We start from the raw sequence: 144179 nt of genomic DNA on the forward strand, positions 1-144179 counted from the left end.
AGAAACACAACAGAGCCAGTATTGAAAATTAAAATGATAATACCATGGTGTTTATATCATTTTATTTTTCCTGTGGGGCGACACTCCTCTGCCTTAGCGCAGGTGCCGTCGCTGGTGTGTGGATCTGTCCATTTTGTTGAAGGATTCTTTCATGAGCAGAAAATGATCTCTGCTGCCAAGTAATATTCAATTAATTACCTTTGGGTACTCTCTTCCTCCACTTTATTCCCATAGTGATTTTTGCCCACAATGAGTGAAGAGAATATTCATGTGGTACCTGACCGTGCTTCACCATGTTTTTGTCACCTTCTGCAGTATTCTTGTTCTGGAAAGGGAGCTCTGTGCCTGTTTTTTCAAAATATGTCTTGTGTTGCTGCAGAGCTATTTTTTGAAGAAACAGGAACAACTCTCCCACCTCCAGCTGTTTCTTTGGGCTGCTGACAAACAATTTCTTGAAATACAACTTTGCACTTTTATTGCATAACAACAGGATCCTATGTTGTGCCTGTAAATAGAAGCAGAAGAGGCTACTCACCCTGCAATATCTGCAGCACATACACTAACTTGGATAATTGCATGATAATTGTATGAGCTGCACAGCAAAGCTCAGCAATGGAAGACAATAGCTGCTGCTCCATGATTCCAAGCTGCAGATATCTGCTGCTTCTCAGTAAGTCATATGGGGCCAGATTTACTATGATTTTGCGTCAGGGTTGCATCAGTTTTGTGGAGCAGCCCCAACGTAAAATCATTTTTGGCATTTATTAAACCACACAAAGCCATGTTGCGGGGCTTTGCCTGGTTTAGTAAATATAAAGTAACATCATGCAGTGCATAGAGCTATCTTGCATTACTTTGCATCAGGTAGGTGTTACACGGGTGGAATATGGGCATTCCCATGCATCTATCCAGGTATTTTGATGCAAACCCAGATTTATATGGGCTTGTAAACCTGGGTTTGTGCCAATATGGTGAGCCTACCCGACAGATTTTTATTTCTCCTAATTACTTTCTCTTTCTAGGGGGCATATTACCAACAACTAGCGATAATTTTTGTCTCTAACTTGTTTAGAGACAAAAAATATCGCCGCAAATCGGCGATTTTTATCGCAGATAAACCTTGCTATTAGCAAGGTTTATCGCAAATGCGATAAAAAACGGCCGCAATGCATGAATATCGCTGAAAAGTCAGCGATATTCATGCATTATCGAGCAAATGCTCTTAGCCATGTTATCCACCTCCCATTGGATAACATGGTGAAGAACTGCTCAGGGCAGGTGTTAGCTTTTGGAGATATTCGTGCTTAGCGCGAATATCTCCAAAAGTTGGTAATAGGAGATAGCGATGTTAGCGACTGTTTCCAGTCGCTAACATCTTGGCACGCCCACTTTGCATGTCATTAGTGATAAATATCACTGACATGCAAAGCGGGGCCCAAGATGGTCGCTATCTCCTATTAGCTGTCACTAACTGGTGTTAGCGACAGCTTGGTAATAGGGAGATAATTTTATCTCCGCTTTCTTGACTTTTAAAGCCAAAAAAGCGGAGATAAACCCCCTTGATAATATGCCCCTAGGTGTTCTGCATTTTGCAGCACACAAAAACGAGGACAATGCCTTAAAGGATTGTTTTTCTAGAGGAAGGTGTCCCTTCCTGCAGAAAAACAACTCAGGCACCCTTGCACTGTGGTGAAAAGGTGAAAAGGTGTAAAATGCAAGGGTGCCTACATCAGCGCTGGGCAGCACACAATACACCAACGCATGACAAAATAGTAAATGTGCCCATATCTAAAAATGCATAGACCTACAGGGTGAAATTATAATTTTATTAATCTACAGAGGCTTCTGAACATACTCATTTTTAGTACCAGCACTGTTTAACAGAACTATCCTTTGCAGTGTACGTTTTCTGTTCCAGCCTTCAGTCATGTGCAATAGGATTAACTCATGATCTGGGCCAGATATGCAAAGGTTTTGCATCACATTTTTTAATACAGATAAGATTCAATATACTTTTTTAGTATTTGTGTTGCTTTGTAAAAAACAAAAAGGTACACAAGGCAGGGCAGTACGCATCCTTGCGTTACTTTGCGTCAGGTAGTTGAATTTTGATGATGCAAACCTATATCTACAATGACTTGTAGGCATGAATTTGCACCCGAATCCTGATCCTCACTAGGGCAGGCGTAACAAGTAACAAGGAAAAATATCTTTATTTGTAATCTTAATTTCCTTTTTGAATATGTACTGCATTGTGCAACAACATACGAAAAGAAAATAGCCTAAAATGATGATTTTCGTGCAGTAAAGTACCCCTGCACCAAAACTATCTAACACTGGCACCCTTGCACTAAGGTACAAAGGTTCCTTCATTGGTTCTAGGCAGCACAAAGGGTGCCAGTGCAAAAAGAGAGCAGAACGGGGCCATTTCTTTGAAGATATGATGCAGATCTGTTCTCTCCAGTTGACGCCATGGAGCATTTTTGCTTGCTGCCTGCTGCGTTGCAATGCACCATTTGTTAGTAAATTTGGCCCCATACGTATAGTCTGATATGTCAATATATTTACTTTTTATGTGCAAAGGGAATTGGGGCTGCACATGTCATATTACGAACTGTGCTAGAAGATATTGCTTTCTTATTCACAAATAAATGCACCAATACCAAATGTCATCATAGCTGGCACTCATATACAACAAAATTGAGCACAATTATGAAACAAATGTGCATTGCATGGGCACTGGGAGATGTGCATTTATCAGCGGCGACTCCTCCGCTATGCCGGAGGAGTGTCGACCACCCCCCCCCCCCCACCAGCAACCTCAAAATGGCAAGAAAAGGAAAATGAAACAATAGTAAACATGTTTTATTATCGTTTTAGTTTTCCTTTTCTGCTGAGACTTTGGGGGCGGGCCATGGGGGATGACAGGCACAGGAAGAGTGGTAGTGCACTGCGATCAGTGAGCATGGCGGTGTGGCTGGTAATCTCAGGCCGGCCAAACCGTCATGCGCAGTGTAGCTGCCTCCAACACGAGCTGCACTGCGCGGGTTGAAGACATCAGGCACAGGCTCCCAGTTTCACTGTTAGCACGAATTCAGAGCGCTCAGGCCAATGTTGATGCTGCTTTCTTGACATGAGAGCAGCATCAGGATTGGTACAGTGGAGTCTGGGAGCCTGTGACTACGAGGAGATGAGCAGAAGGGAAAGACGCGGCCGGCTGCAGGTACGTTTTTTTCTTTTTAGGTCGAAGGCCTAAAATGCTGCGCTTGCGCAGTCTTAGGCCGGAGATTTAATGACTCTTAGTAGCGCAGAAGGTCCCGCCTCCCTGCCCTGTCTCTCTTTCATTGGCTGGCTTCCTGAACGGAGGCCAGCCATTGGAGGAGAGATGCGTCACTCCAAACAAGCCCCGTCTTTTTCGGATTCGGGGGCGTAAATTTTGCTGTTCTTTAGACAGTGACGTTGTCTGTCACTCAAATCAGCAAAACCACGCCCCCGAATCCGAAAAAATCGGAACCTTGAGGCCGCCATTTTTGTTGTTGTCTGCAGTGAGGATCGATCTTTCATTTAGCCCTTCCTCTGCAATCCACAGACACCCGGTTATGCCGCCCTTACTTCTGCCCTCTTACTGCCCTGTGACAAGCCCTCCCCTGCCTGGGCACTCTCGGCTCTTCACTCGTTTGCAGCGCGGAGCGTGCGGCTTTGGGTGGAGCCTGCCGTGTGCGCTGTTTCCTGGGCCGAGTTCGGAGTGTCGTCACTGGCGGGAGGCCCTGCTGCGACTGCATCCGTTGCTGGATCCCCGCGGTGAGTGTGAGTGGGTGTTGGGGGGCAGGGATACCCATTAACTTGCTTGCTTGAGTTATCTTGCATGCGGGTGCGGCAGTGTGCTGTGCCTGCAGCAGCCCGAGGCTGCCAGGCGCTGGGAAGGTGCCCGAGAGCGAGCAAGCGGCCCACCGACCCGCCATAGCCGGGGGCTGACGAGCTGTTTTAGTAAGCCTACAGAAACAGCAAAATACATGTCGGACGGGTGGGGGGCTACTCGCAGATGCAGTGACAGAAACAGCAAAATACATGTCGGACGGCACACTATGCTTAGCACACATTTTTAGCGTTTGTGTTTTTAAGCCACACCCTTAATTAAATTGCCCACGGACGTTTGAGAGACTCGCCACCTCCCTCACCCACCCTCTGGATGCAATAACAGAAACAGCAAAATACATGTCGGACGGCACACTATGCTTGACACAGATTTTTAGCTTGCTGTGCCTGCAGCAGCCCGAGGCTGCCAGGCGCTGGGAAGGTGCCCGAGAGCGAGGAAGCGACCCGCCATAGCCGGGGGCTGGCGAGCTGTTTTAGTAAGCCTACAATGTAGAGTCACTGCTCGGGCTCACCTATGGGCCATGCTTAGAGAGACCCCCTCAACGCTGTCCGTGTCTCCTTTTCCGCCCCCGCGCCGTCCGTGTCTCGAGCGAGGAAGCGGCCCACCAACCCGCCATAGCCGGGGGCTGGCGAGCTGTTTTAGTAAGCCTACAGAAACAGCAAAATACATGTCGGACGGGTGGAGGGCTACTCGCAGATGCAGTGACAGAAACAACCCTCTACCTTATTTAAAAGTGCGGTGGGCTCATCCAGAATTAAATGTAAATTCACATTTGCGCAGATGGATTGTTTAATGTCCGTGGCTGCCACCCCTGGTGACACAGCTATTGAAATGATAGTGGTCTGGTGTAGGGCTGTAGGACGGCGCCTCAGTTACCTCAGTACCTTTCTTTCCATTCTTGGAAGGTGGATTTGTGGTTCAGGGCTTCTTTCCCTCACAGGTCTCCATGCACCTGGATCACCAGGGCGGGAAGGGATATGGGACTATGAGTGGGAGCTCTGTCGCAAAGCAGGCATCTTAGTCTCTGTCAGTCCACCTGCAAATGCACTCTTTTAATGCATCAGCCATTTGTGCTAACCGCAGTTGTTACCAATCGGTCCGCATGGCATGCAAACAGCATGTGGACTGCTGTGGACTAGCTGAAGTAAAGGTATTAAGCCCCAGAGATTGAGGACACACGCTCACTAGGATATCATATCTCAGCTTTTACTGAAAAAGCATGTAATCTGGTAGCTCTTTTCCTGTAATACCCACTGTTGCTCCACTTCGCAATCCTGGGAAAGTGTCGGAATAGAAGCATTGTACTACTTTTTTAATTGGCAGGTCAATTATGCAAACCTTAGTTTATTTAATCTTTTTTAAGTTTGCGCAAAAAATCTATATACTTTTTTTTTTAAACCAGTGGTATTTATTTGATGTAACCCCACTTTATTTAAAATTGTGTATGAAAGGTTTCTTAGTCACCAAAACCTTATCCTCGGATAATGCAGGAGGAATAGTAGACTGTCTTATTGTGTCTCCCTCACTACCTCACTCTTTCACTACCTCACTCTCTCTGTCTCTCACTACCTCACTCTCTATCTACCTCACTCTCTCTCTCACTGCATAACTCTCTCTAGCTCACTACTCCACTCTATCTATCTCACTACCTCACTATCTCACAACTTCTCTCTCTCAAAACATCACTACCTCACTCTCTCACTACCTCACTCTCTAGCTCACAAGCTCACAACTTCCCTCTCTCTCTAACTCACTACCTCAATCACTCTCTCACTACCTCACTTTCTATTTCACTAACTCACTTTCACTCTCTCTTTCACTACCTCTCTCTCTATCTCACTACGTCACAACATCACTCTATGCTTATATCTCACTACCTCACAATATCCCTCTCCCTCACTACCTCACTCTTTCACTACCTCCCTCTCTCTATCTCACTACCTCACTCTCTTTCTACCTCACTCTCTCTCTATTTCAATACCTCACTCTCTATTATTTCAAAACCTCACTCTCTCTCTATCTCACTACCTCACTCTCTCTCTGCTAATGCAATAGGTATCGCATATGCAAAAAAAAAAGCTAATGCCCATAGAAATGACAATGCCATTTATTTAGGGATACAAACAAGATAAAAAAATAATGAGCAATACCAATAGCTCTACCTATAATATTGCCGAGACCATTGCATTGTAAATGCTTGTTTTCTTTTGCCATCCAGTGACCTCTTCCCCCCTGCAGGCCCCCTCCTGCATGCCCCACCCCTCCAATCGTCCACAACATCAGCCTCTAAAGCATTTACTCAGAACAAAGATTTTAAGTCCACTTATAAGGCTTAAAATATGATTAACTAAAGTGTATATCAGCTGCATAAGTTGACAGTTATCTGTTCAGTTTTGTGTCAGCTTAAAATGATGCCTGCAGTGTCAACTGTTATTTATTGTTTTTAGAAGTAATTTTACTACTACATAATTACATATACTATAATGTGAGTACAGTTCCAATGAGGGCATAGTTACAATATTTTGGATTGTTTAATGTTAGTCGTTGTAATATTCCATCTTTTTTATCACATGACATGACCAACGATAAAAGAGCAGCTTCTTCTACCACTATAAAAAGGCAAGATTAGATTTGTCCTTCATTCATGGTGAGTTAAAATCAAACCCAGGAGGTGGAGGAAATTCTCCCATCAAAAGTACCTTGACCGCATTTAAAAGAAATAATGAAAATATTGAGCAGATTAAAAAAGACTTTTCTGCATTCAAGAACATTAGTTGAGGTTACGTACCCACCTCACGCAATAATCACAACCCTTGTCAGGGTGAAAAACTAAAGTCACTAAATAAATCTGAACGTAACCCCCTGGTAGCTCTGGCACAGGTCAGACAGGTTTAACTTATAGGCAATGTATAAAATATTTATACTGTACTAAAATAATAATAAAGTTAAAATGCAAAACAATAAAAATCCCATAGACAATCAAGGAGAGTAAAATGCAATAAAGAAAATGCCTGCAAAATGACAACAATCCAATAGGGAACCAGAGATATGATTTTTGAAGTTTTAAATAGCACCACAAAGCACAAAGTGCCAATAATAGTCAATGTACGCCATTGAACAGGACCTCGTTTGGGCAGTTGTAGGAAAGGGCCTCTTGGAGTTTATTGTGTCCCTATGGCTTTAACAGGATGTCAGTATTATGACCCTTGGAGTCCACTTCTTTGTCCTGTGTACAAGAGTCTTGTGCAGATCTGGTCTTCTAGGCTCTTCTCAGGTCATAGACAGCAGGCCCCGCCCCCTTCTATCTTCCACAAGTTCAGGAGGGTACTGAAATAGGTGCCTGGAGGTGCTACATGTATGCCTGTCTCGAGCTAGTCAGTTAGAATAATCCCTGGGGATTATCTAACCAATGGAGTAATGGTTCCCGGGGCTAACCCTATGCACTTTGGGAATTTTCAAGATGGCCAAAGCCTTCAGTCACAATAAACTCTGACTCTGAGGGATGGGGTTATGTGCGGTGAGTGTACTATGATTATCCGTGTGTCCTCCCATATCTAACCAAAAAATCCAGTTTTATGTGCAGGCTCTGTATGCACAAGAACCTCTGAGACAGACAACTGGTAGAACAAAGCTGCAGTGTCATCAGCCACTCACGGGATACACATAGATTGCTTTGGCATTCTGCTTTCGCCCAAACTGTCATATGTAAACCCAGCAGACCTGTCAAAGAGGCTGTGACACTTTAATGTCAAAAAGAAGACAACTGTGATTGGGGCCTAACTTTCTAGGGTGTCAATGGAAGTATCAGTTAACATTCACCAGTGAAAGTGGGAGCCTCTTTGAAGGACAGCCCAAGTGTCACATGAAAAGCCCCAGCAGACCTGTCAAGCAGGACGTGACATTCAAGCAGTACTTGACACATTAATGTAAATGAGGATACTCCCAGCCTCCCCATTCATATCCTATCAGGTTCAGATGGATCATCCCTGCCATTGTTTCTCCTTGGAGCAAGTTCACACGTCATTCACACCTATTCAAATGCTTATTACTGGCTGGCAGAAGTTGGACAGTAAAATGCAGATTTAGCTCCCTGGGACTTCAGGTAGTGCAAAGGTAGATTTCTAAAAGCTACTATTCTGTAATATTTAGAACGAAATCTAACTTTGCCACTGAATTTGATTCAAATAACTAGTAAAATAGTGGTTTAGTTATTTTTCTAGCTAGCCCCATTTCTTAAGATTAATATTGCATCCCAGTGCTTACCTGTGGAATAGCGACACTTGCTACAGTGAAAATAGCTTTGAGGTGTTAGTCACTGTGAGGACATTTTTGACATTAAATGTGTATATGTCCTAATTTTAAATACCATACACCTTGCCTTATATATGGCAATAAGGGCTATATAGGGGTAACATATATATATGTTCTCGCTACGCTTTATATCAATGGACAGTAAGATTATCTAGTTAAATGGGGGACGGGTGTTTTGCTACCTGTACTTCTACATGTGGATAGAACTGTAACTAGTCTCCTGAATCTCGAAAACAATTGACTATTTTTATGAGAAATGTAGATCAGAGTTTTAATTTGACAAAAGCGCTTACTATCATATATGGACCACAAAATACCATAAGAAGCTCAAATTTGTTAGACGGTTCTGTTGTGGGGTGTGTCAAGACCTTCACTTATTTAGGTATCCACATTCAATCCTCACTTGGTTGGGGGCACTTCGTAAATACCAGGTCACAGCAATTTGCCAGATCCCTGGAGGCTAGTTTTACATTTGCAAAGAATTTGGGCTGTAAGCCTATGAAGGATAGGTTGACACTATGTAAGAGTAAGTGCTTGACGTTAGCCTTCTAAAGAGCGGTGCTATGAAGCTATGAATGGGCGGATCCATTGCAGACGGTAGAAAATAAAGAGTATTGGTGGTTCCTCAAAGGTTGCTCCAATGGTATATGCCACGAGTTGGGATTGCCTTTTGTTTCCTTCCAAATTATCATATGACCGCTATCACTGTGGAATTTCATAGGGTCTAAACACCAGTTGAGTCTCACCGACGAGATAATAGGTGACTGTTTGCTCCCGGAGAAAAGTTGGTGTATTTCTTGGCTTGCTTATAGAAAGGATATCTTTCATTTTTTGTGAGTACCACAGTTTTTTAATGACCTTAAAATGTTGAGGGTATCAAGTAAGGACAAGGTGAAACGATTGTATAGAGCAGACCCTGAAGATGTTAAATGATTGAAATAAGCAAACATGGGGGCGTGGTTTGGACGCCGAGGGAGATGGCGGCGCTCTAAATCCCTCTGCCCGTGCCGAAGGAATCGCCTTGATCTGGAGCGTAATAACCCTCTCCAGCGCCGACAAAAATAAAAGAGTCGGACGGCGGAATGTGAGCGGGTCACATAGAGCGCTCAGTCGACTAGCTGTGTGAAGGAGAAGTCCGGTTTTGAATGCTTGGCAGCTCCGCTCCGGACGCTGCCGGGCGCTGGTGAAGGACGGCGGGAAGAAGGCGACGTGTCCGCCCAGCAAGCCGCTGAAGATGAAGACGCCGGCAGACGGAGATCGAGGTTCCATGGCATGAGAACAGACTTCAAGGATTCCGCCGGTGAATCGGTCTGTGAGTGGCATGGAAAGGGTAACGGGTGCAGAACCGTGAGTAAATGAAACGCTTGGCAGGCACAGAAAACGAGCACAGAAAGCAGCCACCACTCGCATCATACAAAATGGCGGAGTAACGCATATTTTAAGTACTGCAGGTCCACAGACTGACTTTACCCACATGATATGAGCGTTTCCACTGGGATTAAGGAATTAAAAACGATTGTGCCTGAAAAACGTCTGACCATTGGCTTCACTAATAACATTAAAATCGGTAACTTGATGATAAATGGAAATGTGCTTTCTGGGATGATTTTGGCCCCTGAGGATTGATATTGATCTTATATGCGAGGTCTGGCATGTTCCCAAATCATCCCAATTACCTTGACACTGCTAAGTCACCAGGGCTGCCACAATCTCATATGCTATGATGGTTGGGTGCAGGCGCAACATGAAGGTATGATTAGTAGTTGTTGTTTTATAATGGGCAGAAGCTGGTAAAGACTGGTAAAGACTGAAAAAAGTGAAGATTCTGAATGTATGATCGGAGAGTGCGCCTACCACACGCTGTGTCACTGTAATGCGATTGAGTGAGGGTTCCATTCCACACATATTGAGTATTTTAAGCTATGGTATACTCCAAATGGTGACGCAAACTTTCATCCTGAGTTAAGAATGGCGCCTTCAGCACAGTGTTTGACTTGATAAAACTAACGGTCAGCTTCATTGATTGCCGGTTCCTGGCTATCTCAGCTCTCTCAATGGTCATCTGGGGAACAGATAGGAACAAATAGAAAATTCTCCGGAGCCTGAACAAGAAAGTGCGTCACGGCGGTCAGGCACAAATCAGGTGAATCACTGTCCACGATCAGTCAGTCTACATCAGTCAGTCTACATCACGAATAGACATGTCGGACAAAGAGCTAGCAAAAAGTCTAAAGAGACTTAAGTCTGATCTACCCTCACCTGGCAAAGGGAGGAAGGATAACCCGGATCCAATAGATTTAATACTTAGCAGACTTGATGAAGTCAGGGATCTGGCGAAGGCGACAAAAGAAGAAGTGGCAGCAATCAGACAAGATAACCGCGATACCAATGCAAAACTTTTAGAGGCGGAAACGAGGATTAGCAAACTTGAGGATATGGAAGTGAAGACCTGCAACGCAGTTAAACGCTTGTGTATAGCAGCGGATCAAACAACACGGAAACTCGCTGAATTGGAGGACCGTAATCGAAGGGGGAACCTACGCATTTTTGGAATTCCGGAAGGTTCAGAGGATCAACTGGGGAGCTGCGTGGCTTTTCTTGAGTCCTGGTTTACCCAAGCTACAAACATGACGTTTGTACACCCACTAGAATTTGATAGAGCCCACAGAGTCCCGGCCAGGATCTCAAAGGATCAAAAGGGTCCCAGAGCTATTGTTTGCAAACCACTCCGGTACCAGCATGTAGAACAGATTCTTACCTTCATGCGTAAAAACAATCACATTCTGTGGAAGTCTGCTAAGGTTTATATATCTCAAGACTACAGTAAAGAGACGGTGGAAGTCAGGAAGGCATTCTTGGCGCTTCGACCGCAACTGAAGAAAAGGGGCTTCCAATATGGATTCATTGGTCCGGCAAGGTATCGAGTGATTATTCAGGGCTCTCCACACATTTTTTCAGATCCACTGAAATTGAAACGTATGCTGGATGGCCCTGAGGACTTAGACATGGAGACGAATAATCATGAAAGCCCCGCTGACCAGGCTTCAGCCTCAGGTTATAAATGAAGGGTATCCTGCTACACGCATTCTCCAATGGTTTTCATTTCCTAGTTGTTAAGCAGAGCAAGTGAATATGTTCAGCTATTATGTCACACGAATTTGGTACTTTGGAAATAAGGATTATGGCCAAAGTTGAAGACTTTCTGATTCGGAGTTTGTATTTCCGTATATGTATCCGTATTATACACATTCTATACATTTATATACATTTTTCAGGATACTTTGAGGGCCCAGGTTAGGGCCCAGGTTTAAGGTGCTGAATATGATATCCATGTTTAAACATTTGTATTCTTCGACCATGAGCTATTTTGTTTAAGGTGCTGACTGTGGTATCCATGTTTAAACATTTGTACTCTTCGACCATAAGCTATTTCGCTTATACGTGTAATGCGTTTTCGCATACCTCACAACTTAGTTTTATAATGTTACCAGCTGGTATTAATGGTACTAATGTGGGTCCTGACACTCAGTCTAATGAAGGTAATGCCTTGTTTCGTTTATCTCTTATCTTGCAGTCTTTGCATTTCCTCATACGTGCAAGGTTACTTGGTACATGATTTATTATAGTTGTGTTAGTCGTGATAGTTGTGATAGTTAGAACAACTCACAAGTTTTGAGTAAATGTTAATAGTCTTGAATGCTCCAAAGAATATGGATATGTTTAGGCACGGGGAGGCTGCACTGCACTCTCTCTCCAATCGCCATGCCTACAAAATACAGGTGGGGTGGGAAGGGTGGGGGGTCGAGGGGATTGGGGGTTCGGGTATGTGTTACTTGTCTTTTATGTTCGATTCTTATTCTTTTTCTTTTTCTCTTTCTTTTTCTTCTTCTTGCTTGCATTTTCACTACTGCACTGACACTTGATGGTGATGTGGGTTATAGCCTCTGTGTTCACTCATATGTCCTCTCGAAGTCTCAGGGAGATGGAAGACCAACATTTTGTAATTGGTCAAGTGTGATGTACGTTTTTCTCCATATGAAGCATTCTTTAACTGTTCACACATAACGCTGTGAATACTCCGATGGGAGTATGTAATATGGACAAGATGAAGATATTGTCACTCAATGTTAAAGGTCTGAACCAGCCTATCAAAAGACAAAAAATCTTAGATTATGTGCGCAGATTGAAAGGCGATATTGTATTGTTACAAGAGACGAAACTGGAAGCTAAGCTGTTTTACCAATTGAGGAACAAGTTTTACAAAGAGGTTGTGGGTGCAGAATCTGTACACAAAAAGAATGGGGTGTTGATTCTTGTCGCGAAGAGATCAAAGGTGGAGGTTTTGTCTCATGAGGCTAGCTCAGACGGGAGGTGGGTTACGGCAAAACTAAGCAAAGAAAATACGGAGTTTTATGTTACGAACATATATGCTCCTAACACAAGTGACCTCAAGTTTTGGGAGGACTTAAATAAACATATGGAAAATATCCCAGACAGCGCTGTTCATATAGTGGGTGGTGACTTTAATCTTCCAAAAGACGCAACGCTAGATAGGGACTCCCACTGCCCTTTCAAACCAAACAAGTCCCATAGAGCCTTCATTAATCTGTGTGAACGCTTTCATTTAGTGGATGCGTGGAGGCTCCAGAATCCCACAGGGAGGGATTATACCTTTTATTCTACACCGCATGATTCATATTCCAGGATTGACTACATCCTCATAACACAGAACGGGGTACCCAGAATAGAATCTACCAGCATAGAGCCTCGTGTGATGTCGGATCATTCTTGTATTTCCCTGTCCATTACAAATGCCAAATCATCTCCCCGGCAGACGTCTTGGCGCCTGAATGATGAGATATTAAGCGATGCTCAACACAGATCTACGATACAAGCTGCCATTGTCTCTTACCTGCAAATTAATAGGGAGGGGGACACATCTGATCTTACTAGGTGGGATGCTATGAAAAGTACAATACGGGGTGTATGTATCAAGATTAGGTCTGCCATGAATAAAAATTATAACGCGAAACTAGAATCACTTGAAAGTGAAATTGGAGATCTTGAGAGTAAACATCTAAGGTTAAGAGACAACATGACTCTTTATGCTCTGGCAAATAAGAAATATGAACACAATAAGTTAATAAGTGAAAGGGCTGGAGTTTGGCTGGACAAAGGGAAGAGGTTTAAGATTTGTGAATCCAATAAAGCAGGAAAGAGTCTAGCTTCATATTTGAAATTTAAAGTACAAAAAAACTGTATTAACATCCTTAAGGACGCCTCAGGGAACTCACATTCTGATCCAGATAAGATAGCTGAGGTATTTAGGGTGTTCTATGAGGACCTGTACGCAAAAAATACAAAGGTGGAGGAAGATAAAATTAAGAATTATTTGGACGAGTGTGACCTTCCAAGGTTGACCGCTGAAGACCAGGTTAGTCTAAATGGCCCAATTAGTGCTGAAGAAGTAGAAAGTGCGATTAAAAAACTGAAATCAGGGAAGGCACCAGGCCCAGATGGCTTTACAGCAAAATTCTATAAAACATTTCCAACTATGTTAACTGGGCCGTTGCTAAACCTATTCCAAGAAATAAATAGCTCTGGTGAAGTAAAAGGCACTCTGGCGGAGGCAACAATTGCAGTGCTCCCGAAGGAAGGGAAAGATCCATCGCTCCCAAAAAACTACAGGCCAATTTCACTAATTAATATTGACTGTAAGATTCTAGCAATGATACTCTCCGCACGTCTTCAAAAGGTGCTCCCACAACTAGTCCATCCATCTCAGGCGGGCTTCCTAAAGCATAGGTTGTCCAGTGATAACACACGGATTTTGGCGCATGTGCTAGAGAAATCTAAACTTCTAGGCACCCCTACAGTGGCAATAACCTTAGATGCCGAAAAAGCCTTCGATAAGGTTGATTGGGTCTTTCTCAAAGCAGTCCTCAATAAATTTAATTTGGGGGAAACATTCACACGGCTAGTGATGTCACTTTATTGCTGCCCCTCGGCGCGAGTAAGGGCGGGTGGTTCGTTCTCATCCTCCTTTTGCTTAAAGCAAGGCACGAGGCAGGGGTGCCCATTATCACCCTCGTTATTTTTGTTGGCGATTGAACCGTTCTTATATCATATAAGGGAAGATCCTAAAATTGCAGGTATACCCTTTGGAGACTGCACGGTTAAATTGACAGCATATGCAGATGATGTGCTTGTCTTATCTGAAAGGGCGGATGAGGCAGTGTCTGCACTCATGTCAGACATTGAAGAATTTTCGAGGGTTTCGGGCTACAAGCTCAATAAAGACAAGACGGAGGTCAAGCTGCTCAACAATATAGGGGACAAGGGGATCTTGGGGGATTCTGGTCTTACATGGCAGCCCAAATGCTTTAAGTACCTGGGGTTGGACTTCGATAAGGATTTGGTCTCCACTCTAAAAATAAATGAAGAATCGACTTTGAAAAAAATATCTACTCTTCTAGAAAGTTGGTCTCCAAAATTTCTCTCTTGGTGGGGCAGGGCTGAAACTCTCAAAATGATGTCAACACCCTTAGTTAACTACCTGGCCAGTATGCTCCCTATGACGTTCTCTAATAATTTTGTCTTAAAAATAGACCAGCTGTTTGGTAACTTCCTGTGGCGGGGCAAGAAAGCCAGGATATCTCTAAAGAAACTGCAACTGGCAAAAGATGAAGGTGGCCTGGGTCTGCCATCGTTCAGGAACTACCAGACAGCCTTTCTTTGTAAGCAAGGTGCTCAATGGTTAATAAAATCACCAACTTACACTCCTGTGTGGATTAACATTGAGAGATCAATAGTAGGCAAGGCTCCGCTTGAGTCTTTAATCACCATGGATCTGTCGCACCTACCTCACTCCAGATACATATTGTTAAATACCAGAAGGGCCCTACTTAGACTTGACCAAACGCATAAAACCAAATTGACATTCTCTAAATCATCATGCATGTCATTATGGAAAAACCCCTACCTTAAACACACGGGTGTGGAACTCTTCTGGGAGTCATGGTCCGAAAAAGGTATTAACCTGGCCGGAGACTTGTATGACAACAGCGAACCAATCCCGTTCTCGAGCCTACAGACGAAGTTTGGCCTAGCCCCGATAGACTTCTATCATTTTCTAAAAGTCAAGGCGACATTAACCAGCCGTAACTTCACACCCTACACTCCGTGGCTGATAACACATCTCCCACACATTATGCACTCAGGTCACTTCGTTTCCAAGGTGTATAAATTGTTGTTACCGCTGCCCAGCAAATCTCACAAAGCAGTGGAAGTGAAATGGGAAGCGGAACCTAACTCCACAGGGATAGAGTGGGATTGGGAATTGATTCATAAATCAGCACTTGCCCACAAAGTATCACCCATCCTATTCCAGACGAAGTATATGCTCATAAATAGGTCGTTCTGGACTCCGGAAAAGCTATTTAAATGTAAACTACGTGACTCCCCGGAGTGCTGGAATTGCCAATCAGGGACTGGTGATCTTTCTCACATGTTATTCAACTGTCCCCTGCTGAGAGAATATTGGGAAAAAGTATTTGTATGCATTCATCACGTGTTTAAGATAAAACCAATGAAGGAATTTGTATATGTCATTTTAGGGGGGTTGGAACCGCGATTGGCAAATGAGCATGATCGCCAGCTCTTGGATTTAATGTTGACATTGGCATGTAAGGTTGTTTTATGCAAGTGGAAATGTTTTAAGGAAGTAAATTTTAAAATTTGGCAGGAATGGCTGTCTTTCCTGAGAGGTGCCACGAATCAGGCGTTACAGTCCTCTACGTGGTGTCCATCCAATAAGAAATTATGGAAGTCGCTAGACGATTCATCCCTCCATTATGAGCCACCTTGAAGCAATACGACCTTGTAATAGTGTCATGGTTATATGGGTGTGATCCTAGTTAATATGTCAGAGCTATTCCCATTCATCCGCACGTCAAGTGTTTAACAACTTGATCGATAACCACGTGACAAGCAAGAGTGATTCTTCTCTTTGTTTTTTTTTTTATCATTTATAGTTTCTGTATTGGTCTGACAACATCTGTAATAATTCACTTTTGATGGAAGATTTAATGTAATGTCTTTTGCTTTGTTTTCTTACTTCAATAAAAACGATTTGAAATAAAAAAAAAAAAAAAAAGAAATAAGCAAACATATGGTGCAATCCCATAAAGATTCACTGATAGCGGAAGATCTAAACCCCTACCTTTCGATGGTATAAAATACTCAGGATAGATTTACTCTAACACATTTTAGATTGAATATTGTGCATTTTTTTGTTCCTTTCACAGAAAAGGTATCCAGACTTATTGAGCCCTTATTGGCTACATCCTTCAGCTTTGGAGAAATCCGAGCACCAAAATAGTGAATAAGTGAGAACAAAGACATCTTGACCAGGTGAAGGCGCCATACGTGTCCGGACAGTGGGATCTTACTTGGGCATGACATTTTAATATCTTTTGCTTTGAGCTTTCCTGTCAAAAACAGCAGTTTAACTGGGAAATGTTCCGATGTTTGTCCAACCTTGTGGAGTCCTACTCTGCAACAGCCTGTTGCCATACCCTGGTAAAGATTTTGGACTACCATTTTTGATACTAAGTCCCAAGATAAAACCTTGGATTAGATCAAACCTGGTTTCTGTATTTTACATATGCTAATCACAGTCAGCCTCAAATCGTGCCTAGGTCACAACACAATAGAGAGACTGGTTTTGGAGGAAAGATAATGCTGCTGCTGTGTCACTAGACAGAAACTATTTCTCTCCTATTGGAGCAAAAACTTTTTTTAAAAAGGTAAATCAGTGGGGAGCTGGCAGCCATGGGATACTCTGTAAGTTTGCCTACAACTTAAGTTATAGCCCACAAAAGGAACATTTTGATTGGCTTCCCAGCAACCAACATTCTAAATTGTATGTTGATTTATGTTATGTTAAATATAAATGACATTCCATGTGTTAGATGTGGGTGGGATTGCCAGCTCTGCCCAGGTCTTAAAATTGCCAACATCCTGCCATCCCCATCATTCAAAATGCCCTTGATTACAGGGTAGTGGAGCTTGAAGGGAGGATGGGAGGACTGTGGCAGATATCAGCACAGTATTCTGTGAGTTGTTATGCACATGTCCCTGTTTTCCCTTGCATGAGGCACCAGTATTCCCGGTGTATTGCCTTTAATGATTGGCATGGGAGGGGCTTCCAAGTAGTGTGCCAGAGAGAGGAGCATGGAAGCTGTGGGTTTATGTCAGAGGCAAAGAGGGCAAATGAGCAAGACCTTCCGTTTGGTGATGACAAGCGGAATTCTGCTAGTATAGGTTGGTCATTGTATTTTCAGAGGGGGAAGGTATTGGTTGTCAGTTCATCAACTCACCAGTGCAGGTCTGAGAAGTGATTCCTGATGCCTCAGGCATTCAATTTCCCACCAGAGACATCCGCAACATTCCCTTGTCAGCACAGTGCATGCACAACATAGCAGATTGGTAATACCCAGGGATTCCACTGCTAGCACAGTGCATGTGTATTTAAAAGGCATTTCTTACCCAAAAAATTAAATTTGCAACAAATCACTGAATTTGTGTGCACTCATTGTGAATGTACATTACCTTCTGTAAAATCAAGATTTACAGTGTTTACTACGGAAAGCTGTTAAAGTCTTATACATTCAATAGCCATTCATTTCAAAAGCGTATACAATATTTCTTTCCCATGGCTCGAAACACTATTGCATATTACATTGTAGATTGGATGATGCAAGTAACATGTTAATTCCTAATGAGGACTGAGGTAGCCTTTGGAAATGTAATCTGGAGGAGTTTTCGAGCCTCTATTTTGCAAACCTAGAAGCAAGTTTACAAGCCCATTGCGACACATTTGCGCCGCCGTGGCGTCACTTCTGTGACGCAGCGGCGCCGTAAACCATGCGCCACATTGCGACTTATTTACAACGTGATGCATCTAGGCAGATGTGTCACGTTGTAAAGCACTGCGTCATATGAAACCTGCGTCAGGTTTCATGTGGGCCTTCTGTCGCAGGGTGGGCGTTCCGTCGTAGGAAAGCCTCGTAAAACTGACTCAGTGAAATCTAAAAGATTTCACTGAGTCAGTTTTTCGATGCTGTTGCGTTGAACCCTTACGCCTGCTTGATGCAGGCGTAAGGAGTGACGCACCACGTTAAGTATGGGCAGCACCTGTGCATTGCTGGAGTTGTATCGCGCGTGCGACATGACTCCAGCAACGCGCTGCCCTTACGCCACAAGATGCGACACAAAACTGCCTATCCTTGCGCCTCGGTGCGTTGCTTTGTAAATGCGATGCATCCGTGGTGGCGTAAGGGGAGAATTGCGTGTCGCATCTATTTTGGCGCATCTCTGCTGATTTGCAGAGACGCGCCAGACATTGTAAATATGCCCCTAATTACTTTCTAATTTATGATGTACTATAGGCATCCAAAACATATTTAAAGCTAAATAACAACAACAAAAAATGATCAGCTAAAAATGCAATGCTGGGGAACAATGCACTCCTTGTTTTTCATTACTATTAATTGATACCTTTTTATTACATTTCGCATTCCTTCTTTCTTCATTTCATTGCTACTCCACATGATAAAATCTTTCTCAATTAATTATTCACATTTGATTTCCATTTTTGTTTATGTCATGCTTTCATTCGAAATGAGTATCGAATATTTTAAACCCAATGCATTCAGGTAATTTTATAAACTATCGTTCAATTATCATGTGAGACAATATGTAGGTTCACAATATTTATGCATCACAACTATGGTTAACAAAAAAATTATAAAATGTGTTACATGGCTCAATGTGAAATATAAAAGGTACTAATATTCAACCCTAGTGACATATGTAAAGCAACCATACAATTAAACATTTAATTATGTAGTTTCAAATGTAAGTGACAAACAGAAAAAGAGATATACACATAGGTGAAGAAAAAGTAAAACGTGAAGAAACTGGGAAAAAGGTGGCACAACAGAAGACCATTAGCAGGATCAGAAAAGAATCAGATGACTACCCTTATATGCTTTGCCTTTTTAGCCATCCCAATTGGGATTTGCTAAACCAAGCCAGACTGCTTCTTTTAATCCATACAACATTTTTATTAAGTCAGTTCTTTAAAATCCCCTCATTTTGATCAAGAATACATTTAAATCTTCCAAAACATTCAATTCAAAGAGTACAGAATATGTACAAAAGTAAGCATGTGTGTCCATACAGTCAGATATACGATTAAACCAGGGTCATGGGCGACCATAAAATGAGGTTTTAAGCGGATAATGTCTGGAAAGTATGTGCCCTCAGGATAACAGACAAGTTTGTATGATGACAGTGAACATCATGGAGGCAAAACCACAAATACGTATATATATATATATATATATATATATATTCACACAAACAGGTTGCCCCATGTGAAGACGCCACAAAAGGCATGCTGGTACTTGGAGTTCCCCTTGAGTTTAACCCTCGTGGGTGCCGCCGCCTCTCTCCCAGTATTTTACAAGTCAGCATGGCGGTATGTTTCAGCTCCCTCTGAACCCACTGGGGTTTTTATTTTGGATTACTGGGAGAGAGGCGGCGGCACCCACGAGGGTTAAACTCAAGGGGAACTCCAAGTACCAGCATGCCTTGCAGGCACACGCCCACTGGGGCGGGACTTGGTGGAGTTATCAGGTGTTCCCCATTGAAGGACTGCTGTTTCCCTTCTCCATTTCGCCCGTGAACAAGAGCACAGGAGTGCTTGAAACGCGTTGGGCTGCTGATGAACTTTGGTGGGAGACTGTGACTCTGTAAAGCTGAAGTCTGCAATTAAAGGTGCTTAAACTCCCTGGTTTGTGGCGTCTTCACATGGGGCAACCTGTTTGTGTGAATTTTGTGGCGGCTGGCTCGGTCGCGAAGACGCTCTGCTGCGAAGTGCAGAGCCTGTGTTTGCAACCTCAAACACGTTGGAACCAGGGACAGCCGTGTTGTGAGACATTTTACAAGTCAGCATGGCGGTATGTTTCAGCTCCCTCTGAACCCACTGGGGTTTTTATTTTGGATTACTGGGAGAGAGGCGGCGGCACCCACGAGGGTTAAACTCAAGGGGAACTCCAAGTACCAGCATGCCTTGCAGGCACACGCCCACTGGGGCGGTACTTGGTGGAGTTATCAGGTGTTCCCCATTGAAGGACTGCTGTTACCCTTCTCCATTTCGCCCGTGAACAAGAGCACAGGAGTGCTTGAAACGCGTTGGGCTGCTGATGAACTTTGGTGGGAGACTGTGACTCTGTAAAGCTGAAGTCTGCAATTAAAGGTGCTTAAACTCCCTGGTTTGTGGCGTCTTCACATGGGGCAACCTGTTTGTGTGAATATATATATATATATATATATATATATAACTGTGTTTACTTATAGAGCACTAGGAATATTAAAAAAAAAGCTAAAAAAATTGTTCAGTTCTACTTGCTACAATAAAATCAAGTTAAATGCCATATTTGCCATTTTTAAATACGGAATCACAATCTAGCAAACTTAAATTGGTTTTCAAAATGTTGAAAAAAACTACAGAGGGATTCCACGATATATAAATTTGCTGCATACATATTCAAGCTGATTTCCTGTCGTGAACACCTTTGTGGATTTCACTATTTGTTTTGTTAATGAACCATGCCTTAATTTAAATGCATAGGAGCTGAGCATAACCTCGCAGGTCCGTATCGAGCCACTGCTCATGATTTATTGACTCAACAGTGCAACAGTATATTGCCTTTGTCATTAAGTAATAGCGCATTGTTCGCATTCACAATCTCAGGATCGTTACTTGGAGCACCTTTCTAAATGGTTTTCTGTTTTTTTGTGCATATGAACAAGCAAATGATACAATTAAGCAGTTTTTGGTATAATGATTTCTGAGTCAGAAAGCATAGGCCTGAAATGTTTCCCTGTGGGAACCATTGTTCTCCAATTACCTTTATACCCAGATTCCAGAAATACTATGTGATCCCAAGTTTGTTTTTTGTTACTTGCTTAAAACAAGACAACGGGATTTCCAGGCTGCCAAACATATATTTGTTATACCACATTAAGTAAAGTGTTCACAATAAAGACATTCCTGCATGGTACAGGGCAACCAAGTGAGCTTCTGGGAGGTGCATCAAGAAACATTTGATGAAGGAAAATATTAGTCATGAAAGTCAAAGTAGGTTATTAAATAAGTAAATCACACTACCAATCTCCTTGAGAAGTAGAGTGCAACACAAACTCTTCCTTAAATCACCCAAATTCAATATTTTACAGATTTTTCCACTTTTTACCCATATATCCCACCTGTCCCACAACCTCACTGCATTGCTTTTTCCCATTATGCCGCATAGGTAACATGACAGATTTAAAATAGAAACAATTATTTGGAAGTGACTTCAACATCCCAGATAGAGCTTTGTAGTCAGAAGGTCAATCAATGCTTCTCATAGTTGTTCTTTATAAATGTGATTATATAGCCCCAAATCAAAACTGTGTTTTGCCCAAATGCCACCTAAAGTGCAAATAACAGACCCTGATTCGGAGAACCAGGATTTGCTGGTAAAGATGTCATAAATAAAATCACTATCATTGAATCTGAACTGTCATATGATATTATGGTAACAATAGCATTTATTATGGCCATCTGGGATTCCACATACACTAGAAGTTAGTTGTCCCATGTAGTGGCCTAGTATTTAAGAAACAATCGATGTTTACTCAGCATCTTGATCTGCTGGACATTCACTGAAATTGGGGCATTCACAATGAGGCAGGGCATATTCATATTCACTGTTGCCCTCAATGGTGTCTGTTGGCACTTTGGTGCAGATTGTGGCATATTCAGTGTCATTGGAAGATTTGTTTATGGTAGATGCGTCCTTAGATGTGAAGATGATGTCAGCGTAGTATATTTCGTTAGATCTAGACTCCTCATCTCCTATGTACTCCTGAGGAAAGAAAGAAAACACACCACAGGAAAAGTATTTAGATAAGTTTTATAGGCCTCCAAGAAAGAGTTCAGTAACACTGCCCTAACCAATCTTTTGTGCCAAAGAGAGTTCTATTACAGTTCTAAATGCCACACAACAGACACTTTTACACTTATCACTTTTAAAACAGCATAATAGATTTTAACAAAATTTGTAATTTAGTTTTTCAAAAGAATTTCTCAGAGAGGTATAATATATAACTGTGGGTGACTCCAATTTGTGCTTGACAGAGCTGGGAAAGGGCCATGGAATGCAAACTTGCCACAACAAGGCTGTTATGCTTCCATCTGCTTGTAACTTGTGACCTTTGAGAACTGGGATCCGCATGACAGTAGTAGTAAACCAACTCTGGTCACTCGTCTGTTGCACTGCTGTGCACAGACAGGTAGTGAACAGAGCGGTATGGTCTAATCCCAAGTGGAGTAGTCAGTACTAAGGAGCTGGCAGGCTCTGTAAGACTGGGCAGGTTGCAGGCTAGTGAGCAATACTTAGTGTCCATGACCACAAAAATTCCCATCACCTGCTGAGTACATCAGGGTTTGGTACTGTTTCCTGTCATCTTCAACTTCTACATGGATCCCCCTGGACATCAATTCACACGTCACAGATAACAGCATCAAATGTCACCAATATGCTGAACGCAGACAACTCTGGTTCAAAGTCTCCTTCACTACAGATATCCAATGCCTACACACTGCCTGCACCTCATCCAGATCCTGATGTCCAACGCCTACCTGAAGTTTAAATCCACCAAGAAAGAATTCCTGTTATTTACCAAGAACAACAGGCAAGAAATAGTAAAAACCTATCTCAATGACATTACCATTGAAGGCTGTGAACCCAGCTTTCATTGAATGTCATCGCATTTGGATTCACATGGAAAACCAACCTCACCCCCAAGTAACAAAGTGCCAAAAACAAAGACCTGCTGGTACCAGATCTGTCTTCTAAAGTAAAACTGTTTCTTCCAAAAAGTGCCTTCAGAAGTGCTAATAAACCACTTATACTCTTGTATCTGAATGGTTGTAACGCCTTGCACCATGGCCTCCCAGACTCCACATTAGCCCCCTTCAGGGTATCCTACATGCTGGAACATGCCTCGTCCAGGGCCTGAAAAAATATGATAACTGCTTATCTGTAGACAAGTTCACTTTCTCTGGTGGCTTTCGGCAAACCTTGCAACCAGGACATCATCAAAATGGAGACTAAGAAGTGAAAAAAAAAAAGTGAAAAATACGTTTGCATCTATACACCCAGAATTTGGAACAACATCCCTGTATCCATCAGGACAACCTCAACGATGGTCCAATTTAGGAAACAGTTGAAGACTTACCTCTTTAAAGAACCCTACATCACAATGCAGTGCCACTACATTTCTGCTCCCAGAACCCAGATGCCTTTCCATTCACTCGTTGACTGTAAGCTTACCTTTGGCCCTGTTAACACTCTACCCCCTTTTCACTAATTTTGACCTATATAAATATCAAATATATACATATGCCCATACATACATACATACAGCAGCAGCAGTAATTCAGACAATTCAGCCAGAAAACCAAGGCGCACCATTGCAAGGTCACTGTGAAGGTCATTTCAGGTCATGTATAATCAGCATTCCTCAATGCCCCAGATAACAGCTGCTCTAGTATTCTGTGTTTTGTATAGCGCAAACTTAACCCCACAGGGTATCAGAGTGCTTCACAGTAAAAGACGTGACTACTTTTTCTTTAGTGCGATACTCTGGACAGCATTTAACACATTAAAGTCCAATTCAAAATTGTAACAGAAACTTCACTCAGCAATGAAGACTTTAGCACATTCACAGAATGTAAGTCTAGAGGAACCATAGCATAAAGGAAAGTAAGAATCTATATAAAACAGGTGAAATTGGACCTTAGCAAAAGATGCTCTTGCGTCTTTAAGCAAGAGGTTTTAGGTGAATCTTACGAGGCTGTTCGGTAATGGTTACGGTAGCAATTTACTCATTAGAAATATCTTTGTTTCTTTCTTGAATTTGCAGAGTTAGGTAACCTTCTGATGCTTGGAGATAGCAAATTCCATATTCTCAGTGCAGCACTAGTATTAAGGGGAGACATCAGATAAGATGAGGAGCTGCAGTGACTGTCACTATGCACAGTGACTCAATGACATGAATATATGACATGGATGCCTGGCCTTGAGGGGTTCAGTGTATAGGACACAACAAGCAGTTTGTGGTCAGGATTCTGAGACTATCAACCATGGTTCAAAACTAAATGGGTCTCATGTATGAGTCCCCTTGCAGCACGAGAACGTCATGTATTTTTGTGATCCGGTGGCACAATGTGCCCGGCATATTAACAAGGCCATGTAAAGCCACTTTATGGGTTGTTCATGGCCTTGTAAATATGTGACACTTTCACACAGAACACTGGGTAAAAGGGGCGTTACATGGGTGTTGCTGTGGGTGTTCCCAGGCAACAGCCCTTCCAACATCCATTATCTGTGCACTTTGGACCAGATTCACTAAACTGTCACCCAACCCAGTGCAGCAGCCCAAAAAAAAGGTTTCACTGCATTGCATGACCCGAAGGGAGCAGGACAGTACCATATTTACAGAGATTTGGCACTCACCTCCCCTCTCCATAGCACTGGCACAGAATTTGCTGCCATGCACACACCTTTGCGCCACAGTGCACGGGTGTGTGCGAGAGTCTAGCACGGGTTTTGTACCGGAAGGGATCCCTTCCAGTGCACGATACTATGCTTAGACAACTTCTCAAATGTTTCCTACTTTGAATGTGTGCTGTATAGTGCAGCAAGGATCAGTTTCAAAGCCCTCTGTATTGCCTTTAGGGTCCTAAATGGGGTTGATTCTGATTATTTTAAACACAGGTTCTCCTGGTACACTACTCAAAGAGAGCTCCAATCTTCCACTGCCAACCTAGTTAAAGTCCCAAAGTATCAACACAAGAGCTGGGGTGGTAGGAGCTCCGTCTAGGCCACATCCAAAGTATGGAACTCCCTGCTTCCTCACCTAAAGTCGTCTCCCCGCCACCTACCCTAAAGTCGTCGTCTGATCTGCTAGCTTTTAGGAAAGCACAACAATGATAGGCTGGGGATGCTAAGGCCTGGCTCCGTGTCCTTGGAGTCAGATAAGAGAATGTTGCAATTCCAGGTGCAGATGCCTCTTGTATGAGACCATTGTTCACCATCTCGGGGGTCCAGTACTTTTCCACAATGGGCGTGCCTTACTCTGCTTTTCGTATTATAATGTGTTACTGTAATGATATGAGTCAGTCCTTCTCGGCGCACTCTTAGGGGTGAGGTCGAACAGGGCCCTCTCATATGGGAGTTTGTGGCCTAATAAATTGTTTTGTTATTCTTCTCCACTGTCCGGCTGACTTATTATTGGGTAACTATAGGTGAGTGCGGTAAGTCACTCGGGTGGATTTGAGCCACGCTTATCAGATGGCGCCTGAATAGGGACTCCGCGATTAGGACCTTTCTCACCCGTAAGTGGGTAGTAGAAGGCCGGAGACCCTCTGGTCCGCACGGTCGGCCCGGGTACCCACTTGATGCCGAGCTTGGTTTTCACAGCGCTGCCCCGCCCTGCTGATCGGAAGAGGTCCCGGTCCATGATCCTACGCCGGAGTCCAGAAGGCGGAACTTTGGAGCTGACCGTGTTGGTCCTGGCAGCCGGAGGTGGAGAATAGTAGAGGTCGGTACCGCGCATAGAAGGTGAGTGGTCCGACTGTTGCTTGGAGGAGCCGGAGTGCTCCGAGAGACCGGTGCGTCTCTGGTGATTGGAGGAGCCGGTGTGCTCCTGGGGCTAGTGTGCTCCGGGGAACTCAGAGTGCAAGTGGCGCTCTGACAGACTTGACGGAGATTGGGTGAAGGTTGGTTTGTAGTTATCCGACTGGGTAATAATGCAGTCGGCGGGTGGCTTGCTACGGAAGGATCTCGGGACTCACCCGAACCCCCAGGGTGGTGGTTCGCGGGGAAGGGCGCCGAGTCCCATGTGGTGTAGCGCATGCCGATCTGTAGTGTTGCCCAGGAGACGGATGTGTTCCCCAGTCTCGGAATAGCGGGTGTGCGCTGTTCGGTCTGCGGTAGGGTCCAGGTTCGGCAGGACTTGGTCGACGGGCCTTGTCCCATTTTGGTAACACGTGTTTTGGTACGGATTTGATGTAGCGTATATTGAAGCTGTGAGTGTGACCTACCGGTAAGGGAGCAAGTGTGCAAGTGTGAGTCTTTGTGCTAGTGTGTGATTGTGTGAGAGCAGGATGCCGTGTTTCAGTAAATTACAGTGTTTAGGGTGCTGTGGTGATGTCTCAGACGTTAGATTGGCTGAGAGCCAACCTGCCCCGGTGGAGGGCTCTCCAAACTTCGAAATGTACATCAAGCACGGCTTACCCCCGATTTTGTTTTCTACTTTGTGGCATAAATATATAAAAGATAATGTGGATTTACAGTGGCCTTTGCTTGGCTCTTTTGATGGAGCAAAATTAGATTATTTACAAGATAGATTGTTTGCTAGGCGCAGCCGCCAGAGCATGTTCGAATCTTTACGGATGTGGCAGAGGAGGTACGAGAACGGCAAATGAGGGAGGAGAAGGTGGCTCAGAAGAGAGCGGCGCAGACCATGGCGCAGGAGGCCAGGGAACACACTAAGAAAGAGAATGAGCTGCGAATTGAGCGCGCAGATAGACGTTTTAGGCTATTGGATAATAAGAGCTATGTAGTGAGAGAGGATGACCAAGATGAGATGGAGGACATTTTGAACACTCGACCCCCTCCCCCATATGCCCCGCAGTCCTTGTACCCCGTGCAGGTGGATTCCGCCTCCCAGGCGGTGGTTTCAGTTCCCCAAGTCAGTGCCCCTCCCTTGTCCGGTACACCTGCTTCCTCTGTGGCTGGACGAACTTCCCCCTCTGCCACTGTACCCCTGCTCTCCTTCTCTGCGACAAGCCCAATTGCGTCTGCTGTGCTCTCCCCGGTGCTCTCCGCTGGTCCCGCTATCCCCACTGTTTCAGCCAGCACTACCCCTCAGAGCGCGTTGCTAACTCCCACTAGAGGAGCAGGAGGCGGACTATTTACTCAGGTACGGAAGTTTCTCACACGTTCTAATGTTGGGTTGAATGAGAAGACAATGGTAGCTAATCAAGCCTGTCAATGGGCCAGGAATAACATTTATTCATTAGAAGACATTTGGTCTACCATGAAAGACTATGAGCCTTTGATGCAGCAACATGCTTTGTGGCACATGTCGACGACATTGATAGCGTTGTGGGAACAGGGATATGGTGGGGATCCACCGGCGATTCTCCGTGATATCAAGAATAATGCTTATAGGGCCAACACTGGAATAAAAGATGTGCTCCGTAGTCTGAGGTTTTTGTTAGAATACAGAAATGAGTTACCAGCAGTGGGAGAACCCCATTACCCTGGGATACACCCGATGCGTGAAGTGCACCCTGTATTTCACCCTGATATACCTGAAGTAATAGACCCGACAACAAAGGTTGTGACTCGAGCTCGTGTCGACGCTCATTTCCAAGAAAAATGGGTGTATACACCCTGGAAAAGGAGCGAGGTATTAGCTTTGAAGGCTCAGTTACCTGACTCGAGGAAAAATCCGACAGCTTATTACAAAGAATTAACAGAGGCAGCTTCCTCGACGGTCATGACTCTAGCAGATATTGAATTATTTTTCGGATTATTGGTCCCCGTAGATGTGTGGAGACAGGTGAAGGGTTCAGATCATACAGAAGAGCTGGGTGGTACTTGGGAAGCATTCAAAGATTGGGACAAGGAGCGAAAGCCAGGAGAGAAGCCGAAGGCTGAGATACTAGCGCTGCCAGGGCGTATAATAAAATACATGCACTCACTCATCCCACCTAAGAAGGTAGATTGGGATAAGTTGACGGCCTGCAGACAGAAGAAGGATGAGGCAGTTTCAGATTTCTTTACTCGTTTTGAGGAAACGTTCATGGATTTTAGCGGTCAGGATATATCTCAAGATGGGGGGTTGCGACTTTTTGTTAACAGATTCGTAACGAATCTGTTGCCAGAAATATCAGCCCGATTGCAAGCGTCAGAGAGTACGTGGACGACATCCACTCCCTCTGGGATTTTGAGTATGGCCCAGTATTACGAGCACAGAGAGAATGAGAATAAGGACAGGCAAGAAAAGAAGGCAAAAGATTTGAAGACGAGAGTGTTATTGCAGCAAGTGGCGAAGGGTCGGGGACGTGGAACCCCGCCCACGGCGGCTGGTCGAGGAGGAAGTAGTTACGTAAGAGGAGAGAAAAGAGAGCGTTTGGGACAGAACCAGTGCACCAACTGCAAACAGGAGGGGCACTGGTGGAAAGACTGTCCCATGCTCCGGTCCGCTGCCGGACCAGGCAGAGGACGGGGTCGGGGAGACGCGAATAAGGATGGTAGACAGTCTGAGGAAGGCAGGAGACCGGGAGGGAATTACTTTGACGGAGGAAGAGATAGGCAACGCTTTCAAAAGGAGGGTGACGATTGTAGAGACCGGCAGTACTACAACAATGCATATGCTATGGATGACCTGACAGGATTTTCTTATAACTAAGACAGCGTAGGGCAGAGCGCGGGACCTGTTTCTGTGGATGTTGATCAACGTGGGCCTTATGTAACGGCAGACTTGTCACGATCCCCTCAGAAATTTGTAGTGGATACGGGTGCTACGAAAAGTTCCGTGGCACGTTCTCAGGTCCCAGGGGCGGCTCTGTCTGGCAAGACTAATATTTCCGTGGGGTTCTCAGGTACCCCGGTGGTTAGCCCCATTTCTAAGCCTCTTGCACTTACGATTGGCCCTTTCACTGTTGACTCTCCCTTCCTTTTAACTTCAAATTGTGGTGAGAATTTACTGGGTTTAGATTTGTTGAAAAGATTGAATGCTACAATTTACTGTTCTCCAGACGGTGTGTACCTCACGTTGGGTCCTTCTGTCGCGCGTGCGCAGCAGTGTTTCTCGAAAGATGAGCTCCTCCCAGTTGAGTTAGATGGGGTTCCTGAGAGTCTGTGGGCCAGCAGCGATACTGATGTGGGGAAAATAGACATTGCCCCAGTGTCCATAAAAGTTAAGGTGGGAGCCAAGCTACCTCGGATACCACAGTATAAAATATCTAGGGATGGAGAGAAGGCTCTGTTGCAAATAATACAGGACTTGATCCGGTCTGGGGTAGTAGAGGAAATGGATTCTAACAGTTGCAATAGCCCCATCCTTCCGATCCTTAAGAGGCCCTCATGTGATGCTGGCGAGGGTACACCTGATGTCTATCGCTTTGTGATTGATTTACGCCACATTAACAAGGTGGTTGAGTTTCAGTATCCGGTGGTCTCTGATATTACTACTATTTAGACCATGATACCTCCCTCAGCTAAGTATTTTTCTGCACTGGACCTTAAGAATGCTTTCTTTAGTATTCCTGTGCATCCAGATAGCCGTTATCTCTTCGGATTCTCATTGGCTGGCCGCAGTTTTAGATTTTGTAGAATTCCCCAAGGTTATACGGAAAGTCCCAGTATTTATAGTCAAGCTTTGAAAGCACAGTTGGATGATTTGGAGCTCCCACAGGGGAATGTCTTATTACAATATGTGGATGATATTCTCATTGCCTCAGACACTGAGGAAGGATGCCGAGAGTCTACTGTTAAATTGTTACACCATTTGGCTTGTAAGGGACACAAGGTGTCTCTTCTTAAATTCCAATACTGCCGACAGGAGGTTACCTACCTCGGTCATCTCCTATCGAAGGAGGGGAGAAGGCTGCGCCGGAGCGCATCAAGGCGATAACTAACATGGCTGTACCTAACACGCAGCGAGAGGTGCGCGCATTTTTGGGCATAACATCGTACTGTCGCCAGTGGATACCTAATTACGCTTTACTAACAAAACCCCTTCTGTATCTGACTACCAAAGAAGTGCGCGAACCCCTACCTTGGACTCCAGCATGTCAAGAAGCGTTTGAGTCACTAAAAACTGCTTTATGTTCTGCACCTGTTTTCGGAACACCCGATTACCAGAAGCCCTTTGTACTTTACGTGCACGAGGCGGAAGGTTGCGCGCTGTCTGTCCTAACTCAGAGTTTTGGTGGGAAACAGAGACCTTGTGCTTACTTCTCTGCTATGCTTGACAACGTGGCAAGATCATTGCCGAGCTGTCTAAGGGCTACAGCGGCTGCTGCGGTCTCAATAAGACAATCGGCAGGGCTCGTATTGGGTTCAGCCCTTACAGTAATGGTACCACATGCCGTGGACATTTTGCTAAACAGGACACAGACGCAGCATTTAACTAGTGCTCGTCTAACTGGTTACGAGATGACATTATTTGCACCACATGTAACGATAAAAAGATGTGCTACCCTGAACCCAGCCACGCTATTACCTCTCCCTTCAGATGAAAAAGTCGATGAGGTCCATGATTGCTTGTTTCGGACAGAGGAGGAAACAAAAGGAAGAGTAGATTTGACAGATAAGGCCCTCGATGATCCTGATGGAGAGCTGTATGTTGATGGGTCCTGCTTTAAATTAGCAGATGGTACCACAACGGCAGCATACGCAGTCACGACTTTAAAAACAATGGTGGAGACTTCTAGAGTCCCGTACAACTCAGCTCAAGCTGCAGAGATAATAGCATTGATGCGAGCGTGTGAATTGAGTGAAGGATTGGACGTGAACATTTACACTGACAGCCAATACGCTTTTGGCGTGGCTCATAGTTACGGGAGACTGTGGGCAGAGAGGGGATTTTTGACATCACACGGACAGAAAATTCAAAATGGCCCATTGATATTACGACTGTTGACAGCCCTGACACTTCCCAAACAATTAGCTGTGATTAAGTGTAGTGCGCACAAAGCAGTGGTGGATGATGTAGGGCGAGGAAATGCATTTGCAGACCAAACAGCTAAAGAAACTGCTAGGACAAAACTCCCACGAATGTTTGTGGCAGGACCAGCTAGGTGGGTACCGGATGTCAACATGTTTGCAGACACTGTACAGAGTGTGCGGAACATACAAGAGAAAGCGACTGAGGAGGAGTTGAAACAATGGAAGGATGGAGGGGGGTGGTTGGACTCGGATGAATGTTGGACGGATGTGTCAGACAAAAGACGATGGTTGCTCCCGAATGCATATGTCCTCCCAGTAGTGACGATGGCTCATGGACCAGCTCACATAAGTGCAAAGGGAATATGTAAATTATTAGATCCGGTGTGGAGTAATAAGAACATTTCCAGGGTGGCGACACATTTGGTACAGCAGTGCATGGTTTGCTTAAGACATAATCCAGGGAAGGGAACACCCGTCCCTGTAGGTAATTTCGCACCCCCATCCTACCCCTTTGAAGTGATACAGATGGACTACATTGAAATGGAAAGGGTGAATAACCTTAAATATGTCCTTGTGGTGGTGTGCTCATTCAGTAGGTGGGTGGAGGCTTTTCCAACAAAGGACTGTACAGCCATATCGACAGCTAAGATGCTGATCAAGGAGTATTTCAGTAGGTATGGTTTACCTAGGGTGATCTGGAGCGATAACGGCACGTCCTTCAATGCTGAACTGATGAAACAGATTTGTAAGGGATTACAAATCTCTCAAAAATTCAATGCAGCCCAACATCCACAGGCTGCAGGTTTGGTTGAAAGATTTAATAGTACATTGAAACTCAAGATGGCCAAGATACAGGAGAGTACAGGGCTGCGCTGGCCAGATGCACTCCCCCTTGCCTTACTTTCCACAAGAGTAACAGTGAACTCCAAGACAGGTGTTTCCCCCCATGAAGTTATATTTGGCAGGCCCGCTAATGTGTGGGGTGTTCCTAGACCTAAATGTTTCTCAGAGATAGAATACCCTTTGTTGATAGATTACTTGTATGCTTTTACTAAAGATCTTCGTTCTATTCATCAGCAGGTAGCAGACACCCTGAAGCCGTTGCCTGAGGGGCCTTCCCATGGCATCAACCCAGGGGACTGGGTCCTCGTAAAGCAGTATCAGCGGAAGTCCTGTTTGGAGCCTAGGTGGTCAGAGCCCAAGTTGGTGCTCCTTACCACCCGCCCCGCACTTCGAGTGGAGGGTCGGAAGGCGTGGACCCATGCCTCTCACGTGAAAAAGGTCCCCCTTCCACTACCTTATGATGCATGGGTAAGAGGTGGCGTTGCAGATCACGAGACCGAAACAGTTCCTCGATATATTCCTTTCTCAGATGCTTTACTGACCGAGGAGGAACACAACGAGAACGAACGGAGGCCAGCCCTGAGTACAAGTAGCGAGGCTTCTTTTGGTCACAGTGCACAAACAACGGAAGCCACCTCTTTTGAAAGTGATTCCCCAATTCTGTTCACAGATCCTGAAGTGCGAGGGAGCACTCGTTATAACCTGCGGCCCAGGAAAGAGAGGCGAAAGAACTGAGCACTGGAAGAAGGGCTGAGGTAGGGATTAGGAGTGGACTATATTGAACAGGTTGGCCTAGTGATAGGGATGGACTGCTGAAAGAGCCCTGGTGCACTATTGAGACACTGCTGAACGGGACGCTAGAGTTGTGTGTGGGCCCAGGTTCAGTGCTCCTGAGTTGCTGCAGTTGTGCGACTCCATCGAGGGATTAGGGTTTGCGAGACTGAAAGCCTGCCTATGAGGCTTTAACGGACATAGGGAGAAGAGCCCTTTTGAAGGGTGAAGCACCCCTCTGGCCGGTTTTGGAGTGTCTGGAACTTTTTAGAAGTGCCCCTTAGTGTCTGGAACTTTTAGGATATCCCTTGGTCCGTTCATTAGGTGAAATGTATCCTTTTGGCCGTCCTATCCCCGAAGAGGAACAGCCTTTTGCTGCTCCTCGCAGACCAGAACCAGATTCACCATGGCATGCCCTGCCTCGAAAAGTAAAAATTGTGGTTATTGTGGTGTTCATTATTATATTCTTGATAATACTTGGAATACTGTTCTTTCTAGATGAAGCTTACCCTGTCCACAAACTGGTCCCTACTCCCTCTCCCTTGCCAGAGCATAATATGATTACTGTTGATTATGGTGAACAATGCATGAGGAAGGGATATCGTGATAATGTTTTCATTAAAACTTTACATCATGCTCATGCTGTGTATAATGTGACAGATTGCTGGGTCTGTGGGTTGCTTCCTTCTGCTGCAATATAAGAAGGACAGGTTACTGGCACTTCAATTGACTCCTGTGAATAGCTGTGTGGGCTGGTATACTCTGATCGGAATGGTAAAGTTCTTTCAGCAGCCTGATTCTCTGACTCCCCGACTCCCTGGTGCTGGGTCAACACTGACGATGCGAGTACGCCCTTTGCCCCCTACATTCCTTGGACGGTTATTTACTGACGGACGTTTTGACCAAACATTCCTGGAGACTTGCTCGAAGAAGGTAGAATGATTTGTGATGCCTAACGACACTGATAAAGTGCGGGAGAGTTTCCTACAGTTGAACTCTTCCCTAGCATACAGACACCCCCCTGCAGTAAATAGTAGTGGCCATTCTCTGGTACCCCTAGCGACAGTTGGGCCTTCACCTTACTTTTGTGTTCAGGGTATAGGTCCGATTAAAGTGGGCGACAGCCTTTGCAGTGTGACTGCCTCGATTCGACTGCCCCTTAGTCCTTCACTAGTCACCCCCCTGAATATCTATTTTGTATGTGGAAATAATGGGTATTTGTGGTTGCCTGAGGGTTGGGGCGGAACATGTTACTTAGCGTACTTACTTCCACCTGTTTATGTGGCACCTTCAGATTATCATAAAACTCACCGACGGTTTGCCATCATGCAAGGACAGCGCAAAAGGAGGGACCTTCAGGTTGAGGATGTCGATCAGACTGACACTTCTGAGCAACAATTCACAGATTTCTCGAAGGGTTTATTACCATTCTGGGGTCCTATCTTTAACAGTAGAGCCATTAGACGTCTCTGTCGAGGATAATGGAGAAGGTGGTGACTACAGAGGCTGATATTGCAGCCAATATGTCTCTTGAGATGCAAGCTATGAGATTATTTACGATCCAGAACAGGATGGTGCTTGACGTCATCCTTGCAGATAGGGGTGGAGCTTGTCGCGTCATCGGGACCTCTTGCTGTGTGTATATCCCTGACTCCGCCCCGACAGTTAATTTAGCTGTACAGAAACTCCATAGGTTAGCGGCCGAACTCCATCAGGACACCGGCACCTGGTCCTTGCAGACATGGTTATGGGATATTTTCTCTTCCTGGGGTTGGAAAATATTGATGGGTTTAGTGGGGATAGTTGGTGTACTTTTGACCTGTTGCCTTTGTGTATATTGCCTTCCTCCTTGCTGCTCTATGTGTGCCAGTAACATACGAGTTTCTAAACGAAAGACGAGACAATATCCTGTTTCCAATGATCTTGAACTTTATGACCCCCGTTGGCTGATGCTTATTGATGATGATGTTCTTGATTAGCATGCTATACTGGCCCTTAGATTTGATGTAAAGATTTTCCTTTTGGCTAATAAAGGTATCACTTATGTTAGCCACACTTGCTAAAAGAAGGGTCTGATAGGTTTCAGTTTTCTATGCCCCGCCCACTTCAATATTATGCTTATAAGTTAGCAGAGTGTGTCTAACAACTGATATATTCATTTACGCATTTTCGTTTATATTCCAATGTTAGTTATTCATTTATGCGTGTGACATTATTACAGTTATTCTTAGCTTAGCCTGTGTACCACCATTTTGAAGCATCTCCCTTTCTGTGCGAGTTGCACTTGCTCATTCCCCCTCCCGTAGGAATAGGAATATTCCACATGTCAGCAGTTTTGTCTCTCGGCTCACTGTGACTGAAACTACTAGCGAAACCCCTTATCACTCTGTTCTCATGTGCTGGAGATGCTAAGGCCTGGCTCCGTGTCCTTGGAGTCAGATAAGAGAATGTTGCAATTCCAGGTGCAGATGCCTCTTGTATGAGACCATTGTTCACCATCTCAGGGGTCCAGTACTTTTCCACAATGGGCGTGCCTTACTCTGCTTTTCGTATTATAATGTGTTACTGTAATGATATGAGTCAGTTCTTCTCGGCGCACTCTTAGGGGTGAGGTCGAACAGGGCCCTCTCATATGGGAGTTTGTGGCCTAATAAATTGTTTTGTTATTCTTCTCCACTGTCCGGCTGACTTATTATTGGGTAACTATAGGTGAGTGCGGTAAGTCACTCGGGTGGATTTGAGCCACGCTTATCAACAACCTGGCTCTTTAGTTATTAACATAGGGTAGTTCCATCACCAATGCCTTTTGTTGGTTATTTTTTTCTACTTTGCAGGGTTTTTACTTTCTCTGTCTGGGCAGTGCCTCGATGCCTCCGGGCATTAGTTGCACTCTACAAATACAATATCATATCATATCATATCATATTACGCACCCTTGCATTATTGAGCCTTCATATTTTGCACATTGTACCTAATTTAAACTTCTAATACATAACCCATTCCATCTCAGCTATAACCTTTTTCTCCCATTCCTGAGGTCCACCAGCAGCTGATGAATTAAGAGCATCATATAAAGATGGTGCATATTGCTGTTGTTGTATCTGCATTGGTCGGGAATTGATTTTTTCATGGTTAAATGGGTATAGCTGGCAAGTCATGATCACCTGGTCAGGGTGCTATAGGATGCAGCAGCAAGACAGTCGCACACTAGTGAGGTTTTGCCGGCAGGCCGAAGAATCCATCTAACGTCTACATAAAGAGGCCTCATAGCATATTCAGAAAGAGCAGCATGCATGTGCGTGTATAAACTAATTTGAGCTAAAACGAGAACAAACTTGCAAGTGATAAGTTACCGGGACAGGACACTGAACCCGTTTGGAGAGAATGAAACTGGCAAAGCCCGCCAACGGCAGCAGGAGAAACTTGTAGGCAAATCGCTGAACAATAAATAGCCCAATGGCTGCGCGGTGCTTCTGATTCCGAGGATTTGCGGGCTCCGATATACAGACAGGACAGTGAGCCCAAAGGCCGACTGGTTGAAATGGAGGTCAAAGGTTTGTGGCCTAAACTGAGACGGCCACCTCAATCGGCCCTTAGCACATGTCGGCTGAGGAGCAACACTCGCCCCACCGGTCTGCAAAATCGACCCAACTAGGTGGCTCATTGAGAGGGGCGAGAGACCTACCTGCGGTGTAGAGGAAGACGAGGGCCATGGCTTGGCCTGACACAACACTGTGAGCGGGCTGACGTGCTCCCTTGATAGGGTCTTACCGTCTTACTAGTATGGCGGTAAGATTGTGAATCAGCTGGCACCTGCCCAAAGCAAACTGCCCTAAACAGGCCCAAGGGATCGCAAGAGGGGTAAATCAAGAAGCCACCCACATTCCAATTGTGAGGTTGCACTGAAAGTCAGGAACAGACAATCTAAAGTATACATTACACAGTACACCTGGTTGGGGTGAGGGGGGGTCAGACCAGAGGACTACAAGTCGAACAACTGTTGACAGCACTACACTATGGATGGGCAAGCAGCAGCCACCCTAGCCACCAGTACAGCTGCTAGGCAGATCTGCTTGTAACCCCAGGAGACACTGTGGCTGCCTCCGGGGTGTGGCGGGACAGCCATTGGGGGTTGTCCAGGCACTGAATCACGGCCACAGCACAAGACATCTGAAGGTCTGACGTAAATCTAAAGGGACCCTGGGAAATTCTGGGATCCAGTGCAGTGCCTGTCAGTCTAGCATGACATAACTGATCATGGGGAAACATTTCTGGTAAGCAATCAAAGTTACCATTTAAGACCCGCCGGACACCCGCTCAGGCAACGGAGGAGGATGCAGCCGCTGAGAAACATCAGATCTAGATTGCAAAATAGACACTCTCATAGATTGCTTTGACCAAATGAAAGAGAGAGCAGACACACATAAAGGTTGCATTGAACAGCTTGAGAATCACAGGTCCGATACTGAAGACACGACAGAAGGGCACAGCAAAAAACTACTGCAGAGGGAAAGAGTGTTGGATATAAGCTAAAAATTAAGATCAAAAGCTAGATCATGAAGTAACAATTTGCAGAAACGTCTAGCACTGGCCATATGGAGGCCAAAAGAAATGCTGAAATGTCTTTTTTGGAGACAACTCCTATACTCCACTTTTCTTGGTTGAGAGGGCCCACAGATTGTAGGCCTGTGGCCTCCACCTGGTTCTTTGGCACAAAAAGTCATAGCATGCCTGTTCAATTTTAAAGAGCGAGAAACAGTGCTCACGCTGACTAGAGAACAGAAGGACATGAAATTTGATGGCAAACACATACCCATGTATCCAGATTTCACAACTGCTGTACAGACGGCACAAACAGAATTCCATTCATTAGAGAAGACTTTGCAGAAAGCAGGGATACAATATAGCCTACTATACTCCCCAAATTACAGATCCTAATAATTGGGAATACACCTTTCTTTCCTAATCACTCCTAAACCAACAAATACATCCTCCTTCAAAAACTATGGAGCTTGCCATTGCCTAGAGCAGAATCCCAACAAAATAATGGGGACACACAAAATGACACAGACTGAAAGATGGACACTGTGAACCACTAATTGGGGTGCAGTTGATTCCCAGCACAATCATGATCATTGAAGAACATCTACGGTGGACCGAAAACAAACAGAAACAAATTGACCGGCCTGCACCCAACTTCACATTGAAACAAATTATACATTGATCAGAGGCTCGGGGAGATAGACTTTAAGTAACAGTTCACTAATGGCCACTGTTCCCACTCGGAGAATGAGTGTACAATGATTCCCAGCCCCTCCAATACAGGGAAGTCCCCTCTTTGTTGTGTTGAAGATGGTAGACCTATGGTTGGGATGGGTATGCAAGTTGCACTGATCTCTTTGGCAAGTTGGGGTGGCCGTAGTGGGCGACAGGAGGGACAAAGTAGAAGTGAATAGGAAAAGAAAAGATAGCCTGTGGGCTTAAGAGATGTTGTCACTGGCAGCTACAGAATTCCGCATCGGACACACACATTCAACACCCAGCCATACAGAGACACTGCACAACCCAAGGGATACAGGCTATAACAAGGCAATGAAAGACATTAAGTAAATTATATGGAAAGTCAGAGGCCTCAATGATTTCTGTAAAACTATACACTTACTGTCATATATATGGTGACACAAAATTAATGTAGGCATATTGCTAGACACATTGGCCACATACTAAAATATCAGTGCTTGGGTATCCAAGGACTCTCTCGGACCATGCGCCAGTCATGCTGAGCATGGTAGGGTTTTACCTTCCAGCCACTAGTTGGCACTAACAAAGGGGCTCTGGAGTCCTTCCTTTATCCCTAAATAGATGTTATAAACTTCTACACCTTGCATTGTCAGAAACACTTTGTATTCCAGTCCAGGCTTCCACACTATCATCATAATGCCTCCTGGTCCCTGTAGACCTTTCTGTCTTTAAACCCTACCACGATCACACCCTAACGTTGGTTGTCTATTCTCTATATTGATCCTGGTCCCACACCCTTTCTGACCTCTTTATATCTGCCCTCTGGACTTTCCTCTCTCTTTGTTTTGATCTGTAGTCTGTTCCTGGCTTTCCTGTGCCCTGCTTTGTGTTTGATGGTTTTCCTCGTCTTCTCCTTCCCTTGTCCCATTTCTGCCTTCCTTTAATTGGTGGTTCCCTGATTCATTGCACTTGGCTCCCCCCCTGCACACGTGTTCCTTCCCTGAGCCTTCAGCTATTTCAACCCTGTCAGTGCAGAGTGCAACGACTTGCAATTGACTCCACTGCTGTGTCTCCTTGCAATCTGTGTGATCCTCCAATTATGTTCTAGCCTTGCCTTCGCTTTCCGTTTTCATTGTTTTTTGACTCTATGTTTCTGTTCTGATTAGTTACTTGTCTTTGATGCCGGTCTCTTGCTTATCTTACCTTTTTGTTTCCTTCTTTAACTTGACCCTAGGTCTTGTGTGCACACATCCAGATGTCTTGCTTATGCAGATTCCTTGTTTTGTATTTCTATGTTCCTGTTCTCTAGGCATATTCCTGTCTTGTTCTAATTAAAGTGGAGAGTTCCAGTATACTTAGTTGTGTGTATTCTAGTTTCTGGCAATTATTTCAGTCCAGAGTTTGCCAGTGTCTAGTTCTTGTTTCTATGGGCCCGATGTAGGTCGGTCGGTAACGGCCGAAAATCGGTATTTTCGGCCGTTACCGATCGGTAAATAGGTGATTGGCATGTAGGGGGCTTTATTTTACCGAATCGGTAAAATTACCGATTCGGTAATTTTACCGATTCGGTAAAATAAAAAATCGGTAAATTTACCGAATCTGAGCCACCCATATGTAGGTGGGACTCTTCAGAGTCCCAGGGGCCTTACCAAATCGGTATTTTACCATCAAATAAATTTGATGGTAAAATTCCGGTGTGCATGCACATGTGTGCATGCACACCTATGCCATGTGACAGGCAGACCTGCCCTTAGGGCATGTATGACTGCCACATGGCACCCGAGCCTGTTTTAGGGGTGCCAGAGGGTGTCAAAGTGACACGCCCTGCACCCATGTGGAAATCGGTATTTACCGATTCGGTAAATACCTAATCGGTAATGCCCATTCATTCCTATGGGCTTCATAGCCCATAGGAATGAATGGGCATTACCGATTCGGTATTTACCGAATCGGTAAATACTGAAATCATCCGATTCGGTATTCCAGCACATCTGGAATACCTACATGTCGACCCCATAGATTTACCGATTTTTAATTACCGAATCGGTAAAATTCGGTAATTTAAAATCGGTAAATCTATTTCTCCTACATCTGGCCCTATGTTCCTTCTGCTATTCTTCTTTGCATTCTTGTGTGTTTATATTATCTTGATTTTCATTGCTGCTAAGGTGCCAGATAGATTCCAATGCTTGTGCTTTTGGCACAGAGAACCACCCAGCCCTCCTCCATATGAGCAGCTAGGTGTCCCCCTGAACCCTGTGAGATTATCCTGCTCTTTGCTTTCTTGTGAGATCTTTTTCAACTCACAGAGAGATCACTTCCAAGGAGCAGACCTGGGGCCAGATGTAGGTAGCCAAATACCGACCGGTATTTGGCTATTGAGATGTAGGGGACGGAAACAGGGCAAATCGGAAATTTTACCGATTCGGTAAATATACCGGTCGGTAAATTTACCGACCGGTATTTTTACAGAATCGGTAAAATTGATATGTAGGTGGGACTCTTCTGAGTCCCACAAGGCCTACAAAATCGGTATTTTACCATCAAATTCAATTTGATGGTAAAATACCGATTCAGGTGTGCATGCACACCTGTGCCATATGACAGGCAGACCTGCCCTTAGGGCAGGTATGCCTGCCACATGGCCCCCAAACCTTTTTTGGGGGTGCTAGAGGGTGTCAAAGTGACACCCCCTGCACCCTTGTCAAAATCGGTATTTACCGATTCGGTAAATACCGACCGGTAATGCCCCATTCATTCCTATGGGCTTCAAAGCCCATAGGAATGAATGGAGCATTACCGGTCGGTATTTACCGAATCGGTAAATACAGATATTTACCGATTCGGTAAATGGAACATCTGGATGTTCCTACATACCCCCCTTCTTATTTACCGATTCTTAATTACCGAATCGGTAAAATTCGGTAATTAAGAATCGGTAAATAAGTTTTACCTACATCTGGGCCCTGCTATCACTTATAATAGTTCTATTGTTTACCTGCGTTTACCTTCCTGTTTGTACTTGTGCTGTTTTGATAGTTTACCCGACAGTCTTACTGTTCCCACCTGCTTCCCTCCTTGCCTGCAGATATTCCTGTGGTTATATTAAACCCCTTCTTTGGCAAGCCTTTGCCCCTGCATGGAGCAACAACCCCCATATGCTGCCCTGTCATAAGATCAGCTAGTATCCCTGAAGGTATATCCTTAACTAGCTAGATCCCTATTAGAGCATACCAGGGTAGATGAATAGGGCATTCTCATTTAGGCTCCCCAGTGTAGCACTTCGCAACGCTGTGTTCTGAGATGACATTTGCAATGAGACAAAGCAGTTTCCTCCACAAATGACCACACAGAGGGCCGTGCTGTGATCCCTTAGGAAGTGTACACAGTAATAATAAGAGGGGACTGTAGCCAAGCACGGGGGATCTAAAATACATTAGGAACTGAGTGGCCTGGCTAGAATCAGAGCTGAAAGAACTAGGGGCCCGATGTAGGTAAATCCCATTTACCGATTTTGAAATACCGAATTTTACCGATTCGGTATTTCAAAATCGGTAAATGGGATGTAGGTCCCAACATCTGGATTCGTTACCGAATCCTTAACAATTCTTTAATTACCGATTCGGTAAATACCGAATCGGTAATGCCCATTCATTCCTATGGGCTTTGAAGCCCATAGGAATGATTAGGCATTACCGATTTGGTATTTACCGAATCGGTATTTAAAGAATTCACATGGGTGCAGGGGGTGTCACTTTGACACCCTCTAGCACCCCCAAAACGGGCATGTGTGCAATGTGGCACACAGACATGCCCTAAGGGCACGTCTGTCTGTCACATGGCACATGTGTACATGCACAGATGTGCATGTACACAGGAATCGTTTTTTTACCATGGATTTGTATTCCATGGTAAAATGCCGATTCTGTAAGCCATGTGCTGATAGAACATAGGCTACCTACATTGCATTTTCGGTAATTTTACCGAATCGTTATCATTACCGATTCGGTAAATATTACCGAATCGGTAATGATAACGAATCGGTAAAATTACCGAAAATGTGCCCCTACATCTCGATAGCCCTTTACCGATCGAAAACGGCCGAAAATCGGTATTTTCGGCCGATTCCGATCGGTAAAGGGCTACCTACATCGGGCCCTAGATGCGAGCATTACTACAGTCAGAACTGAAGAATCCCTAGAGTCAATTTGAGCTAAGTTAGATGAACATCAAGAAATAGAGAAGAATGAACTTAACTATCTAGGTAAGGAAGCCAGGGCAGGGATGTACGGAGAGCATGACACACCCCGCAAGATACTGGTGGCTCTGCTACACTCATCATCACTGAGCTCAAACAGAGGGAGGGCAGAAATATAACAAAACTAGCCGTATTATAGCAGAATGTCACAAATTCTACACTAACTTATAGCATCCAAAAGTTGCCCAGACACAACTGAGCTCAAACACTACTTTGACACCATAGCCGTAGAATGGCTGGAAACAGGGCATAGACAATACCTGGACAGGCCCATCACAGTGGAAGAAATAGGCAAAGTCATAAACTGTGAAGCAATGATAAGGCCCTAGCTTGATGAGGTACCAGCACAATTATGCAAAGAATACGCACACCTACTATTGCTCAGGGTATTAGCAGTTCACAAGGAGGCCTATCACAACTGTAGCGTGCCCCCATCTATTCCTTAAGCCATGATGATCACGGACCTCAAAACCAGGATCAAACAACTAGGACCCGTCAAACGCCTTGTCAGTAGAATTCTACCTTTACTCTCCAACTTAATCTGGTGGGATCAATTGGCGTTCATACTTGGAATGTCCACATCATGTATCACACAAACTTAGAATGCTCTTTACATTGCCCCACCAAATTAATTCTATGTGTCAGGCAGCAGTGTTTTTTAGATGGGACAAAATTGTTTGATTTGTTGGAGTGGAAGTACTTGTTCAGTCTGCTAGAGCATTTCAGCTTCAGTGTAGGATTTCTATCCCGGGTGCGACTGCCCAACACACAGGTTGTGGACAGGATCAGGCAAAATGGAATTATATGAATCCCAATACACATTACCAGTGGCACGAGGCAGAGCTGCCCCCTCTCGTTTCTTTTCGCTTTGGCGATGGAGCCACTGGCTATCAGAGTATGGCACCACCACAAAGAAAGAGGACTCTATTTATATTCTAGAAGACTAATAATCCCGCTTTATGCAGACGTCACTTCATATGTGTAAAGAATGAATACCATTGTGGCCTACTAAACAGAATTCTTAAGATTTACTTATATACCGGTGGTCAACATCAATTGGGCTAAATCCACCATAAATCTTCTCACAGATAATACTGGCCAAGGCAAAATGGAATACCCACTAATGTCAGAGGACACACTATTCAGAAATCTCAGTATTTGAGATAGAAGAACCATAACAGATTTCCTATTAGAGAACTACAGCACAGCCCTAGTCAAACTCGAACAACAAGTTGGCAAGTGGATGAAGCTACCACTGTTGACCAAGACTGCGGTTCTAGGGATGGCTGGGCTTGCACTATTCCTCTGTCAGCTGCACCACAAACTCTCCTGGTGAGATTACATTTTACTGCCTCGTTCAGACACTGCCTGCCATTGAGCGGCCCTGATCACCAGCAGTGCTCGTTAGGGAAGGGTCTTCAATACCCAGCTTTCCAGGACATTATGTGGGGGCTGACAGGGCACCATAAAATTATCAGAGGCATCCCGCAGCACTCCTCTGAGATAAGAGAGGAATGTCAAAAGCAGAGGTGAGGAGTTAACTCCTGGGGGATAATTTGCTGTGAAAAGACTCTTCTCACAGCATAGGTAAGCGAAAGGCTACAGTAGGCTCTGCTTTGCCAGTAAAACGTACACTTAAACCCACAAGCATTGGCACTATGCTGGAATGAGTGATAGGGTTTGTGTCAAACAGAATCTCCCTAACAGAACGAAGGATGCCTCTGGATCGCGGTTGCTATCTTGGTGGTCTGATGAACACTAACACTACTGAGAGTGACACTACTACCACCTTAAATGATAGTGTAGCAGAGGTAGAAATCATTAAAACTGTGTGGGAATCAGCGCTTTTTCACAGCTCTACTACCACTGATAGTCCTCCGATGGTTGAAGTCAACATAACCAACGCTAGTATGCTTTGCAACCTATGGATGAAAATTAGTTCTAATTCGCCAGCTGAACATGCCCGTAAACGTAAGCGTATAAGCATCAGGCCCTCTTGGGCTAAATTTGGGCCAGGCAGCCATTGAAAGTGGATGTAATCAATTAATTTAATGTGATGTTAACATCGAAGAGAACTATAGTAGATTCACAATAACTTTGAAGGCACAATTAAAGCGTATCACGGAGCGCCTCACCGCAATAGATTGGCACCAAGAAATTTCAAGTCCAATTTTGATGTTAAGGCAAATGAGAATACGAGCCCAGATGAGACGAACCGATGTAAAAAGCCCATAGCGAGCGCAAAAGGAAAATCAGCCCAAGTTCACCTGCCATATGGGGTATATGAGATGACCAAACCAAGGACCCCATGAATCAACTAATCAGGAATTCTAACCTGAGAGCCACAGTCAATAGTTCCGCTCGACCAACAACTGGGCACCATAATCTATGAGGCTTAGATGGTGGTGCCAGCAGGGAAACCAGGTGTGTGGGAAATAGGGTAGATACCACTACATTAAACCTGCCACCAGACGCCAGCCCATATGTTTTGATAACGGCAAGCGTACCACCACTAAGAAAGAATCAGGAGGAATCTTGGCAGGAATTACATAACAAGGTAATCCACTGGTACAACACATATAAGAACTTTGATGTTGCAAAGAGTCACAAGATCATTATGGTCCAGAGGGTAGGTTGGATTGGCTTCTCTGTGAAAAATATAGCCAGGGATTGTATTGTTGTCAACGTTAGAAAGCCACACAGTATAAGAAAACTACTGAGCATGAACGAACTGGGATGGAGCATGGTAACTAATTTTGTTGCCCTTCCATTGGGCTATTTTTACAAGCCACCGAATGGGATTATGGTACGACACCGGAGCGGAGTGTTCAACAACACTAGTTACACCAAAGTATATTAAGTATCGACAGGTACACAACCCTGGCAGAATACACAGATGTTGACAGACAAATAGCAAGGTTTTGCACAAGGCGGACATCATAACCGCAGTGGATCCAACTGGTACCATGTCCAAGCTGAACGATGGGAAAGCTCATACCATAATGGTGGGGTGCCCAATGTTGGAATATGCAAGAGCACCTTCCGAGGATAAAGCCTCTTCGATAAATATTCTAAGCTGGAATGTAGCGGGTCTCTGCTCAAAAATATCACTCCCAGACTGGCAAATGTTTATAATATATCAAATCAACTTTTTCCAGGTTTATTTAACTTCATATCCTTCATTGTAGAGCTCAAGTCTCAGAAGGGCCAACACATGCACCTGTGCCTAGCAGGAGATTTTTATGCCTGCTTACCCTGTTACAGAGCAAACATTGATCCAGCTGCGATGTCGAGATCATATACAAGAGGGAATGAACTAGGGGCCCTGCTCACTGCGGCAGACCTGTATAATATAGTAGAGGTGGCAGGGTTAGGCATGCAAGGGCCACCTACTTTTAGGGGGAGGAATAGTTCCTCTATAATAGACTATGTTGTTATTTCCCAAACTTTGGTAAGCCTCCTATTATAAGGTGGCGTCATCTGCACCAATTTCAGTGACCATAATCCAACCTCGATTGATCTAGCAACACCAGTTAGGCATCCTGCCTGAACTATACCCAGGCTTACCAGTGTACAGCGAAACCCAGACAATATTTGACTGTCTTGGAAGCTACCTGAACCAATAAAATCTTAGTGGGAAACAGTAGGTGCAAATATGTCTCTTGTGATTGGGTGCTTAATGCGGATCACAGGTAGGGATGAGGCTGTAGATAGCTTTGTAGCCCTTTGTGCTGAAATAAGGGTATCCTTATTGAGGCCAGCTAAATCAGCATAGCTGGCCCCTTGCTGCTACGATCACTCGTGCTCTCTCGCTCATAAGTCCAGAAAGCGCAGAAAGGAAATTAGAACTGACCAGTGGGCTATCCTTACAGATACTGCTAAGACAAAGGATAGTATGGCTATTTGGAGAACAGTATAACATATAAAGGCAATAGATCAAACTGGCAATACTATTAGCTGCCATACAAGGGGAAAGGATTGGGTTGCCATCTTAAAGCCAGCTATGTTGCGAGTATCCAAACCAACACTGAGGTTGTGAAAATTGATACTTCCACATTCCTATCTGTATCTTTTGTTGGAAATCATAGCTGCAATTTAGGAGGGTAAGGGTGGCAAGGCAACTCTGACAAAGTTCGCATTGATTTGGTTAAGCGTGAGCTGATTTTATGGGCACCTTTATTCACAAATATCTTTAATTCCATGAGCCATCACACAATTCCAAAATAGTGCCCATTTTTTAAAAAGGTAGTCGCACTTAGCCTAAAAACTTTCACCCTAGCACCCTGATAGACACCCCTGCTAAGACCTGTGGAAGAGTCCCATACAATAGGATAGATAGGGCCAGATGTACGACCATTTCATTTAGCGCCTCGCAATTTGCGACTCATTGCAAGTCGCAAATTGCAAGGCGCTAAATTAAATGTACAATAGTGTTATTACACTATTTTGCGATTCCCAATGGGGTCGCAAATTGCGAGGCTGATTAATATCAATGAGGCTCTCGCAATTTGCGAACCCATTGGGAATTTCAGTCCTCTCAGGGATGGTGGCCTGCTGGGCTCAGCAGACCACCTTGTCTGGGACTGCTTTTTAATAAAGCAGCTTAATTTTTAAATGCAGCCCGTTTTCCATAGAAGTTAAATTTTCCTTTTTTAAATGCATCACGTTTTCCTTAAAGGAAAACGGGCTACATTTAAAAAAAAAAAAAAAGAAACATTTTTGTTCCATTTTTTAAGGGCATGCAGTGGTCCCTGGGACCACTGCCTGCCCTTAAAAATATTTTAGAGCCAGTCACAAAGTGGAAAGGGTCCCCTGGGGACCCCTTCCAAATTGCAACTGCATTACCTTCCAAGAGGGAGGTAATTTGTGAGTGTTTTGCAACGGCAATTGTGGTCACAAAACATTCCCACATAGCATTGCGGACGCAATTAGGAAGGGAACGCCCCTTTCTAAATAGCAAGTCACAAAAGAAAGGCGACTTCCTATTTAGGAATTGTATATGGCCAACAGGGATTTTGCATGCGCAAACGGGTTCACAAACAAGTTTACGCATGCAAAATCACGTTCGGCCCCAAAGCCTGAGTCAGGTTTGGCCCTGATGGGTTGGTACCTGATGTTTTTATTGGTGAACAGGGTGTGTGCTTGCCCCTTTGTTATTCATTTTACACATAAATAACCTCAGTTCAGATTTTATAAATAGCACCACCGATGTCCCAATAGTAAACCGCGCACCCATTCCTGTATTTTTCTATATAGATGACAATGTATTAATGGCCCAGACTCCTAAAGTCTTACACATTCTAATCAATTCTTTTGTGGATTTTATGGAGAAATTGGTTCTAAGGACTAATTTTTCAAAATCGTTTACTATGTAATGCTGCTCGAAGTGTATACGATCTTCACCCACAGGGTAGGGCAAAATATGTTACTGCACACCATCACTTTTATATATCTAGAGATTTCATTTAGTGCCTCTAGTTCATAGGGGTGCCAGATAGCACAAAATAGAATTAAACTGTTGAAGGCAGTAGGCTTCCTCCTCAGCCTACTTAGGAGGGAGGGCCCTTGTCCCACTGCCATAAATATATACAGTTCAGTGTGTACATATTGCTACCTATGGGGCAGGAATATGGGACCTTTATGACCCGGAGCCGCTGCAAATGGAAGAAAATTGTTTCTGCAGGCATTTACTATTGTGCCTGCATCGAACTCACCTTTTATTTGCCATAAGGAGTTAGCATTAAATGATTTATGTGACCAAATACGTATTTCTCCCACGCTGCTGTGGCTGTCTGTTATATGCAATGTGAAAGCCTCACTCACTAGAAAGATACTTTTTGACTGTGTGACCTATGACATAGGGTTCTCTATTTCTTGGCTGTCCCACGTAAAAAAGTTACTGGAAGGGATTAGTGTAAGGTTTGCTGTTTCTGAGCCAGCTAAAGGTGCGCTACCCAGCCGAAAGCAAGCACAGGCCCTGTTGTTGTATTAGGTTGTATTTCGAATAATAGAAACCTAGCACTGGGAATTACTTACTTGCTAATGTTGATGCTGTGCTAACTGATTACCTGAATGCAACCAAGAGATGTGTGCTCTTGCTTCTATTTCAATTTAGAGCAGGGACTTTGAAATACTTCCTCTGCTTCCTGTGAGGTTTTCAGCACAACTTGAGGTCAAAGGTATGCCTGTGCAACAATGTATCTATGATTCACTGTACTCTCTTCTGTGGGTATTATCAATTATTAGAATGTATTTATCATCTTTTTAAGACTCAGAAATTATCATAAATGCCAACAAGCCTTTAGGGGTTTGCAAGAATTAACTGACAATGAAACTTGTGTTTTTTTGTAAATTTGTACCTCAAGGCAGCCGTACATTCAAGAAGCCCTATGCAGTTTGACTAACTTCTTGAACTTTTTTTAGACTATTTATCTATGCATGCCATGGTTTAACTCATGTTTTATATGATACTGCTTATCATCATTTATATCAGCTGCTGCTGATGTTAATTTTTTAAAATCTTTTTTGCATGTATAAAACAAATGATGATGAGCATTGGCACAGCTTTTGCAAAACATTATTGTCTTGGAAGCTTCTGGGCAAATTATAACAAAAATTGGCATGGCCAATACTTCTGGCATATTCTGCCAACCGTTTGGCAATTCTTTTTTTGTTTTGTCATGGTTTTTGTAAAACTTTATTGTTTGGGAAGCTGCTAGGCGTTTGTCAATCTAAAAAAAAAACATTGGAAAGGCATACATGATTTTTGGTCTCAAAAAAGCACACATAACCGGAATAGTCTTTGGCACTAAAAATAACTATTTTGTGTTTGGATTTGTTCCTTGTGAAAGGGCAGCAAGCCATTACTCATAGTGATGTCAGCATGTGTCTGAAGTGGGATGAAGCGTTGCCCCATGATGCATGCTCAAGTGGGTTGGAGAAAAATGCGAATGCCACAGCCACAGACAAATGGATGAAGTGTAGCTAAAAACCCATGTAAGTATGTCAAACAAATATTTGAATTAAAATCAAATGGTCTTGGCTAACATAGACCTAAATAGCCAATAATTGTGCCACTGGCTGGCAGCCTCTTGCCTTTGAGAAAGAAAGAAGAAAAGAAGGAAGGAAATAAGGAGAGAAAGAAAGAAAAGAAAGAAACGAAAGAAAGGAAGGAATGTATGAAGGAATGAAGGAAGGTAAGAAAGAAAGAAAGAAAGAAAGAAAGAAAGAAAGAAAGAATGTAAGGGATAAGGAAGGCAACGAATAAGAAAGGAAAGAAAGGCAAGAAAAATGGAAAGAAAAAAGGCAAGAAAGAAACAACAAAAGATAGAAAATGTAGGAAATTGGGTCACTGGTTGAGAGGGTGAAACCCTACTCAAGAAACAACCACGGCTCTTATCAGGGTGAAACACATGGAAATCCCAAATTAAACTGTGCTTAACCCTCTTGTTGCTTGGCACATATGGAGGCAGCCTTAACTTAGAGGCAACGTGTAGAGTATCTAATAAATGATTTGAGACCAAAATGACAAAAATCCAGTCAGTAGAATTGGAAATATGCAATTTTTACGATTTAGGTAAAAATAGGTAGGTAAAAATCAAGTTTATTAGAACAATTGTCCATAAAACATTCTAAAACAATAAAACAACTGTACATTGTAATATCAGCTTGTTAAATAAATTTGAAAAAACAACCAGCTCGCAGAATTCACTTCTTATTGATGCTCCCCATATGTGCAGCCCTAGATGTTTATACAAATTCACCACTTCCACCTCTTGAGCCTGCAAGTACCATTTAAAGTTATACATTTATTTCCCAAAGATCAGTACCTTAGTCTTCTCTAGATTCTTTTTCAGCAACGTGCACTTGCTGTATACTACAAAGGAATCCAATTTTCGTTGCAGACCGATAGGAGTGTAATCCAGCAGAACCAAATCGTCTGAATATAGCAGACAATGGATATGCTGTGTCCCAACTATGGGGCAAAATGAATTCACTAGATCTATGGCTGCTGGAAGGTTTGCCAGAAATAAACTAAAAAGCAGAGAGGCTAAAATGCATCCGTAACTGAGGCCATTCTGAATTGGGATTTTTTCTAGCAATAATATACCAGATTTATCGAGCTCAACCTGTGCCCAATTGTCCATATTCAATGTTTGTAATACACTAAGGAGGTCAATCGGGAGCTTCTAGGAGTGGAATTTCCCCCCATGGTAGTCCCCTGTCCACTGTTTCAAAGCTGTCCAGACATCAATAAAACAGGAACATAGCCTTTGGTTCACTTCCAGGACTTTCCGAGGAATGGCCCAGAGAGCAAAACAATGGTCTATGGTTGAGGGACCCTCCCAAAATCCTCCTTGCCCGATCGGTAAGATCTTATGTTCATGTGCCTAATCATCCAAACTTAACAGTAAGATTTTTTAAAACAACTTCTCCAAGATGTTCAGAAGGCTGTTCAGTCTATAATGTGAGGGGTCCAAACTGTTCCCCCTTTTTAGGTCTCGCTGTCCAGCGAAAGACCTATTGCTGCTGGCTTGCCAGGAATGTGAGACAGGGGATGTGCACGCGCTTTCCCTCGGCGATTTCATCTCTAGGACGCGCACGCCCAGCCCGGCGCCGTGAACATCCCCTGTCCCACATTCAGAGCAAGTCACCGTTTCGAAATCGCGTGCACACGCACAAAGAGACACACACATACACACACACGCACAGCTACACACACGCACACACGCGCGCACACACACACACACACACGCACCCCCCCACCATCACCACCACTCACGGGCTCACGCACACACACAGCCACGCACGCATCCCCCCACCACTCACACACGCGCGCACACACGCGCACACACTCACATACACATACACACACATATCCCCCCCTCCACTCACCGGGCTCTTTCTCCGCCGCCTCACCACACGCGGGGCTTCCCTTACGCCTGGGAACCCCACGTCACCGCTGCTCTCCGTGGGCCGGGCTTCCCACAAAAAGCGGAAGTCCCGCCCCACTACGTGACGCTCCCGAACTTCCGGTAAGCTGTTCCTAATTAGCCAGATGAATATGTGAAATTTAAGATTATGTGCATTTCCTCTCAGTGCTATACTTGTTTTAGTGATCTACATGCTGCGCTTGCTTGAGGTGCTGTGCCTGGTCTCTCGGGTTCACTTGTTCTTGGTACCAGAGTGTTTCTTGTACTGTTGTGCTATTTCCGTGCTACCAGTGTTTTTAGCGCTACGTCTACTACTTCAGGTTATGTACTTCTATTTGGCGCACCTTTTCTCGAAGTGGTACAAGTTACCGGGGCTGCACCTTCATTGCGTTACGCTTCTTTCCTATTATGTACTTGTTCTCCGTGCTATCATTTTTTTTTTTACGTACTTTACTTACTCTCTCTGCTTCTCTTGAAACCCGAACCTTACTTATGGTGGGTGCTACACTTGTTCTCGATGCCGCATTTATTCTCTGACCTCTAATTGTTATTGGTGATGAACGTGTTCTTTATATAACGTTATTCAAACTGCACTACTCTGTGTACTGTATGTATCATCAGTATCTCTCTTTTTTTGGGCTCTGCTCTTATTTTCACATGGTACATTTTCTCTCTACTGTATTTTTACTCGGTGCTGCAGTTCATCTAAATGCTGCACTGATCCTCGGTTCTGTATGGTTATACGTGCAGCGAATGTTCGCAGTGCAGCATTTGTTCTCGTGACTACACCTATTCTCAGTGCTGCACGTTTTCGCTCACATATGTTCTTGAGACAATACTTGGGTCTGGAGTTGCACACGTCATCTGATCTATACTAGTTTCGGCTGCTGTGATTGGTATACGTGTTCTTGGGCCTGCACTCGCTGCCTTTTCTGCGGTTGGCCTATCTGCTGTAAGTGGTCTTTGGGCTGCACTCATTACGTCTTGCATCAGTTCTCAATGTGGCACACGTTCTCGGTGCTCTTGGTGCTGTAGTTGTTCTAGTGCAGTGCCCAGATCTTTTGACTGGGTGTGAGTGTTTGATTGGATCAGATGCTCCGTCCATCACCACCCCCTTTTGTACCGCTTTTGGCCGCCATAAGTGTGGCAGGGTATGCTCAGACGTGAGTCCCTTGCTCACTTTGCCACTGGATTCAAGCAAGCCAGGCTGAAGACGGCTGTAATGCCAGAAACCGGTCCTCTGAAGCTTGTTTCCGGTCCAGGGAAGGCATGGCTTGGCAGTTCGGGCTGGACTGTTCCCATGAGGCACATGGTCAGACTGATTTGCATATAGCCATGTCTGAACTGGGGTGGCAGAGTGGGCCTAAGAACGGTGATGGATTAAACCCAGATCTTTTGACTGGGTGTGAGTGTTTGATTGGTTCAGATGCTCCGCCCATCACCACCCCCTTTTGTACCGCAGTGCTTGTTCTCAGCCTTAAATCTCTTCTCTGTTTAGCATGTGTTGTCGGCACTGTGTTTGCTTTTGGTGCCTATTAGTAGTGGCCGGCAGGGCTCACGGGTGGTGGAGAGGTCATGGGGGCCATGGGGGGAGGGGGTCACGAGGGGGATTGGGGGTCGCAATTGAACATAATAAAAAAATAATAAAGAAAAATTAACCTATTTTGACGATGGGGCCCGCGTCTCTGCTCCTACTTTTCTCGAGAGACAGGGGGCCTCATTTATGAAAAGTGACGCATCGCTGCGTGAAAACAGCGATGCGTCACTTCTCACTGCGTCCTCTTTGCGACACCAATGATGCGTCATATTTACATTATGACGCATCATGGCGCAAGGAGTTACAGATAAGTCAGTATTTCTGACGTACCTGTATTGCGCAAAAGTGATGCATTGCTGGAGTGTGTCACAAAAGTGACGCAACTCCAGCAATGTATCATTTCACATGGGGCTCACTCACCCTCACCACCCCTCACTTCCCTCACCCTCACACACCCTCATCCTCACACACCATCAAACACCCTCTCACCCTCACACACCCTCATCCTAACACACCCTCACACACCCTCACCCTCACACACCCTCACCCTCAAACCCCTCCCCCTCTCACCTTCACACCGCCTCACCCTCACACCCCCTCACTCACCTCACCCCCACAACCCTCTCACCCTCACATTCCCTCACCCTCACATCCCCTCACCCTCACACCCCTCACCCACCCTCACCCACCCTCACACACCCTCATACACCCTCACTCACACTCTCACACACCCTCACCAGCATAGCATAACAAAACATAGCATAGCATAACAAATCACAGCATAGCATAACAAATAAAAGCATAGGTTAGCAAAACATAGCATAGCATAACAACACAATGCATAGGATAGCAAAACAAAACATAGCATAACAAAACAAAACGTAGCATAGCAAAACACAACAAAGCACAGCATAGCATACCAAAACACAACAAAACACAGCATAGCATAACAAAATATAGCATAACAAAACAAAGCATAGCATAACATAACAAAGCATAGCAAAACATAGCATAGTATAACAAAACATAGCATACCATAACAAAACATAGCAGAACAAAACATAGCATAAGATAACAAAACATAGCATAGCATAACAACGCATAGTATAGCAAAATATAACAAAACATAACAAAGCATAACAATACACAACTAAGCATAGCATAACAAAACAAAGCATAGGATAGAAAAAATAAACATAGCATAGCATAACAAAGCATAGGATAGCAAAACAAAACATAGCATAACAAAAATAGCATAGCATAACATAGCATAACCCCCAAACAAAACATAGCATAACAAAACAAAACACATAGCATGACAAAACATAGCATAGCTTAACAAAACACAACAAAACATAGCATAGAAAAACAAAACATATAGTAGCATCACAAAACATAGCACAGCATATCAAACACAACAACACATAGCATAGCATAACAAAATATAGCAGATCAAAACAAAGCATAGCATAATAAAACACAACAAAACATAGCATATCATAGCAAAACATAGCATATCATAACAAAGCATAGCATAGCATAACAAAGCATAGCATAGCAAAACATAGCATAACAAAACAAAAAACAGCATAGCATAGCATAACAAATAAAAGCATAGGATAGCAAAACAAAACATAGCATAGCATACAGCATCACTCAGCACCACCACAGCATCACTCAGGGGCACCACAACATCACGATGTGCTACCACAGCATCACTGAACGCCACAGCATTAATCGTTCGCCATCACAACATCACTCAGCGCCACCACAGCATCAATCTGTGCAACCATTCAACAACTGGTTCAAATATGTCCTCTCAATGTTTCAAGCTTTACTACAAATGTAACAAAAATATGTTAATATTTCACTTCGTTCTTGGATTTTCGTAACAATAAAATACACTGAACATAATCTTCACAACAGTTATTTACAAAAGTTTAAGCTATTGCCATTATAAATTACAATAACTTTTATTTAAGTATTAATTATTAAAAAAATTAAAAGCCATTGTTATTTGTAATATCAATACATGTAAGTCACGTAAATACGACACATATTACATTACAAATGCTATAGGTGTCACATTTGCGAAAATTATAACTATTGGCATTGTAAATGACAAAGCTATTAATTTCGCTATTTTCAAAAACAAAACATAAATAAAAAATGTGTCATTTACAATACCAATAGCTCAAACTTTCCTAATGCGAGACCTATTGCATTGCAAATGCTTGTTAATATGGGTTTCAATACTGAACAGCCCCATGACGGGGGATAGTGGCCTTTTGAGACCACAAAAATACTCCCTTGCCCACCAGTCACTATTTAATTACTTAAAACTGCTTGAATATTATTGGTGGTATGACTGTTGATAGCTTGATACAGTCAATTATCGGCCCAGAGGAGGTAAAATAAAAGAGGTGGAAATACTGCCTGATTCAAAGTTTATGCTGTACTTTTCTCTGACATCCCTAAACAAAGTTTGTGTATTGCAGCCAGACAGTAAAACTTAGGTGTGGACAGAATAGGCCACCCTGGCAGGGTGACAGAGGGCTGTACCCAACCCCAGTTACATTTCAAAGGTCTTTTCTGCATCCCACTCATACAAATCTGAAAGTAGGTCTGCCCCATACAGCTTGGATTTTTGGCAGATGTAGGTGTATGACCGGGAGCACCACCCCAAACACACACAGCAAGGCAGGCACCTGGTATAAATATTAGACTTCGGTAACCACTCTTTAGGACACTCCTGGACCTGTGGAAATTATAGAAGGAGGACTGCCTCACTGACTGAGAAGGTAGACTGGACGTGCTATCTTCATCCAAGGGTAACCTGAGTGACTTCATGGATCAGCTGGCTGACCTTATGTGTGAGCTACTGGGACATAACAAACTCCTGAGGTATCTCTGGAACTACCCCACTGACCTACTCTGCTGCAGTGTGTTCCAGGTCCCCAAGAGATGCCTCGAAAGGAACTGGATGCTTGGCTGGTATCAGGTTGAGCTTCTCCAAAGAAGAATAGGTGAAATCCTGAAGGTTCAGCTCTACTACCGTGAACGTGCCCCTTTACGCTGAGATTCTGCCAGCTGAAATTACCACAACGCAAAGCTCCAGAAAGTTCTGCTCTTTGCGCTACAGTGACCACCAGTGAGTACTGGCAACACAAGATATGCACTCCAAGCTACAGCAACAATAGCCCACTGTGACCACCAATGCGAAGCTCCATCAACGACCATTCACAAAACCCGACCAGCTCTTCATGCCACAGGGGTAATTGCCTACAACGCCCAGCCTCTTTTCGCGCTCTAACAACAACTGTCCACAATGGTCTCTCTGCTCCTTGTGGCCTTCTCTATTGCGAATGGAAATCTTTGTGCCAGACTTTGAGAGAATAACTTTGTCAGCGGGACAAACCTGGTCCCTCTATCCGACCTGCGTTCCATGACAGTCAGCCTGAGCTTGCGACTCTCCTCCAGTTTATGACCAGATGACCGTGAGTGGCGCTTTATGCTTTTATGCACTGTTTTAACAAAATCCTTTCAACTGAATATCTCCGGTTCTACTAATTTTTTAATTTTTGGCATTCTGATATCATAATATTTATTAAAATTGGTTTGGGGTTTTTCATATGTTGTGTGTTCACTTTAATATTGTTTGTGTTGCTTCACAGGTAATTTACATATTGCCTCTAAATTAAGCCTGACTGCTTTCATGCCAAGCTACCAGAGGGTTAAGACCAGGTTAGTTTAGTGACTTTTTTGGTTCACCCTGACAAGTATTGTGGTTGTTGCCTAAGTGGGGCAAAATATAAGACAGGCAGACAGTGTTGTCTGCCTTCTTGCATTGGGTTTAATGGACTAGAGGAAGTAAAATAAAAGAGGTGGTGATACTACCTCACTCAATCAGGGAATTTTAAGGCTGCAATGTGAGAGAATGATCTTCTGCCGGCTCTAGCTCTGTGGATGCACAGGATTTCAGCCAGTGTGAGGTTGGAAGATCGGAGGTTTCTTTTGGGTACGTGGAAGTTGTTTCTGTTGTTGAGGTATTTGGGTCTGTTGTTGTGTAGGCATTTTTCGGCGTGAGTGAGGATTTTGAAAGTGACTGTTTTCTCCACGGGGAGCCAGTGCAGACTTCGTAGGTGTTGGCTGATATGTTTGTGTCGGGGGATGCCATGGACGAGCCTGGCGGCGGTGTTCTGCATTGTCTGGAGTTTGCGGAGTAGGGACTTGTTGATGCCGGTGTAGAGTTTCCATAGTTCAGTCTGCTGGTGATGAGTATGTGTGTGGCTGTCTTTCTTGACTCGGGTGATCCACTTGAACGTCTTGCGGAGGATGCAGAGGGTGTTCAAGCAGCTGGAGGTGACGGCGTTGACCTGTCAGTTCATGGTGAGTGATGCATCAAATACAATGCCGAGATTCTTGGCGTAGTCTGAGGGGGTACGTGGGCTTCCGAGGGCAGTCAGCCACCAGGTGCTGTCCCATGCAGAAGGGGTGGTACCGAGGACGAGGACTTCTGTCTTCTCAGTGTTGAGCTTCAGGCAGCTGTTGGTCATCCAGACTGTGATGTCTTGCATTCCTTTCTGGAAGTTGAGTTTGGCAGTGGTGGGGTCTTTGGTGAGGGAGAGGATGAGCTGAGTGTCGTCGGCGTAGGATATGATGTTGAGTCTGTGTTGTCGGACGATGGTTGCGAGGAGGGCCATGTAGATGTTGAAGAGGGTGGGGCTCAGGGATGAACTCTGTGGGCCTCTGCAGGTGATTTTCGTGGAGTCGGAGAGGAAGGGTGGGAGTCTGATCCTTTGGCTTCTTCCGGTGAGGAATGATCGGATCCAGTCCAGGGCTGTGCCTTGTATGCCTGCATCGTGTAGTCAGGCGACTAGTGTGCGGTGGGAGATGGTGACGAAGGCTGCTGATAGGTCGAGTAGGATGAGGGCTGTGGAGTGGCCTTGGTCCTGGAGGGTGCGGATGTCGTCTGTGGTGGTGAGTAGGGTGGTCTCTGTGCTTTCGTTGCATCCGAATCCGGATTGGGACAGGTCGAGGACGGCATTCTCTTCAATTAATCATGTCAGTTTCCTGTTGACTGTTTTATCTGCAACTTTGGCTTCGAAAGGGAGAAGCAAGATGGGTAGAAAGTTCTTGAGGTCGGTGGGGTCCGCTGTGGGCTTCTTGAGCAGGGGTCTGACTTCTGCGCACTTCCAGTCGTCTGGGAAGGTGCCTGTTTTGAAGGTGGTGTTGATGGTGCGTTGTAGATCGGGTGCAATGGCGGCCGCGGCTCTGTGGTAGATGTGAGGAGGGCAGGGGTTGGTAGGGGCCCCAGAGTGGATGCTTTTCATGGTCGAAGCGGTGCCTTCTGCCTTGATCGGTGTCCAGTTGGAAATGGTGGGCTGGCTGGTGTTTCTGGGGGGTGGGGAGCCGTCTATGGTGCCTGGTGGATGGTCGATGAAGTTGTCATAGAGGCTTTTGATCTTGAGGTGGAAATAGGTTCCAAGCTTGTCTCAGAGGTCTTGGGATGGGGTGATGTCTGTGGCTTAGCTGCGTGGGTTGGTGAATACTTGAATGACACTGAAAAGTTCCTTGGAGTTGGTGGAGTTGGCCAGGATTTTGTTGTTGATGAAGTTCCTCTTGGTGGCTCTGATCTGGTTGTGGTAGTCCGTTATGGCTTCCTGGTAGGTGGTGTGGTTTTCGGTTGTCTTGGTGTTTCTCCAGTTCTTCTCCAGGCGTCTGCAGGTGCGTCTGGCTTCTTGGGGAGCAGTGGTGAATCAGGCGGATTTCCTGGGGCATTGTCTGTTGGGTTGCATAGCGGGCGGGCTCATCTGCGCAGTTGGAGATCCAGATGTGGAGTTCTCTGGCTGTGTCGTTTGCGTCGGGTGCCCAGGTGTGGTTGTCTCTGGTGAAGGTGGAGTTAAGTTGTTCATCGGTAACCATGCTCCAGTTCCTTCGTGGTGGGCGTGGGGCTGGTTTCAATGCCTTGGGTTTGTTGATGGCGAAGTGTACGCAGTGGTGGTCGGTCCATGGCAACTGCGTTGTGTGGTTGAATTGGATGCTGTTTCCTGCCGCGAAGATGGGGTCGAGAGTGTGTCCTGCTCTGTGGGTCGGTGCTGGCGAGGTTCTCACGAAGGATAGTGGAGTTGGGGATACTGGGGTTGTCGAGGTGGAAGTTCAGGTATTCAATGAGTATGAATTTTGTTGAGGCAATGGCGTGGGGTGTGATGAAGTCGGTGATGGCGGTGGTGATGGGTGTTCACGGGCCGGGGGGTCTGTAGACAAGGGTTCCTCGGAGTGTGGCTTTAGGTGTGGTCTGGATCTGGAAGTGCAGGTGTTCGGCGGAGGGGAAGGTTTTGCTGACGGTGGTGAGGCGGAGGGTGCTCTCGTGGGTGATGGCGAGGCCCCCTCCTGTGTGGTTGAAGGGGTCTTTCCTCTGGATCTTGTATCCGTCTGGGATGGAGATGCTGATATCAGGGAGGAGGATGTGTTGGACCAGGTCTCTATGAAGAAGGCGATGTTGGGCGTAAGAGAGTCAAGTAGGTTTCAGATTTCCATGGTGTGTTTGTGTACGGAGCGTACGTTGAGGAAGATGCATTTTAGGGTGTTGCCGGTGCTGGCGTCGACGGTGTTGGAGGCAGGCATGGTAGTAAGGGTCTGGCGGCTGAAGAGGCAGGAGAACTGGCCATATTCGGCGAGGCCTGTTGGCATTCTATAAGTCTTCCAGGGTTGAGTGCGAGGTGGGTGGTGGTGTCGTAGTGATGAGTAGTGGGAGGCCCAGGGTTCCAGGTGCTGGCCGCGGTTGGGTCACGGACGGGCGCAGACGGGCTTGCCTTTGGTGCGCCTTCTGGCGCGCCCGCTGCATGACCGCGCGCAGCCAGCCTTAAGTAGGGGAGGAGAGGCTGCGAGGCGGGAGCGGGGGAATTCCGTGGGGGGGGGCAGGGGCAGCAGCGGCAAATGGCGAATGGAATAGGCAGGCATGAGAAAATAAAAACAGTGGTGGAATTATAGCAAGACACAGATGGGCACAATAACAGTGGCACAACAGGGAAAATTTAAGAAAAAAAACAGCAGAGAAAGGTTACGGTCGTTGCAGGAAGTCTGATCCCTGTTGGAGCGGGCAGCAGGTGCAGGAGAAGGCAGCAGCCTCGAACCTCCCATGGAGGAGGTCGGGGTCTGGAGGCAAGAGACGGCACAGCGGAGCTACGGGGAGAGAGTGGACCAAGACCGAGGGTCGGAGGTCTTACCTGACTCAACACTTCTTCTATACGTTTTTCTGACATCCCTAAACAATGAAAAAACACATTATTGACACATTCTTTAAAAACATGCAAGAGCTTAAACAATACTGCTGTTTGGACACTGCAAATTATATTGTATTTATGTTGGCAAAGTAAAATAATAAAGCTGTGCACATCAAAACCATAGAAAACATAGTTATATATATATATATATATATACAAATGGTAAATTCAAATTTCGTGGTAAGAGTTCAAATTCCAGCAAACTGTTCGGGCTTGAAGCAAAATGCAACTGGCCATCGTTAAACAAAACATGTTGTGCAATTACGACTGATGATAGTCGGTAACAATTATTGCTGTAAACAAGAGAAATAATATTGTACACAATCACCCATCAAAGATATGTACAACACATAATGACAATGGACCATTTTGTTGGTAAACTAATCCATGGCAGGAATTATTATTTAAAGATAAGGAACAAGAGGAGAAGGAACATTTAGAGTGAGAATAACTAAAAGGGTTAGCCCCTGATTTATATTTTTAACTATTTTAAATAATGTAAAATAATTTAACATAAGCTTCTATGGGGTCTAACACCATTATTTGTTTATGGTACGATTAGGGACTACTAGTGGTTTGCCATGTGTAGTGCAGGATTTACTACAACAGTCTAAGTTATTACAAGATGTAAGTCGCTACAACAGTGCAGTTTGGAATACTGAAAAGTTGTAAACGTATTCAAAATTGTAAACGTACTTAAAAGTGTAAGTTACATTTGTGAATAAGGCCCTCTGATTCCTGACTTTGGATTCTCTAAGGCTAATATAAAAGTCTGACACACCTGATGGATAAAGACACTACACAATACCAATACACACTCTCCATGTGACACAAGCGCATACCACACAAGGTGCACGAAAGTCAGATGTCCCACTACTGACTCCCTAATTATGACTCCACCCACAATTGAAAGATACACTCCTGACTCTTGATACACAGTCATAAAGCACAGACAATACAGACTCTTGGTGCACTGTGAGTGATATACACAGGCAATACACAAACTGCATGTGATACAAAGGTTTAATTTATGTATTCACTCAAAGTAATTTATACACCCACCCTATACACTGATAACACATGCACCTTGCCCCATATTCCTAACTCTACACACACCTGACCCTTGACACACATAGACATAAATCACACACTTTTTCTCTAGATGCACTATAATTGATATACACAGCCAATACACACATTGTACGTGATACAAAATTTGAATACAGATACACTCAACGCGATACATACACCCACCCTTTACACTTATGACACACATCTTACTCCATTCTATTGACAGAATTATTGAACAACACAATATCCTGACACGGACACTTAAAAAAGAATAATCCATCACTTTTTTAACACACATGAATCTACTCATAGAACACACACATACTTCTAACTCCGTACACATCTGAACACACACTCCTGTCTCCATATACATATTTTACCGGCACACACTACTGCATTACCTTTTATTTTAAAAAAGGTTGTGAATATTATATACAAGATTGTAGTACATCATTTATTGACAGGAGTTTGAGAACATATTTTTATACTTCTGAAATGTATAAAAAAAAATAATACGATTAACAAGAAAAATTCTTACAAAAAGGATAGCCCACGCTCTGTGGGGCCCACTGCACACACTCTCCAAAACAAACAACACCCACACAACCCACATGATGCAAATTCCCTACTTCTGTCTCCATACTCCTGACTCTAAGCATTCCTAAAAATACATACATTCCTGACTACTTACACTTAGACTGACACAGATACCCAAAATACATGACACTTACACACGCTCCATGATATTTGCACAACCGACACAAGCAGTCCATAGGATACAGTTCATCCATTACACTGGCAACATAGACTTGATTCCATACTCCTTACACACACACTTGTACAATAAAGACATTTATGACTTGTATACACTTGCAATGATGACACATACTTCCAACTTCATTTGTAAAACACATACAAATACGTTTAACTCCTTCCTCATTTGAACCCACACTGTCTCCAAAGACATTCTTGACAGATGGATGCAGGAAAAAAAGTTTGCAAAAAGTGCATGTGCATTCATAATCCATTATTCATTATGAGAAGTCTGGGAAGATTATAAAGAGTACCTCACATTTCATCATGCCCAATACACACACTCCACAAACAAATGATACAGCCAATGTTATACATATGACTCCATAGTCATGACTCTACATATGTTCAGACTGAGTTCTGCACACCAAAATATATAACACTTAACCACATTTCATGAGATATATACAAAACCAGTCCACATAACACAAACACCCACTCAGTACACTGGCAACACACACTCCTGGCTCTAACCTCCTTACTCTAAACACATTTTGCAGACATATTATATTTCTTTAAACTTTATAATTAAACATGTATTTAAAAAAATCTAGGTAAATACTTAGGCTGATATGGACTTAATGTTGGCTAATAAATTAACAGTGGATATGCCATATAAACCATAAAACGGGTAGAAACTCAAATGTACCTTTTAAGATTTTAATTTGGAATGTGAAATTTTCCAAATATAGTTTGATATAGCTTATTGAATATAGGGGCCAATTTAGAGATGAGTGGTTATTAAAACTCCACAAATTCCTGAAAGGACAATTTGCTTTTGGAATTTTATCACATGGATACTGTGATGGAGAAAATTCAGATAGTGGAAACTACTCCGAATTCATCATTTCCTCCAGAAACTTGATGACATTCCATTATCATCTAACTCTAAATCTGGGTGGTATTCTTTAATTGAGTGAATAGAAAAGGACATAATTACCTGCCTTTGTCTTGAATGATTTCTTCCTGTAAAGCAGGAGAGAATAAAAATGTGAGTCACATAATTCAAAGATGTTTACAAATAGAGAATTGAATAGAGGTTGACAAAACTAAAGCTATTTCCAGTTCACTTAAGGCATCTGATGCAATATGTACTATACCTCTACCATTGTATTTTATATTTGTTAAAGTACAGGGTTTTAAAGGAGAAGGGCTGAAGGCAAATTAAAGTCAAGAGTTTTATGGCCCTTAGAAGAGGTCGTTTCTGGCAGGCTTGACCTTAGAGCACATTCAATGCACTTTAATGCTGCTTTGGGGAGATGGGTTTCATACCTAAGAGATGGAAAACACAGGCACCAATTAGCACTTACTATGTATGGGGTTTCAGACATAGTGGTCAATTCTCACTTACTACACATTTTACCAAAAACCCTTCTGCAAATGTATAACACTTTTAATCTTGAAAATAAAACCTATGGGCCAGATAAACAAACCACTTTACCAGGTTCAAACCCTCCATTTCACTGAATCAGAGGATTTGCAACTGGTAAAAAGAATTTCTCAATGTAATAAACCCATTTAATGATTTGGAAAAGAACGTCCACATCCCTAAATGGATTTAGAAAGGAAAGGGTTACTGATTTGCTATTTGAAAGGTCGTGTTTTGGACAGTCCCTTCCAAATTCTGAATCAGAACTCTATGTATCATTGATCTGCTACCATAATTCCAGTCACAAACTTTTGATAAGTTACAAACTCCCAGGTAGGAGTGGTAACCAATTCCCAAAGGGCAAGGGACCTGCTCTAGTACTATGTTCAGAGATACTGTGTAACTGTTACGTTGCTCGTCTTATGACAAGGAGATCTGGGTTGAATCATAGCTTTGAATAAAAGTATCATGCAATCGTGTGCTAATCTCTTTATCTCTTTATCCCTGTCACTCAAAATGTAAATACGTAATGTAAAACCTAACTACACAATGTATCCCAATTAACTGATTGAAGTCACTACCCCATTAAGTCTTGGCTCAATGAGCATATTGTTCAAACTGTTCTATTCACAGCACATCAATTTCAAGGTGCTTCAGCTACAATTACATGAGCTTAATAAAAATGCTCCGCTGCTTCTTGGAACTATGTCTTTTTTATAGGATATCTAGTACATGGGGTTTTCTACCTAAAAGTTCTTCTATCTTATCTTTGAGAAAACTGAGGCTTTTAGAAGTATTAATTAACTAAAGATGGCATATGGTATTGAGCAGACAGGTCAGCATCAGAACCTGTGTCTACTAGCTTGAATAAAATATCTTCACCAATAATTGACACAACAGTCTGGAAACTGGCTTTACAATTAGCCAGGAGAATACAAGTTTTTTTGTAGGCAACAAGGTAACCTGTATGAAGAGCCCCTCTGAAGAGTTCCTAATTTAACCCTTTCCCTTGCCAATGGCAGGTCTCCCATTTCCCGCACTGTCCCACCCAGTAACTCCCAGTATGCTGTATCCCTAATCCTCGTCGTTTTTCATAGCGTCTCATTATGTAAGACACAAATCTACTTCCAAGCATACATTTAATAAAGATATTATGTTTTCTCATATACCACGCTTTACTTCTGGTATGAAGCAAGCAAAGTTATCATATAAATGCCACGGGGGAAGGGACTGCTTCTCCCTGGTCGCCATGTCCTTTGTGTACTTTTGGGGTGGGGAGGGTGGGTTTGGGTTGTGGGTGGGTTGGAGGGGGGGGGGGTTCTTGGTTTTACTGCTATTTATTATTTCATCTTTTTTTTGCTTTTGACTCTCCGTCTACCTATGTACCTATTCAGCAACTCTCTACATCTCAGTGTCCATGACAGTGCTCATTATGTACTCATTCTTCCTTGCCTGTCCATTTTCTGGTGTTTTGGCCTAGCCTTTGAGAAACGCATGATGTCCCTTACACTTTGCACTATGTATAGAGTGACACCGTATCCCCTCCCTTCCAATGATCCTAAATAGGCAGTCCATTAAGATAGTGTCGCTCAACGTGAAGGGTATCAACCACCCAATCAAGAAAAGGAACATTTTAGACTATCTACACAAACAAAAGGGTGACATTGTATTACTACAAGAAACTAAAATCAATTCACCCCAATTTAACTCTATGAAAAATATAATGGTACAGTGAGGCAATTGGATCCGATGCCTTAGGAAAAAAGAACGGGGTTCTCATTTTAATTGCGAAGAGAGCTAATATTGATGTCTTACACAGTACAGCCGACACAAAAGGTAGATGGGTCTCCACGAAATTTTCAAAGGACAATAAAGAATTTTATGTGACTAACGTCTATGCCCCCAATAAGGACGACCCGGGGTTTTGGGGGGAACTCTGTGCCCATGTTGACACGATACCAGATACTGCAACACATATCTTTGGTGGTGACCTTAATCTCCCCATGGATCCTCTTTTAGATAGGGATTCCCACTGCTCCTTCCGTCCAAACAACTTGCACAAAGCACTCCTCAATCTTTGCTCCCGCTTTAATTTAATTGACTCATGGAGGCTGTTGAACCCGACAGGTAGAGACTATACCTTTTACTCTCCACCTCACGATTCATATTCACGCATAGACTACTTACTCGCTTCCGGCCACTCTACTGCCGACATTGAAGATACTTCCATTGAAGCGCCATTCTGACCATTCATGCATCACGATGACTCTGGCACTGCACAATGTGGTTAAGAGGTCCTCTCTTTGGAGATTCAACGACGCAGTTTTGAAAAAAGAGGCACATAGATTGACTATAGAATTGGCCATTAATGAATATCTTACTCACAATAAAAATGGGGACACAATAGATCTGACAAGGTGGGAAGCACTTAAAAGAACGGTGAGGGGGGTATTAATCAAAATTCGTTCAGCCATGAATAAGGATGCCAATATCACTTTACGTTGCTTGGAAGAGGAAATCTCAGCGCTAGAAAAACAGCATGTCGCTTTTAAAGATCCTCTGGTCCTAAATGACTTGATGAACAAAAAATACGACTACAATAAAATAGTCAGTGAAAGGGCAGGGGTGTGGCTCCAACACCACAAGAACTTCAAGCTCTGTCATGCTAATAAGGCAGGTAAGAGCCTTGCCTCCTACTTGAAATTCAAGCTACAACAAACGGCTATCAAAAGCATAGTGGATAAACTAGGTAATCCGCACTCGGACCCTACCAAAATTGCCGACATCTTTAAGAACTTCTATAGTGACTTATATAGCAAAAACCTAGAGATCGATGGTTCTAAACTTAAGTCATATTTAGATAAATGTAAGCTCCCTTCTCTCTCGACGGAAGACCAGGTCGAGCTCAATAGGCCCATATCCTCTGATGACATTGCCCAAGCCATTAAATCTCTTAAAACCGGGAAGGCACCGGGCCCTGACGGATTCAGCGCTTCATTCTATAAGAATTTTTCCCTTCACTAACGGAGCCTCTCAGGGACTTATACGAGCACTTTACCCTCCGTGGCCAAGTCCAAGGCACCCCCGCAGAAGCGATCATTGCGGTTCTCCCTAAAGACGGGAAAGACCCGAGGTCCCTGAAGAACTACAGACCGATATCATTAATCAACCTCGATTGTAAGATCTACGCCATGATTCTGGCCAAGAGAATTCAAAATGTTTTACCCCAACTTGTACACCCGTCACAGGTCGGGTTCCTCAAAAATATATTATCCAGCGATAACACACGAACATTAGCAAACATATTAGAAAAAGCAAAGCTTACTACCTCCCCTACGGTGACTGTGACTATAGACGCCGAGAAGGCCTTTGACAAGGTCGACTGGTCTTCCTTAGAAGCCACTCTACGGAAATTTAACCTGGGGTTCGACTACATTCGTATGGTGATGGCCTTATACTCTAACCCGTCGGCGAGAGTGAGAGCAGGTGGATGTCTGTTGGATCCGTTCGAACTGAAGTAAGGGACGAGACAGGGCTGCCCACTTTCTCCCTCCCTTTTTCTCTTGGCAATTGAACCCTTCCTTTACTCTCTTCGGAATAACGAGTTAATTAAAGGTATCTGTTTTGAAGATCTCACGGTCAAAATTTCGGATTATGCTGACGATGTTTTGGTGGTTTCGGAGAACGCGGACCTGGCTGTCCCGGCACTGATGTCCTCTATTGCAGGATTTGCAGAAGTATCAGGCTATAAACTTAATAAGGACAAGACAGAGGTTAAATTACTTAATAATATAGGTGACAAGAGCGTATTAGGGGACTCCAGCTTCCGAAACCGAAGAGTTTCAAATATCTAGGTATTGAATTTGAGAAGGATTTAATTAGCACTCTCAAACTAAATGAGCTTTCCCTCCATAAAAAGATTTCCTCCCTTCTGGACGGCTGGTCTCCAAAATTTCTGTCTTGGTGGGGCAGAGTGGAGACTCTGAAAATTATGATTACGCCCCTCATCAACTATCTGATAATTATGTTACCTATGCTACTCTCTGGTGATTTCCTCAACAAGACATACAAGCTTTTTAATACCTTTTTGTATTTTTGTACTCTTTGTAATATTCAATAAAAATGACTTGAAATAATAAAAAATAAAGATATTACCAAAACGTAAAATGGTTTCTCTTTTGAGGTAAATTTTTGTGTGAAAAAAACAGCATAAACCTCTCCAAAGCATAGGCGTTAAACTACTGGGTTCAGACTTAGAAATGAGCTTTTTCACCATAAAAGGCTACAAGGCAGAAAAAAGTAAAAGGCTATAAAAAGGTAAATTAAGAACTACTAAGAGAAAACACAAAAGATGTTATGCAACCCCACTAGTAGCAAAATAAAAATTTTGGTAGTATCTTACTGAATGTTATTGTAATTTGATACCCTTGTATGAGATGCAATGCATCATACCCATATAAACCATAACAGAGGTGCGATATTTAAGTTGAGATTGCATATTAGGTGGCACCTATGGGAGCTGCAGAATGAGTAATTTGGACAGAAAATGGGTAACAAACGTTAGTCTGAATATCATCTCTATTACTAGTTTTTACTATTAAAACAATAGGATTATCAGACAATGCAAACACCTTCCAACTTTCTACTGTTTTTCCAAAATCCCACATGAACCTCTGCACTATAGACTTCATGTCAAATCTTAAGCGGCTGACAAATAGATGTCGTTCACCTAACTGACTTTTCTAACTTCAATTTGCCTGCAATAACTGCAACCAGGTTGGACAATATATAGGAAGCAAACATTAATGTGATTTTTTTAATTGCATGAGCTCCTGCATACAAATTGACAAATTGATAGAGGTGGAAATTGAATTAATTTGCTAAAGTTGCATCAAGACACTATCTATGATCATTCCCATCCAGTTTCATGACACAAACGTATACTCTTTTGGGTATGTATCTACAACTACAAAGACTTAAATATTGACCTTGATAAAGAACTTTAGTATGATGAGTACCATACAGTCTCTGACGGTTGACCATATTTACTTCCTCCTACAATTAACAGAGTCAGTATGACACTCGTTTTTCATAAAAATGTAAATGGTAAATATATTATTGAGATGACCCAATTAAGAAGGATGGTGCTGGCACAATAAGGAAAACACTTAACTGAGACAAATTCAGCTTTAATTCACTTTACGTTTTGATGAGTTGTAATGAGAATGGGTTTTGAGTCGACAGCCCATAATTAGGAGATTCCAGACCTTCTCAAACTCTACTCCACTCCTAAAGTCATTTAATATATTGCAAAACAACCTGCAGATAATGGCTTGCTGCTAATGTGAAAAAACTAAAAAAAAGACTTATTAAGCATAAGGGTGCCCAACTGACCTTTAGCAAGTTATCATACAAGCCAGAGTTTGATAGCGTCATAAGATAAATTAGCATACAATAGATATAAAGTGGAGTATTTTTCATAGTCAATGGTTATTATGAAAGTCTGCCTTATAATAATTTCCATGGTGTCCTGGTCATAATGTATGTCACATTCATAAACTAGGAGTTTTTAGAATAATATGTCCAAAACTTTTAAATTCATTGCCCTATGGCCTGGTGTAGAATTCTTTTTTTGTCAAAAGGGAATAAACATCAAGTACAGAGAAATGACAATATAATCACTAAAAAAAGGTAAGCAATTTCATCATTAAAATTTCTACAACATTTTGGGGGCGTGGCCTGAGGCGTCAAGATGGCGGTCACACTCTGAGAGTGCTCCGGACCCCCTCCGTCATCCGCCCTGCAACCGCCGCTAACAGCTTACCTCTTCTTCATCTAGTTGCCGAACGCGGATCCATGTGCTGTCTGCTGTCTCTCGGTGTCCTTTGGGGGCCGTTCTGGATCTCCCTTCCTCCTATTCCGCTCCTTGCTGTCAGAGGCCCGGCTTAATCAAGATGGCAGCCCCCAGGTAACACGGACCGGAGCCCGGACGCTTGTCCCCCTGGGGTCCGGGGACCTTCCCCTACACGGCTGGTGATCGGGGGCGACAGATCCAAGGGGCCACCAGCCGTCCCTGGGCCTTGGATTGCCCGAGGGAGCTGGAGGCCGGTGTGAGGGGAAGACACACGCGCTCCCTGAGGCCTGGGCCGCACACGAGGGGCCGCCGGGCCGCGAGCCCATCCTGGAGCTGTGGCGCTTAGGCGGCGGCGGCTGGCCCTGTGGAGACATTGGAGGAGCTGTGTGCGCTGCAGGCGAAGTTGGAGTGCTGACCTGCGAGCGGGACGCCATTGCGATGAGGAGCTCCCGGGGGGTGAGGGACGCCCAGGCCCACGCTTTCCGCCTTGGGGCCTTGGACTTGCGCTGGCCGCCCCGGTGCACCCCCGCAAGGCGACCCTTCGGCGCACTGGCTCTGGCGCTGTCTGACTGAACCCCAGAAGCCCCCTCTGCGGAGGGCTGTGGACCATCAGGAGGCCTGTGGGTGGCGGCCCTGTGGCCCATCATCCCTCTGAGTGGCGGTATCATCGACCCCCCTGCCGCCTGTGTGGGGCCAGCGTCGCTGGGGCGGCTGGCTCTCCGGAGACATCGGAGGACAGTGAAAGTTGCCGGCGTGGGGCCGGGCTGCACCACTGTGGAGGTGTTGATCCGAGGAGTGGACCTGCTGGCTGGAGGCGCCATGACAGCGGGGGGCACCCGTGGGAGGGGTAAGACTGGGCCCGTGCGATCTACCTTGGGGCCTAAGTCTCGCACTGATTACGCCAATGCACCTCCCGCGAAGCGGCCCTCCACCCCCCTGGCTCTGGCGCTGAACAACTGTGGCCCAAGGGACCACCCCTGCGGAGAGCTGCGGACTGCTGGGAGGCCATGAGTAGCGACCCTGTGAGCCATCTTCTTCCTGAGTGGCGGAGATCGTCTGCCCCCTACCACCCTGGCTTGGACACGTGGAGCCGAGGCATAAGTGGGGTCCCAGGAGGGGACCGCGAGGGCCTTGACTTACCTGGAGCCGTGTGCCTGGGGGGGTGAGGCAGGGCCTTTACCAACCGTCGAGCCTCAGGGCGGCCTTACCCTGTGACCTGCCTGTCTGGGGTCTGTCTAAGAGTGCCATCAAACCTCGAGCAGAGCATCGGGGTGCAGTCTAATCCTGGGAGGGCCGCCTAACACCTCGGGTGGCGCCCCCTCCCCCCGGGCACTCCGCCTGGTGGACTTTGATGTAGACGGGCCCGGGTGTAGGGGAGAGATTCAACCATCAAATCGGTTGGCTGGGGCGCTGCCTGGAACTCCAACCAATCCTCCCTAAAACGTGTTGATTGGCTGTATGCAACTATGGGCAAACCCCGCGCCCCCCAAGCCTCTGGCCCCACAACCCAAACAACGATGGAGCAGTTCGCGAAATCGGAACGGGGGCCCGGCGGCGGAGCAACGACCTGCTCTGGCCCAGCCGGAGGGGACCTTTCGACCATCCTGCAAGCGATCAGCGCATCCCAAACGTCAGTAGAAAGCAAGATAGGGGAGGTGCGGATAGACATGGTCTTAATCGGTCAAGACCTTCGCAAGGCCATGGAACGTATCACCGAGGCTGAATCCGGTATCTCCACAGTGGAAGACGACATCAGCATCCTCAAGTCTCAAGTGGCCCGTCTTCATTCACAGACCTCCGAGTTCCACCGCAGGGCTGAGGATGCTGAAAACAGGGCGTGTCAGAACAACTTGCGTCTCCGGGGCTTCCCGGAGGGGGTGGAGAAGGACAGCGCCGCCACCTTTATGGAGACCAGGATCCGTTCCTGGATGCCTAAGGAGAAACTCTCCCCCTGGTTTGCGGTGGAACGAGCTCATCGCTCTCTTGCCCCTAAACCACCGCCTGGTGCCCCTGCCCATCCCATCATCCTCAGTGTTCTTAACTTCCGCGACAGGGACGCCACACAGGAGGCGGCCAGAGAGCTGGGGCCGCTGCATTACCAGGACTCTAAGATAATGGTGTTCCCGGACTACTTTAGGGAGGTTCAGTCACAACGTCGCTCCTACGATGAAGTCAAACAAAAACTCAGGGCGCTGGGCCTCCGATATGGGCTCCTCTTCCCGGCACGGCTCAAAGTGATCTTTCAAAACAAGACCTTCTTCTTTGATTCTCCCCAAGCCGCGTGGACCTGGCTCACGGAGGAACGGCCCCTCCTGCCGAGGGAGACTCTTTCTCCTTCCCAGAGGGCCCCGGGACGACCGAACCAGACCTCGCCGAAGCCCCGACGACGCAGGACCGGATCTCGGAAAAGGGCCGGTCGCCGAGGTGGTGGTTCCCAGTCGCCGGAGGCACGGCCCCAACACTTTTCGATCCAGACCAAGGAGCGGGGATCCGCTCCCCCACCATTGGCCTGCTCCTTGATCGACATGTGCAGCATCCCCGGACCCTGTGCAACTCTGAAACGTGCCATGTCAGACTCTGACCTGTCAGGGAGCCCTGTGATCCGCGGCTCTGATGTGGACACCGGGCCATGATTGACGCTGCCACCGGCGCCTGGGGCTCCAACCCGGGGCTCTCCATCAATGAGCATGCCGCTGACGCCACGAACAAGCTCTCACAGAGCTCGCCAGACTGGTTTGTTGGGGTACTCACCTTGATGTAATCCTGGGTCCCAACACTTTAGTCCACAGATACCTATTTCTTTTTCTTTTCCTCTAACCTGCTGTTAGCATTTCATATGAACACATGGAGGGGGTTCCGACTCAGCCATGTCCCAATCTTGTGGTTGCTAACCTTTTTAGTTTACCTGTCACCTCCCCGTGAGGTGCTAGTGACTTGTTTAGGGCGACAGATGCTTCCCGTTCTGAAGTATAGGGTGGGGGGAGAGACCATTGTCTCTTGGGAGTTTGTTGTTTTTGGCCGCCCACGGGCTGCCGTGTTCTGTTCCTATTGGTAGTCACACGTCCTTCTTTCTTTCTTATCTGACACACGCACCCCTGTCTCCATTAACTGTGTCCTTGTGCCCTGGATCTGGCTGGAGCTTCCCCCTGACCATGCGGGGTCCTCCTCACGCACTTGTTTCACGCCACACCTCACCTTCATACGTGACTAACACTTATAACAAGCCCCTCCACATCCTCTCCTGGAATGTGAACGCCCTCCTGGACCGCATTAAACGTACCGCAGTGCTTCGGGCGGCCCGCCGCCACATGCCTGATGCCTTACTCCTCCAGGAGACACGCCTTCTGGGCTCCCAATGCCACTTCCTAGCCCGCTACGGGTTTGACCGGGTCTGGCACTCCGGCTTTGCTAGAGGTTCCCGGGGGGTGGTTCATTCTTCTGAAACGAGGGCTTCCCTTCACCTTGGTCACCACCGCCACTGATACACAGGGGACGTATGTGGCCGTGTCGGGAATGATTGAAGGTAATCCTGTGAACCTCCTTTGCACCTATGTTCCCCCAGCGCTCTTGTCATCCACCCTTCGGCACCTCACGCAGGTGGTCTCCTCCCTTCCCCAGGGCCTCACTGTCGTCGGGGGGGGGGACTTCAATGCTGTCCTACAGCCCTCCAGGGATGTGACAGGCCCTCCTTCGTCACAACAGTTGACCTCCGCGAAGAGCCTTGTAGGTTGGACCTCAGCTAAGGGTTTTTGCGATGTATGGAGGGTGTGGAACCCCCGAAGGGCACAATACACACACACGTTGGCCGCCCACCAAACCCATTCCCGCATAGACCTAATTCTGATGCCCACCACGGACTGCCAGCTGGTGTCAGGGGTAGAGATCCTCCCCAGGGGAATCTCCGACCATTCCCCCGTCTCTCTCCACATTGGGTCTCCCGCTACAGGCCCCAGGAAAACCTGGCGACTAAACGCATGGTTCCTGCAAGACCAGCACTAGTGGAGTCCCTCTGCCAGGAGCTCCGACATTACTTCTCCGCTAATATAGGATCGGTCCCTTTGCAGGGAACGCTCTGGGAGGCGGGCAAGTCAGTGGTTCGAGTGGTGGCCAGGGGGTTAGTGCATGCCAAACGCACAATACAAGTCGCCCAACTGGCGCAGCTGAAGTTCCGAGCTGTTCAATTATAACCGCCTTCCCTAGACTGCTCTGATTTCCGCCCAATCTCGCTGATAAACACAGATATTAAAATCTTTGCCACTGCAATAGCTCAACGACTCCGCCCCTCCTGCAAGACCTGGTCCACCCTGACCAATGCGGGTTCATGCTGGCCAGGGGTACCCGCCATTGCATTCGTCGCCTCCACCTGGCGTTGGCCCACCGCCATCGGCTATCCCCGTACTTGGCCCTTATCCTCATGGACGTTGAGAAGGCCTTTGACACGGTGGACTGGGGGTACTTAGGTCATGTTCTGGAAAGAATGGGTTTCGGCCTTCCCTTCCGCCACCTGATCCAGGTTCTTTACAACAGCCCTGGAGCCCGTGTGCTCGTCAACGGTGCGATTTCCGAACCATTACCGGTCCGGAGAGGCACCCGCCAGGGCTGCCCCCTCTCACCACTCTTATTCACGCTGGCGATGGAGCCCCTGGCGGCGTTAATCCAACAAGACTCCCTTATCCGGGGCTGGGGCTGGGATCAGAGCCAGGTGGATAAAATTGCTTTATACTCAGATAATGTTCTGCTCTACTTGGCCGTTCCGGAGCATTCCAGCCCTAGATCTCTAGCGGCCCTTTCGGCATTTGAGCAGGTCTCAGGTCTTCGTCTTAACCCGACGAAGTCTACGTTGGTCCCTCTCCACCCCTCACGGACGTGTTTCGACTGGCAGGCGGTGATCCCCCTCCGGAGGCAATCATTCAAGTATCTGGGCGTGTGGGTGACCCTCCTGCCGGAGCTGGAGTGGGCCCTCAACATTGCCCCCCTGGTCGCCCGGATGAAAACCGACCTTAGGAACTGGCAGTCCCTTCCCCTTAACCCGCTGGGCAGGAGCGCCCTTTTCAAAATGATGATCCTTCCACGCTTTCTTTACATTTTGCAGAACACCTCGGTCCACCTCTTGGGCAGCTGGTTTAGGGAACTGGATGACACACTCACCTGGTTTCTGTGGGGAGGTGGGCGATCACGAATGTCCCTGTCCCATTGCCGGATTCCCCCCTTTGACGGCGGCATGGGAGTCACCAACCTCCATTTTTACTACTTAGCCACGAGGCTCATTGTGATCCATGTTTACAAAGACAAATGGGTTTTATGTTTACAGGGAATACTTGCGCTCTGCTAAGTTACTGACAACCTGTCTGGTTGGAAAAATGTAGTTGGTGGTGCCACAGGAAAAGGGGAACCCTTTGAACCCTTTGAAAGGTATTGTGAAACAAAACCTAGAATTTATACAAACAATTCCCTACGCACACAACATATCAATTTAAGTACAAAGTATTATTAGCATGCATCCATTTGGTTTAGTCCTAGAAATTAATATTTCACTTCTTCTTTTCTGAGCAATTTTTTGCGTTTATTGCTCAACAGATCTTACGGCAGCCGACACGTGTTTCATCAGAGTACAGATTGCTCTGACTCTTCAGGGCTGGAAATGAAACAAAATATACATAATGTTGTGATTCTTGTCACACAGTTCACTATACAGTGCACTTTGAACAAATAAAATATACATAATGTTATGATACTTGTCGCACAGTTCACTATACTGTGCATTTAGACATATAAATGTCAACATTTCAGAAGAGAATCTCAATGGTGTAATGAACAGCTTAATTTTCAGCATTCTATGCCTATTATACCCTTAGAAGTCGGGGTTTGAACATCTGAAAGGTCCTATTACTTAAAAACACACAGACTCATTGTGATCCATGATTGGTTTGCGGGCGGCTGGTCCAACCCAGCTTACCTGGTAGAGCTTACTACCTTAGACTTTGCGCAGATTCAGGGCGTCCTATACAGCTCCCCGGTGCCGCAGACCTTGCCCCCAATCACCAGGACGGTGCTCATGGCCTGGCATGCTGCCCTTTGCCTGGTGACCTGGGACCGGAAGCTGACTAGACAAACGCCCCTATGGCATAGCACCTGGTTGAGAGAGGTCTCATCCCTGGAGGGTTTCCACCGTTGGGACTTGGTGGGGATCTCTCTACTTGGGGACGTGTGGGTAGGGGACCACATGCGCTCCGTTTCTGACCTACAGCACAGACACGCTCTCCTACACTCCCAGTTTTACAAATATATGCAACTCAGTCACGCCCTTCACATACACCTCCCAACACCCACCTCCCTCCCGGAATTTAGTCCTCTAGAGCCCAAGTAATGATGGGTAACCTGGGGAGGGGCGGGGTGTCCCGTATATACCGAGCTCTTGTAAATAACTGTCCCACATCCCTTGATCGGCTTAGGGAGCGATGGGAGGGGTGGGTGGGTCCTTTGGACGAGGCAGACTGGCGCGACGCCCTTATGGCACCCAAAACCCTGACCACATCTTCAAAGCTACGCCTGGTTCAGCTTTACTACCTCCACATGGCATACCTCACCCCGGTGCGTCTCTTCCGAGCCGGCATGAGAGCTTGTGCGCGCTGTGCTGGTACTCCAGCTGTCTTCTACCACATGGTATGGCTATGTCCGGCCTTGGAACCGTTCTGGAGGGGGGTGGAGCTTGAGCTCACACTGCCTTGGGGTTGGTGGTTCCACTTGCTATTGGGCGTGTTCGATGGCCTAGATGGCTCTCGGGCCGACAAGCGTTTCCTGGGAACAGCGATAGCAGTGGCGAAGCAGGACATAGCGGCTAGATGGTCCCAGGCTGAGGCATCGGTACTGCAGAAGTGGAGGAGGGGTGTGGACTGGTGCGGGGTGCAGAAGGAATCTCTCTTCGAGGCCCGCGGATACTCAGAGATGTTCAACAAAGTGTGGGGCAAATGGTTTGGCCTGTTGCCATCTTGATGGGCCCTAACCCGCTATGTCAGTGTGATATGAGGATGTTATTTACTCACTCAGAGCGGACTAATGTGGTTTGAGTTGTCATCGGGGAGGGACAGTGATTTTTAACTGTGATGTGTGACTCGCTGCCAATGAACTTGTTTGTACCAGAAACTTCAATAAAATTTGATTATCAAAAAAAAATTACTACAACATTTACAAAAGATCTAATCAAACAGACCCCTAACCAAAGACAAAACATAGAGATACCTGAAGACTCAAAAGATCAACATTAAATCCTATTAACAACCATTTTCCATAGCACCCCCATATGAGTGTAACCTTTTTAGAGAACAAATTCCTCTAGTGTTAGGTAGGGGCGTCTCCCGTTCATATACTTCTCTCAGGATTACCCACCACACTGATGCCCCCAGCGCCTTAAGACCCTCGTGGGTATGTAGTGTTGTTTACAAAAGATTGATTGATTGATTGATTTATTGAGGAATTAAAGGTATACTGCCCGAGCAATGCACCTATAATAATGGAAAGAAAGGATCTTAGACCCTGGTCTGATACTAACTTGTACCCGAGCATGATCTTCCCTTCTGTTAGTTGAAGATCTAAGTCTAGGCGAGTATAGGATATCTGACCTTGCTCTTTCCAAAACAAGCTCAGTCTGGGGCAGGTGGCAAACATTTGTAAGCTATCTGCAGCGGCCAACTGCCAATCTGTAAGGTGTGTAGTAAAGCATACATATAGTTCAGAATTGTGCAATTTTAAACTTATGAAGTATACTGCCTCATCCAAAGTTCTTAATGCATCATTAATGTCTGTGGAGATATTATTCTTTAAAGTAGCTTACTCTATTTAAATGCCAAGTTTGAGATGTCATGAATTCTATATTGACATATTATCTGATAGACACTGCTAATTGATGGCTTCTGGGAGTGTAAACATACCACAAGGTCAGAGCTTTCAAGTGCCCTTATACCCTGCCACCCCATATAAAATCTCTGACCTGTAGATATTTGAAAAACATCCACTGGCGAAGGCCGAATTAAGTTTACAAATTTTGAAATGCTCGAAATCCGTTCGAATCATACAAATGACCTAGCTGGATAACCCCAATATCTGCCCGTATCTTACCTACACTATCATGGAAGATTTCCCGGGAGTGACGGGTTTCCCCACAGAGGGAAACTAGCATGAGTAAGAGGGAGGGAGCTCTTAGATGATATCACTGCCACATATAGACAATATCCCTGGCTGTCTTAAAACATACTCTTTTAAAATAATTAGGATAATTACTTCTATACAAAAACATTCAGCTATCAGGTCCTAATGCAAAATAATAACAATAATCTTGACTGTCCGTAGAAAACAGACTACACAGGCATCCTGCGAAGGAGGCCCAATAATATAATTTAAAATCAGGGAGCTGAACCCCCGCCCCCCTGTTTATAAGGGAGTTTGATTTATTTTATTGCCCGGCGTGGGTGCTTATACCCCCCAGATGAAGCTACTAATCACCCCTTCTAGTTTTTTTTAAATAATTTGGGACCCATAGTGGGATTGCTTGAAATAAATAAAGGAATTTGGATAGTATATTCATTTGAATGATGTTGCATCTCCCTATAATACTAATATGTAATTTATGCCAATTCCTCATGCTTTTAATGACAGTCTGTAACAAAGGGTCAAAGTTTAACCCTACTACATGTTCCGTCTTCGAGGAGATCTGAACCCCTAAGTAAGTAGATACTGAGCAGATCCCAGGAATTTGCCTTATTAGGTTGATAATTAAGGAGAACTAATGTCTTACCTATATTCAACTTATAACGTGAAAAGGTGCCAAACCTATTAGCCTCAGTTTTAATAATGTCTATAGCAGTTCCTGGGTCCACAGAAAAACAGCTATGTCGTCAACATAGGCGGTTACTTTTAGCTCACCAAACCCTCAGTGAACCAGGAGAATATGTGTATTTAAAAGTAATGATAGTATGAATGGTTCAATGTAAAATGTGAAGAGTAGTGGAGAGAGGGGACATCCCTGACGGGTGCCCCGATGTATCCGGAAAGGAGTAGACTGCGATTGTGATTAGACCAGTTTTGCCCTTGGTTTATTATATAGGGCATGTACTCATTTATAGTACCGACCACTCAGACCAAACTCCGCAAGTGTAGCCCAAAGAGAATCCCAGGCTACTCGGTCGAATGCCTTTTCGGAGTCCAACAGAACAATTCCCATTTCTAACCCTAACTTCTTCACTACATCAAAGGTTACTATGGCTGTGTTCACATGAGCTGTAGTATCCCTGCCTAATATGAGCCCATGCTGCTGGCTTGACACAAGTACTGGCATCAGAGGTGCTAATCAAGTTGCCAAGATTTTAGCAAAGATTTTGGCATTTGCTTTTATAAGAGATATGTGGCAATAGGATCCACACTCTACTGGGGGTTTATTCTTTTTTTTTTAAAAAACAATATTTGTCATGTCCCATGAGTTACCCACTCTCACCTATGTATTGTATGCCTTTCATTGGGGAAATAATGCAGTCTTTAAAGACTTTACAAAATGTGACTGTTATTGTGTTGTCGCCTGCTGCCTTACCAGAAGGCAAGGCTGTTAGTGCCTCCTGAATCTACCCATGTGAGATCTCTTGACGAAGAACATTCATCTGCTCATGGTTAAGCCTTGGAAGTTTGCACCTATTTATATACTCAGCATATTTTCCAACATCAAAAATATCGGAATGATCATATAGTTTTTGATAGAACTGAGCAAACTTTTCAACTATTAACTGAGGTTGTGTGTATAGTGATCCATTCTCCCCATTCATTGACTTTATCTGACTTTTGGATTTTTTATCGGTAAGCTGATGTGCTAAAATTCTCCCCATCTGTTCTCCATACTCGTATTGAAGAGAATGTATGTTGTATCTAGCCACATTATTTTCTTTTAATACCCTACCTAGGGTGGAACGTTTCTCAATCAGAGAGCTGTAAGTTTGTGTTTGTGTTTGCTCGTGGCCACTCTGCCTCGCTTCTTTAGCATGAATAATTTCTAACTGTAACTTACAAGCTGTTCTAAAAACTCTGGGGCATATTATCAAGCAGGGCTATAGGCAATTATCGTCGCTTTAGAGGCCGTTTTCGGCCGCTAAGTGGCGATAATTCTATCGCCCTATTAGCAAGCCTATTAGCAAGCTGTCGCTAACTGATGTTAGCGACAGCTTTTAGGCAATAGCGAGCGGTTTGGGGCCCGCTTTGCATGTCAGCTATCTCAGCCCCCCGGGCACGTAGAAAGACGGGAGAGGTATCACTGGAAAGGGGAGAGTCCCCCCTTTCCAATGGTACACCTCTCCAGTGGATCCCTGCTTGGGGATCGCCCCAGGAGGGCAATCCACAAGCAGGGATCCACCCACTAGACACCAGGGAGGGGGAGCGGCCCCATGGGCAAGGGCAAGGAACTCTTCAACATCGTGAAAGAGCTTTCCAACCCCAGCGCAGGAAACAACGACATCATCCCATCGCAAGACCTCTGCAACTCCCTCGCTTCATACTTCCACAACAAGATCGCGGACATACACAACAGCTTCAACAACCAACCTACGCACACCACGACCGAACAACCACCCCCCCCCCACCACCCTCCACGCCTGGACCCCGATCAGCACCGAAGACACCATCCGCACGATGAACTCCATCCACTCCGGATCACCGACCGACCCCTGCCCTCACCACGTCTTCAACAAGGCCGACGCTGTCATCGCACCCCACCTGCGAGACATCATCAACACATCCTTCGACACCGCCACCTTCCCCGAGAGCTGGAAGCACGCCGAACTCAGGGCTCTACTCAAGAAACCCACAGCGGACCCCACCGAACTCAAGAATTACCGCCCCATCTCGCTCCTCCCGTTTCCAGCCAAAGTCATCGAGAAGACCGTCAACAAGCAGATGGCCGCCTTCCTCGAGACGAACGGATCCCTCGACCCCTCACAGTCCGGCTTCCGAGCCAACCACAGCACCGAGACCGCCCTCATCGCCGCCACCGATGACATCCGAGCCCTGATGGACAATGGAGAAACAGCGGCCCTCATCCTCCTAGACCTCTCCGCGGCTTTCGACACGGTCTGCCACCGCACCCTGGTACGGCGCCTCAGCAACATCGGCATCCAGGACAAGGCGCTGGAATGGTTCACCTCCTTCCTCGACGGAAGAACACAGAGAGTCCGCCTACCACCGTACAAGTCAGAGGCCTCCGAAGTCATCTGCGGCGTCCCCCAAGGATCATCTCTGAGCCCCACCCTCTTCAACGTCTACATGAGCCCCCTCGCGGCCATCGTACGCAAACACAACCTCAGCATAATCTCCTACGCCGACGACACCCAGCTGATCCTCTCCCTGACCAACGACCCCGCCGCCGCCAGAGCCAACCTGCACGAAGGGATGAAAGAGGTAGCCGAGTGGATGACGACCAGCCGCCTGAAGCTGAACTCGGACAAGACGGAGGTCCTCATCCTGGGCTCCTAACCCTCCGCCTGGGACGACTCCTGGTGGCCTCCCGCCCTGGGCACCGCACCCAAACCGGCAGACCATGCACGAAACCTGGGCGTCATCCTGGACTCCTCCCTCTCCATGACCAGACAAGTCAACGCCGTCTCCTCGTCATGCTTCAACATCCTACGCATGCTACGGAAGATCTTCTGGTGGATCCCCACCGAGACCAGAAAGACCGTCACCCAGGCCCTCGTCACCAGCCGGCTGGACTACGGCAACGCCCTCTACGCCGGCACCACCGCCAAGCTCCAGAAGAGACTCCAGCGGATCCAGAACGCCTCAGCCAGACTCATCCTCGACATCCCACGAACCAGCCACATCTCCGGACATCTGAGAGACCTTCACTGGCTCCCCGTCAACAAAAGAATCACCTTCCGCCTCCTCACCCACGCACACAAAGCCCTACACGACCAAGGCCCGAGCTACCTCAACAGCCGAGTCAACTTCTACGCTCCCAAACGCCACCTCCGATCAGCCAACCACGCCCTCGCCGCCGTCCCCCGCATCCGAAGAGCGACTACAGGAGGAAGGTCCTTCTCCTACCTGGCCGCCAAGACCTGGAACTCCCTCCCGACCGACCTGCGCCTGACCCAAGACCACCTCTCCTTCAGGAAGAAGCTGAAGACCTGGCTGTTCGAGCAGTAGCGGCACCCCCCCCCCCCAGCGCCTTGAGACCCTACGGGTATGTAGCGCGCTTTATAAATGTCACTGATTGATTGATTGATTGGCTTTTGCTCTCCCCACATTTTTGGGGTGTGATTTAGTCTTTTTGCCCCCCGGGGGGGAGGGGAAAGGCCACTAGACGCCAGGGATATTTTTTTTGAGCCGCATAATGTATTAGGGTGGGGCTGGCCATAAAGGGCATGTCCATGCCTCCACCCCACAAAATTTACAGCTTTTCTGCCCCCCAGGGGGCAGAAAGCCCACTGTACACCAGGGATTTTTTAAAATTATAATTTGTAGTGGGGGCTGCCTAATATGGGCATTCCCATGCCCCCACCCACCCGCGCAAAAATGACGGCCTTTCTGCCCCCCCTCCCGGGGGGCAGATGGGGCCATTAGGACCAAATATGCCCCCCTGGGGGGCATAAAGCCCAGTAGACGCCAGGGATTTTTTAGGAAAATTTTAATTAGGGTGGGGGGATTTGAATGCCTGTTTTGGGCAGCCCCCACCCTAATTAAAATTTGCCCAAAAAAGTCCCTAGCGTCTAGTGGATTTTCTGCCCTCCCTGGCGGGCAGATGGGGGCATTAGCACCCAATCTGCCCCGCCGGGGGCAAAAAGCCCAGTAGACGCCAGGGATTTTTTTTTTATTATAATTTGTGGTGGGGCTCCCAAAATGGGCATGACCATGCCTCCACCCCCTCCCTTGCAAAAATAACTGCCCCCCTGGGAGGCATATGGGGCAGTAGCCCCCAATCTGCTTCCCGGGGGAGGGGGCAAAAAGCCCACTAGACGCCAGGGATTTTTTGGGCAAATTTGAATTAGGGTGGGGGCTCCTAAATTTTCTATCAAGGATACACCATGGTAAACATCATACGAATGCACATTGACAAAATAGTCACAGCCACCCAATGAAAATCCCACATAATGACTTGCATTTGACACCGGAAAAAGTAATTACTAGTATAGAATATTAAAGGGTTCATGTTGTTTTCCACCACTTCGTCAAGCACTCTTTTCACCCTAATTCCCAAATCATTCAACCCTTTCGAAATCCATCTCACAGGATAATATTATATGCTGGTTTGGTTGTGCACCCAGTCAAGGGTGGCACTTCACACTTATTCCAGTTGATTTGATATCCAGAGAACTGGGAAAATTAGCATAGAAAGAACATAATCATTGGAATGGAAGTTGAAGGTTTTGTTGTAGTCAGCAAAATGCCATCAGCATTGAGAAACACCTGTATAGGACTGTTTGGAGTCTGAACACGGCATCATCGGGCAATGCATTGATCACTCCAGATAGAAGGCTCTGCAGTCAACAAAAAACGGAACAGTGACATTGGGCAGTCCTGGCTGGTGCCTCAACACGGTACAAAAGGGGGTCTGAGCGTACCCTGCCAACTTTTGGCGAACAAAGCGGTACAAAAGGCGGTGGTGATGGACGGAGCATTTGAACCAATCAAACACTCACACCCAGTCAACAGATCTGGGTTTAATCCATCACCGTTCTTTAGCCCACTCCGCCACCCCAGTTCAGACATGGTCATATGCAAATCAGTCTGACCCTGTGCCTCATGGGAACAGTCCAGCCCGAACTGCCAAGCCATGCCTTCCCTGACCCGGAAACAAGCTTCCTAGGACTGGTTTCTGGCATTACAGCCGTCTTCAGCCAGGCTTGCTTGAATCCAGTGGCAAAGTGAGTAAGGGACTCACGTCTGAGCATACCCTGCCATTTTATGGCAAACAAAGCGGTACAAAAGGGGGTGTTGATGGATGGAGCATCTGAAACAATCAAACACTCACACCTAGTCAACAGAGATGGGTTTAATCCATCACCGTTCTTTAGCCCACTCTGCCACCCCAGTTCGGACATGGCCATATGCAAATCAGTCTGACCCTGTGCCTCATGGGAACAGTCCAGCCCGAACTGCCAAGCCATGCCTACCCTGGACCGAAATAAGCTTCCTATGACCGGTTTCTGGCATTACAGCCGTCTTCAGCCAGGCTTGCTTGAATCCAGTGGCAAAGTGAGTAAGGGACTCATGTCTGAGCATACCCTGCCAACTTATGGCAAACAAAGCGGTACAAAAGGGGGTGGTGATGAACGGAGCATCTGAACCAATCAAACACTCACACCCAGTCAACAGATCTGGGTTTAATCCATCACAGTTCTTTAGCCCACTCTGCCACCCCAGTTCAGACATGGCCATATGCAAATCAGTCTGACCCTGTGCCTCATGGGAACAGTCCAGCCCAAACTGGCAAGCCATGCCTTCCCTGGACCGGAAACAAGCATCATAGGACCGGTTTCTGGCATTACAGCCGTCTTCAGCCAGGCTTGCTTAAATCCAGTGGTAAAGTGAGTAAAGGGACTCACGTCTGAACATACCCTGCCAATTTCTGGCGAACAGAGCGGTACAAAAGGGGGTGTTGATGGACGGAGCATCTGAACCAATCAAACACTCACACCCAGTCAATAGAGATGGGTTTAATCCATCACTGTTCTTTAGCCCACTCTGCCACCCCAGTTCATACCGCTTGGTGCCTCAACACAGCCTCACTGGATGCTCCCCCCACCTCTTTGCAGGTGATGTGTGCCATCAAATTCGGATATAATCAGCACACTTTAGAAATAAAAGGGCCTCTTCACAAACTGCAATCTGTAGTACATTAACTAGGACTGCAATAGTACTACTAAAGTACTAGAGAAAGCTATTCACAAACCTACAACTGTAAACTTCCACCTCTCCTATCTTTCCTACGCATGTACATTTACTATTCACTAGTAAATGTGGACAGCACATGGGGAAGAGTCTGGGAAATGGGTGCTTACTTACTACTAATGGGAAGGGGTTTAGGGAGGGGTAAGTATGGGTTCGGAGAAGAGTTAGGGAGGGATTTATGGAGGGACATGCACCCACTTTCAAAAGTGTTAGCCCATTGCTATTCATAAACTGAACTTCTAAAGTTAATGCAGCCAAAAAGGGACTCAAAACAGCAGTAAATTACTCTAGCACCAAGCAGGAGTAAGTCCAGCACCACACATTGCCATCCACAGATTCTGCAACACCTTCTATTACAAAATAATAGCCACAGGGATTTAAAATAAAACCCCATAAGAAATGCTATTAAATGATGTGATTTAAATAGTTAGAAATATAAACAATACAATTTAATGTTTAAAAAATTCCAAAAATATAACCTATAGCATATTTATTATTTCATTATTCATTATTTCAATTAAATATTTTGCATAATCAAAATCCAAATAAAGCTATTTCAGAGGTGCAAACCTTGTAGAATTAAATTAAAAAGAAATATATGCGCTAAAGCAAAAGGAGCACATTCCAACTTATAATAATGCAATAAGAATGGCTGGTAAGTAGTGGGGCAGAAGATGGAGAGGAACTAATCGCAATCAACAGCAAGAGAGGGAAGATAGGAGGTGCAGAAACAAAGGAACAGGTTGTGTGGGACTGTCTAAAAAATAAAATTAAAATAGGCAGAAGTGGAAGGGTGTGGGAGGCAAAAGATACGCAAAGGATTGGTGGCCTTAGGCCAACAGCAGAGCGTAGGTAGCAGAGATTTTGTGGGGACACAGCACACACAGAAGCGAAAAAGAGAACACCCACACTCCCATGACGTTTTGATAGAACAAGAAAAATGTAATTCTGTGACAGCAATATAGAAGAAGTATACAAGTCATCCAATCAAGACAGCTATACTGCTAGGGAGGGACAAACTCTAGAAGAGGAAGGAGAGCCATTGAATAAGAAGCAAGTCAATGAAATTGGCAAGAAAACTAGCCAGCGGTAAGCATCGGATTTACCCAAACCCCACTTTAAGCAACAGTATAGTATACAATAGGTCTTCCACAGATATAGTTAAAAGCTGTCAGCAGGAAAAACCTAAAAAGCCTGTATGTGATCCTGGAAGAAATGAGATTGCAGGGGATTTTTTTAACATGAAGACCTTTCACAGTGGTGGCTGGTGAGATTTGAAAGTGGAGGGCCGTAAAAGTGTGGGATGCGTTACTTATGGCGAGCCACCGCGCCCTACTGCCATTAAGAGAGTTTGAGAGGGTGAGGGGGTTCTCCCACCGGTAACATTTTGAAGAAAGAGTGAGAAAATGGTACATTTGCAAGCAAAATTGGGAAAGTAAGAAGGTTAATAAAGCTATTCTTCTATAATGTCAAATAAGTGCACTCATCCTCTCAACAATGATGATGTACCTACAGAAAGAAACATACACAGATGCGCGGCACACAAACAGATAACACACACAAATGCAGATTCATGCACATCGAAATGCATAAACATATCCACAAAACTCAAATCTACAGACACACAACCACTCAAGCATACAATTGAGGACATATCCTAACAATGATGCACAGTGCTGTTTTAACTAAAACAGCAAAGTGCCTTAAATTCCATAGTAATTGTAACTACACAGCCATGAAGCATGCCACAATGTTAGAAGCCTCCAACCACATAGAATCTGCATCAGAAATTACGTCAGGTATATACAACAACTCATATTGCATGTGGATTTAAAAAAAACAATAACTGCAAATACAAGAATGTTTACAAAGACCATTAATTGATGATTTACATGCACCAGGAAGAGGAGAATGAGATTTAGGTATTCATACACACCTATAATGCAGTCTCTCAGGTAGTTAGTGGAGAAGTGTGGCTCAGTGGAGAAGTGTGGCTCACTGGTTAGAGGAGGCAGACCTGGACTCGACAATTCTCGCTCCGGTGCCTACTTGATCCACGGGTTCACACTCTGCGACTCTGGGCAATAGCTTGCTTAATCTCCACAACGGCCCCTCGCGGCGGGATGCCTGGCTTTCACCTTGCGGATACCCTGCCGGGGTTATCTCACAGGGGAATACCAGAACGGGTTCCCTAAGCAAGCGCTTAGAAACCGCTCGGTGATTTGCGCTATATAAATTCCTGTACATTTACATTCCTGTACATTTACATATGCCATGTGACAGACGCTTAGCCAGCATTCTGGAAATTGCAGTCTATCCCGAATTATAGCAAAACTACTAGAGGTGGATATGCTCCGACTTGGAACCTCCAGACAAAAATCAAGGCAAGGAACTATGTGGCTTCTGTCACCCACCGCCTTACCTCAATTGCCATTTTCCAGAAGGTGTTCTACTGTATGTGATTCAACATGTAATGGAGTGCTTTACATAAGCACCAGTAACATTACACAAGGACACAAGCATAATTCGCTCAGTTGTTGGGAGGATGTGTTTCCAATCCACAATACAGAAGCCATCACACAGAATACAACAGTAACACACAGAACATCGCACAAAGCACAACAGTAACACAAAGGCATCACACTTAACACAACAGTAACACATAGGACATCTCACAGAACACAACAGCAATACACAGGACATCACACCGAACACAACAGTAACATACATTACAGTGCAGAGAGCACAACAGCATCCGCCACCAGGTTGGTTGTTTGGAGAAAACATGTCATAATGCACAGAACATCACACAATACTCTCCGCAGCTGACTGCTTTTAAGATTCTAGCCAATCACACATTTAGGAGAAACGCCCAGAGGTTTTGAAGTGCCATCTCCCTGGGACTCTGCAGGAGGGCTTCTGACGCAGACTTCAGTGAGAAGCCACACAGGGTGAATCACACCGACCTTTCTCTCCTACTGTGGAGGCTAGGCCATGTGAAATGTCACACACTGAACCCACTGGCAGGGGGCAAGACACACAGCGGAGGGCCCACAGCTCATGCCACTGCCACACTCGCGGCCATGACTGGAAGTTTGACTGACCTCTCCAAGGTTTCTTCATTGTGCCCCAAACTAAAACCCAGCACCACCCTAAGCCATGATGTACAATACAGTAAGGTACAAAGAACCCTCCCCCACTCCACAGAAACGTTGTGTAAAAAGCACAGCATTGTGTCTTTACCTCTTCGCTATAACCCAGCTCCTTGGTGCACACAGCCTATACAATCCACCGCAGAAAAGGTGCCGTGCCACTTAGAGGGTCCTGCCCTTCACAACGAAAAAATCCTTTGCTTCTAAACAACTCACTATGTGAGGATATGAACTTTAGGAAGCACAATGACGATCGAAGGCGGCAGCTCTTTTCAAAGCAAGCAATGCATCCTCTCTCTCTCTTCGTGCCGCACCGAGGAGAGATTAGAAAGAGAAACGCAACCTCCACAGCGCTGTGCGACTTCATGGGCAACGAACTAATTCCGCACCGCGAAGCGCACAATTGCAACTTCCTTGCATGACTTTTATGCTCCCACAAAATACATGTGTGCTGCATGCACGCAAAGATAATGCAAGGGTGGAATTGCCACAATAGTGTGACCAAGCAGTAACCAAAAATTGTCCCTAGCTTATCGTAACAGTAAAGAAGAGACAATATTTAACAGCAGTTATTACAAGAAAAAACTTAATTAATGCTTGCTTAAATATACATACAGCTAGATACTGTGCATGTGCATGATCCATCCACACCAAATGTGATGAGTGCGCAGTTCAAGAAATTCAAGCAGCTCAGCTTTGAAACGCACCGGATCAAAATAAGAAAAATACTATTTTGCCATCACTTGAAAGCGCAGCCCTTATACGATTTAGTAAGTAGTGGCCTTTCTTAGCGCCCTTGCATTAAAGTGTATGTGGAATGTGAAGTGGAAGTCCCTCGAAACACAACCATGGGCAGCGGTGGCCGGTTGGCTAGCGGGTGGGAGGTGGGGGGGTCGCGGTGGGAAAATAAGAAATAAAAACAAAACGTACCTTACTGCCGGGAGTGCCTGGTACTGCACCGCCTCCGCTCCTGGCAGATCATGGTGGTGCAGCGGCAGCCAGTCTGTGTGTTCCTGCTTCCGGAGTAGGAAGCAGCCTGCAGGCAGCTTCCCTCCCCTACCCAAGCCAATTACAATGCTGCATTCTGATTGGCGATGCGCAGCGGAGAGCGCCCCAGCCGGGCCATTTTATCTATGTAGGCTGCATGTAGCAGCCTACATAGGGAAAATGGGGTAGTGTGCATGACTGCTTTGTTCGACCCTGGGGCTGACCAAACAGTCAGTACCCACAACAGAGGGTAAGCCAATCCCCCCTTGCCTTCGAGCAGGCACACCCACCCACCCGCCCCCAACCAGGCACAGAGGCACCTCTGCTTTCTTTCAATGCGAGAAGGCAGAAACATAAACAGAAGTTTTTACCGTTTATGTTTCTGCCTTCTCGCACTGCAAGAATCAAGAGGGGCAACGCCCCAATGGGGGAGCCGCCACTGACCTTTCACCATTCTAGATATGGCATCCAGGGAATGTCATTTGTTTGCAAACTATAGAGGAAACGGGTTCATGGAGAAAGTTTCCTCAGAACAGGTTTACATAAATTTGCTTTTCTCCATAATCGCATTCAACCATTTGAAAGCCTCAGAAGGGATTTTCTATTTTTGGTGCAATTGTGGAGATCGGTCCACTGGATGGCTCGTTTGTGAACTAAACTGTATAATAGTAAAAATAACAACCATTTTTATTCACTGTGTGATTTTATCCGAAATGTTTCATATAGTAAATGTGTATATATATAATTAGCTCTAACCAATAGAAACTAATATTCACTTCATCCATCTCAGAATGGTTTTTATTTATTTATTTTTATTTTAAAGGTTGTATATAGCGCTAGCTAGACCCGGAGGTATCAGAGCGCTTTACATGAGTATCAGATCTTAGTTGCAGGTTACATCATTACAAAGGTTACACAGTTATTAGAGCATGGCAACATAGTTATATGTAAGGTTGAGATAAACAATAAGCACATATATGTAAGGGAAAAAGCAGGCAAGGGGAGAGGTACAGGGGAGGGGGTAGGAGCAGGGCAAGTAGACAGACTAATCAAAGCTGCGTCCAAAGTCCAGTAAGCTGTGATCATGGGGAAGTGGTATCATTTCCCCATCTCTGGTGCGAGAGGCTTCCTTTACGCAGTGGACACTCTCAGAGGGGTCTCTGAGACTCCAAGGCCTACATACTGGATTCTTCCCTAAAAAGTGGAGAGGGAGTGCTTTGGCAAGGGGTGCCATACCATACCTCAGCTGTGAGAGGCTCCCCTGGCGCTGTGGACTCTCGCAGCCGGTTCGCTGAGACTCCAGAGTATATATATTGGATCTTTCCCCAACAAGGGGAGAAGGAGTGCTTAGTCAAAGGGCGCAAAGGACAGGGGGCTATGCGGTGTAGCAGGCAAGGGGAGAGATTCAGGGGAGAGGGGATAGGAGCAAGAGAAGTAGACAAAGAGAGTAAGAGTACTAAATGGGAACAAACAGCATCAGTTTAGGGAACAGACTGTTTTCTCTCTGTGGCCATGAGTTTGCCCCGTCTCAAAGGTAAAAACCTAGCAAAGTCCATTCCAGAAGCTTTGCCATCCAGGACAAGAAGCACACAGTTTGTACTTCGAATTATTATGTATGTTTTTTTTCTTTTTTTCTTCTCAATTCACACAAGGTTATAGTACGCTGCATATTAGCAATACAGATGTTTTCATATTAAGTTCTTGGGTGCAGAAAATGATGTTCAGACCATGGTATCATGGCACACAACAGAATAATTGTGAGTTAAGTCAACTACGACTGCATCAGATGCGGATTCACATGTAATATCAACAACTTCTTCAACAGCATTTTCTTCAAGATCTATTGTTTCGGTTTGTGTTGCCATTGGCGTTGATGTAGGGGCTCCCCACAACTAGCAAAGGCCTCAAGCCGGGCGCCCCTTAACGAGGCTGCAATGCAGGAGCCTTACCGCTGCCATTTTATGGTCAGGCACTGATTGATCAGAATTGATTCTCTCCCCTCTCCCCCAAGCACCTGGAGGACAAAGCGAACCTGTCGGGTGATGGCCCCCGCCTCGCAGGGGTCTCTCAAATGCCTCCACAAGTCAAACATCTGCAGCGTGAGTCACAAGTGCTCCCAGGCGTCCACAGGTGATCGGGCCTGCACAGTCACTAGAAGCCTACAGGGTCTCATCTCCCTTCTCTGCAGGCAAGCACAGAAAGGAGCCGCCATTTTGCCCCGCGCTGGAGAGGATCACTCACCTCTGTCTTCAGCCACGAGTGCCTCTGGGCTCCTGAGCACCTGCCCAGCATCTCTACTGCAGCCGCCTCTTCTCTTTACACACAGCTGCCGGGTCTCCCAAGTGGACGGAGTCTCCCCTACGCCTGAGTCGGGTTGGTCGCAGCTCTAGTGTTCAGGGCTGCACCATCGTCAAAACTGCTCAATGATAAAAGGCTGATTTGACCCTGCTGGGAATAACACCAGCAAGCATTGATTTGATAAAAGTATGAGGCAGATGACTTCAAAGGTAGCACTTTACTGGCTATACAGTGCCTTTTTACAACTAGTCTGGGTTAAGGTGCAGTGATAGTGGAGCTGGAATTTACAATTCTGACTGGTGCCTTCCATATTAATGCCAGCTATTGCTAGTTATTCACACCGAATGGAGAATAACATGCCAACCCAGTATTTCCAGGTTCAAAACCACACATGGGTCCCCATTTCAGGCTAAATAATGAGCCCTTTTCCTTTCAGCAGGTGGTAAACAGGAGTGGGGGATCGGTGTGGTGAAGCGGAGGTTAAGGATGGTGTGGAGGGCCAACAGAAATTGTATCTAGGCTAGAAGAATCATTCCATAGTCATCCCTATGGAGTAGCAGGCATCGGGTTGGGATCAGACTAAGAAAATGGGCATTGTAAAGATGCACCCTGTAATCCAATGTGCAGGAAGGTATTTTTAAAATTGCCTGAAGCATTATCCGTGGGCACACGCCTACAAGCAACTTGCAACAAGGACCTTAGTGGTATTTAAAATAGATAACCAGGCTGATCTGATAGAGTAATGGCGGTGTTGGTCCATGATAGGATGCTCAGGCTTACATATGTGCCAGTAAACGAAAAACACTTAAATAATAAATTCAGGAACTAATTAACAAACAAATTCCATCATCTGCACAAGATGATCTCCTTGACATAAAGGGTGGGGTACAGGCTTCAAGGTTGGAATCTGGGGATCAGGAAGTTGCTGAATGCATTTGCCCAGTTTATACATCGTCAATGGGACCTTGCCTCGCACAACACAGACATCTCACCTCTGAAAATGTAATGAATGACCAATTCAACTTTCACCTGAGCTTTCCAATTAATAGAGAAATATAGTATCAAGCTTTGACCTGTAAATTTATGATTTTAAATTAAATAGGTTACTATTTTTATCTCCTCGTGTGGAAATTAAGGACGCCTCTGAGGAAACCAGACTCCTTAAGATGAACTTCAGAGTAACCACGAACACACAAGGGGTCTGAATCAGAAAGGTCGCCTGCACTTTTGAGTGAGTGTACACATTTGAGTATGTTTACTAATTGTCGGTATTCACAAACTGACTGTAATTTACTATTACAAAAACAGTAGTAAGTCACACACTACACATGATAAACCACTCATAATATATATATATATATTCACTGAAAAAACCATAGGTTATAGACCATATATAGTTAGGAATTAGCATTTACAAAACCTTGAAAATTCACTGAAAAAACCTACTAAATCCTTCGTCCAGACACTTATACATCTACTCATTCTTCAATATGTAAAACATATTTAAACTTTACAGAAACACACAGTCACTGGATGACGTCATCAGTGATCTCATCAGTGATGTCATTTGAGATGTCATCAGTGATGTCATCAGTGATGTCACTGACCATGTCATGAATGATGTAATATGTGACATGATCAGCAGTGGATTGCGGGTGCGCGATATATAGTTAGTGCAACTAACTATATATGGAATTTCAATGGTTTTGTGTGAGTAAAATAAGGTTTTTTAAATGCTAATTCCTAACTATATATGGTCTATAACCTATGGTTTTTTCAGTGAATTTTCAAGGTTTTGTAAATGCTAATTCCTAACTATATATGGTCTATAACCTATGGTTTTTTCAGTGAATTTCAATGGTTTTTTAATAGCAAATATCATAAGCTGTCGAATGTCAAGTACGTGGTAAGTGAAAACATTTTCGTGTTTATGCACACTGATCTGCTTTGAATGGTGCCCCCCCCCCTCATTTCTATTAGGAGTACTCTCTCTTTGCAGATAGTGAAAGGTAGTTAACGCAGGCCTTTGCCCCCGTTGTAATCCGTCGTGCCTGCTTCTCTCTCCATTTGATTGATTGTTATCCAAGTATTTACTGTTTTAGAATTAGTTCTCTTTGGTTCATTCTCTATTTACAAACAAACACAGAGTCGCAATACTCTGTTTAGTCTTTGCAGATAACGAAAAATCGTGTAAAAAAAAAGAAAAGGAATCGAGCAAAATCAGTAGGCCACTAATGGGATCTCTTTTTGACCTCGCTAAAATAGAAACATTAGGAACAACCCCTCATGACAAATACAAAACTAGTGAGATGAACTGAACTCCACACAATGATGGCTGCAAAACAGCTCGGCTCCGCCACCCACCCCGCCCAAAATAACGATAAAGAGCGGCTGCCATGATTGGTTGCGGAATGGCCACGACGGAGCTACGAAATGGTGCTGCTCTCATGCTAACCCCAGCTTCAGTCTGAAACATCCAGAAACACTGTAGACTACCAATTCGATCAGTTCCGGTAGCGCCCCAATGTAACCCGGTAGAGAAGAACTAGCCCTCCCCTCTTTGACTGATGGTTCTTGTTGCCTGTCCCTTCTGTTGTCATTTAACAGAACTATTTAGCCTGCTGAAAGGGGTTGTGTTTCGACCGCTGGTTGGTGGAGACATTTTGACTATATTCTGGACCTGCGTTGTCGCGTAATGCGTCATATGACGCGCCGCGTTAGCGCATCCGGAAGTCATCCGGGGCGCGCAGCGCGTAACGTAAGCATAACAAGTCATGTGACTTGTTAATAAAACTTTTCATTGGTTCATTTTACTTTTCTTATTCTAATGATGAAAGCCTTGGTCATATCACCTAAAAATTACGCTTTTAATTACTTCCGAACATTATTTTTTCTTAAATATATGTTATAATGTTCCAGGCTAATGTACTTTCCCGGACATTTTACAACTGTCCTGCAAGTAAAATATATTCTTTTTTCGAGAAAAAGAGCGTTTCTTCGTCCCATGACGGAGCCGTTGAGCAAAAGAGGGTCGACCTGCTGTCTTAGTCGCCGATACGCCTGAATATGAGATTCTTATCGATCACTTTATGTTGCAGGAATAGAAAACACAACAGCCCTTGACCATTTATCTTTACTGCGTTCCTTCGTATTATACCTTTTACCCTTCATGTAATTGGTCTGCTTTATTTCACTTGCCTTTTAATGATTCTAAAACAGTGACTATTATTAAAAACTTTACCAATGTATATACTACTACCATGTTTTCTTTTAAAAACCTTTATTGTGAAAATTTCATTATACAAATACGAGCCTATAACCACGTGGGCCTGCCACGGAGCAAACTGTAATCGTATATGATGAATAGACATTTACACTGTAGAGGAACGTAACGGGTGGGCCATTAGGTTGCAAGAACTAAGGTGTCTAACAGTTACGGAATCGGTGGACGTACATTTTATAATTAAAATACGACAGGGCCAGTTACAATAAAATTATCTAGATATACATTTGCGGGCAAGTACCATGGGTGACGTTAATTCGAACTTTCAACAGTACAGTAATCAATAACACATCAGAACTTAATATCAATAGGGATGTCGAAATATTCAATCAATTCTCGTCCCCGCCCGCCATGTGCTTCAAAACTGCATACGTATCTCGTGATTTCAAGGTTCTGCAACCAGTACACAACAAGGAGTTACGAGTCCCATTTATTCCGGCGCCATTTTGGGCGAGGACGGGCAGGTCCAGGATATAGTCAAAATGTCTCTACCAACCATCGACTATGATGATGTTCATATGCTGTATTTATTAGAGTAACACTCATCTGTCCACATGAAATTAATTTACCACAATCTAAACATGTCATTTTAATCTTTCCAAAGTTCTTCTAAATATTTGGGACCGTTTCCCTTGCCTCTGAAGCTCTCAGTGCCACTTCTTTGATGAATGTACTAGCAGGTCAGGGGTTCTCCTCCAAATCTCTCTTTTATGCAGCACTATAATTAATTGGTGCCACCTCTCCATATGACGATGCATGGTATAGTTACCACAACTATATATTTTTTCGGTTCCTCTGGAGAGTTCATCGTGGCAGATGAAGCGTGTAACGTACCGGGCATTTACCTTTTTTTGCATGTACAGGAAAGGAAAAAAAAATCGAGCGTCCAAGTTCTAAGGTGTCCCAGGGCCATTTTAGTGGACCAGGCCCAAATCCAAAGAACAGGCCGCCATTTTGAGAGTCCTCTTGCAGCCGCCTGTCGCTGTAGCATCAAGAGCAGCCGAAACTCAGCTGAATGGCAACTGAAACGGTAAATGGGCGCCCCACTACATTTCAGCATTGTAGGATGACCACACCAGTACAGCAACTTGCTAGACCTCACCTCGGTGCCATCCGGATCTCGGCGCCCCACTGCAGATGAAGTGCCTCTCAACTATGAAACCACCACGGTGACATCCGGATCTTGGCGCGTTGTGCTGCCTTCGGCCTATTCGCACATCGGTCCGCTACTGACGCCATCTCACAGGCTAATGGGGTGACCCACGCCGAGTTTCAGCATTGTAGGATGACCACACCAACTTGCTAGACATCACCTCGGTGCCATCCGAATCTTGGCATCTCAACGCCTAGTGGTATCTTCCATACAGAAAATATTGTTACGCTGCCTTTGGCCCCATTCGCACATCAGTCCGCAACTTAGACATCACCTCGGTGCCATCCGGATCTTGGCATCTCAGCGCCTTGTGGTGTCAGTCAGAAAATATTGTTGCGCTGCCTTTGGCCCCATTCGCACATCAGTCCGCTACTGACACCATCTCACAGGCCAATAGGGCGCCCCACGCCGACTTTTACCATTGTACGATGGCCACACCAGTGGCACAACTTGCTAGACATCACCTCGGTGCCATCCGAATCTTGGCATCTCAACGCCTAGTGGTATCTTCCATACAGAAAATCTTGTTACGCTACCTTTGGCCCCATTCGCACATCGGTCCGCAACTTAGACATCACCTCGGTGCCATCCGGATCTTGGCATCTCAGCGCCTTGTGGTGTCTTCTACTCCGAAAATATTGTAGAAAATATTGTTGCGCTGCCTTTGGCCCCATTCACACATCAGTCCGCTACTGACACCATCTCACAGGCCAACAGGGCGCCCCACGCCGACTTTTACCATTGTACGATGGCCACACCAGTGCCACAACTTGCTAGACACCACCTCGGTGCCATCCGGATCTTGGCATCTCAGCGCCTTGTGGTGTCTTCAAATCAGAAAATATTGTTGCGCTGCCTTTGGCCCCATTCGCACATCGGTCCGCTACTGACGCCATCTCACAGGCCAACGGGGCGCCCCACGCCGACTTTCAACATTGTAGGATGGCCACAGAAGTGCGACAACTTACTAGACACCACCTCGGTGCCATCCGGATCTTGGCGCGTTGTGCTGCCTTCGGCCTATTCGCACATCGGTCCGCTACTGACGCAAACTCACAGGCCAACGGGCGCCCCACGCCGACTTTCAGCATTGTAGGATGGCCACACCAGTGCGGCAACTTGCTACACACCACCTCGGTGCCATCCGGATCTTGGAATCTCAGCGCCTAGTGGTGTCTTCTATTCCGAAAATATTGTTGCGCTGCCTTCGGCCCCATTCACACATCGGTCCGCTACTGACGCCATCTCACAGTCCAACGGGGCGCCCCACGCCGACTTTCAGCATTGTAGGATGGCCACACCAGTGCGGCAACTTACTAGACACCACCTCGGTGCCATCCGGATCTTGGCGCGTTGTGCTGCCTTCGGCCTATTCGCACATCGGTCCGCTACTGACGCAAACTCACAGGCCAACGGGGCGCCCCACGCCGACTTTCAGCATTGTTGGATGGCCACACCAGTGCGGCAACTTACTAGACACCACCTCGGTGCCATCCGGATCTTGGCGCGTTGTGCTGCCTTCGGCCTATTCGCACATCGGTCCGCTACTGACGCAAACTCACAGGCCAACGGGGCGCCCCACGCCGACTTTCAGCATTGTAGGATGGCCACACCAGTGCTGCAACTTGCTGGACACCACCTCGGTGCCATCCGGATCTTGGCGCGTTGTGTTGCCTTCGGCCTATTCGCACATCGGTCCGCTACTGACGCCGCCTCACGTGCCAACAGGGCGCCCCACGCCGACTTTCAGCATTGTAGGATGGCCACACCAGTGCTGCAACTTGCTGGACACCACCTCGGTGCCATCCGGATCTTGGCGCGTTGTGTTGCCTTCAGCCTATTCGCACATCGGTCCGCTACTGACGCCGCCTCACGTGCCAACGTATTTTCTCCGCATTTTACACCCTATGCCGCATAACAGGTCATGTGACTTGTTTATAAAACTTTTCATTGGTTCATTTTACTTTTGGTTTCCTAATGATGGAAGGCTTGATCATGTGACCTAAAAACAACACTTTTCATTGGATGAAAACTTTTTTTTTTTCCCAAACGATGAAAGCCCCACCTTGTTTCTGGATGTTTCAGACTGAAGCTGGCGTCAGCATGAGAGCACCACCATCTCGTAGCTCAGTCGTGGTCATTCCGCGAGCAATCATGGCAGCCGCTTCCCACCAGAAGCCTGCAGGAGTCGGAGCCCCCAAAACTTTTGATGAATTCTCAAGGCGGAGGGGACGCTTTCAAGAATGGGGTCCAAGACCTAGCAGACAAGCGTCCGATTTCCAAGGTGTCCCAGGGCCATTTCAGTGGACCAGGCCCAAAAAGGTAACAGCCTGCCGCCATTTTGAGAGTCCTGTGACAGCCGCCTATCGCTGCACCGCAAGAGTGGGCGCAACTCAGCTGAATTGCGGCTTTTGACACAGTGGACCAAAAAATGACGGAATGGCAACTGAAACGGTAAAGGGGCGCCCCACTACAACAGATGACACTCCACCTGGAGAGGCCCGTTCACGCCGCCTCCCCCGGGGCGCCCCACGCCGTTATTCGGAGCAGCATTGTAGGATACCAAAACCAGTGCGGCAACTTACTGGACATCACCTTGGTGCCATCGTTCTGCTGCCTTGGAACTATTCGCGCAACAGTTTGCTACTGATGACCCACCCCCCGCGACGCCCCATGCCGTTATTTGCTGGGTGGCAACTTACTAGACATCACTTTCGTGTCATCTAGATTTCAGCGCGTTCTGCTGCCTTGGAACTATTCGCACAACAGTTTGCTACTGATGACCCACCCCCCGCGACGCCCCACGCCGGAAATCTGGACGTTGTGCTGCGTTGGGACTATTCGCACAGCCGACCGCTACTTCGTTGTTTTTCCCTAAAAATGTTTATATGTTATTACTATTTTTGTTTTCTTGTATATATTTATAAATTATTAAAGTTTTATAATCTTACTACTTTGTCGGAGTGCTATATATTTTTAATGTGACACATAATTGTAAAAACTTTGATGTACAAAGAGTCATCCCTGGAATCTTCCGCTTCAGGCTCGGTCCCCTCCCCAATCACAATACAGGATGGTTTTCAGATAATAGCAACGCTTCTGCTGTGTCGGATCTCATCGAGTGTGGGCCTTGATCTACTATAACTCCTTTGAAGAGGGGTGATTCTTTACAGCTGTGGCCATAAACTACATCTGCAGGGCTAGCTGATACCCTAGGACCAGCCTGGACAATCGGACACAGAGGAAAAGGAGTGTCAGAGGGTGCGGTAGTGAATAGGGCGAAAGGGAGGTGTCGGGCGGGCACAGAGTGTGATTCTCAGGGAAGAGCAGCGCAGATGGGGGGAGGTTTATTACCCATGCATAAGACAGAGAGCGGGGGTGACCACTGCCTGGGGGAGATGCTTGCGAGGGTGGGGAGCCATGCTAAGGATCGACAGCGTGCACAGAGTGGGTCTGGTCAAGGCATCTAAAATGGCTGCAGTGCACGACAAAAGTGTGGCATTTGAAAAAAGACAAGATGGCGCAGACAATGTTTTTCAACACTTCCTGATTTCCTTCGAATCGAACGTTAACAGACGTTGGGGCATATTACCAAAGTTAAGCGATATTTATCCCTAACGATGCTTAGCAACGATTTTTTTACCGTCAGAAATTATCGCAGATAAACCTTGCTATTATCAAGGTTTATCGGAAATACGATAAAAAACGACCGCAATGCATTAATATCGCTGAAAACTCAGCGATATTCATGCATTACCGAGCTAATGCTCTTAGCCATGTTATCCACCTCCCATTGGATAACATGGCTAAGAACTGCTCAGGGCAGGTGGTAGCTTTTGGAGATATTCGCGCTTATCTCGAATATTTCCAAAAGTTGATAATAGGAGATAGCGATGTTAGCGACTGTTTCCAGTCGCTAACATCTTGGCATGCCCACTTTGCATGTCATTAGTGATAAATATCACTCACATGCAAAGTGGGGCCCAAGATGGTCGCTATATTCTACTAGCCGTCGCTAACTGGTGTTAGCAACAGCTAGGTAATACACATATAATTTTATCTCCGCGAAGCGGAGCGCTGTTACAGATATATATCTTGTTTCTGAACGTTAATTTCTCAAAATGCACTGAAGCACATATATTGAGACCTAGCAAAGGCACATCGGGCTACCAGTCCCTACAATTTTGCCAAGTTTCGTGCAAATCCATTCAGCTGTTCGATCCTACCGAGAGACAAGATGGCGGCCGCTACGGACTGTTTGGAATGTTTACAGACACCGGAGAGCCAATCAGCTTCGCTTCGCAAAGCTCCGTAACGCGAAAAGTACGCGAAGCGGTGCGCTGTTACAGATATATATCTTTTTTTGAACGTTAATTTCTCAAAATCCACTGGAGCACATATATTGAGATCTAGCAAAGGCACATCGGGCTACCAGTCCCTACAATTTTGCCAAGTTTCGTGCAAATCCATTCAGCTGTTCGATTATTATTATTTTTATTTTTTTTTGCCCCGCGGGGCCCTTTTAAAACCTCCACATCAAACCTAGGGGGTGAGCGACAATGTACTATGCCCCCTTATGGTCATTTGCCCCTTCGCTTTGGCCTCCTCTTGTCTCTCGATCCTACCGAGAGACAAGATGGCGGCCGCTACGGACTGTTTGGAATGTTGACAGACGCCGGAGAACCAATCAGCTTCGCTTCACAAAGCTCCGTTGCGCGTAAAGTACGCGTCCTGGGACGCTGCCAGGTCCGCTGTTACAGATATATATCTTTTTTTAAACGTTAATTTCTCAAAATCCACTGGAGCACATATATTGAGACCTACAAAAGGCACATCGGGCTACCAGTCCCTACAATTTTGCCAAGTTTCGTGCAAATCCATTCAGCCGTTCGGGCTAAAAGTGAGGCCAACCGCCCTATGGAAAACTCAATGTTAAAAACACGTTTTGGGACCCCCCTTTTTTCTCGGCCCCCCCTTGACGAACCCCCCCCCCAAATTTTCAAGGGCTGCTCAGAAACAAAATGTGCCATTTTCCTGAAAATTTCAGCCAATTCCGTCCACAAACGCCAAAGTTATTAGACATAGAATTTTCAAAAAACCCATAGAGAAAAAATCCTAACTATATATACCTACTGGCGACCGCCAGTAGGTAATATATATATATATATATATATATATATATATATATATATATATATATATATATATATATATATATATATATATATATATATATATATATTTATTTATTTATGTATAACCTAGTTTAAATTTAAGATAATGTAAAAATAAATTTTATTAAGACATATTTTAATTAATTTTAATTCACTCTAATATTTCATTATGCATATTAAAATATTTCTTTCAGAGGGGATTTTCTTTAAACTTTAGAAAAAGAATTTTAATTTAATATATTTTCATTAATTAATGTTTTGCTTCAAAATAAATTTGATAGTGATATAGCATCTTTTTTGTACATTTAAAGTACAAATATCAAACGAATTTACACTATTAAGTAAAATAAAACTATTTAGAATATGTATTTTTGAGCCAAATACATTTCTTATTGTTCTCTATACTTTACCATAGAAAGACTCCACAGTTTTAAGTTGTGCTGTGGTTATCACTGTGTCTTTTAGTAGTACATTACACTTTGTGAATTCTGAAAAGTAATAAACGTACTCAAATCGTAAACTTAGTCAAAAGTGGAGGTTACCTTTGTGAATCATGCCCAAGATGTGCAATGACATAAAGAAAATTACAGCGCAGGTTAATGTGGAATCACAGGACTGCAGAGAGTCAGGCTCTGACATAGGTGTGTTGCCCACAACTTAAACACAGGTTATAATCCTTGTCTTATTTCATTAGTCAGTCACCGCATAACTCAGACATCATGGTCAGGGTTAATTTAATTTGTGTAGAGCTCTGTAATCAGGAGCTTCTTTGAACTGCAAAATAATTAACCCTGGGCAAAGTACTACGCTACGCTCGCGTAGTTTGCGAACTTTGCGCTACTTTGCACAACGCGAATTGCACGTAGCACAGTGCAAACACGCATAGCCTAGCAGTAGTTTTTTGCTTGCTCGCGGTCCTCAACGTCAAGTTGATGACCACGAGCGAGCAAAATGACATCCTGGCGAGACTTTTTCCTCGTCGCGATCAGCAACATCAAGTTTCAGATCGCGAGCATGAAAATAAACCTCCCAGCGAGATTCTCAACGTGGGGAGGTCAGGTTTCTCATTGCGAGTGGTCGCGCAAGCTCGCGACCGCTCGCGATGAGAAACTATCAGTCCGCGTTGAGAAAGCTGCCGCTGGAGTAGAAATCTACTCGAGCAACAGAAAACGACTGCTTGCACTGTACAAGATGCCGTTTGCACTGATTGCACAGTGCGGACAAGCATCCGGCACTGTGAAATCAAAGCGAACAGCATTTTGCACAGTGCACTACGCAGTTTGCGTAGCTAAGAGTAGCTCGCGTAGTACGAAGTGCACTTCGCATAGCTACGCGTAGTGTTACTCCGTGAACTATGCCCAGCATTAAAAATAATACAACACTTTAACAGGAAATAAAAGAGCTAAATATAACAGAAAAAAAACATCAAATATAACCAAGGAGCAACAAGTTAAAAGAGGGCCAGAAAAGAAAACAACTGTGGGTAAATTAAGTCAGCACAATCTGTATTCCTTTGCCACTGATTCTGTGGCCTAGTGGTATATTGATGTGTGTGTGTGTGTGTGTGTGTGTGTGTGTGTGTGTGTGTGTATGTATATATGTGATCAAGGGCTGCATAGCCCGAAACGGGTCGTCGTGAGAGGTGATTAATAAAGTATTTCTTGCCTGAAACTTTGCTGCAGAGGCCTGAGTCTCCTTCCTCGCCAGGTGCCTTCTGGAAGTGGTCGGGGTAATCTTCGGATATATATATATATATATATACATATTCTGCCGGCCTTTTCCGACAAGTATATGTGTGTGTATGTGTGTGTGTTTTTATGTGTGCGGTGTGTGTGTGTGTGTTATTTTATTTGCAGTTTTATATAGCACAAACTCCGCCCAAAAGAACAGGAGCGCTTTACATGAGCAACAGTTACAGTACACAAAGTCTTCCTTTTTTTTATGCACAGGGAAACTAAGTGATTTGCCCACAATCTCAGGATGCTCAGCCGAGACACAAAACTGGTTCCCATTTCCAAAATAGGCAGGTCTGGCCGTGAAACCACAACCTCTCCCTAATTACCACAGGTTTAGAGAGAACCGGAAGCCAGTGAAGATGAGAGTCAGATATCCTAGAAAGAACATCAGTGAAAAGAGAAAGTAGCCGTTCCACCACTCCTGTGCAGAAAAAGGTCCAGGGATGGCTCTTTAATTTTCGAAGAGGGGTGTGGAGGCATTACAGAGGAGTTCAAGACAAGTTTGAGGAATACATGGATGGAGTGTGGGGCATGACAAATTGGAAGATTAAAGGACAGGATCGGACTGCAACAGAAAGTAGGCCCGGGCACACAAATAAACGTGGTCCTCCTTAGCAACTCACATAGCTAATAAGTGGCCCCCATTAGTGAATGAGATAGCTAAAAAGGTGGCCCATGTTTGCAAGTTGGGGCAGTTTTAAACGTATAAAGACACGCTGTAAAAGTGTTTTGCAATGTATGGAAGACTGCATGGATTTCAGCTTGCTGCAAGCATTGTTTATTTGAATATTCGGGAAATCAACAGTAAAAACCGGCCCAGTAGACCATAAAATAGGCCCACAAACAGCCAAAATATCAGCCCACCCACTGACCTATGAGACTAGCCCTTCAGGCACTGCCTGATTGCCCTATCATAGACATTCTGTGCCAGGAATGGCTTTGAAATCAAGTATATATGTAGTTTATACTGTTTCATGTTTTTGGCAAGTGGTAGCTATCCTCCATGGTGGTGGTTGATGGCTGAGAGTTGGGACAAGTTGTGTACATATGTTCCAAAGTCGATCATTTGACCAGCATTGAACTCTTGCTAGTTGTCACAGAAATAAAGGGCTGTACGACCTTCTGGTTGACCCGCGAGTCATTCGTTCTGTTACTCATCGTCACGCGCTACAGTCCTGGACTCAGAGCTTATTCACCAGATAAACAGCATCGGAATGCTCAACTAGTTGAAATCGTTTTTTTATGCGGGACGAAAAGCAGAGAGCTATTTCTACCATTAAATTATTTAAGATTCAATTTAAAATGTAAATGTAAAAGATGCAAATGAAAAAAAAAATAGAATGAAAAAAAATTCATACTACACATTTTGGAGTGAACAAACATATTCTCTAAGAAGCAGTACTATGGAAAGGCTGAGAGGTGTCTTGTCACCTGGGGTGTGCAGGAGGCATACATTCTAGTTTACTCCTCAGGGGTGTAGCACGTACCTTTGCTTTGGTATGCAGCTGAAGTTCCCCATTCTCTCGGACACTTGTCTGCAGCTCTGGGTTTTGTGTCTTTTAATTTGTTTCTCTTCTCTCTCACATCCTGAGCGTCGATCCGCGCTGTTTGTTGCACCCAGAAGCCCCAGCGCCCCTCCCCGCCTCCCCTCTATGCTCGCTCTATCAGGCGGAGATGAGAAAGGTAGTGCGGTTGTGGACAGCGCGCTGACCGCACTTACATACAGAGCGCCCCAGATGAACCGAGTGCAAAGCAGGGCTCCCAGCAAGGAGGAAGTGAACAGGAAGTGAAGGGAGATGTACGGAGTGTATCATTTCCTGAGATGCAGGCACGAGAGAGGGTGCACGGCCAATAGGACCTTCTCTCGAACAACAAAGGCAGCACATCTCTGACTATCTAGAAATGAATGACCAACCAAACCCTACTTTCGCCTGAGCTTCCCAAATAAAAGCAGCTGAGTATGAAAGTACAGCTTTCAATTTGTATATGACACGAGTTTGCCCCAAAATATTCCTCATTGTCCAAATATCTTCCTAAGTACCTAGCCGAAGCCGAATGGATGCTGTGATTTGTCCAATGCAAGTCATAACAAGCATTGGCAATGCCAATATGCCTGGTTAAAACAGGAATGTTGAATGGTAATGTAAAGCATTACAAGTCGATAAAACGGGTATGGATATGTATTTGTGTGGAAGTAAAGAACTGTAGAATAATATTGGAGGAGGTTATAAGGTATTGAAAGTTGCACTGTCAAGCCAGACCAAGAAATCCATGTAGGTTAATGACTGTCCTCTTCTGTCCTGTTGCCAGAGAAAAACAGCACAAACTAGTTATCTAAGACACTTTAATAGTATTGCAATGTTCCATGTGTGCTCCTGAAAGCTCACCCTGAGGCAACTGAATAAATAAACAACATGATCACAGCTGTTGGGAGGACAAGCACTTTTTGTGAAAGCACATAACTTCTGCCCAATCAAAACATGTACTCCTGATCTCAACATGTGGGCGAAGCAAAAGTCTTTCTCCAGTTGATACTCACATAAATGCCTAGGGACAAGTGCTCTGTCAAGCCAGAACATATCTACTCCTGGCTCCAAACATGTGGGCGGAGCCAAAGCCCTTCTCCTGGTGATACTCATGTAACTGAATGGGGACAGCTGTGCTGTCAAGTCAAACCATTAATAATCGGTCAGTTATAAAAATTGACATTTTGCAAAATGAGATTCAACTACTCCTTGAGGACATTAATTTGATATTAAATACTTTAACTAGATATGCTTAGCTGATAAAAAGAGAAATGTAAACACATGTAGTGTTGTGTGAGTTAGCAATGATAGAACCCTTTTGGCTCCTGAGGTTTAGAATGTTGAGTTCACAGACACGCTGTCAAACAAAGACGTTTAATACTAAGCTCTGTGTGTGGCTAGTCATTGGCCAGTACCCAGGCTGGGGAGGACGCTACAACTGACGATGAGGGTGGGATGAGTAACCGGAATATCGACAGTGCTCTGCCAGAGAGTTTGCTGTGGTCCAGCAAACAGCTCATGTATGTCACCTGTGCCTCTGTCGAAGTCCAGAACTGATGCTGCTTATGTGGAATCAAAGCGCAACAGCCAGTAAGAAGCATTTGAAGATAACGAAAGCTTGACTGAGAAGTCTACACATCTTTGGCCAAGAACCTTCAGGGAAGGCCTTAAAAAAATCTAGCGCGCTACTATGCAACATAAAGCTATACATCATAGGGATTGATAATGCTAAAGGTGGATGCCACCAGGTTTTGAAAGAGAAGCAAATAGCGGCAGCAAATTGCAAGATAATGCTGAGATCAGAAGCGCTGCAAGGCAGATATCTACCAGGTGCCAAACATCACAAAGAGACGTCTGAAAGCAAAGCAATTCAGGTACAAGAAACATTCATCTGCTTACCAGAACTGAGTACAGAGAGTCATCATACCACAGAACTGGATGGAGTGGCCCCAGAGCAACTGCTCAGGGTGTGTTTGCGGATCGGGCCATAAACAAAGCAGTGCGCCAGCCAAGGATGCAGAGTGGGGCGCAGAACAACTGCAAAGTTCTTCGAAGATTGAAAGACAAGAGGGGCGAATGGAATAGTAAAAGGTTGTTTTTCCAAAGGAGACCGAGAAAGAGGCGACGTTTCCTGTAATTATCAAAGATGAAACACATCGCAAAGCCTCAGAGATGGTTTGCATAAACAAGATAACCAAACAGCGTCGGAAAGAACACTACATTCCTGAAACCACCACCAGCATTTGATACCACCAAAAAGCTAAATATTGGTGACAGATGTACTGCTTTGTTAGAGACATTTGATGATTTCATTGATGCAATAGAAGAAGCAGATAACAAGAATCTTATTGAATACCTAAAGAATCTGACTGGTGAAGGTGTAAAAGAAGTCATAAAGAAAATGCTGCAAGCTGACGAAGTGACTTAAGGGCCATAAGTATTAAGCTAATTTTTAGTCGCAAACGCTGTGAATCGCAAAAAACAGCGTTTGCGATTAAAAATTCGCTATTTCGAATGTATGATGCAAAATTTCCTCGCAAAATAAGAAATCGCTAAAATAGCGATTCCTTACGTTGCGAGAGCCTGAATTCTGCAATTTCCCTAGCGATTCCTTATTTTGCGATTACCTCAGTTAGCTAAAATTGCAAATGGAGTAATTGCAAAATAAGGAATCACAATGAAATGTATAAAAAAATCGCAATTCGCAAATTCTCGAAATTTGCATTTTTGAGAATCGCAATTACCACCAAGTGGGAGCAGGTGGTAACCAGGTGCAAACTATATAAGGAGGCCCACAATGCAACAGACTTTTTCCATAATGTCTGGGCTTTACGTGATAGCGAGGAGGCTGCGACTGAGAGCTGCTGCACAGAGGAGGAGACGCCAGGAGAGGATATTCCGTGGGCGCATTTCCATCTTCCAGCGCACAGAGGAGGGCATCTACACACACTACAGACTGGATGAAGAGAGTATCCTTCATTTAATTGAGGAACTCAAACCCTTCCTTGAACACCCCACACGCAGGAAATGAAATTACATTTTGTACTTGTAAAGCGCACTTATACCCCAACTGGGGTGTCCTCGCGCTGTAACGCATACCGCTGTGGAAGCCTCCCTGGCTTTTCCCTGTGAAATGTCCACTCCTGGGCTCCCCCAAGGTGAAGCCAGGCATCCCAGTGCTGTTGGGGCCGTTGTAGAGATTAAGCAAGCTATTGCCCAGAGCTGCAGAGTGGGACCCATGATTAGAATAAGCACCGAGGCGAGAATGATCAGGTCCGAGGAAATTGAGCTCAAGACCCACCGAGGCGGGAATTGAACCCTGGTCCCGGGCCAGCCCTCTGCATCAGGGTCTGCTGCTCTAACCATTGATCCTCACTTCTCCAAGCAGGACACAATCCATCCTCACCCACATACAGGTCCTGTGCTCCCTGCAACTCTTGGCATCAGACAGCTTCCAGGGGGTGATAGCCACAGCAGGAGGGGTGTCACAAAGTGCTCTTTCGCTCTTTTTCCATGCATTCCTTGATGCCATGGTACAGAGACTTCCCCACCACATTCACTTCCCAAGCACCCCACAGGCACTACACCAGACCAAACAGGACTTTTATCAAATTGCCCAATTTCCCCATGTCATCGGATGCATAGATGGGACACACGTTGCAATATCCCCCCTCCCAGAATGAGTACGTGTTCAGGAATTGCAAATCTTACCATTCCCTGAACATACAGGTGGTGTGTGATGCCAAACACATCATCACTGACATTGTTGCCAAATACCCTGGCAGCACGCACGACTCATACATCTTCCGCCACAGTGGGATACACCGTAGACTCACAAATGGGGAGTTTGACGAGGGCTATCTACTAGGTAAATGCATTTGAACAGTGGCCACACTTGTTAAGGATAGCATGTGCAGGACAGTGTCTAACCATATACCTTCCTCCCCTCAGGTGACAGTGTGTATGCAATCCGTGACTTCATACTGACGCCCTACCTTAATCCAGCCAATGCAGCGGAGCGGCGGTACAACAGCGCCCACATTGCAACAAGAGCCACCATTGAGAGGACATTTGGGATTCTCAAAAGCAGATTTAGGTGCATACATAAGAGTGGAGGGGCACTACAATACAGCCCAGAAACCTGTTGCAAGATAGTGGTAGCATGTGCCATGCTGCACAACATCGCCACCAGGAAAGGCACACCGGTGGAAGTCAGTGAATCTGACACTTCAGATGTGGAGGGGCCAGCTCCAGGACGCATGCTTGCCGGTGTAGTTGGTGCAGATGCTGGGCGCCAGAGGCGGGATGAGATCACGCGCAACTATTTTTAGGTAAGAGAAAATGACACAATGCTATATTACAATTGTCAGACTATGGGGCTCATTAGGATGGCGGACGGAAGAGCCACCGCGGCCCTGGAGTAGGCGGAAAAAGCCTTTTCCGTGTCCGCCAGCCGCGGATACTCCGTCCGCCATATCAGGATAGGAAAACGTGTCAAGTTTCCGTCCGCGACGGAAAAGGACGCACCGCCGCCGAACTACACACGACCACGTGGCGGACGGAACACTTCCGGAGGCCCCGCCGTACGTACTGACGTCTAAGACCGTCCCCCAAATCAAGATGGCGGAAACTCCACATAAAACCGCAGCGGAAAAACAACCTGACTGAACACGGCGGAATCCACACAGCGAACATAGGTGACATAGCAGAGATACCCACCGCAAGCTGACCACCACCATGGACCCAGCGCTACACGCTTTCCCGATGCTCTTCGCGATCCACCACGTCCTAGTCATGGCCCACTATGGACGACGACGCAGGTAAGGCACAAACCATTGGCTGTCTGGAGGGGAATACCAGCAAGGGACGTGACGTAGGGAGGGGGAGTGTCATGTTACCGAAACCACTGATGAGAAGCATATACGAATACACATTTGTAGTACGCAAGCAGGAATGACAACGACAGACCACGAGACTTGATAGACTACCTTTATTGTACAAAATAGGGGTATAATCACAGTGTATGCGTGAGCATGGGCAAAGTGGGCACCAGAGCAGCGACATCATAGGCAGGTAACGAGAGGGCAGAATGCAGTATCAGAGCACCAACAGGGCATTGTAGAGTACAGAGCAGGTACATCATAGGCAGGTAACGAGAGGGCAGTATGCAGTATCAGAGCATCAACAGGGCAATGCGCAGTACAGAGCAGGTACATCATAGGCAGGTAACGAGAGGGCAGAATGCAGTATCAGAGCATCAACAGGGGATTGTAGAGTACAGAGCAGGTCCATCAGAGGCAGCACGTGAGAGGGGCCAAGTGCATCAACAGTCCATTGCACAGAACAGCTCCATCAGAGGCAGCACGTGAGAGGGGCCAAGTGCATCAACAGTCCATTGCACAGAACAGCTCCATCAGAGGCAGCACGTGAGAGGGGCCAAGTGCATCAACAGTCCATTGCACAGAACAGCTCCATCAGAGGCAGCACGTGAGAGGGGCCAAGTGCATCAACAGTCCATTGCACAGAACAGCTCCATCAGAGGCAGCACGTGAGAGGGGCCAAGTGCATCAACAGTCCATTGCACAGAACAGCTCCATCAGAGGCAGCACGTGAGAGGGGCCAAGTGCATCAACAGTCGATTGCACAGAACAGCTCCATCAGAGGCAGCACGTGAGAGGGGCCAAGTGCATCAACAGTCGATTGAACAGAACAGCTCCATCAGAGGCAGCACGTGAGAGGGGCCAAGTGCATCAACAGTCCATTGCACAGAACAGCTCCATCAGAGGCAGCACGTGAGAGTGCAGAATGCAGTATCAGAGCATCAACAGGGCAATGTAGAGTACAGAGCAGGTACATCATAGGCAGGTAACGAGAGGGCAGAATGCAGTATCAGAGCATCAACAGGGCAATGCGCAGTACAGAGCAGGTACATCATAGGCAGGTAACGAGAGGGCAGAATGCAGTATCAGAGCATCAACAGGGCAATGCGCAGTACAGAGCAGGTACATCATAGGCAGGTAACGAGAGGGCAGTATGCAGTATCAGAGCATCAACAGGGCAATGTAGAGTACAGAGAAGGTACATCATAGGCTGCACAAGTACGTGTCCCTACCAACCCATCACAGGAACCACAAGAGTGCCACGCAGTTCTCAATGGACACACCATGTGAAATAACATTTGAGTGAAGTGTTCAGCACCTCACATCACAGAATCAGGGGGACTGCGTGAACTACCTGCCTCGGACACACTGGCAGCACCAGCAACAGGAGTGTGAGACACAGCCACAGCCCAAGTGACACACACATGGGCCACGGACCCAGACACACTGGCAGCACCAGCAACAGGAGTGTGAGACACAGCCACAGCCCGAGTGACACACACATGGGCCACGGACCCAGACACACTGGCAGCACCAGCAACAGGAGTGTGAGACACAGCCACAGCCCGAGTGACACACACATGGGCCACGGACCCAGACACACTGGCAGCACCAGCAACAGGAGTGTGAGACACAGCCACAGCCCGAGTGACACACACATGGGCCACGGACCCAGACACACTGGCAGCACCAGCAACAGGAGTGTGAGACACAGCCACAGATGTAGTCACTGACACGTGAGCCACTGACCCAGACAGACTGCCAGCACCAGAAACAGGAGTGTGCAACACAGCCACAGATCTTCTAACTGACACGTGAGCCATAGACCCAGATACTCTGCCAGGACCTGCAACAGGAGAGGGCACAACTGACACTGTGCCACCATCTGATACATGAGAGTCAACTGCACCAGCGCCACTGTGACAACTGAAATGATGAGCCACAGGGCTGTATGGGCCTGGAGGCAGGGTGGGCCTGGGAGCTGGGGATAGCTGACCTAGAGCCAAATCGGGGTTGGCAGGTGTCAATGGTGTGTGTCTGCGTTTCTTAGGGATGAGTGAGTGCACCCTGGACAGGACAGGACTGCCAAGTGGTGGGGACGCCAAACAATCACCACCCACCATAGGTGGAGCATCTGCTGCCGGGGATCTGGTTTCTGGGGACGTGCTGGAGCCTGCTTGTCGTTTGCTCTGTGCCTGCCGCCTGGACTCGGAATCATGTGTAATGGGGGATGCAACAACAGGGGACACCCTCCTCTGCTTCTGACTGGCCTGGATGGGAGTGGAGGTATGGGGGGACTCCGCGGCGGAGACATCAGTTTGGCGTTTAGTAGAAAACATCAGCCTCAGTGCAGCCAGGGGTGAAGTATGCCTGTCCTTGATTGCGCCATTGTCCATGCTAGATGCCTTGTCCGTAGGATGTGCCTTATCCTTAGGTGGAGTGTTGTCTCTGGATGTAGCCTGTGCCCTGGTCGCCGCCCTGTTCCTGCCAGCAGACTTGTCGTCTGTGGTGCACCTGTCTCCAGTAGACACCTGCTCTCTGTGTGTGTCCCTGCCCTTGGGAGATGGACCTTGCTTTGCTGTGGGCCTGCCCTTGGGAGTCTCCCTGCTCTTAGTAGGTGCCTTTGTCTTGTCACTGTCCCTGGGAGTGTCCCTTTCCTCTGCTGTGGGCCTGCCCTTGGGAGTCTCCCTGCTCTTAGTAGGTGCCTTTGTCTTGTCACTGTCCCTGGGAGTGTCCCTTTCCTCTGCTGTGGGCCTGCCCTTGGGAGTCTCCCTGCTCCTAGTAGGTGCCTTTGTCTTGTCACTGTCCCTGGGAGTGTCCCTTTCCTCTGCTGTGGGCCTGCCCTTGGGAGTCTCCCTGCTCCTAGTAGGTGCCTTTGTCTTGTCACTGTCCCTGGGAGTGTCCTTTCCTCTGCTGTGGGCCTGCCCTTGGGAGTCTCCCTGCTCCTAGTAGGTGCCTTTGTCTTGTCATTGTCCCTGGGAGTGTCCCTTTCCTCTGCTGTGGGCCTGCCCTTGGGAGTCTCCCTGCTCCTAGTAGGTGCCTTTGTCTTGTCACTGTCCCTGGGAGTGTCCCTTTCCTCTGCTGTGGGCCTGCCCTTGGGAGTCTCCCTGCTCCTAGTAGGTGCCTTTGTCTTGTCACTGTCCCTGGGAGTGTCCCTTTCCTCTGCTGTGGGCCTGCCCTTGGGAGTCTCCCTGCTCCTAGTAGGTGCCTTTGTCTTGTCACTGTCCCTGGGAGTGTCCCTTTCCTCTGCTGTGGGCCTGCCCTTGGGAGTCTCCCTGCTCCTAGTAGGTGCCTTTGTCTTCTGACTGGCCTTGTCCAAGGTACAGTCCATGGACATGTGAGTATCCCTTGCCTTGGGAGTACCTTTTGTGTTGAATGCCTGTGTAGCTCCTGAAGGCATGTCCCCCAACAACACTTGCGGATCCTGTGTGTGCACTCCAGTGTATCTGACGTCGTCTAATTGAACAGATTTAGCTGATCTAGGGGATGGGGTCAGTGCCCTGCGTGCCCTGACGTGCTGTCTGACGCTGCTTCTAGTGCAATAACCTGTATTTGAGTCCTGCTCAGAATAATCACTACCCCCTGAGACATCCAGTGGTGTAGATGGGGAAACCGAAGTAGCACCCTGTTCATGCGACTGTACTATTGCAGACGACACACTGCTTGCCAATGACTGCACTGTCCTGTGTAGACCTGCAAGATCGCCATGCATCCCTTCCATGAAAGCCACCACCTGCCCCAACTTCCTATCATGGTCCTGGAAAGCATTTGTCATATTGGTCTGCCCCACACACAGCTGTCGCAGCAGATCAACGGCCTCAGCACACAGTGCATTTTGGCTCACCGTGGCAGGGGCAGCGGTGCCTGCACCGAACGCCACTCTGCTCCCCCTACTCCTCCGGCCACGAACAGTACATGGTGCAGTTTGTGGAAGTGTGGGCCCTGTGTGCTGTCTTCCGACAGAAGGTGATGAGTGCCCACTCCCAGTCTGTGACAACAGTGCAGGCTCACCAAGAGTGTCCGACGAGGAGGACGATGGTGTCTCCACATGCGAGTCCTCAGGGACGGTCCTGTCCCCCTCTCCGGCGCTGGCCTCCTCTGTGTCAGTCTGCGTGTGTGCGAAGTCTGAGCCGGACTCATTTCCTCGACTACTCTCCGCCGTCTGTGGCTGAGTGTCCTCTGTCATACCTGAAATGCACATAAAAGATGTGTGAGTCATGGGCAGACTGACGTACAGAAGGAACAGGATTGCCAAATTACATAGCTGACAAAGATTTTGTAGCCCTCATCCTGCACATGGCCCACCTCTACCAGTCATCCTCACATTTCCTGCCATGGGGCCATGGACCACTAGGGGATGTGCTTCAACACTCAACTACTAAGCAAGTGGCGTGTCAACATGGCGGACCTGGATGTCAAATGAGAACCACCCAATGGGACCAAAATGGCATCACAGACATACATACGCAACACGGAACTCAATAGTGTGTCTGTGCACCAATACATGCATAGCACTCACAGGTTTCCTACACAGACAGTTTGCTCACCGCTAGTTTGCTGTTGATCGGCACTCAGACGTTCGGCCAGTTCAGGATGCGTCACTGCAATGATACGGTGCATGAGAGGGGTCATGGAGCGTCGGGCCAGACGGGGCGTCCTTGGAATCAGGCCCAGTGTTACTTCCGCTACATTCTTGCTTAGCCTGGAAATGTCGTCCCAGCGTTTGTGGCAGTGTGTATGTCATCTGTTGCACACCCCCAATGCCCGTACTTCCCGTGCTATGCTCCTCCACAGGTCCTTGCGAAGGTGCAGCTTGACCTACCATGATGGGAGACAAAAGGGTTTAAGTCAGTGGACAGGTGGCCTGTCACACACATAGGGGCAAGACGTAACTGTCAGCAGCCATGCACAATCAGGAACATATGTCTAGCCCACACTACACAGCTAAGATAGGAATAGGCCACATTATTTGGCCCCCTCACGCACACCAACATGTCCCACACTGCACTTACCACCCGTCCTGGTGCGTCGTAGAGGCGTCCATAGTTGCGGAGTACACCGTCCACGAGGACATCAAGCTCCGCGGCGGTGAAGGGTCGAGACCGGATCTCTTTGCCTCTCGACATGGCAAGATCACGGAGTATGGCACTAGTGCAGCAGTCGGTGGTCAGCTCAGCAGCAGCAGCAGCAGGTCGAGGTGATGGTCACAGGCAGCAGTCGGTGGTCAGCTCAGCAGCAGCAGCAGGTCGAGGTGATGGTCACAGGCAGCAGTCGTGGTCAGCTCAGCAGCAGCAGCAGGTCGAGGTGAACAGGCAGCACTGGTCCCCAGGGTAGGAAGTGTCATTTTGGCCAACACACATATATAGGGCCCTCAGCACATGTCAGTGGCATACGTCGCCAGCAATTGGTCAGCCCTGGAAGCGTGATCGTGAAATGGGCCAATTACTGGCCCTGTTGTTGCGGTGCCCAGCTTCCGCTACTTGCGATTGGCCATATGCGGCCAGCGTCCCTCTTCCCATTGGCTGCATGTGCGGGGACCGTCACGGGCACACATCGGCAACCGCACGTGCAAGCCTCAGGCACGGATGCTTCAGTTGCAACAATGTACTATCACTGGCGCCTCCATGGCGGTGCACGTACTCAGCGGGGGAGGTGCAGGCCTATACACCCTGTAGATGTACGCAATGGACATGCCAGTTCATGACCCCCCTTACAGTCACCTTGCATCATCCACCGTACACCGGCCGGAGCGGCCGGGCCTAGGACGGCCGTGCCCGGCCATGAACACAACCGCCGTGCCCGGCCATGAACACAACCGCCGTGCCCGGCCATGAACACAACCGCCGTGCCCGGCCATGAACACAACCGCCGTGCCCGGCCATGAACACAACCGCCGTGCCCGGCCATGCGGTTGTGTTCATGGCCGGGCACGGCGGTTGTGTTCATGGCCGGGCACGGCTGTTGTGTTCATGGCCGGGCACGGCGGTTGTGTTCATGGCCGGGCACGGCGGTTGTGTTCATGGTCGGGCACGGCGGTTGTGTTCATGGCCGGGCACGGCGGTTGTGTTCATGTCCCACGACTCATGGCTAATCTGCGACCCGGTCAAGCGTGGCTTGTTGGTGAGTGTGCAGTGGGGACTCTTGTGATCTCTGTGTTGCATGGGGTACCCACCATATCTTGTTGTGATGTTTGTCTCTGTCATCCCCCTACATAGGCGACTCGGCTTACCCAAACCGGCCCTGGCTCCTCAGTCCCCTACGTAATCCGAGAACAGCGGGTGAAATGCGGTACAATGATGCACATGGAAGGACACGGAGAGTCATCGAACGTACCTTTGGACTGCTAAAGTCTCGGTTTCGGTGCCTCGATAAGACCGGAGGGGCCCTGCCTTACTCACCAGGAAAAGTATGCAGGATCGTGATTGCCTGCTGCATGCTCCATAACCTGGCAGTACGCAATGACATTGAACTGCTGTTGGACCCTGAAGACGAAGGAGTTCCTCGGCCTCCCATCCCACCCATGTCGACTGATGAGGATAGTGGTGAGGAGGAAGGTGTGGACCAGAGGCGCCAGCTCATAGATCGCTACTTCCCTTGAATGTGAGTAACTACCTCTAGTGGCGGTTGACAATGCCTCATGTATGTTTGCTGGTGTTGTGTGGATGTGGGGTTAATCAGCTGGGTGTTCTTGTTTGTGATGGTTGCTTATGTGTGTCTTCATTTCTTTGGACATACAAGTCTCCATGATGTGTGTGCTCTCATCCCATGCTTTTGTGATGGTTGTCGTTTGTGTAATGTTGCTGTGCATTGTGTTGTGATGTGTGTGAATCTGTTTCCTGACGTGTGTTTGCTGTCTCTGATTTTCTCTAGGTCACTCCCGCAGCGCCATGATCATGTACGACTGTCATCCCTGAACCTGTTTACGTCTGTTTCTGAAGGCAATCATGTGAATAAACATGGAGGCAAAACATCATTGTGTGAGTAAGTGCTATTTATTTACAGGTTGTGCTTCTGTGCTGGTGAATATTTACAAGTAAGTGGGGTGGAGGGAGTTGGAGTTGAAGGTAATGGCAGATGAAATGTCCGTGCTGACACCACATTGGGGGGTGTCAGGGTAGTCCAGCAGACCAGTGGGAATGATTGTCTGTGGGACAGGATACTTAGCTGGGTGAATGTCTGGCACAGGCTATGACATTGTCATGGTCGTCCCCTCTTGGAGCGTGTGGATGGCGCTTCAACACTGCTCTCAGCCACTTCCTGCCTCGGCCGGCCCCTCCGTCTCTGAGGTGGAACAGAGTCAGCTGGGAGGGCAGGTTGTTGAAGGGCCACATCCGTCGCCAGGGGCACAGGTGGTGGTGGCGGCGGTGGAGGCGGAGGTGACGGTGGCGGTGGAGGCGGAGGTGGCGGTGGAGGCGGAGGTGACGGTGGCGGTGGCGCTACGACACTTGGTGGAGGGGGGGGGGTTGTTCCGGGCAACCCATTCCCTCCACATCGTTGCCTGCTGGCCCATGATCTGCAACATCTGGCCAAGGATGCCACAGATTTCGCGCTGGATGTTGGTGTTGTCCACTGAGTCCTGGTGTGCACGATCTGCGTTTGCCTGGGACCGGTCGTATGACGCCTGGCACCTGGCAAGGGCTTGTAGGGACTGTGCCACTGGCTGGGGTAGCTGTCCTTCCTCTGCACGGCGGTGTGTGGCTCGCCTGATTGGCTGATGTCCCGTTGCCTGTGTCTGTGGCCCACTCACCCTGCTTGTGTGTGGGGCCGATGGACCAGCGTTGTGCGCTGGGGGTATGCTGGGTGGAACCGGCAGGAGTCGTGGTGCTGGTGGTGCTGGTGGTACTGGTGGTACTGGTGGTACTGGTGGTACTGGTGGTGGTGGGGACTGTGCAGATCACAGAGACAGGTGTCGCTGGAGTCACACTTGCGACGTTGGTCGGTCCCGGGAGTCCCTGTGAGCCAGATGGCCCTGGCTGCGTGCTTGGTCCCGCTCCATCCTCCGCACCGGAGCTGCCTGTGTCCTCGTCACCAGAGAGTCCTGTAGGTGTGGGAGGCGAGGCTGGCGGCCGGGTACTGGTTTCCCCAGTCAGTTGACGATCACCTGAGGGACAAGATAGAGCTGGTCAGTGATGTGGACATTACATGGTTATGTAGATTTTTAGACATTTCTGTTTCCTGTCGCACACACCCCACCCTCCACCGACACCACCACCACCACCACCCTCCCCGTGTGCATGGGGGCCTGTTGGGAGTTGTAGTTTGGGCCTCTCACACACCCCACCCTCCACCACCACCACCACCACCACCCTCCCCGTGAGCATGGGGGCCTGTTGGGAGTTGTAGTTTGGGCCTCTCACACACCCCACCCTCCACCACCACCACCACCAGCACCCTCCCCGTGTGCATGGGGGCCTGTTGGGAGTTGTAGTTTGGGCCTCTCACATACCCCGCCCTCCACCACCACCACCACCAGCACCCTCCCCGTGTGCATGGGGGCCTGTTGGGAGTTGTAGTTTGGGCCTCTCACACACCCCGCCCTCCACCACCACCACCACCACCACCCTCCCCGTGAGCATGGGGGCCTGTTGGGAGTTGTAGTTTGGGCCTCTCACACACCCCACCCTCCACCACCACCACCACCAGCACCCTCCCCGTGAGCATGGGGGCCTGTTGGGAGCCATGGACATGTTAGTGAGTTGGTGTCCAACGTGCATGGGTTGGGGCGTAGGAGATGTTTCTTCTCAGTTGTGTGAGCCTGACCATGTCGTGCTGATCGTGGTGCTTGGTTTGTACTCACCAGTCTCTTCTCCTTCGTCAAGTCCGTCTAGGCTCTCTGGGTGTAGTATCACCAGCACCTTCTCCTCCCAATCGGTGTAGGGTATGGGCTCCGGGGGTGTGCCACCGCCAGTATGATTGGCTCTGGCAAAGTTTTTAGCTCGGATGCCCTTGACCCTGGTCTTCAGGTCATGCCACCGCCTCTGAATGTCATGCTTCGTCCTCGGCACAGTCCCCGAGGCATTCACCCGAGTGACGATCCTGTCCCACATGTGGTTCTTTTGCGCCACGGACGTCTGCTGGACTTGGGCCCCGAAGATGTGGGGCTCAACACGGAGTATTTCATCTACCATTACCCTCAACTCTGTCTCCGTGAATTTGGTTTTTTTTTTGGGTGCCATGGTGTGTCGTGCTCAGTGTGTGAGTTGACTGAGTTGGGGGGTGCAGGTGTGTGGTGTGTGATGTGTAGGATTTGTGTGGTGGGTGTTTGTGTGGTGGGTGTGGTAGGGTGGTGGTTGTGTGTCTTCTATGTGAGTTTGCAGTATCTCGATTTTGGCCTCTTGCTAGCAGCAATGCTGTGATGCAAAGGATTGTGGTAGCGTGTGTGTGTCATTTTATAGTCGTGTCTCAATGGTTGTTGGCAGTCAGGTGGTAGGTGGGCGTGTTGACTAGTGTGCATTATTGGATAATTGGGACGTGTCATGGCGGCTTGTGCTTGATGTTGGGGGGGGGGGCGTTGTCAATGTTGGTATGTTTGCTTTGGACTAGCGGTAGACTTCCTGACATTTGTTTGCCGCTAGGGATGTTGTGCGTGTTGGCCTTCCGCAGTGATGCTGTGGTTATCGTAGCATTCTTTCCGCCGCGGACGTGGATGGCTGTGAGTTCCGTGGTCCGGGCTGATTAATCCTAATTGCGGCCACGGAGTATTCACAGGTATGGCGGTACATGTGTTATTTTCCGCGGTCATTTCCGTCCGCGGCAGTGGTTGTTCATTGGACTCCGTCCGCCGCGGACGGAGTTGGATGTGTTCCGTCCACCGCGGACGGTGTTGGTTATGATCCGTCCGCCGCGGTCGGAGTTTCGTGACATGATTATCCTAATCCCAAACGCGGAATCTCCGCGGCGCGGCCGGGAGTAAAATTTCCCCCACCATGGCGGACAGTAGCCATTTCCGTCCGCCATCCTAATCGACCCCTGTGTTTTTTTCCTTAACATCAGGATTGTTAACGTCACACAGGCTGAGTGAAACACAATGTCCATCAAAATGTCCAGCACATGTTCATGCACAGTGCAAGTCTCCCATCAGAGGCAAGTGTCCTTGTGCAGTGGGTAGCTGCACCCATCCTGTGGTACCATATATGTCTCCTTACAAGTGAAAGTGAAGAAGATGGGTGTGTAATGTGATTTTTACCTAAGAAGAGAGTCTGAAGAAAAATACAGGTCAAAGAAAAGTTGACATGAAAAAGCACCAAAGTCATTCAAACATTGTCTGAAGATTACACTAAAAGTAAAAGGTTTCTCTATATCTTTTATTATCAACAGTGGTGCATCGATAAACATTATGCCTGAGGAGAAATACAATGAACTATCTCCATTGCCCCGACTTACACCATCGAAAACTAAAGTGTATGTATGGGCTCCATTAATGATCATCACAAAGTAGTAAGTCAGATCTCTTCGTAACACAAGAAAACAAAAATACAAGCATCCATTCATGTACTTCAAGGTACAGCGTCAAGTGCCTGTTTACTCAGCTTCAGAACAGCTGCTGATATGGGACTAATATCAATCAACTATAACATGAATGCTCAACACAAAGTAGTAGGTCAGTTCCCTTTGTTGTTTCATGGGTTAGGACAATTCAAGACTATGAAAGTACAATTTCACATTAATGAAGATGTCCGTCCAATTGCTCAAAGACAAAGTCAAATTACATTTCATTTACAGGAAGCAGTTGAAAAAGAACTTGAATCATTATTCAAATGTGATATAATTGAACGTTCCACTGGTCAAACTCCATGGGTTTCTCCCATAGTGGAAGTACCCAAAAAGGACAGTGAAGGAGCTGTACTCGTCTGTGTTGACATGTGTCAAGCGAACAAGGCCACTGAAAGAAAAGGATATCCAGCTCTGCACATTGCCAGCATAACACAATTGAATGGTGCAAAGGTCTTCTCTTGCGTTGGTTTGAATACAGGCTATCATCATTTGGAACTCGTGGAGAACCACAGGCACATTACAACCTTTTATACACATATTGGTCTGTGTGAGTTCCATAAGACACAAAAAAATGTGGCCATATCTTTTCTGAAGGGGGTATGACACCAGATCCAGCTAAAGTGCGAGTGTTGTCAACTGCTAGCCTCCCACTAAATGTTTCAATCTTACGTTAACTTCTTGGCATGGCCAGCTACTATTCTAGATTCATACGAGACTTTGCCACAGTAACTGCTCCATTGAGAGGCATGACGAAAAAGAATATTGATTTTGATTGGTCACATGAATGCGAGTATAGCGTCAAGAAAATCCGACAAGCTATTGAAAATGCCACTGAAATGGCATACTTTGATCCAAAGCTTCATACTGCAGTTGTTATTGACGCTAGCCCAGTCAGATTAGGCGCAATCCTCACATAGCACAGCGGAGACCCAAATGCTCAAAGACATCTTGTGACATATGCAAGCAGAAGTTTGTCCCAAACTGAGCGTGCTTATTCACACCCTAAGAAAGAAAGTTTAGCAGTGGTGTGGGCTTGTGAATATGTTCATGTATTCTTAAATGAAAGCCTTTTGTGCTTGTGATAGATCATCAAGTATTGTTGACCACCTTTGGCAATCCAAAGGCAGAGATGCCTCCTCACATTGAACGTTGAGATCTAAGATTACATGACTGCAACTATACAATCGTGCACCATCCAGGGAATGATCAAAACCCTTCTGAATACTTCTCTAGAGTGTCTTTGCAGTGCCCTAGTACCCCTTCCAGGACGGCTGTAGCCTACATAAATGTAATTATGAAATCAAGCCACCATTTTGCTGGAACAAATTGTAACTGGCATGGGTCAAAATAGTGACATGTTAAAACTAAAATACATTATTACATAATGGATTTGGAACCAGTGCCCTCGATCTCTTACCAGTGACAGTAAATACCAGAAGTTTAAAATTTTTAAATGTTACTCAAGAAGGAGTTATCCTGAGAGGTTTGAGAATTGTTATTCCGTAGAGTCTGACAAAACAGGTAATTTAAGTGGCCCATGAAGTACATTGTGGTTTCATTGCCACAAAACAAGCTCTCTGAGCCTGAGTATGGTTTCCTCTTCTTGAGAGAGTTGAAAGATAATTGAAGGCCTTTCATATATGCAACAGCCTTTCACCAACCACTCAACACACCTTAAACATCTCAGAGTTGCCAAAGCATGTACGGTTCTCTTGACAATAGGCATCACCTGATGGTGATTGTTGATGAATACTCCTGTTTTCCATTGATGGAAGATATTCATCTATCACTCAAGAAAGAGTCATTGAGATATTAAAGCAGGGCCGTAACAAAGGCCACCAAAGCCCCTGCAGTGCGGGGGGCCCGAGGTCCAGGGGGCCCTAAGCGCACAGTACACCTACAAGTTGTTTGCTGTTGCAGCAAAAGTCTGGTGTTCCCGCAATGGGAAAACTGAGAGTGGGAATATCATGCTAGTTGTAATCAGGCAAAGTGGTACATGGCCCGGGATTATCTCTCCACCTAATTAAAATCAAGCCCTCTGTGGTCAGTAGTTTTTTCAAAGGTGGCATACTTTTTATGCCATATTAAGGCAAGAAATACCACTTTTGGAAAACAGCTGGTAACAAACAGACAATTTGGGACTTTTCTTCATTCATCGTTTCTATTGTGCAGATTAGTTTACCACAATGAAAACTAACAATGGAAATGCAATAAATATAGCTATAATCTACTTCGGACTCTCCACTTTTTCACGTAGGATGAGCCAGAAACCTACCTAAATGTGAGGTATTTTTGCTAAATGCTTATATGTCAAATAAAAAGCATTGTAAATGGTTTTCCATTTCCAATTCCACTTGAAATACTGATTTACACACAATGTGCAACTGTGTACAGTTAAGGAGTGGGTCGTGGAAAGCTTTGTGAACACCCACAAACGCAGTGCATTGTGGATGTGAGAAAACCTTCCTGGGCATCGCTGCCATGGAACACCCTTTTTCGCTCACGACAGAAAAAAACGCCCATACGGAACATTATGTGGATGTAAACATTTTTACCAATGCAATTTAACTTAAGAAAATACCAAACAATGATTTACTCACATACATTAAACTGAACCCCGCAATAGAAAGAGCTTTCTGAATCGGACTAAACACCTCTTCAAATTGTCAGACTTTAATTAAAATGTTCATGATCAATCCGGACATTGTACCAAATTAGATGTTGTTGTCATTTCTATTCCAAAGTGCAGAACAAAAGGTTGAAAATACAACAAATAAATAACTAAATAAAGCAAGACATAGTGGTCGCAAAGTGGCCAGATTGGTTTTATTCACACTCACACACTTTAGCGACACTTTACAGAGTTTACCAGTGAAGCGCTACTTTCGTTTTCTCATCTTCCTTTGAGCAGCATTGTTTTCCTTAGTTGTGGAAGTGCAGCATTCCTGAAGGTACTGCAATCCCTAGTTTAATGTGTACATTTTCAGCTGTTTTCCTTATTTTAGTTTATCTGCGTCCAGGGATGTGATCTTTATGAACCAAACTGCTTACGTTTTGTAAGGATATAAGCAATGGACATTGAAATGGTTCCCTTCTAGGCCCTGTAGTCATGTCCTTAACTTTCCAAGCAAAAACACTCATTGATTTCTGAATAATGAGTGTAAAAGCGTTAAGGTAACCATGTTGTTCCTGCTTACATTTCACATGCTTTACTTATTCCCTATGAGTGTTTGCTTTTTCCAGGATGTTGTTACTTTTTTTTTTAGGCAGCATATTACTCTTGTCTAGTGCATTATTTGATTTGAGTCATATCCAGGTGTTTATAGCATGGCACAAAACTGGGGAACCAGGTTCAGCCTTCACAACCAGTCCACCAGAACACTCTCCTGGGGGAGCACATTCCCATGCTAGACCTTAGAAGGCCCGCAAGACTTTAGAAGCTCTGGTGTCATAGCACCAGCATGTCGACCCTAGTGCTGACAAGTGTGCGTTAACTTTGAAGGCCTGTCCACCATAATACATACTGAAGTTCACCTTCAGTCTTGCGGGCAGGTCTACGAAGCAGCACACCCTACAGCAGCAGTGACTCTGTCACTGAGGTCACAGGACCCTTGAAACCAGTCCACCTCACCCATTGGTACCTCCATTGGCCTTGTTACAGCAGTAGTAGGTGCAACTCACCAGGGATCGGCAATGGAGGGTTTGCAGGTACACCACACTAAGGGGTCGATTCCGATTCGGGAAACAAATCCGTACGACGATTCGAATTCATAGCTATTTCCGTACAAATTGTACACATCCGTCCAAATTGCGTAGTACGATCCGTAGTAAAAAAACTACGTCCAAATCGTTGCGAACCGTACGAAAAGCAAGGGAAAATCCGTACGATACGGACCCTGAAAGTGAACCGTACGAATCATAAACATGCCGTATGACCCGACAAGTACGATCTGGACCGGGGAATGAGTATGCGATTCGTACGGTAAACGTCGTATATGAGCAATTCGTACGGAGAGCCACACAATCACATAGGGTACGGTTCGTACACCCCATGATCATAGGGGTACGGTTCGTACACCTATGATCATGGGGTACGGTTCGTACACCCCATGATCGTAGGGGTACGGTTCGTACACCCCATGATCTTAGGAGTACGGTTCGTACACCCCATGATCGTAGGGGTACGGTTTGTACACCCCATGGTCTTAGGGGTACGGTTCGTACACCCCATGATTGTAGGGGTACGGTTCGTACACCCCATGATCGTAGGGGTACGGTTCGTACACCTACAATCATGGGGTGTATGAACCGTACCCCTATGACCATGGGGTGTACGAACCGTACCCCTAAGATCATGGGGTGTACGAACCGTACCGGAGGTCCGTTTTGCACGCACTTCGAGTCGAATTCTGCATTTCCTGACATTTTGGGCTCTCGTAAAAAAAGAGTCGTACAGAGAGTTGACTGGGCGAATCGTACTTGCTGAGTCGGAAAATGATGCTTAGATCCGTACGGACATCGCGTACTGCGCGTTCTGAATGCGATTCGTACGGATTATTGAGTCGTACGGGCCTTGGTACGATTCGGACGGAGAACTGCTTCGGGTACGCATCGTACTACATCGTACGTATGGGGACATTCGAGGAAATGATTTGTATGGGAAAAATGCTCCGTACGGCTATTCGTACAGGATTTTAACGAATCAGAATTGGCCCTTAAGTTTGCAAACTTCATGGTCTCTCTGCGTCATGCACAAGCACTTTTAACATGTGCTGCCTGCTTTGGGGCCACTGCAATTATACAGCAATATAGGACAATATTATGCCGCAGTTTTGACTAAATTATGCAGCAAAAAAACGGCTGCAGCGTAATGCAGTATATTTTCTAATACTTTATTATTCTGACCGAACAGTCTTTGCAAAAATGTTGCCTCATTAGTACCAGTGTAACATATAAATGAAGCAGTGAGAAAGGTGACCAGTCAATCTTTGCAAAGGACCCTCCACTTTTATTTTTTAGTAACTTTTGATCCATTTGAGCTACAAACAATTTATTAGTTGCTAGCAGCCCGTCCCGACCTTGTCCGGGAGCATTCAGGCTTCCCCTACCCCTGCCTCCCCGACATTGCCCAGCAGCCCTTGCCTCTGCCCGCCCCGTCCCCCGCCTGCCCCGACATTGCCTTTCCTCAGCCGATCTGTTTTCCCGCCTGGCCCGACCCCCGCCTGTCCTGAGTCAATGGAGGTCGGACAAAATGTTCCACCCGTCACCTTGTTAGTCCCCGTCCCCCGCCTGCCCTGACCCCCGCCTGCCCCGACATTGCCTTTCCTCAGCCGATCTGTTTTCCCGCCTGGCCCGACCCCCGCCTGTCCTGAGTCAATGGGGGTCGGACAGTAGTACGTGCAAAATGTTCCACCCGTCACCTTGTTAGTCCCCGTCCCCTGCCTGCCCCGACCCCCGCCTGCCCCGACATTGCCTTTCCTCTGCCGATCTGTTCTGCTGTAATTCCCCATCCCTCGCCTGGCCCAACACCCTCCTGCCCCGTCATTGTCCCCGGAGCCTTACCTCAGCCGCCGCTCCTCAGTTCACCGCTCCTCGCCGCTCTGCTCCTCACCTCCTGTCCACCGCCGCTCCTCCCCCGCGCCATGTCCGCCTCTCTTCTGCTCGCACCGCCGCTGACCCGTCCTCTGCTCCTCACGTCTCCGCTCCTCCCCCGCGCCATGTCCTCCGCTCCTCGGACGCCGCTCCTCCCCATGCTCCTGACGTGAGCACGCACGTCGCGGCCGGCGCTACTTTGGAGGGACTACTTTTTTTTATATACATTTTGTAAATAATGTTTATTTTTTATATTTATATAGCCTATAACCATCTACACACCCTGACGATTTCAACGGTGTATCGGGTGGGTACATTGGCACCGTGGTTCCTGAGTTTACCCGCCTCAAAGCCTGAAAGTTCTTACTTTATTATAGTAGTATAGATAATCTTCAAATTATGCAGCAGATGATGTATTATGTGGCAAATATGGCAGTGCCAGGATTATGTGGAATACATTTGCAAACTAGGATATTTCGCCATTCATGTTTGAATTGCTCTTGTGGATAAGGGCAAGAGAAGTTCTGGTGACAGAAACTGCATGGCTCGGAGACAGATAGCTTGTGATTCCACTTTTGAGTGTATGTGGGACATTCTGTGATTGGAAACGTGTCAATAACGCATATTAAACCTTTAATAAACATATGCACCCATTAGTTGTATTAAATAATGTAATAAGCTGTAACTGGTCAGTGAAATGCTAAACAAATACTAGAAATTGGGCTGGCCTTCTCTTTCTGGCAACACCTCTGACCCGCCCACTGATCCAATCCTCGGGTTATTCATGCCCTCTGATTCTCTGCCCACAGTTCCCCTACTTTTTTCCACTTCGACCACTGGTTGAGTTCAGTTATGTTCTCTCTTCAGTTCTCTGCAGTGGGTGCTGCTTTTATTCAGGGACCTGGGCCCCGCGTTTGCTTGCATTCCGTTTGCGAGACTCTAGCCACCACAAGCCTTACACCCATCATAAAATAAGCCTTACTTTTGCGACATTTTGCGGGTGTCAGCCTGCGGCCCTACAAGGGTATTTGATTTATTAATGCTTCTTTATTGGAGGGTCCGGTGTCTCCGGATGGGGTGCGGCACATGAGAAACTTGACAAATGGCTTTTGCAACAGTCATTCTCCATTACAGCCTGCTGGGAACTATGAAAGCGAACAAACAGCAAGACCCAAATGTCTTCAATCCTATGCTTCCTCGGGAGGAGCAGTGTTCTGTTAATATGGCAAAGTTCATTTTTCACTTTGTTGACAATACCCAATTGTGCTTCGAATCCACACATTCAGAGTAAATTGTGCATGCCCCTATTTCTTTTTTCTGCAACGTTTGTATGTATATTAGACCACACTTCAGTGATTATTTTTCTTCAGCAGTGAAGTAGCATAAGCCCCCGCAGTGTGGGAGTGCAGAGCACTAGGAGGCCCCCTCAGCAAAAGTGGTAGGTGTTGGGGAGGCCCCCCCCCCATGTACTTTGCAGGGGGGCCCCCCTCAAGTTTCGTTACGCCACTGGATTAAAGGACATCTTTGCAACATGGGGTGTTACTGTGATTTGCAAATCTGACAACGGCCCACCTTTCAACAGTCAAGAATTTAGAAACTTTCTCAGTTATCTTAATGTGGAGCATCAGAAGAGAACACTTCTCTGGCCACAGGCCAATAGCCTTGTCGAACGTTTCACGAGTACCTTTAAGAAAGCTGTGCAGTGTGCTGTATATGTAAATCTCGATCTTAAAACTGTCTTGAATTCTACACTTTGAGCTTACCGTTCGACCCCTCCCTCAACCGCAGGTGAACACCCTGCAACCTTGCTGGTCAGGAGAGCCATGACGACCAAGTTTACCTCAATGAACCAACAGTACATCACATACTGAGGAAGACACCCGTATAAAAGACTTGGAATGTAAAAGAAAATGAAGTACTATTCAGACAAGCACTTACATGCAAAAGATGTTACTTTCACCAGAGGACATCGAGTGCTTGTCCGTAAGTCAGTGTAGAAAATGAAAATGTGATGCGCCCTTCAATGCTGAGTCCTTTCATGTTGTGACCAGCAAAGGACTCATAGTGACTGCCCAGCAACCCGAGAAGTCCATTACACAAAATTCCTTGCATTTCCCACATGCTGCTCATCGCTCGTCAGGCACTGATGTTATCGTAGAGACTGGGTCTGAAAGGACAATTGAAAACCCCTTGACTGCTGTTGTTCCAACATCACCAGCGCAGATCACAAAGACTTCTACTGCTTGTCCCCAGTTTCCGATGGCACGATTAGCACATGTGATAAGAGCGCCGTGAAGAATCATTAAAGAGGTATGATTGTAGAGGGAGATGTACAGAAGGGGAGATGTAGTGTTGTGTGAGTCAGCAATGACTGACACTTTTGGCTCCTGATGGATTGCGTAGAACAGTGGTGTGGGTGTTACAGCGTAGTGATGTAAATGCAGGTTTGGAATGCTGAGTTACCGGTTACACGCAGATGGATAAGGACGTGTAATACTAAGCTCTCTGTGAGGCCTGGTCATTGGGGCATACCCAAGCTGAGGAGAATGCTACGGCATGGACTCGTTACTTCAACTGTTTGAATTTTAACATACTTATAAAGTGCTATCAAGTTCGAAACTGGTGAAAACCTACAACTCTTTAACTTGTTATATTGTTAACTGGTTGTAATATGAACAAGACCTAAAGAGGTTTACGCCCTTGAAAAAAGTAAAATGTGATTTATTGAAGGTTAATTATAATCAATACCATTAAAACACCAAGAGTTGATCAAAGACCATAGTACCGGTCTGAATTAGAGTTTGGTGCATGTGGATCGGCTGTCAAAAACTATTTTCCCATCTGCCTCCATGGAGTATGGCTGTTTGACAGACAAAAGCACATCAACTACCCACCTCTTTCATCGCATTTTCCTTCTTTCGACAATGGCAATAGACCCAAAACGTGATGGATGGAGAGAAGGAAACCACGGCTATGTCTGCCCTATTTAAGGGGTATAAATTCCATCAATGGAAGTATGGTGGTTCACCCTCCACACGTTTGTTGGAAGAAAAGGAGCATAAATAGCCAAACTCTGTCCACAACAACCACACAGTCTACTCTATCAACATGTTGCTACTCCTTTAAGGACTGGAAGACTATCTGATAGTGCTGGGTGAACAACAACACAGGCTGCAACAAAACAGAAAGTACAACTTTTTAACATATTTTAAATGTACTATGTTAACTATCAATGGCACTAAACCTAACTTAATGTACACCTGTATCTTCCAGTCTGGTCACATGCTTCACACTACATCACCATAATCAATACTCACCTAATACAATTTTACTATCACGATACACCTGAAGTCAGAAAATCAATGCACATCTTTAACAAATCTACATGTTCAAATAAATCTAATTCTAAAATTCTATACCTAAACTGTTTAAAATGTCTTAAAATAAATGCTCAAAGACATCTTGTGACATATGCAAGCAGAAGTTTGTCCCAAACTGAGCGTGCTTATTCGCACCCTAAGAAAGAAAGTTTAGCAGTGGTGTGGGCTTGTGAATATGTCCATGTATTCTTATATGAAAGCCTTATGTGCTTGTGATAGATCATCAAGTATAGTTGACCACCTTTGGCAATCCAAAGGCAGAGATGCCTCCTCACATTGAACGTTGAGATCTAAGATTACATGACTGCAACTATACAATCGTGCACCGACCAGGGAATGTTCAAAACCCTTCTGAATACTTCTCTAGAGTGTCTTTGAAGTGCCCTAGTACCCCTTCCAGGACGGCTGTAGCCTACATAAATGTAATTATGAAATCAAGCCACCATTTTGCTGGAACAAATTGTAACTGGCATGAGTCAAAATAGTGACATGTTAAAACTAAAATACATTATTACATAATGGATTTGGAACCAGTGCCCTCGATCTTTTACCAGTGACCGTAAATACCAGAAGTACAACATTTTTAAATGTTACTCAATAAGGAGTTATCCTGAGAGGTTTGAGAATTGTTATTCCGGAGAGTCTGATAAAACAGGTAATTTAAGTGGCCTATGAAGTACATCGTGGTATCATTGCCACAAAACAAGCTCTCTGAGACTGAGTCTAGTTTCCTCTTCTTGAGAGAGTTGAAAGAGAATTGAAGGCCTTTCATATATACAACAGCCTTTCACCAACCACTCAACACACCTTAAACATCTCAGAGTTGCCAAAGCATGCACGGTTCTCTTGACAATGGGCATCACCTGATGGTGATTGTTGATGAATACTCCTGGTTTCCATTGATGGAAGATTTTCATCTATCACTCAAGAAAGAGTCATTGAGAGATTAAAGCAGGGCCGTAACAAAGGCCCCCACAGCCTCTGCAGTGCGGGCGGCCTGAGGTCCAGAGGGCCCCTAAGAGCACAGTACCCCTACAAGTTGTTTGCTGTTGCACCAAAAGTCTTGTGAGGTTTACTGGGTGGAATTGCCAGCTTATATAATCATGTCTGGTGTTCCCGCAATGGGAAAACTGAGAGTGGGAATATCAGGCTAGTTGTAATCACGGCCGGGGATTATCTCTCCACCTAATTAAAATCAAGACTTCTGTGATCAGTAATTTTTTCAAAGGTGGCATACTTTTTATGCCCAATTAAGGCAAGAAATACCACTTTGGAAAACAGCTGATAACAAACAGACCATTTGGGACTTTTCTTCATTCATCGTTTCTATTGTGCAGATTAGTTTACCACAATGAAAAATAACAATGGAAATGCAATAAATATAGCTTTAATCTACTTCGGACTCTCCACTTTTTCACGTAGGATGAGCCAGACACCTACCTAAATGTGAGGTATTTTTGCTAAATGCTTATATGTCAAATAAAAAGCATTGTAGATGGTTTTCCATTTCCAATTCCACTTGAAATACTGATTTACACGCGAAAGACGGCAATGTGCAAGGAGTGGGTCGTGGAAAGCTTTGTGAACACCCTCAAACGCAGTGCATTGTGGATGTGAGAAAACCTTCCTGGGCATCGCTGCCATGAAACACCCTTTTTCGCTCACGTCAGAAAAAAACGCCCATATGGAACATTATGTGGATGTAAATATTTTTACCAATGCAATTTAACTTAAGAAAATACCAAACAATGATTAACTCACATACATTAAACTGAACTCTGCAATAGAAAGGGCTTTCTGAATCGGACTAAACAGCTCTTCAAATTGTCAGACTTTAATTAAAATGTTTATAATCAATCCTGACTATGTACCAAATTAGACGTTGTTGCCATTTCTATTCCAAAGTGCAGCCTTTGGATGGAGAGAACAAAAAGGTTAAAAATACAACAAATAAATAACTAAAGAAAGCAAGACATAGTGGTCGCAAAGTGGCCAGATTGGTTTTATTAACACTCACACACTTTAGCGACACTTTACAGAGTTTACCAGTGAAGCGCTACTTTGGTTTTCTCGTCTTCCTTTGAGCAGCATTGTTTTCCTTAGTTGGGGAAGTGCAGCATTCCTGAAGGTACTGCAATCCCTAGTTTAATGTGTACATTTACAGCTGTTTTCCTTATTTTAGTTTATCAGCGTCCAGGGATGTGGTCTTTATGAACCAAACTGCTTACGTTTTATAAGGATATAAGCAATGGACATTGCAATGGTTCACTTCTAGGCCCTCTAGTCATGTCCTTAACTTTCCAAGCAAAAACTCTCATTGATTTCTGAATAATGAGTGTAAAAGTGTTAAGGTAACCATTTTGTTCCTGCTTACATTTCACATGCTTTACTTATTCCCTATGAGTGTTTGCTTTTTGCAGGATGTTGTTACTTTTTTTTAGGCAGCATATTACACTTGTCTAGTACATTATTTGATTTGAGTCATATCCAGGTGTTTATAGCATGGCACAAAACTGGGGAACCAGGATCAGCCTTCACAACCAGTCCGCCAGAACACTCTCCTGAGGGAGCACATTCCCATGCTAGACCTTAGAAGGCCCGGCAAGACTTTAGAAGCTCTGGTGTCATAGCACCAGCATGTCGACCCTAGAGCTGACAAGCATGCCTTAACTTTGAAGGCCTGTCCACCGTAATACATACTGAAGTTCACCTTCAGTCTTGCGGGCAAGTCTACGAAGCAGCACACCCTAGAGCAGCAGTGACTCTGTCACTGAGGTCACAGGACCCTTGAAACCAGTCCACCTCACCCATTGTTACCTCCATTGGCCTTGTTACAGCAGTAGTAGGTGCAACTCACCAGGGATCGGCAATGGAGGGTTTGCAGGTACACCACAGTAAGGGGTCGATTCCGAATCAGGAAACAAATCTGTACGACGATTCGAATTCGTAGCCGTTTCCGTATGAATCGTTCAAATCCGTCCGAATTGCGTAGTACGATCCATAGTAAAAAAATACGTCTGAATCATTGCGAACCGTACAAAAAGCAAGGGAAAATCCCACGATACGGACCCTGAAAGTGAACCGTATGAATCGTAAACATGTCGTACGACCCGACAAGAACGATCCGGACCGGGGAATGAGTAAGCGATTCGTACGGTAAACGTCGCGTGTGAGCAATTCTTACGGAGAGCCACACAATTACATAGGGTATGGTTCGTACACCCCATGATCATGGGGGTACGGTTCGTACACCTACGATCATGGGATACGGTTCGTACACCCCATGATCGTAGCGGTACGGTTTGTACACCCCATGATCTTAAGGGTATGGTTCGTACACCCCATGATCGTAGGGGTACGGTTCATGCACCCCATGATCTTAGGGGTACGGTTCGTACACCCCATGATCGTAGGGGTACGGTTCGTACACCTCATGATCGTAGGGGTACGGTTCGTACACCTACGATCATGGGGTGTACGAACCGTACCCCTACGATCATGGGGTGTACGAACCGTACCCCTAAGATCATGGGTTGTACGAACCGTACCGGGGGTCCGTTTTGCATGCACTTCGAGTCGAATACTGCTTTTCCGGACATTTTGAGCTCTCGTAAAAAAAGAGTCGTACAGAGAGTTGACTGGACCAATCGTACTTGCTTGGTCGGAAAATGATGCTTCGATCCGCACTGACATCGCGGACTGCGCATTCCGAATGCGATTCGTACGGATTATTGAGTCGTACGGCTTTGGTACGATTTAGACGGAGAACTGCTTTGGGTACGCATCGTACTACATCGTACGTACGGGGACGTTTGAGGATATGATTCGTGTGGGAAAAATGCTCCGTACGGCTATTCGTACGGTATTTTAACGAATCGGAATCGGCCCCTAAGTTTGCAAACTTCATGGTCTCTCTGCTTCATGCACAAGCACGTTTAACATGTGCTGCCTGCTTTGGGGCCACTGGAATTATACAGCAAAATAGGACAAAATTATGAGGCAGAGTTGACTAAATTATGCAGCAAAAAACCTGCTGCCACGTAATGCAGTGTATTTTCTAATACTTTATTATTTTGACTGAACAGTCTTTGCAAATATTTTGCCTCATTAGTACCAGTGTAACATACTAATGAAGCAGTGAGAAAGGTGACAGTCAATCTTTGCTAAGGACCCTCCACTTTTATTTTTTAGTAACTTTTGATCCATTTGAGTTACAAACAATTTATTAGTTATAATCTTCAAATTATGCAGCAGATGATGTATTATGTGGCAAATATGGCAGTGCCAGGATCATGTGGAATACATTTGCAAACTAGGATATTTCGCCATTCATGTTTGAATTGCTCTTGTGGAAAAGGGCAAGAGAAGTTCTGATGACAGAAACTGCATGGCTCGGAGACAGATAGCTTGTGATTCCACTTTTGAGCGTATGTGGGACATTCTGTGATTGGAAACGTATCCCACTTTGTAAATGTATTTTAATGTCTATAACTCATATTCTCTTTCTGGCTACACCTCTGACCCGCCCACTGATCCAATCCTCAGGTTTTTCACGCTCTCTGATTCTCTGCCCTCAGTTCCCCTATTTTTTTCCACTTCGATCACTGGTTGAGTTCAGTTATGTTCTCTCTTCAGTTCTCTGCAGTGGGTGCTGCTTTTATTCAGGGACCTGGGCCCCGGGTTTGCTTGCATTCGGTTTGCGAGACTCTAGCCACCACAAGCCTTACACCCATCATAAAATAAGCCTTACTTTTGCGACATTTTGCGGATGTCAGCCTGCGGCCTTACAAGGGTATTTGATTTATTAATGCTTCTTTATTGGAGGGTCCGGTGTCTCCGGATGGGGTGCGGCACATGAAAAACTTGTCAAACGGCTTTTGCAACAATCATTCTCCATTACAGCCTGCTGGGAACTATGAAAGCGAACAAACGGCAAGACCCAAATGTCTTCAATCCTATGATTCCTCTGGGGCAGCAGTGTTCTGTTAATATGGCAAAGTTAATTTTTCACTTTGTTGATGATACCCAATCGTGCTTCGATTCCACACATTCAGAGTAAAATGTGCATGCCCCTTTGTCTTTTTTCTGCAACCTTTGTATGTATATTCGGCCATATTTCAGTGTCAAGTCGAATGGTCTTTATTCGGATAAAAATATCCATAAAAGTACAAATCATCACCACCAATAGGATATAAATATACAATCAACATTATAACATTAAAATAGAAGAATAGGGTTGGATTTGTCGAGTCAAACATCATTAATTAAAATCCGATGTGCAAAAATAGCAATAAGGTGCAAAAGGTGCTATAAGTGCATTGTACAACAAGACAGACAATAACATTGTGCAAATTCGCATGTATGTAAACTTAAGGATTAGTGCAAAAAGGCAACTTATGCATCTGTTAATCCACTTTAACATTGTACAACAAGACAGACAATAGCATTGTGCAAATTCGCATGTATGTAAACTTTAGACTGTGCAAAAAAGGCAATTTATAAATCTGCTAGTTCCAATTTAATAAGTTAATGCATCTACAAAAAGGCTATTCACAGAGAATTCGCATATTTCTACAGTGTATTCATAGAGAATCGCGAGCGAACCGAAGATTGCAAAAATAGGCTTACTCGATAAATCACATCATCACTTCCTAGCTGCAGGATTTCATGAAATGCCAGGTTAAAATCAATAATAGCGTGCGCCTTAAAATAAGGAATTAGATACTGTTTAGTGTATCTGGTATAGAATTTACAGAAGAATAAAAAATGTAACAGTGTCTGATTACAATCAATGCCACACGGACAGCTCAGATTTTCTAAATTTTTGTTAAAACCAACCGGAAAACAAAGTGGATATTTTATGCTACCATCCCGGAGACGAAAGAGCAGACTCCTTTTCCGTCTCTCAATGTTTTTTCCTGAGGTATTCCTGTGGCATGTTGTATTTGTTACCTGACGACACTAAAATGGGGATATATCTAATAATTGATTGTTTACATAATTCGATATGTCCTCTTTCCTTACGGTATAAATCATACAATGCCCCTCTTACAGTTTTTAGATTTATACCGTCTATAACTAGGGGATGGAGGAAGGTATGCTCCAGCTTCACACTGGCAAGGCTATTTTTAACTGCTCCAAGCCAAGGTATGTAGCCGCCCCTGTCACATTTAAAGCAATCTTTAATTATCTCCTGAGTTAAAATTGGGGAACTGTATGGAGCCCGAATACCCCGAGGAGACACAGTATCCCACAGTATCTCAAGTCTGGCAGGAAATCGCAGAAGAGTTTAAAGTAGATTTTACTGTAGAGAGAGTAGAAGAAACGATCAAAAAGCTGAACCTAACCCGGGCCGTTGGGCCAGATAACCTCCCAGCGATAATATTAAAGTCACAAACAAAGTGGTGGGCAAGATTCCTCTCTCAACTGTTTCAATTAATTTTAACAGAAGGTAAAATGCCATTAAATTGGAAGGGTGCAATAATCAGACCAATCCACAAAAAAGGCAGAACCCCAAAATTACAGATTGATAAACCTCTTGGACATAGGGGAAAAGGTATTTTCAAAACTTGTTTTAAATAAACTAAATACCTGGGTAGATGACTACTCTATTGTACCCACTGAACAGGGGGGATTTAGAGAGGGGCACTCCACTGTTTCTCATTATGGGCTATGGCAAGAAAGTCAACGGAACAGAACGGAAAGCTTTGTTGCTGTTTCGTGGACTTCCGAGCCGCCTTTGATTCAGTGGATCGGGACTGCCTCTGGGAAACACTAACTAGCAAAAATATCCAAAAAGACCTGTTGACAATAATAAAAGAATTACACCAAGGCAATTGGGCCCAAGTAATTAGGGATACCGAGTGGTCATTAACGCCAAAAATACCCATTGAAAATGGTTTAAGACAAGGCTGTGTATTGGCCCCCCAGCTATTTTCCATATTTCTATCAGAATTACCAGAATGCCTTGAAGTGGAGGGTAGTGCCAGCCCAAGAATGAATGGTAAAAAGGTGCCATGTCTTTTATACGTGGATGACCTTGTAATAGTGGGCCAAACAGAAAGAGGCCTTCAAAGGAAGCTGAATGCTTTTAATGAATACTGCGTAAAGAAATTTTTAACAGTAAATTTAGACAAGACCAAAATTCTATGCTTTGGCAAAAAAGCGTCTAAGTTTAATTGGTTTTTAGGTGATCTCAAATTAGAATCCGTTAACGAATACCGCTACCTAGGGGTGTGGTTTGACAGAACACTAAATTGGCATACACACCTAGAAGCCCAAAAAGCGAAGGCACAAACATCAATCGCTGGTTTAAAAATGTTTAACCGTGACTATGGGGATATGTCTCATCGACCATTATTAAAGGCTTTCAGTGCTATGATTCCATCACAAGTACTCTATGGAACAGAAATCCTTTTATTTGAGCGGTAAGGGAGACTGGGACTTAGAGGAAGGAAGATGCCTGAAAAACCTTTTATCCCTGCCCCTATCAGCAATGGTGCAAGCAATAAGAACAGAATTAGGAACAACGGCTTGGGGGGTACAATCACAAGTAGCAGCGATTAGATTTTGGAAACGACTTGAAAATGAAAAAGGACAAAAAGTCGCACAATGGTGTCGAAAAGAGATACAATTAAGTAACTTAAACAGGGCAAAAATGTGTAGGAAGAAAATAGTACAGGCCTGCGGGAATATAAAAGTGGACATATGCCGTGATACGTTAAAGGTAGAGTGTACAAAAAAAGAGCTTAAGTCTAATGGACAAGAAACTACTAGAAGCTCTGATAGGGAATATCTCGGCAAGAAAAGATCAGTGGAGTTCATGATGAACGCATGGGCAAAGGAAAACGGGTTCCCTTATCTGGACACCCTACCAAATCCGCTGTTTAGACAAGAGATCCTAAGGTTGCGCATCAGGATTAATCCATGGGTAATAAATAAAGAAACTAGAACTAAAATGCTGGACCCTAATGGGTGTTGTAAATATAGGTTGGGCACAAAAGGGGATTCAGTGCATATGCTGTTGGACTGTTTAGACATTTTAGATTTGCGTAAACTTTGGTTGCGCCCAATATTTTTAAAATATGGTATAAGAACTCAGGTGCAAGCAATTCTCACAGAATTACCTAGTATTGACATCGCATTTGCACTAGGGAAGTTCCTAAAGGTAGTACAGAGATCTATAACAAGTTAGAATTAATATTTTTAGAATTTTACAATGAAAGAATTTAAATCTTGTCTAGGAGAATTGGTTGATTTTATTAAACCCGTATGGGGTAGGATTTTTATTAAGGAAGTAATTTTAATGAGCATTCATTTCTAAATGTTATGAGGTTAGAGTAAGGATATTGTATAAAGTGTGGAAGAATATTTTTCTTTTTTATCAGAAATTAGCCAGTGAGATTGCTGTGGAATATCTTAAATCAATTTTAATTCGTATGTATTTGTTTAAAGATTACAATCTAAATAAACATACTTTTTGACTTGAAAAAAAATAAAATTGCACTCGGATTTCGCCATATTTTTAGCCAAAATAATGCTGGCCGAGATTTAATAAAATCCTCCACGTAATGTAGATTTAATTCTTTATGGCATATGTAATTTGGTGATGTGATTTGTGCTCCTAATATCTTTCTGCAAAATCTATTTTCCTCAATCTGAATTCCGCTAGAATTTGTGTACCCCCACACTTCAGCACCAAAAGTCGCTGTTGGAACACATTGGGCTTTATAAATCTGTAGTAATGGTGTCACCACCTCTGCCTGCTTAGGCTGTTGTAGGCTGATAATAGAGTTTACCGCCTTACCTAGTTTTTTTTTACCATGGGCCACATGGGCTTGCCTTGAACCAGATTCTGAAAATACTAGGCCCAAGTATGGAAAAGTGCTAGTGCTTTTAAGCAAATCATTTCCTGACACTATATGATTAATGTGATGTTTCTTAGGACCGCAGGACATTATGTATGATTTTTTTAAATTAGTACACAGGTCCAGGTCAGCCATAAAAGATACAAAACCCGTAATTAAAGTGCAAAGTGCTTTAGGTGTGCGACCCATCAGGACCACGTCATCCGCATATAGAAGTACGGGAAGCAGTTTATCATTAATTTTTGGTACATCGAGTGTCAATTTAGACAGGGAATTAGTTAGTTCATTTATGTAAAGAATAAAAAGTAGGGGGGGCTAAGATGCAACCTTGTCTTACCCCCTACCAATTAAAATATCCCCGGAGACCTCTCCTTCATTATTTATCCTTACCCGTGCCTTTAGGTCTCTGTGCAAATGAGCCAAAAAGTGCTTCATCCAGCCCATAATTTAAAAGAATCTCCCATAGTCTTGCTCGATTAACAAAATCGAAGGCTGAGGTTAAGTCCATAAAACCTAAGTATAATGGGACTTTTTTAGCGATTCTGTATTTCCCCAATATTAGGTTTAGGTTCAAACACTGTTCTATCGTTCCCACATTACTCCTAAAACCCAGCTGACAACAATTTAAAATTTGGTTATCTTCTGCCCAGTCTCTAATCTTATTAAAAACAACCCTGCCTAGAATTTTCACAGTATTATCTATCAAAGATATGGGGCGATAACAGCTAGGGTCGAATCTGTCGCCCTTCTTAAAAATGGGCACAATAATACTAGTTGACCAGGTATTAGGGATTGTACAATTGGACAGATTATTAAAAACATTGCATAAAAAAGGGGACCAGAAGTCTGGTTCAGATTTAATAAGATCAATGGATAAACCATCTGAACCCGGCGCTTTATTCCCTGCACTTTGATGTATAGCATCTTCAACTTCGGTTTATGGATATAACAACCTTATTAACTGGGCAATAGCTATCAACAATCTTACTGGTGGCTGTATATATTCTTGAAAAGTGCTCCTCCCAAGACTTGCTAGCTATATTACAATTTATGGGTGTGATGTTTAGTCCCATGGACCTCATTGCTTTTACCTCACCCCAAAACCCAGTTACATCTTTAAGTGCAGCGGCTTGTGCAAGAGAATCCCACTGTGCCTTCACTATCTCCTCTGTGCGCAGTTTAAACGCTTTCTTATAGCGCTCTCTCCGGGCTCTCACCAGAGCCATATCTCCGGGCTCCCCAGCTAGTGCTTCACGGAGATCTCTGTTTGCCCGGGAAGATGTCCCATCAAACCATCTAGGGTTCTTACTCGGGTTTGTGACCGGTTTGAAAATATCGTGTTTAATACCAGCACATAACCCGGTAAAGGCCTGGATAATCTCTATACCTGAGCATGCACTAGACAAGCACGTATCCACAGGTAGGGGATAGGACTTTATAGTGCGTGCAAGTAGGGCCTTGTTATCTATGCCCTTCCAAATCACTTTAAGTTTACTGGTTGAGACTACCAGATTCTATGTCAGGACCGGAGGCTTCAGATTATGCTTTTCCTTCTTCGCTGTTTATTACAAATACAAAACCACAGCAGCCCAGAAAAGCACTGAAAATAGAAAACGACTGAAAAATCTCCAAAACAAGAGATTAAGAACATGTAATGTCACAATCCAGGAATAGAAACTACATTTCCCATCAAGTCCATGGATAAACCACACAACCATAGTCCTTTCACAGTGTCCATCGCACGAAGATAGGGCGTCCATCTTGTGTTGCCTTCCTCTTTCTTCGCTGCTTCGCAGCCAGTTAAGTCCCTTGCTTTCTTCCTCTTGCGTTTTGACTGTGGCGCGGGGGGATTAATTGCATGTTTTGGGACTCTGACTGTATCATTTGATTGTGTAGTTAATATGTGAGGGCTCTGTCGGCGATGTTATGGTTTTTCTTTCCACAGAGCTACTGGTTTTCTCTTCGCGGGGACGTTCTCGCCCCTTACGCGATGTCCCCGTTTTGTTGACGCGGCGCGTCTGCAGCCGCTAGAGGGAGCCGTCGCGTCTCGTTCTCCCTGCGCGGCTCCTCTCACTGACGGAGACCGCGCTGAGGAGAGGGAGACGCGCCGGAGCCTCGCCTTTTGTTGCCGCCTCACCCGGACGCCCGATCTCGGGTTGTATTTGCCCCACACTGATTTGAACGCCCCGGAGGGGGTCTGTACGGCGGGTTACCGCCCTGAACGCCTGCGGGCTGTATGCTGGCACCTGAGCGGTTCTCACCGCGTATACTTGCACTTTGGCAGGTTAGACACCGCGTATTTCATTTGTGCCTTCTTTAGGGCCGATTACGGCCTTTTTTTGGTTAGCGCGCAAGGGGGGGCGGCATAGACCCGGTCCTTGGGAGGGTCTGCGCGCTTGGAGGCAGGTGCCGCCTCAATTGGCCTGGTCCCCAGTCCACCGAACTTTTCTAGCCTCTGGCTGGGCCTTATCTGGGTACTGCAGTTACCTGTTACCCCGTGCTTTGCTTCCTGCTGGTCTCTGGCAAGGTTGTGCATCATGGCAGAGGGGTACTATGTAGAAGAGGAAGAGTCTCATCAATACCTCAACGATGATGAGTTCTATGACGCGGTTGACAGTTCTATTTACCGCTGCGTGCAGGAGATTGTAGGCCCCATGGAAGACAGGCTTTCCTCACGCATTGTGGAAGAATGTGCGAAGTTAGCACAGGCGCATTTGGGGGCGCCTGGAGGCGCCTCTGCGACCTCTGAGGGGGTACCCCCAGCTCCTAAAAAACTTTGTAAGGACGGAGCGACGGGGTCCACGCAGGGCGTAGACAGGGGTGCCTTTGAGCGCCTACGTGACGCTTTTTGGCAAAGGCAACCGATCCTGCCCCCGCGTCGACCCCGGCCCCGGGACCTTCGGGGCAGTCTATAACAGCCCCTTCCTCCCCAGGTGGGTTCTCCCCGGCTGACACTGACGACGACGACGAGTCGGTGCGCTCATGGCGGCCGTCAGGCTCCGCGACGGAACTCCCACAGGATAGCTCGGGCATGCTGGACCCGGACGAGATTGTTCATCCGCGGTCGGCGGCCTGGGTGCCTGGGGAGAAGGTTGCGAAGTTTGTGGCGGCTCGCCTCCGCAAACCGCTGGAAAAGGAGGCTCGCAGTTGTCTGCGGGGAGAATGCCCACGTCCTACCCTGGAGGGTAAGGTCGCCATGACCCCTGAGTTAGATGGGAAAATGGCCACATTCATGGCGAAATTTGTCAAGGACCCCGTAAGGGGATTGACAGATCCTGGCGTTCCTGTCAGGATAAGCTGCTGGACGCCATTGGCCCCATTACGAAAATCTTGGACATGGCCGAAGAGGCCAAAGTTTCTGGCACTCCTATATCTCCTGACGTGCTCTCCAGCTGGGCGCAGAGAGTAGTATTCTTTCTGGGAAACGCCAACTGCGCCCTGTCAACGGAGCGCCGTCGGTCACAGTTGATTAAACTCGACCCTAAGTTAGGTGACCTAGCCTCCTCGGAGGCGGGCGCGGTGGCGCAGGGTGGTTTGTTTGGTGACCCCTTTATCAAGGAGCTGGGCAAATTTGTTAATACGTTTACATCCTTAGATAGGGCCCAGTCCAGCATAAAGAGGGTCTTCCACCAGCGTTTTTCCCGAGGGGCCGGTCGCGGTAGGGGCCACGCGACCGGCCGTGGCGGTCAAAATTTACCCAACAAAGGGCAAGGCTCCGGCAGAGGCCAGTACAACACGTCGGCAAACTACACTAACTTCTACCCGACGAGAGGCCAGCGCTTCAAAGGGCGCGGAGGAGGTTTCCGGAACGACGCCGGTGGTAACAGTTCCCACGGTAAGTGTGATACCTGCGGCTCAGGTGAGAATTGGGGGACGGCTGGCAGACTTTCCAGCCGCTTGGGCCGCGATTACGGCGGACGCATGGGTACTGCAGACGGTGCAGGGGTTCCGCTTGGGTTTTTACGACCAACCCTATCAATCGAGGGCACCGTACCCTCTGGTCTTCTCGCACGCAGATGCGGCCTTAATCGACGAGGAGATCTCCGCACTCTTACGGAAGGGGGCTATCTGCCGGACGGAGAGGCACCCCTTCGGTTTCCTCAGCAACCTCTTCTTAGTCGAGAAGACGGATGGAGGACAGAGGCCTGTGATCAATCTCAGGGAATTCAACGGGTGGCTAGTGTACCATCATTTCAAGATGGAGGGGATCCACCTACTCCGGGACGTGCTGCTCCCGAACGACTGGATGGTCCGCTTGGACCTCAAGGATGCTTATCTGGTCGTCCCTATCCACCCTCCACACCGTCGGTTCCTTCAATTTCTCTGGCGGGACCAAGTCTTCGAATTCACCGCCCTTCCGTTCGGGCTTTCCTCTGCCCCTTGGTGCTTCACCAAGCTGCTGCACCCGGCGGTGGAAGCCCTTCGGAGTCAAGGGATACGTATGATCGTCTACCTGGACGACATCCTTCTGATGGACCAATGCCCCAACAGGTTACTCCTCCAGCTCAATCGAACGATTTCCTTGTTACAAGGCCTAGGGTTCGTTATCAACGAGGACAAGTCGGTCTTTTCACCTTCTCAGACGATGACATTCTTAGGTTTCGTAGTGGACTCGGTACAAGCCTCCCTCAGCCTTCCCTCGAGGAAGATTGCCAAGATCCGTCATCTGCTGAAGCAGACGATCGCAAAGTCTCATACCTCCCTGCGGCAGATTGGCAGAGTGGTAGGACTTCTGTCCTCCTCCATTCAGGCAATCTTCCCGGGTCCCCTGCACTATCGTGCCATGCAGCGCCTCAAAGCGCATCATCTCAGGAAAGGGTTGTCCTACGACCAACTGGTTCCCCTCTCCCAAGAGGTGAAAGGGGAGATGGCTTGGTGGCTCTCTCATATGGAGGCGTGGAACGGCCGAGCAATCTTCGGGTCCGTTCCGGATTTGATCATCGAATCGGACGCCAGCAGGTCCGGATGGGGCGCCCGTTGCGGCGATTTCTCTACCGGCGGCGTTTGGTCGTCCGAGGAACAAAGGCTTCACATCAATTGTCTGGAGCTGTTGGCAGGCTCTTTTGCGATCCGCTGTTGGACCAGAGACGTGGTGAAGTCATGCGTCCTTTTGCACATGGACAATGTGTCGGCGGTGCGTTACGTGAACCACCTAGGCGGTCCCCGATCCCGTGCGCTAGCAGATCTGGCGACGGACTTTTGGGACTATTGTCTCTCCCATCGGGTCTCGGTGACGGCGGAGTATCTTCCGGGCCGGGACAATCAGGTGGCAGATTGGCATTCCAGGTATCTGCGGGATTCCAGCCTTTGGAAATTGGACACCCAGGTTTTCCGGTGGTTGAACAACCTGTGGGGTCCGTTCTCGGTGGACCTGTTTGCGTCCCGACTGGATTTCCAGCTTCGGAGATTCTACAGTTGGAGACCAGACCCGCTGGCGGAGGCTACGGATGCGTTCCTCCAGGAGTGGAGTCAGGGAAATCTCTATGCGTTTCCTCCTTTCTCGATGATACTGAGGACGGCGGCTCAGTTGCGCCGCCAGAGGGCGGAGGTGACTTTGGTGTCTCCGGTTTGGAGGTCTCAAGTTTGGTTTCCAGTTCTTCTGGGACTTTCCTGGGATTCTCCAATCCTACTACCCCGGCTCCCTCATCTCCTTCTCAATCCGAACGGGGAGCCACACCCCCTCGTCCAGCAGGATTCTCTCCGCCTCATGGCGTGGCGGCTTTCCGGCGACGTTGGTCGCTCCCAGGCCTTTCGGACCCGGCTCAGGACCTTTTGTCTAAGGCCTGGGCCAGCAGTACTACAAAGAGGTACCGGTCGGCTTGGGCCAGGTGGGTTCGTTGGTGTGTTCAACGACATCTGGATCCCCTGGTCGCAGGAGTTGTTCCCATCTTGAATTTCTTGGCCGAACTGGCCGGGGAGGGCCTGGCTTACCGCACTATTAACGCAATGCGGTCGGCAATTTCAGCGGCTCACGAGCCTGTGGACGGGACTCCGGTGGGCGAGCACCCTCTGGTGTGTAGGCTCCTACGGGGAGTCAGCCTTTCTTTACCCCCGGAGCCACGCTATTCCGTCCTGTGGGACGTCAACGTAATGCTGAATCTTTTTCTTTCCTGGCAACATAACAGGTATCTGTCCCTCAAAGAATTATCCGCCAAATTGGCTATGCTTTTGTGTTTGGTATCGTGTCGCAGGGTCTCCGATGTCAGGGCATTGGACATTTCCGCGAGAATTTTCTCCCCAGAAGGAGTGACGTTTACCTTGGGTCGTCGCACAAAGTCGGCGACGAGATCGATCTCTTACCCAGCCTTTGTAGACGTCCCCAAGCTGTGTGTGGTTCAGTGTTTAAAGACTTATGAGGATGTCACTCTTGAACTTCGCCCTCCGGGCGAGAGACAATTGCTCATAGCCCTGCGTAAGCCACACAAGGCGGTTTCTTCCCCCACCATAGCCAGATGGGTGCGGTGGGTGCTGCAGGAGGCTGGCATTGATACAAGTGTGTTTGGCGCCCACTCGGCTAGAGGGGCCATGGCCTCAAAAGCTTTTTCTTTAGGTGCTCGCCTGGAGGACTTGATGCGTGCGGCGGACTGGTCCTCGGATTCCACCTTTAAACGGTTCTATTTTAAGCCGGTGGTGGATATTGCGCATTTGGTGGTGAGTAAGCTTTGAACGAGCATAATCTGAAGCCTCCGGTCCTGACATAGAATCGAAATTTGCCTAGCTTTGTAACGGTAAGTTTCAATTCTATTAAGGACACGGAGGCGAGGATTATCCCTCCCGATCCTTCGGAGGAGATCCCGCCCGTATGGCTGTAAGTAACCAGTTTTGCTTCTAAGGCTATTTTAATGTATTGCATTGTGCCTTTGTGGTTAGTGGAGTTTTCTTTCTCCTTGGCCTCTTTACTGGTACAACGCTTACGCTGTTGTTCTTGTACTCTGCTAGGTGCTGAAGGGTCGAAGCAGGACCGTTGAGGATTCGGCGTAACTCGCGCGAAGAAAGAGGAAGGCAACACAAGATGGACGCCCTATCTTCGTGCGATGGACACTGTGAAAGGACTATGGTTGTGTGGTTTATCCATGGACTTGATGGGAAATGTAGTTTCTATTCCTGGATTGTGACATTACATGTTCTTAATCTCTTGTTTTGGAGATTTTTCAGTCGTTTTCTATTTTCAGTGCTTTTCTGGGCTGCTGTGGTTTTGTATTTGTAATAAACAGCGAAGAAGGAAAAGCATAATCCTCGCCTCCGTGTCCTTAATAGAATTGAAACTTACCGTTACAAAGCTAGGCAAATTTCGATTCTTTGCCCCTATTTCTTTCCGTTTAAAAAATGTATTAATAAATCTAAAAGTTGTCAGAATTGGGTTGTGGTCACTATAGCTAGTGCATAAAACCTCAGCCATGACTAAGTAATTCTCAAGGGAGGAAGATATAAAAACATAATCAATGGTCGATGAACCACCACGTCCTCTGAAGGTAGGCAGTGGGCCTTTATCAGACTTGCTCCCAACTTTATCCATTACGTTAGTTAACTTCCGGGTGGATAGATGGTTATACAGTTCTTCCCCTCTTTTACATGGAATTATCTGTGTCAATGTAACAACCGGTATATCTATTCTGTTGTGCAAATGTGCATTAAAATCACCCCCCAGGCAGATACCATCTAATTTGCCATACCTATATTCATCTACCAAAGTATCAATAAAT

The 144179-nt window shown here is 46.0% G+C and overlaps 1 protein-coding gene across 2 annotated transcripts; it reads right to left on the reverse strand.

Moving 5' to 3' along the window:
- Positions 1 to 20574: 20574 nt before the first annotated feature.
- Positions 20575 to 103486, reverse strand: LOC144771511 (uncharacterized). Of its 2 annotated transcripts, none has more exons than XM_078655924.1 (4): positions 103225 to 103486; positions 62754 to 62775; positions 59869 to 59906; positions 20575 to 22170 (listed from the first exon to the last, which is right to left on the reverse strand). In XM_078655924.1, exons 3-4 carry the CDS (start codon positions 59902 to 59904, stop codon positions 21937 to 21939), a joined length of 270 nt encoding a protein of 89 aa, XP_078512050.1. In that variant the 5' UTR covers positions 59905 to 59906; positions 62754 to 62775; positions 103225 to 103486; the 3' UTR covers positions 20575 to 21936. The 2 variants fall into 2 exon arrangements, with proteins under 2 accessions (XP_078512050.1, XP_078512049.1); XM_078655923.1 differs by having other exon boundaries at positions 62750 to 62775; positions 103225 to 103484.
- Positions 103487 to 144179: the final 40693 nt, after the last annotated feature.

Source organism: Lissotriton helveticus, chromosome 8 (genome assembly GCF_964261635.1).
Source record: "Lissotriton helveticus chromosome 8, aLisHel1.1, whole genome shotgun sequence".
NCBI classification, from domain to species: Eukaryota; Metazoa; Chordata; class Amphibia; order Caudata; family Salamandridae; genus Lissotriton; species Lissotriton helveticus.

What these genes read in the sequence shown, in the direction of transcription:
- LOC144771511 (XM_078655923.1), bottom strand. Translation starts at nt 103,256, where the DNA reads ATGGGGAACTTCAGCTGCATACCAAAGCAAAG. An exon ending in AGCTGCATACCAAAGCAAAG is followed by an intron (nt 62,776 to 103,224) that starts GTACGTGCTACA and finishes CCTGCTTTACAG; the next exon opens with GAAGAAATCATTCAAGACAA. An exon ending in TAGAAGAAGTGTTGAGTCAG is followed by an intron (nt 22,171 to 59,868) that starts GTAAGACCTCCG and finishes TTCTTTCCTCAG; the next exon opens with GAGTACATAGGAGATGAGGA.